Source organism: Atractosteus spatula, unplaced genomic scaffold, assembly GCF_055471065.1.
Source record: "Atractosteus spatula isolate fAtrSpa1 unplaced genomic scaffold, fAtrSpa1.hap1 Scaffold_55, whole genome shotgun sequence".
Taxonomy (NCBI): domain Eukaryota; kingdom Metazoa; phylum Chordata; class Actinopteri; order Semionotiformes; family Lepisosteidae; genus Atractosteus; species Atractosteus spatula.
In genome coordinates this window covers 104641-219469 of record NW_028296885.1, presented here as the reverse complement: position 1 = coordinate 219469, position 114829 = coordinate 104641, and the positions used below count along the sequence as shown (strand labels likewise).

At 43.7% G+C, this 114829-nt stretch overlaps 28 non-coding genes and 3 pseudogenes across 28 annotated transcripts; 14 read left to right on the top strand and 17 right to left on the bottom strand.

Annotated features, from left to right (window-relative positions):
* Window positions 1–13061: 13061 nt before the first annotated feature.
* trnaa-cgc (transfer RNA alanine (anticodon CGC)) lies at window positions 13062–13134 on the top strand. Its single transcript has one exon. It is a non-coding gene; the product is annotated as a tRNA-Ala (tRNA).
* Window positions 13135–13892: 758 nt separating this feature from the next.
* trnap-agg (transfer RNA proline (anticodon AGG)) lies at window positions 13893–13964 on the bottom strand. The gene has a single exon. It is a non-coding gene; the product is annotated as a tRNA-Pro (tRNA).
* A 9096-nt stretch (window positions 13965–23060) lies between these two features.
* Window positions 23061–23134, bottom strand: trnah-aug (transfer RNA histidin (anticodon AUG)). The gene has a single exon. It is a non-coding gene; the product is annotated as a tRNA-His (tRNA).
* A 4414-nt stretch (window positions 23135–27548) lies between these two features.
* Window positions 27549–27620, bottom strand: trnaa-ugc (transfer RNA alanine (anticodon UGC)). Its single transcript has one exon. It is a non-coding gene; the product is annotated as a tRNA-Ala (tRNA).
* Window positions 27621–39557: 11937 nt separating this feature from the next.
* On the top strand, window positions 39558–39631 carry trnat-agu (transfer RNA threonine (anticodon AGU)). Its single transcript has one exon. It is a non-coding gene; the product is annotated as a tRNA-Thr (tRNA).
* A 1013-nt stretch (window positions 39632–40644) lies between these two features.
* Window positions 40645–40726, bottom strand: trnal-aag (transfer RNA leucine (anticodon AAG)). Its single transcript has one exon. It is a non-coding gene; the product is annotated as a tRNA-Leu (tRNA).
* A 1678-nt stretch (window positions 40727–42404) lies between these two features.
* On the top strand, window positions 42405–42478 carry trnat-agu (transfer RNA threonine (anticodon AGU)). Its single transcript has one exon. It is a non-coding gene; the product is annotated as a tRNA-Thr (tRNA).
* Window positions 42479–43495: 1017 nt separating this feature from the next.
* Window positions 43496–43577, bottom strand: trnal-aag (transfer RNA leucine (anticodon AAG)). Its single transcript has one exon. It is a non-coding gene; the product is annotated as a tRNA-Leu (tRNA).
* An 18166-nt stretch (window positions 43578–61743) lies between these two features.
* Window positions 61744–61862, bottom strand: LOC148806306 (5S ribosomal RNA; annotated as a pseudogene).
* A 537-nt stretch (window positions 61863–62399) lies between these two features.
* On the bottom strand, window positions 62400–62518 carry LOC148806305 (5S ribosomal RNA; annotated as a pseudogene).
* Window positions 62519–64701: 2183 nt separating this feature from the next.
* On the bottom strand, window positions 64702–64774 carry trnag-ccc (transfer RNA glycine (anticodon CCC)). Its single transcript has one exon. It is a non-coding gene; the product is annotated as a tRNA-Gly (tRNA).
* A 726-nt stretch (window positions 64775–65500) lies between these two features.
* On the top strand, window positions 65501–65572 carry trnah-gug (transfer RNA histidin (anticodon GUG)). The gene has a single exon. It is a non-coding gene; the product is annotated as a tRNA-His (tRNA).
* Window positions 65573–67413: 1841 nt separating this feature from the next.
* On the top strand, window positions 67414–67485 carry trnad-guc (transfer RNA aspartic acid (anticodon GUC)). The gene has a single exon. It is a non-coding gene; the product is annotated as a tRNA-Asp (tRNA).
* A 416-nt stretch (window positions 67486–67901) lies between these two features.
* Window positions 67902–67973, top strand: trnad-guc (transfer RNA aspartic acid (anticodon GUC)). The gene has a single exon. It is a non-coding gene; the product is annotated as a tRNA-Asp (tRNA).
* Window positions 67974–69119: 1146 nt separating this feature from the next.
* On the bottom strand, window positions 69120–69191 carry trnae-uuc (transfer RNA glutamic acid (anticodon UUC)). Its single transcript has one exon. It is a non-coding gene; the product is annotated as a tRNA-Glu (tRNA).
* A 201-nt stretch (window positions 69192–69392) lies between these two features.
* Window positions 69393–69464, top strand: trnah-gug (transfer RNA histidin (anticodon GUG)). The gene has a single exon. It is a non-coding gene; the product is annotated as a tRNA-His (tRNA).
* A 742-nt stretch (window positions 69465–70206) lies between these two features.
* Window positions 70207–70279, bottom strand: trnaf-gaa (transfer RNA phenylalanine (anticodon GAA)). Its single transcript has one exon. It is a non-coding gene; the product is annotated as a tRNA-Phe (tRNA).
* A 1012-nt stretch (window positions 70280–71291) lies between these two features.
* On the top strand, window positions 71292–71363 carry trnad-guc (transfer RNA aspartic acid (anticodon GUC)). The gene has a single exon. It is a non-coding gene; the product is annotated as a tRNA-Asp (tRNA).
* Window positions 71364–73414: 2051 nt separating this feature from the next.
* trnav-aac (transfer RNA valine (anticodon AAC)) lies at window positions 73415–73487 on the bottom strand. The gene has a single exon. It is a non-coding gene; the product is annotated as a tRNA-Val (tRNA).
* A 109-nt stretch (window positions 73488–73596) lies between these two features.
* trnaf-gaa (transfer RNA phenylalanine (anticodon GAA)) lies at window positions 73597–73669 on the bottom strand. The gene has a single exon. It is a non-coding gene; the product is annotated as a tRNA-Phe (tRNA).
* A 1026-nt stretch (window positions 73670–74695) lies between these two features.
* trnad-guc (transfer RNA aspartic acid (anticodon GUC)) lies at window positions 74696–74767 on the top strand. The gene has a single exon. It is a non-coding gene; the product is annotated as a tRNA-Asp (tRNA).
* A 1419-nt stretch (window positions 74768–76186) lies between these two features.
* On the top strand, window positions 76187–76258 carry trnah-gug (transfer RNA histidin (anticodon GUG)). Its single transcript has one exon. It is a non-coding gene; the product is annotated as a tRNA-His (tRNA).
* Window positions 76259–77000: 742 nt separating this feature from the next.
* trnaf-gaa (transfer RNA phenylalanine (anticodon GAA)) lies at window positions 77001–77073 on the bottom strand. Its single transcript has one exon. It is a non-coding gene; the product is annotated as a tRNA-Phe (tRNA).
* Window positions 77074–78099: 1026 nt separating this feature from the next.
* On the top strand, window positions 78100–78171 carry trnad-guc (transfer RNA aspartic acid (anticodon GUC)). The gene has a single exon. It is a non-coding gene; the product is annotated as a tRNA-Asp (tRNA).
* A 620-nt stretch (window positions 78172–78791) lies between these two features.
* trnag-ccc (transfer RNA glycine (anticodon CCC)) lies at window positions 78792–78864 on the bottom strand. The gene has a single exon. It is a non-coding gene; the product is annotated as a tRNA-Gly (tRNA).
* A 726-nt stretch (window positions 78865–79590) lies between these two features.
* trnah-gug (transfer RNA histidin (anticodon GUG)) lies at window positions 79591–79662 on the top strand. Its single transcript has one exon. It is a non-coding gene; the product is annotated as a tRNA-His (tRNA).
* A 3063-nt stretch (window positions 79663–82725) lies between these two features.
* On the bottom strand, window positions 82726–82797 carry trnae-uuc (transfer RNA glutamic acid (anticodon UUC)). Its single transcript has one exon. It is a non-coding gene; the product is annotated as a tRNA-Glu (tRNA).
* Window positions 82798–82998: 201 nt separating this feature from the next.
* Window positions 82999–83070, top strand: trnah-gug (transfer RNA histidin (anticodon GUG)). Its single transcript has one exon. It is a non-coding gene; the product is annotated as a tRNA-His (tRNA).
* A 10495-nt stretch (window positions 83071–93565) lies between these two features.
* LOC148806286 (5S ribosomal RNA) lies at window positions 93566–93684 on the top strand (annotated as a pseudogene).
* A 10863-nt stretch (window positions 93685–104547) lies between these two features.
* On the bottom strand, window positions 104548–104630 carry trnal-uaa (transfer RNA leucine (anticodon UAA)). Its single transcript has one exon. It is a non-coding gene; the product is annotated as a tRNA-Leu (tRNA).
* Window positions 104631–113873: 9243 nt separating this feature from the next.
* On the bottom strand, window positions 113874–113945 carry trnaw-cca (transfer RNA tryptophan (anticodon CCA)). The gene has a single exon. It is a non-coding gene; the product is annotated as a tRNA-Trp (tRNA).
* Window positions 113946–114829: the final 884 nt, after the last annotated feature.

Genomic DNA, 114829 nt, shown 5'->3' with positions numbered 1-114829 from the left:
TTTACATAATGTTTGCAATAATATTGATGATTTATCAAATTGGACCTGTCTCTCGCCCGTTATTCTGCCTTCTCTTTCTAAAAGAGAATTAAAATCCCATCCCAATAAATATACTCAGTTCCTGAATTAGGACATATCTGTCATGTGAGCAACTCAGACAATATATATTTAAGCGTTTAAATTAGACATTCATGAAACCCAGATATACCACCAGTGCTCTCCCTGGTTTCATTACAAGGTGCTGTCGTACCTCTACCATCTTATTTTTAATTAGAACAGCTATACCATCAGATTTATTTTCTTTGGACCCACACCAGGTTGATCGGCCCAATGTCCACAGTTCTTCCATATCCTTATAGCAGTTTTTAAAGGGTAACCCACACTCCTGTAACAACACAATATCAGCAGTTACCTTCCTCACAAATGATAATATAGTCCTTGCCCTTAACTTGGAGCGAATGCTTCTCACATTTATGGACACAATATTAAGAGCCATACTTAAAGTAGGACCAGGGGAGACTAAAAGATCTGGCTACAATCATTCAAGTGTATAGACACCTACTATACAGGCCTCCCCCCCCCACTTTTGCTTTAATTGTCTCCTCCTCCACCACCCCCACAATCCATAGGATATTTCTCCACCTGCCATCCTTGAGTCTCTGGTTCTGAAGCTTGGTCAGTAAGATCACATATATTGGAGACATCTAAACCCATGGGAGAACCTACCTGAGGACTTGGAAAATGATCTTCCCTCACTCTGCTCGGAGTTAAATCATTTTCTAAATCCAATGTCTCTTTTAGACTGCACCCACTGTTCTGTACATTTCATTTGAGCACTTTCAGTCTCCACAGGTGGCAGGCTATTGGAAGAGATGCTACCAATCAAATCAGATTCCACCTCACTTTTTGCAACATTATCATTCTCTTCTACCTCAGCCTCATCTCCTTCACTCCATTCTGAACCCTCGCTCTCTTTTTCACCACTTTCTTCAACGTCAACCACATCCAGTTCCTGATCCAGAACCACTGCTCCAGCCCTAAATACCTCTTCAAACTCTTCCTGTTTTTGCATCGGTCTTACCAGTTTTGTTCTATTTGCAAAGGAATTTGGACAGTCTTTAAACACATGACCTTCACACTCACAGAGATTACATTTCCTCACGCTTGTACATTCAGTATATGCATGTCCAGTTTCCTTGCACTTACCACACACCACCTTTGTACAGGCATCCACAAAGTGACCCAGCTCCCCACATCTCCTGCACGGTTTTGGCTGCCCTTGGTAGAACACAAGGCCTCTATTTTCACATAATCCAATCAAAGAAGGAATGTGTTTAAATCCACCATAACCATTTTTTGTCTTCATGCAATGAAACAGGTACTCTCCATGAACAGTTCCAGATGCCATCATCATCCAAGACTTTCTGAAGCTCACCTTTCACTAAACAATACTTAGACAACCATGTCACAACATCTTCCTTCATCACCATCTCATTAAACATGCGAACAATCACAGTCCTATTAATCAATAATAATTGCTTACACTTATATAGCGCTTTTCTGGACACTCCACTCAAAGCACTTTACAGGTAATAGGGACTCCCCTCCACCACCACCAATGTGCAGCATCCACCTGGATGATGCGACAGCAGCAATAGTGCGCCAGAACGCTCACCACACATCAGCTCTCAGTGGGGAGGAGAGCAGAGTAATGTAGCCAATTCATAGAGGGGGATTATTAGGAGGCCATCATTGGTAAGGGCCAATGGGAAATTTGGTCAGGATGCCGGGGTTACACCCCTACTCTTTTCGAGAAACGCCCTGGGATTTTTAATGACCCCAGAGAGTCAGGACCTCGGTTTTACGTCTCATCCGAAGGACGGCGCCTGTTTACAGTATAGTGTCCCCGTCACTATACTGGGGCATTAGGACCCACACAGACCACAGGGTGAGCGCCCCCTGCTGGCACCACTAACACCTCTTCCAGCAGCAACCTTGGTTTTTCCCAGGAGGTCTCCCCTCCAGGTACTGACCAGGCTCACACCACATTAGAAAGATCCATCAGCTTCTGCCATTCAAACATTCTAATTAGGCCCACATCTTTTTTTCTCCTCTATTTTCATCCAAAATTCTTCCAGTAACTTCGCCGATTGAAACTAATGTCAAAACCAATTCCCTTCAGAAAAGTGATTAAGCATTTGACATCTAATGCCTTAATCCTTTCTGTAACACCTTCCTTAAAAAGTCCAACCGTGAAATATCACCCGAGTGAGCCGAACCCTCACCACCCTTATTCACCAAACGTGCGCAAAAGTAACGGCGCATGCCGAATCTACAGGCCGCCATGGCCGTTACAAATGTGTCAAAAGCAAACTAAACCTAAACCGAAACCTCTTCTGTGCACCAAACTCCCCAAAACCCTATTCCCTTAATCTTACACTTATACAAAAACTCCACTCTCGACTTCTGGGTTTAACCCTTTACATCGCCAACGCTGGTTAGAGATTCAGTGTGTCCCAGGCTCAGCGGTTATATAGGACAGGACTCGGTGAGCTGCAGGGGAAACTCGTTGTTCTGCGCTCCCCGTGCGGAATGCGCGTCTCCACCCTCCAGACTCGTCACACCGCCTTCATACTCTACAGCGGGAAAAAAAACTCCCTTTACTGTCTTCATACAGTACATCCCTCTTAAATCCCAGAAACACAGAAACTCCGGGGCGTTTCTGTGAGTCAGTACCGGGTTTCTCTGTTCGAGGTTACAAGCAGAAACAATAAAAGCGCTGAAAGCAGGAAGTTATTTCTGCTCGTAGGCATAAACGTACAAATAAATTTTCTGATTCCTAAAACCTAATAAAATCCATGTACAGTGCCTTGCGAAAGTATTCGGCCCCCTTGAACTTTTCAACCTTTTGCCACATTTCAGGCTTCAAACATAAAGATATAAATTTTTTATTTTATGTGAAGAATCACCAACAAGTGGGACACAATTGTGAAGTGGAACGAAATCTATTGGATTTTTGAAACTTTTTTAACTAATAAAAAAATGAAAAGCGGGGCGTGCAAAATTATTCGGCCCCTTTACTTTCAGTGCAGCAAACTCACTCCAGAAGTTCAGCGAGGATCTCTGAATGATCCAATGTTGTCCTAAATGACTGATGGTGATAAATAGAATCCACCTGTGTGTAATCAAGTCTCTGTATAAATGCACCTGCTCTGTGATAGTCTCAAGGTTCTGTTGAAAGCGCAGAGAGCATCATGAAGACCAAGGAACACACCAGGCAGGTCCGTAATACTGTTGTGGAGAAGTTTAAAGCCGGATTTGGATACAAAAAGATTTCCCAAGCTTCAAACATCCCAAGGAGCACTGTGCAAGCGACCATCTTGAAATGGAAGGAGTATCAGACCACTGCAAATCTACCAAGACCTGGCCGTCCCTCTAAACTTTCAGCTCAGACAAGGAGAAGACTGATCAGAGATGCAGCCAAGAGGCCCATGATCACTCTGGATGAACTGCAGAGAACTACAGCTGAGGTGGGAGAGTCTGTCCATAGGACAACAATCAGTCTTACACTGCACAAATCTGGCCTTTATGGAAGAGTGGCAAGAAGAAAGCCATTTCTCAAAGATATACATAAAAAGTCTCGTCTAAAGTTTGCCACAAGCCACCTGGGAGACACCCCAAACATGTGGAAGAAGGTGCTCTGGTCAGATGAAATCAAAATCGAACTTTTTGGCCACAATGCAAAACGATATGTTTGGCGTAAAAGCAACACAGCTCATCACCCTCAACACACCATCCCCACTGTCAAACATGGTGGTGGCAGCATCATGGTTTGGGCCTGCTTTTCTTCAGCAGGGACAGGGAAGATGGTTACAATTGAGGGGAAGATGGATGCAGCCAAATACAGGACCATTCTGGATGAAAACCTGTTGGAGTCTGCAAAAGACCTGAGACTGGGACGGAGATTTATCTTCCAACAAGACAATGATCCCAAACATACAGCAAAATCTACAAAGGAATGGTTCACAAATAAACGTATCCAGGTGTTTGAATGGCCAAGTCAAAGTCCAGACCTGAATCCAATCGAGAATCTGTGGAAAGAGCTGAAAACTGCTGTTCACAAACGCTCTCCATCCAACCTCACTGAGCTCGAGCTGTTTTGCAAGGAAGAATGGGCAAGAATTTCAGTCTCTCGATGTGCAAAACTGATAGAGACATACCCCAAGCAACTTGCAGCTGTAATCGCAGCAAAAGGTGGCTCTACAAAGTATTAACGCAAGGGGGCCGAATAATTTTGCACGCCCCACTTTTCATTTTTTTATTAGTTAAAAAAGTTTCAAAAATCCAATAGATTTCGTTCCACTTCACAATTGTGTCCCACTTGTTGGTGATTCTTCACATAAAATAAAAAATTTATATCTTTATGTTTGAAGCCTGAAATGTGGCAAAAGGTTGAAAAGTTCAAGGGGGCCGAATACTTTCGCAAGGCACTGTAAGTCTCCTTTTCGTCCCCAATGCATATAACTGAATATAAATCAGTCAAGTTCAGCTACTTTTCTGATGTATATGAATACACTAGTTCTGGTGCAGCTGTTACAACAAAGATACTGAAGAACTTTTTTTTCATACGAGCTCTTGCCGTTTTTTAAATTGAATATTTTTTTCATTTCGGTAAATCACACGAAACACCAGCAACACTCATCGTAAGCATCTGACCAATCACATTCCTGAATTTTAAAACCATTTAGTATTTATTTTTAACTTGTTTTATTTATTTTTTAATTTTACACACCTGTTTTAAGTATTCTTGCCATTTTTAGCATATTGTAAGTGGATTTTTTTCAAACATTTTATTTTTTAAATCATATCAACCCATTGTAACTTCCCATTGATAATTCCTGAGCTTTATAACTGTGTATTATTTATTTTTACCTTGTTTTATTTTTTATTATTTTACAGAGCTTTTTAATATATTGTGAGCATTTTAGTGTCATTTTCAAATAGGACTATCAATGCTCTTGACTTTTAAACCTGTATTTATTCTGACATTATTCTCTCCACCTGCAGATGAGGGAGGTATTTGATTTTAAATTTGTTGATTTTGGGGGATAATGTACATTCATTTCCTTGTATGTATCACCAGTGGGAAACTTTTTTTGGATGAATTGCATTTTTGGATGAATTGCAATCTTTACTTCAAGGCCTTCAGACTGATATAGAAATGACGGGAGATTTAAATGACACATTTGATAAATCAGACAGGAACAGCATAACATCTAAAATGGCAGAACCCTCTAAAGTACTGAAAAATTTCCGGCACATTCATAATAAATAAAATGTATTGAATTTGAAGCATAAAATTTGCTTTTTTTCCCACCTCACCTCACCTAATGCTATTGCATTAACGAGGCTGAAGTTGGCTTCTTATTCGCCAGCTTCTTCGCGTTTTTCGTTCCATCTTAAATGCTGCTGTTGTGATGTCATGCCGCCTTTCGCCTGTAGATGGCTCTCTACAGTCATTTTTAAAAATACTTATCCGGATGTATTACTGTACATATCCTCAGTAAAGGGGAATATGTAAGTAGAGACTGTCCAAATTGCATTTTTGTATGAAACACATTTCAGAAACACAACTCACAATAATACAATCTGGCATGTTATACAACGAGTAAATAAGACAAAGGCAAAACATAAGTTCACTGGCACTTTCTGCATATTTTCCACGACCTTGCCTTCTGGTCATAAAAAGTCTCAAACTCTTGGATTTTGCAAGAAATTTTAATATAGCAGTTTTAAATGGGATATTTAGAACATGGCATATGAGAATATATGGTTAACTGAGGATGAGCAGAGGGTGATCACACTTTCTGCTTATTGCTGTGAACCTACCTCCTGGTTATAAAAATGTCTAAAAATTCTGACACAGATGAGTGAGAGACAATGGAAAAGACTATCAAAATCCTGAACTTCAGGACATTGTACTGTACCGTTTTTTAAATACGACCCTCTGAACATGGCATGAGAGAATACATTGTCAAATGGTAAATGCAATGTTTGTTATATTGCTAGGGCCCTCCCTCCTGATTTTAAAATTGTCTCATATTTCTGACATCAAGGTGTGAGACACAATATAACAGACTGTCACAATCCTGAACTTCAGGACATTTTACTGTACCATTTTAAAAATATGACCCTCTGAACATGGCATGGGAGAAAATGGCATGTGAGAATGCATTGGGAAAAGGTGAATGCAATTTCTGCTGATTACAAAATCGTCTCACAATTCTGACACTGAGGTGTGAGACACAATGTAACAGGCACTCATAATCGTGAAGTACAAGAGATTTTACTGTTACGTTTTTTTTAATAATGACCCTCTGAACACAGCATGTGGGGATTTATAGTCAACAAAATAGCACACATTCTGCCAAATTGCTTTGTCCCTCCTTCCTCGTTACCAAAACATCTTAGTATATCGACACTAAGGTAAATATCGGAGTCAACCGATACTGATCAGGGTCTGCTGCTGCTGAGCCCGCAGCCTTCACCATAAGGTCCAATTCCCCAAGCCTGCTGACCATATATGTCTATCCCTTCTCGTCAAAACTCGTATTTTCACAGGGTACCCTTCAGAAATCGCAGTATAGAATGAAAAAAAAAACCTCCAATAGATCTCGGCCGCTGTTGGTGATTTTCCTTTAAAAACAAATGAATGTCTTGAAATTTTACGGAGTGTATCACTTTCACCGAGACCGAGAAGTCTCCACGACCGGTCTTGTACCGCAATGAAATACAGAGCCCGTAGGGGGCAGTAGGCTTGCAAATATAGCTCACTGTGTATATAATGAAGAAGCAGAGATTAGTTCCTCGTCTGCATGTTGCAGAGCCTTACGCTACTCGTACCAGCAGCTGGGGTTTGATCCCTGCACGGGCGATTAGTTGAAAGACCATTTAGCCGGCTGGCTTTTATGTTTCACACTAAATTGAGATCTCGAAACCAAAATAGTTAGAAATATGGAACACAACCGTTGTTCCCCAAGAAGGAAAGCTGTTTTGTACTGACGTCACTCCTTTTGATTTAACCCAGATTGTGAAGACAACTCCGCCCTATCAAAGAAAAATGTTACTCAAAAGTTGGAAAGCACACTCTTAACCCATCTTATATCTGATTCCCGCGATCCGTTCAAAGCTGCTTAGTGTTTCGCAAGCAAATCATTTCAGGGAAGAAACTCAGTTTAGTGAACTACTTTTGTATTTTCACTCATTGAATTTGATATTTGTACTCTCTTTGCATTCTCAGCAATAATAATTCAAAATTACAGTTCGGATTTATTGGAAAACTTCACAAGCATTGTTAGGTTAGGACTTTAAAATTGTATTTTAATATCTTGGTATATTTACCTTCATTTTAATATAGATATAACCATAAATGTTGTTAAGCATATTGTACTTATGTCGTACTTTTTAAAACATTTTAGCTGAGGACGCACAGCGACTATTATACCTTGTGATACATGCAAGACATCTGTAAACAAAGATGTAATTACAATAAAATTGGCAATTAACAGAAAACCACAATTTGTGTAATATTATTCCTCGATATCGATGATCAGTTGAAGGATTTGAAGAAACTATCAAAGAAACAGCAGCAATAGCAGATGATTGGTTTTGAACCCATCTTTACACCTCAATAATCCATTTGTCCTCAAAAAAAGAAAAGACAGGCATGTTTCGAGTCTCATAATTATCCTCCTCTCGATCCAAAAGAAACGTATACCTTTGATTGCTTCTGTAGTATTTTGGATTTTCTTACAAAGATCTCACGAAGTATTGCCAGGATCTATATTTAGCGTTCGGTAGCGATAACACTGCTGATATTGATTGAGTAAAAATCTATGATGTATTGACAGCTTTATCCGAAGCGAGAAGTCCTTGAACGCCGCTTATGAAGTGTTGGGATCCATACCAAGAAATGCCTTTTGTTTTCTCACCCAAAATACTGCTATTGCATTACACATTACATGAACATTACCAGTTTTGGTAGCTTCTGGGTGCGATTTTCCAAAACTGAAACTAATTACAAAATTATTTAAGATGAACCATGTCCAAAAATTGTAAATCAGGATTAATATAATATCAAATGAAATTACTACAGAAGAAAATGTTTAACTGAAATATGAATAAGACTATGCAAGCCTACAAAATAGAACAATTCAATATTTATAACTTATTTTTTTTATATTTTGAGAAATGGGCTCACAAACTGGAAGACACTAACGTTTCTCTTTGTTAGAGTATGTGAATAACAGTTTAACCCCAAATGTCTGTAATTGTGATTTTGTTAAAATTCCAAAAAAGCATCTATCAATACTAAGAAATTATTAAGAAAGGAAGAAATTGTATTTCATAACCTGTAAGACATGAAGACATTTACAGGTTATATCCTTTGCTTTGTCTTTTAACGCAAGCGTTAAAAAACAGCAGTACTGATGATTTTCATGGACTGATGCACACTTGTTCTGTACAACTCCAGTGATAAAACCTTGTCTGTAAAAATTGTAGAATGTAAAAGGGCGAAACAACGCTCCAACCACAGGAATGGTATCATAAAGGATCATTTTCTTATTTAATACATCCTTTTGAGATGCCTTGTCAACGCACACAGACGTTAGAGCTGAACAAATATTTTGTACACAAGACGGCAGTGCGATATTAGTTTTCCTGTCTTCTTGATGGATTCAGAGGTCCTTGCTCACCACATAACTTTACAGCTAAGGAACAGTAGCTTGGAAAATACCCAACTCAACAAGTGAGCATGTTGGTTGCTCTTGCTCTGAATGCAAGGAGCTGTTTTTTTTTCGCATTAATCATTATTAACCAGAAACAGCTGCACAACTGGTCGCATTTGTGATTATGTCACTTCTCTGCTTCAGCAAGGTCAATAAAAAACTCTGAAAGTAGTAGAGAAAAACTGAATTAAAATCATATTAGCAATTCTGAGCGATATCTGCATACAGGCAATCCAATAAGAACATTGAAATCTTTGAATATCATCTCTCTATATATTGCGCTGCTTTTTACTTGGAGTAAAACTATTGGATTGGAGGAATGCTAACCGCTGGGTTAAAATGTATTGTTGTTATTTGGAGAAATCAATGAACTCGTGATTTTATATGTTTTAAAAGACGGTCATGCACACAGAAAAAAGACAGTGCTGATTATTTTTCTGGAGACGGAGCACTGATGACCTATCCGAGCCAATTGATAAAGCCCACCCAGTGGATACTCTAGCAGAACGTGGAAGAATGTTCACCATTGTAACCAAGGCAACCACAGGAACAACATCAAGAAGCACAATCAATTCCCCATTTAAATCTTTCGTGTAAGGTATGCTATGTGAAAGTATGAAGTAAATCCTCTGATCTCTTTTGAACATGGACAAGGTATTTCTGATGGAGCGCTATGAGCAAAGATTTAATAAACTACTCCTGCCGATAATTCAGCTTGAAGAAGTAAAAGCCTCACAAACAAAAGCAGCTCGCTACCACAGCCAATATTAAATGTACTTGGTGGCACATTACCATGTGCACTGGCTCAAAAGTGATCTCAGCAGATGTTATTCCCTACGTAAAGCTGAAAGCGCTGATGAGCATTTCCATTGAGAAAAAATAAATCTGCCTTGATGTTAAACATAGAGAGCCTGTCTTTTAGACGTTCTCCCTCTAAACACCTTGTGCAGCCTCCCGACAGACTAACAAAAAGCGCATTTTCACCAACTCAATTTATAATACGCCCCTCAAAACTCACAACCAAATAACAATCCATCCGTATATTTGAATTCCAAGATCCATTCAAGGCAACTTGGCTCTTCGCAAGCAAATAATTTCAGGGAAGAATCTCAGTTTAGTCAACTACTGGTGCATTCAGCACACACCTTGCTTTTGCTTGTCAGGGTGGCCGAGTGGTCTAAGGCGCCAGACTCAAGGATGTGTGTTTTTTCAGCTGGCTTGGGTGTTCTGGTCTCCAAATGGAGGCGTGGGTTCAAATCCTGACCGCTTCTGTTTTTACCTCTCTTGAATTGTTCCAGTGCTAGCTGACAGTGAATGACTGAAATATAAAAGCAGCAGAAGAAAGCAAGCAACTCAGTGCAATTTGTGAGTATTCTGCACTGTTAAAATGCACAGGTTTTCATACTTTTTGGAATTTGTAGCTCAAGAAGTGACTCCTGTTTCATTTTCTATTCACCAACTCGATTTGCATTCCGCCCCTCACACCTCACAACAGAATAACAAACGGCTTCATGTGCCACAGCATTCCCCTGTAGATTCGGTTTGCACTATGAATTAGGTGACCCCGAATGAAATATTTTAGTGTTGGCTCAAATGTGAGGAATTTCATGAACCCTCAAAAAGGAACGCTTTCAGAGAATGCCAGCAATTCAAAGCGTGTAAGCAGCAATTCTGCAATTTATTTTATCGGGGCTGGTGCTTTCCGAGTCGATGGCTCCGCATTAGAAATGAGAAGTGCTGAACTCTAAACATGTTCTTGCCATTACTGCTACTCCTGCTCCTACTCCTTCGTCCTCGAAAAAAGAAAAGACAGGCATGTTTTGAGTCTCAAAATGATCTTCTGGATCCACAAGAAACATGTAAATTTGATTGATTCCGCAGTATTTTGGATGTACTGTACTTATAACTTCCATCGAAGAGAGATTTCATCAGTTGCATGAAATTGAAACTTTCGACTTTTTGTCTGGTATTGAAAATATGTTAAAAAAAACATAAACAATTTTCTAATGAACAACTCATGAAGTATTGCCAGGATCTATATTTAGCGTTTGGTAGTGATAACACTGCTGATATTGACTGAGTAGAAATCTATGTTGTATTGACAGCTTTATCTGAAGCAAGAAATCCTAGAACGCCCTCTATGAAGTTTTAGGATTCATACCAAAAGATGCCTTTTGTTTCCCACCCCAACTGCTGCTATTGCATTACACATTATGTGAACATTACCAGTTTTGGTAGCTTTGGGGCATGATTTTCCTAAACTGAAACTTATTACAAAATTATTTAAGATGAACCATGTCCAAAAATTGTAAATCAGGACTAATTTTAATATCAAATGAAATTACTACAGAAGAAAAGGTTTGATTTATATAACTTATTTTTTTTATTTTTTGAAATGGGCTCACACATTCAGATTCGTTCTCAGTGGTTCTTGCTCACCAAATAACTTAAAAGCTGAAGAAGAATGCTACGAAAAATACTAATCAAAATACAAAATAATAATCATTATTAACCAGAAACAGCAAAAAAACTGGTCACATTTGTGATTATGTCGCTTCTCTGCTTCAGCAAGGTCAATAAAGGACTCTCTGAAAGTAGTAAAACACTAAAGAACTGCAAAACTGAATTCAGAATCATATTAGGAATTCTGAGTGATGCCTGCTTACATGCAATCCAATACGGATGTTGTCTTTAAATAAGAATTCTCTATGTTTCCCTGCCTTTTCCCTGGAGTGAAACTATTGGATTGAAGGAATTCTTATCACAGGTTTACAAGGTGTCGTTGATATTTGGAGAAATCTATGAACTCGTGATTTTTATATACTTTAAATAACGGCCATACGCACAGAATAAAATGACAGTACTGATGATTTTTTCCTGAGACGAAGCACAGATTATCTTTCCAACACAGCTGATAAAGGCAAGCCAATAGATACTCTAGCAGAACATAAAAAAACAGAATCAATTCCCCACTTAGATCTGATATCTGAGGTATGCAATCAGGACTCTGTATTAGCTACTATTGATCCATGCAGGACACAGCACAATTTGAGCCACCACTTAGACCTGGTGCCCTCTTGTCTTGGATGAGATTGGCACAGCGATTGATTACTGGGGATCATCTTCTTCATCCCTGAACTACCTCACTCACACCGAGATCCCTGGCTGTAGTCCCCTTTACCTAAAGTGGGGTCTCCCTCACTGTCATCCACACTGTATCCAGAAGGTGCCGCATCAGAGAGGAGTCTCCCTGTGAACAGAAGAGCAGGTCAGTAATCTCGCTGTCATTCTGACACATACTGGCTTGTCAGAGACTATTTCTCTTCCAGGTAGTGTTTATTTCTAATGACAAAGGCTAATGCAGGCTGGTACAGAGTGTACTACCAAGTCTTATTTATGATAACTCACCTGACACTGTGTCTGGGCTCTGGGGCACAGTTACAGCATCATCATAGTACTCTGGAGCCTCTTCTTTCACAGAAGTCATCAGCTCTCCTGAAGCACACAGAGACAGTTTTACTGTTACACATCAGATTTAAAATACAGGGGATCAGGCAACCTGATTATATAATACATTTCAAACCCATTCCATTTTTTTAAATTGAGATGGTGACTGACAACAGTGCAGCCTGTATCAGAACAGAGAAGGCAATGCTTTGTATCCTTGTGAAATATTTGAAGAGGAGCTGGACACTGGCAGCAGAATAAACAGACTCAGTGTGATGTGGTCTGCAGTACATAGAGGAGAGAGACTCAGAGTTTCTGGGATTGGTACAAGGTTTCTCTTTGGGACTGGACTGAAATAACCCACCTGACAAGGCATCTGGACTCTGAGGTATAGTTACAGCATCGTCATAGTACTCTGGGGCCTCTTCTTTCACAGAGGACATCAGCTCTCCTAAAGCACACAGAGCAGAGCTTCACTGTCACTGTCACACATCAGAACACTGATTCACTCGGCGTCAACATGACAGAACAGCAATCACTTGAAAACAATGTTCCACACTCCGTAAGCAAGAACTTCAGTGTTTGCAGTCACCCGATATGCCGATAGTCAAAGGAGCGCAAAACACGAAGCGTCAAAAGACAAGATGAGTTGATGGAAAGAGGGTTGAATTGATGAGCACAAAAGTTCAGCTCGTACAATAGGCAACGAAGGTCCCAGCGTCGTCATCGCACTTGAAAGGACTGCCTTGCAGACCAAGGGCAGTGGGCGGTGCCTGGCAAGAGGGGCAGAGGCGTTAAGACATGATGCCGAGAAGCATGAAGCGCGGGGGATTAGCTCAAATGGTAGAGCGCTCGCTTCGCATGCGAGAGATAGCGGGATCGATTCCCGCATCCTCCAGGTCTGAGTTTGGAGCTCTGGGAGTCCGGTGCTCTAATTTAGCCTCTGCGACTTCTGATAGGTGCTCCTCCGTTGTGGAGAGAATGTCCTTCAGTTGTCAAGCGTTGAAGGGCCACACCTCCTTCCCAACCTCAGTCTGCACTGAGTGCGTCTCCAGCATTTTCTCGTCCAGTTTGTCAGCTTAGCAAGTGAGAAGTATATCCGAGTGAAAACAGTGCTGATAATACTCTCACAAATTGTTAGAAGACGTGCTTTTGATCATCGATTGCTTAACAATCACATTTGTTCGACTTGAGCCATCAAGCTCGTAGTTTTCCTTCAAATCTTGAAAGCTCTCAGTGAGAACATCATAGGCTGCAGGACGCCCCGTAACTTGAGTACTTCAACAGAAAGAAGAGCAGACAGCTCCACAAATATGCGAGGCGCAGAGAGCGCAAGGCGAGCCGCACACGTTTCGGTGGCTGAGAGAGGGCAGTTTTTGCTTTTGCATTTCCCAAGTAAGGACGCATGACAACAAGCGATCGCGGTGCTCATCTACGACATAGTGGTGATGAGTTTTCAGTACGTGTTCTTTTGAACGAGCAATGAGGTTGCCGCCTTGGAGAGCTGACTGCACGCTCTCATTGTGCCACGTGATGAGAATTCGCCAGGCTCGTTCAGTCATTAGTCACATTCCATCGTTTGCCATAAGCAGACGCTGCGAAGTGATGTGGATATCAGTTCCCAGTCTTGTGGAAGAGGAGGAAAAGAGCACACGAGGGCTCGTCCGGGAGTTGAACCCGGGACCTCTCGCACCCTAAGCGAGAATCATACCACTAGACCAACGAGCCACGGCAACATTGGCTATTTCAATCTGTCAGTGAGCTTGAGGATGGGGGAGAGGCGTCATTCGCTCGTCCAGTCAGACCTTCATCAATAAGTCAAGAAAGCCGCAATTACACGGCTGCCTTGCAGACGAAGGGCAGTGAACTTTGCCTGGTAAGAGGGGAACAAGTGGCACTAGGTGACGCCGAGGCATAAGCCCCAGCAAGCGGGTTTGGCTTGTATGGTACAGCGCTTGCCTTGCATGTGGGAAGTAGCAGCATCAATTCCTGCGTTCTCTAGGTGTGTGCTTAGAGCTTGATGTGCTGAAAGGTGTCTTTTAGCCTGTGGTCATGCCTTTCATGGAGAGCATCGTGCAGCTGTCAAGCATTTCGCAGCCACGCCCCCTTTTCATCTTCTCTCTGGCTTAAGCGTCTCCGCCACTCTCTCTTGACATTTCATGTCAGCATGTCAGAAGTCCGAGTGACATTTTTAATGGCTGAGTGAGGGCACGATGCTGAAGCAGAGAGGCCACTTCAGCCAGAGAGACTTGTGCTAGGTGAGATCTGAAAGACGGACTCGCAACAGAAACAGACCAAAAAAGTATCGGTGAGATCAAAAGGCAAATGCAACATCCAGCAGAGGGCGTCGCAAGATTAGTGTATAGGTGACTGAAATTCACGTGAGGCAAACTTTCCGACACATGCACTGCAGCCGGCCTCATTGGCGTAGTAGGTAGTGTGTCAATCTCATAATCTGAAGGTCGTGAGTTTGTTCCTCACATGGGGCAGGGTTGCTTCCTCTCTTGCTCTTTTCAGACTCTTGTGCCAACTGTTCACTCATAACCACGTCTGGAATGCGTGACCTTTACACGGGCGAGAAGCAACGCCGCATCCCTTTCCTAAAGAACATTCACATTCAGAAATAAGTCAAGAAATTTGCCATTACTTTCGCTCGCGCTGCTGTCGGCCTGCCCATGTTGCCAAAGAAAGATTCACTCGGCGTCAGCATGACAGAACAGCGATCACTTGAAAACAATGTTCCACACTCCGTAAGCAAGAACTTCAGTGTTTGCAGTCACCCGATATGCCGATAGTCAAAGGAGCGCAAAACACGAAGCGTCAAAAGACAAGATGAGTTGATGGAAAGAGCGTTGAATTGATGAGCACAAAAGTTCAGCTCGTACAATAGGCAACGAAGGTCCCAGCGTCGTCATCACACTTGAAAGGACTGCCTTGCAGACTAAGTGCAGTGGGAGGTTGGTGTTTTGAGACGGAGGCATTGGGATGGTGGGCTGAGATCTATTCTTCTTAAGGAATTCTTCATCGTGAAAGATCGGTCCACAGGTCATCCAAAGAACTCAGGGAATCATGTGCTACTGAAGGGAGTGAAGTGCTGAAACACATGACATGCCCCCTTGATCTCACATGCACAATTCTGCTGCAACATGCACAGCTACCGTCCACACCAGGCAGTGGGGCTTCAGCAGAATTTGCTACACCACCTGCAATTACATATCCAGCTGCACACATATACATGGCCCCTCTGTCCTTTTCAGGATCTCAAAAAAAGCAAAAAGCATAGCGTGGTTTTCCTGCCACCTGATTGACCTCATCTCCCTCAGAATATGCCCCGCCACATTCATTGCTGAAGCAGGACGTAGGCTAACGGACATGTCAGAACAGTGAGGTTCAACGATCTCTCCAAAATATTGTGGTTGTAGTGGAAGAGATATGTTTTAAATTGTACCTTGGTATTTCAAACTCTCTCTAGAATGTTTTCCATTTCTATTTTATTTTGACAGGAACTGTTAAAAGGCTAATGACACTAGATGAAAAGAGAAGAAAGAAAACACAACGTTTCAGCCGTGGAGCCTTCTTCAGGTGTGAGGGCTCCACGGCTGAAATGTTGTGTTTTCTTTCTTTTCTTTTAAGCATGGAATAGACCTATTACTTGTTCCTTTGCAGCCTACACATGGTGACGCAGCTCCCCACCTGAACTGCTAATGATACTAGATGCCTGGTAGTTTGTGGTACTTGGTTATTGTCTTATGTTTGCTCAAACTGCATATGTGTTGTAGCGGCGAGGCTTATTAATAAGAAAGAATTAAGTGTTCTGAGCCTTCCCAAATGAGGCCCCATCTCTGTTCATCTCTGTGGTGCAGCCACAGAGAAACTATTCATGCAGGCTGATTTAAGGTTTCCTTTGATAAGGGACAGCTCCCAAAGGGGGATGCACTTAGCTAAGCCTGGCTATCATGATCAATGGTCATCCATTGGCGCCTATCTGTCTAGGGAGTGCCAGATGGACTGCATTCCTAGGTGTCAGGAGTAAATGACTCATATCTCACCTTGATCAACCAATCAGGGACTGGTAGGGCCAAGTAACCCACGTGGGACTCTGATGCCCATGGAACGTTCAGCCAATCAACGAGCTGGAGTTCCTCCAGGTAAAAACAGGCAACACAGAGAGCCTGTAGTAAGATTCAGGAGAATTCTGTGGACTTTTCTAAAGGGAATTCAAAGGAGAATTCCAGGGCAGGACGGCCCAGGAGCAGAAGGCTCCCAAGGGCAGGACATTCTCACAGCGCACCTCCTGACCATCTTGAGACTCAGCCCGGACAACCACGGAACGGCCAGTGTGTCCGAGTGCCAGAACTTTCCTTTGTTCTAAGAGTCTAGAGCGGAGGTTGCCAGAGAGTAACCAGAGGATCCACCCGAGGTTAGCACCAGCAGCAGGCCTCGTGAACAGGTCGGAACTGTGGACAGCTGAATCACTATTCAGAACTAGCGCTTCATCAGGAACGAACCGGTCTTTTTCCTGACTTGCTGGGACCCACAGTCATCTTTTCTCCTGTGCGCAAACTTTGCTAGTTAAAGCCAACACTAACCAGCCGGTCAGTGAGCATCAGCACCACACCGTCACAAGCCGCACAGCACAGCCTGGCACCGAGCCAGAGAGCGCGGATTGGACAGCAACAGCCTGCAACTGTTTCTTTGAGTCTGCAGGAGATCTGAATCCCCAGAGATTGGATGAGTATTCAACTTCACTGCATTACAGCTAGAGAATTCAATTGTTATCCCAACCAGTTGATATCACTTTAATTCCTAAGAGTTATGTACTTGTTTTGAGAATCTAATATAGAAGTTATAACCAAGTTCATTTACGAAACGGTCTAAATGAATGATATATTGAACGTATGTCCTTTTGATATGTGTAACACTTTGTATCTGACTGAATATATACCTTTTGTATTCTGATAACCCTCTCGATAAGATCTGTTAGGTTTATATGCATATTCTATGTATTAATAAATGTATCCTCGTGTATTAGTACCTGTGTGTGTGCGTTGTTCGAGTTATGTCGCATGGTTGGATTCTAAAGCCATCAAAAGAATCAATTTTGTGATTTACTGCTACAATTAATAATTGTCCCAGTAAATGCCCAAACCCTACAGAACTGGTGCCTTCAGAGAGCACACTACAGTGTGATTGCATATTTTTGTGTATTTTCATATGTCAATATTTAATTCACTCACATTCCTTTATGCTTGGAAGGAAGGCAGATTGGATTTGGCACAGGACGCCTGCTCATATATGTTGATCTTTGTTGGGCTGGAAAAACAATGATAAAAAGTGAATGAAAAAAGATCTCTCCAACATTTCCCTTCTCTTGGCCATGGTTACACTGCCCTTTCTTTCCATCTTTTGTCCTTCTACAAAGATTCCAGGGCTCTTTATCCACCATAATATCAGAAGCCAAAAATAACCATCTAATGTGTAAACAGCATTTGTAATGTTGGTAGCTGGAAGAGGTTAAGTATGTTTGCAAGACCTAGTTGATTACACCACAGACTTACCTTGTTTTTTTTCTCTTTTAAAGGCTGTGCTGGACTGTACCACTATCATAGAAGATTTTTTTCAAGACACATCGCAGTTCCATAGTAGAGTTTATCAACAGTAGAATTCCATAGGACATTATTTATCAACATCTAACATTACCCAGTGTGAGACTCTGCCAGTAAACCTCAGAGCATTGAGTTCTCCACTAGTGAAGATGGCTTTCTGAAGTCATGAAATCCACTGCTGGGATGCCTGAGAGACAGTGATTGAATCCTGGCTGGAATTAGGCTCTCTGTTAGTGTTGATCTGTGGGAATTATGTGGTAAAAAGGGAAAACTCCTTTACTTTAGTCACTTTGAAAGTTCAAATGTACAGATCTTCAGAAACCCCAGTCTGAAGGGTGAAGCAGGTTCTGCTCAAGGAGTTGCCTGCGTTTTGCTCCATTCAATCCAAGCAGATAGTCCAACATTTGCCTTTTCTTGGCCATGATTACACTGCCCTTTCTTTCATCTTTGTACTTCTACAAAGATTTCAGGACTCTTAATCCACCATAATATCAGAAGCCAAAATTAACCTTCTAACATCTACAAATCATTTGCAGTGAAAGGAGGTGGAAGGGTTTAAGAATGTTTGTAAGACCTGGTTGATTACCACACATAGACATACTTTGTTGTCAGTTTTTTTTTTTTCTCTTTGAAAGGCTATAGGAGGGGTTTGATGGACTGTACCACTATCATAGAAGATATTTTTCTTCTAAGGACACTTATGTAGCGGCAAGGCGTATTTAAAATACAGGAATTAAGTTTGCTGCTCCCTTGCCAGTCCCTCTCTCCCTCATCTCAGTGCAGCTGGATACAGAGAGGCCATTCCATCTGGTTCACATTTAAGGTGTTTTGCTAGCTGATAGAGTTTCCTGATAAGGAACAGCTCCCAAGGCTGAGATTCACCAGCCACCCTAATAAATGGTCATCTCTGGCGCCTTACTGTCTGGGAGATTCCATGGGAGAGGCTCATCCCAAGGTTTACAACCCTAAGGTCAGAGGTCACTGTTACTCATCCTCCACCTCAATCAGCCAATCAGGAACTGGTAGGGCAGGGTAACCCCACGTGGGTCTCGAATGCCCGCGGAACTTTAAGCCACTGAACTACCGTAGTTCCTCCAGATAAAACAGGCAGCACAATGCCCAGAAGGTGCCCCTAACAAAAAGATCTGCCCAAGGTTAGCCCAGCTGACAGCCTCGTGAACCACCGGTACTCCACCGCCAAAGCTCGCCTGATCAACGAGTGAACTACGGTCGGAACTGTCGACAGCTGAATCTCAGGATTCAGGGCTAGCGCTACATCGGGAACGAACTGGTCTTCTTCCCATCTAAAGAGTGTGACTGGCTTGGACCCGCAGTCACTTTCCATATGCACAAGCTCTGCTAGTTTCAGCCAACACTAACTAGCCGGTCTTCAAAGAGCATCAGCAGCGCATCGCAGCAGGAATCTCTCCCTCCTCTCCTTCTCGCCAGCCGCACCGGCCACTGCCTGGCACCGAGCCAGAGAGTGCCGATTGCACACAGCAACAGCCTGCCACTACTTCTTTGTGTCCGCGGGAGATCTGAATCCACACAGATCGGATGAGTATTCAACATTCTGCATTACAGTTCGAGAATTCAATTGTTACCTCAACCACAATTGATATCAATCTAATACCTATGAGTGATGTACTTGCTTTTGAGTATCTAGTGTAGAAGTTGTAATCCCAGTTCATTTACGAAACAGTCTAAATGAATGGTATACTGAATGTATGTCCCTCTTGGTTTGGAACTCTTCATGATTTAATATATACCTTTTGTATTCTGCTAACCCACACTCTTAAGATCTGTTATGTTTATATGCACATTTTATGTATTAATAAGTGTATTAGTATCTGTGTGTGTGCGTTAATGAGTTAACTCACAAGGTCGGTTTTCTAATAGCCATCAAAGAATCATTTTGTGACTTACTGCTACAATTAATAATTGTCCCAGTAAATACACAAAACCCCTACACATTCATGGAAACCAATATTTACCTGCTAATCCAGAATGCAGCAGAGAACAGTTGGACAGAAGGTTAGTATTTGTCGATACTGCATCACAGAAGTCAGTCTCTTCCCCCTCATTATGCAGGCTGACTTGTTGAACGATGAACTGTCCTCCAGTGACTGTCAGCTGCAATCACTGACTCAGACATGGTGTTGATCCATTGATGGCACTTTGGCTGATTTGGTTAACATGCTTTCCTCTTAAAACAGGAGATGCTGAGTTCAAATCCCAGCAGTGCTTGTCTTACAAAATGAATCACTATGGATGATTACGTACAGCTTGATTTTGTTTAACGCAAGTTTTCATTTTCTTTCTGGAACAACTTGCTTTTCATGAAATTCATACAGCTTGTGAAAGATGAAATACAAATCTTGCCTTGTATATCGCAGGCTGGTAAGAAAAAAGCATTATTTTCTTTTTTTAAGCTTGCAAATGGAGAAAAGGGACACATGTGAGTCTCTGTTAATTGAAAGGTTAGTGGTTTGAGCCCACCCAGAAATGCACTTCTCATTATTGCAATGTAAACCTCATCTCTACTTATTCGGATTTCTTAGCAAAACCTTAACCCACTTGATATTTGCAAGACATGTGAATGTTTTTGTTAAACAATTAAGTATGTAAGTCAATATCACTGGGAATGGCCAATAATGACCAACATTCAAGGACATCATATTCAGCCAAGGACTGAACGGCTGGCAGAAGAATTCATTTATGCTCTTGATGCATCCTTAGTTAGAATATTTAAAATTACGACACAGATTTGTTGGAGAACTTGACAAGCAAAAAAGACAGTTGGACAGCATGATTATGTTAGGACTGTACATTTGTATTTTAATACTTTTGTATATTTATCTTAATTTTAATATACATGTAACCATAAGTGCTGTTCTATGTAAATAAATTTTGTTGTATTTTATCATATTTTAGCTGAGGGCACAAGGGGGTATATTATACCTTTCGAAACTTCCAAGACAACTACAGTATAACAGAGGCTCATACTTTAATATAATTTGCTTTAAAAGAAAACCACAATTTGTACGATATCATCCCTCAATATCGACGTTCAAATGAAGGATTTAAAGAAGCAACAGCGATAGGAGAGTACATTGATTTTGGACCAATGTTTGCATCTGAACAATCCTTCCTCCTGGAAAGAAGAAAAAACAGGTATGTTTTGAGTCTCATGATGATGCTCTTCTGGATAAAAAAAACAGTGCAAATTTGTTTCGGATGTATTTTAGATAAAATTATAACTGTCATCGAAGAGAACTTTGATCAGTTGAATGCAGTTGAAACTTTTGACATTTTATATGATGACAGGACGTACATTTAGGACTCAGTACCGATAACGCTGCTGCTATTGATGGAGTAGAAATAAGTGTATTGGCAATTTTATCTGAGGCAAGAAGTACTAGAACACCTCCTATAAAAATGTTAGGATTCAGAGCAAGAAATATTTTTCCACTTCACCCAATGGTATTGCATTAACGAGGCTGAAGCTGGCTTCTTATTCGCCAGCTTCTTCTTCTGCCTTAAATGCTGCTGCTGTGATGTTATGCCGCCTTTCGCCTGTAGATGGCTCTTTACAGTAATTTTTAAAAGTACTAATCGGGATGGATTACTGTATTTATCCTCAGTAAATGGGAATATGTAAGTAGTGACTATCCAAATAACATTTTTGTGTGAAACACATTTCAGAAAATTGTAAACCAATTTTCAAAACTCACAGTAACACAAACACAATAAGTAAATAAGACAAAACAGAAGTTCACAGGCACTTTCTGCATATTTACCACGACCTTGCCTTCTGACCATAAAAAGTCTTAAAATCTTGCATTTTACAAGAACTTTTTAATATAAATGGGACGTCTAGAACATGGCATATGAGAATATATGGTTAACCGAGGATGAGCAACGGGTGATGGCACTTTCTGCTTCTTGCTATAAACCTACCCCCTGGTTATAAAAACATCTAAAAATTCTGACACTGAGGTGTGAGAGACAATGGAACAGACTATCAAAATCCTGAACTTTAGGAAATTTTACTGTGCCATTTTTTTAAATATGACCCTGTGAACATGGCATGTCCCTCCTTCCTCATTATCAAAACATCTCAATGTTCCGACACTATGTACATTGGTAATTACAACACTTCACTGTTGCATTTCTGAGTTGTGACATTGTGAACATGGCATGTTAAAGTATATAGACAATCTAGATCAGAACAGGCTTAATGCAATTCATAGTGATTTATCATTTTCTTACTTTCTAAATGAAAAAAAAAATTCAGTGATTATGACACTTCGGTATGACATAAAATATGCTTCAATGACAGAATAAATAATCATGGAAAAAATACCCACAGTAGACATTCATATTTGTGATTATAGGAAATTTAAATATCAGGTGAGTAGCTGCGTCAGCATGCGTAGGCTGCAAAGGAACAAGTAAAGGGTTATTCCATGCTGAAAAGAGAAGAAAGGAAACACAACGTGTTGGCCGTGGAGCCTTCTTCAGGTGTGAGAAAGACAAGGCAGTATGCAAAGATCATTTTCTTTTTATCTTTGCTGACTGCAGTTTATCTTTGATGACAACATCAAAGACATTAAGGAATTCTTACGGCTAACAGCTCCACATCAACTTCCTTCTATAACTAACCTCATCAGATCTCTCAACTCCCAACTCTTCCAGTTTCTCACTTCAGAGAAGGATAAAAAACTCAATCATCCTCTACAGAGAAAAACCATCAACACCCCTACCACCTCCACCAATCCTAACCTTGTTGTTACTATACCCTCTGACCTTTCCCTTTCACCCCTTTGCATCCTCAGCTAACATATTTTAATATTACAACACAATTACAACAGATTGTACAGTATTTACAGTTTAAAATTAGGGTAAATATGTCAAAATATCAAAATCCAGATGCACAGTGCTAACAAAACAATGCTTGTCAAGCTCTCAAACAAATCTGCGTTGTATTTTTAAAATATTTCAGCAGAGGATGTGAGGGGAGTATAAATGACGATTAGACGATCATTTTCCTTGGGTGAATATGGTTTTCTGGGGAGTTGCGATGTTGGGCATTATTGGACATTTTTGACACGTGTTGAACAGTCGCATCTCCTACAAATATTAAAATGGCTATGGTTTAGCTGAGAAATCCAATCGACCTATGCAAAAACAATGTTTACATCGCAAAAAAAAAACACGTCCCTGGGTGGACTTGAACCACCAACCTTACGGTTCATAGCCGAACGCGCTAACCGATTGCACCACAGAGACTGACTGGTGGAGTCTTTTCTCGAATCAAAAAAAAATCTCTTACCGTTCTTTTTGCCAGCCGGTAATATTTCTTCTGCACTGATAACCAAGAACTGAATTTCATGTTTCGCAAGCTGTGTGAATTTCATCAAAAAACAAGTTTTCCAGAAAGGAAATGAACACATGCATTTAACGAAATCAAGCCCTTTGTGAGTGCCCAAAATGGTAAGATCTATACTACAAGATAGGAAGAAATACACGGCTGGGATTTGAACATAGGTTCTTTTGTTTAATAGAAAGGTGCTTTAACCAACGAAGCTATGGTGACAAGATAACCATCACCTTTAACAGCTACTTGGACACACCGCTCTGAGACATCTGCGTTCAGAAAGCGCTGAAACTGCTCTCAGAGAAAATTGCCTCTTTTACATACAGTAGCAGCCCCGACACTGAGAAACGAAAAGAAATGGCTTTTATTGGGCATTTTTCATGTCCAATGCGTTTGACATCTCCCAAGGGCGACAGAGTTCTTTTGCGACACTATTTCTTCTTCTTTTTTCTTGCTGTACGTTTTGATAAAAAACGAAAAATCGTGCAAGGGAAAAATGTATTTTTTTCATAGAGAAAATGTGCACCAGGAAATGTTGTGTTGAGAAGAAGTGATTTAACATGATACGTGACCTAATTTATCGGAGCAAATGCTCACCCAGCAAGGTCTGGAGAAGTTGGAGAGTCTGGGGGATGTGATAATTATACGGTGTTGTGGAAGAAAACAGTCTTTCTTTGAATTCTCAATCAATCGGAATTTCGGAATCGGAATCGAAATTTTAGACGTGGCGGTGGATTACTAGTAGCGACGCTGAGCACACTATGAGGGAATTCAGGTTATGTGAAATGCCAGCGGTTTAATAAATAACGCATCTGATTTCGGATCGTAAGATTGTAGGTTCGACTTCTACCTGGCTCGTTTAAATTTTATTCGAGCTCCTCAGTAATATCTTTTATGTAATGAACCGCACCTGAAAGCAAACATTGGGTCTGTTTCCTTTGTTTTCCAGCATGAAATAGCAAATCGTTACAAAAAGTACCTGCTATTGTCCAATAGCGGGTTTTTTTTCAAATTACATTTTCAGGCTTCAGACACTTTTTAATAAAACAAAAGTGTCCGGAAACTCCCTAACTTTCAGGTTTGCTTGAACCTGTATTAAAAGAAGTTATTTTAAACTTCCGGGATTCCATTCTCTGATGTAGCTGTCTCTAAAGACAGAGGTGATGTTTCGCAGATTTGAACTGTGCCTTCTCTCTTGTGTTCAAGGGTATTCGCTGTGTGAGACCCTAACTGCGTGTCCTGTAGGGTTCTATTGTGTTTAGATTATCTATGTGGTGTACAGATAGAACTCAACTACATGGTGTGAATTCCGTGTTCAGGACCAACAGAACCTGATAAACTAATAGCAGACCTCGACGCGATTTGAACACGCAGCCTTCTAATGGGGAGTCAGACATGCTACCTTTGCGCCACAGATATCAGCAATTTTGAAATCCCCAAAGGAGACAAATCAGCTTCACAAAAAATTCTCCTGTGAAGCGCGCCGCTCTTCCGAAGAGAGTCTCTTCTTCCCAGACCACATTTTATTCTTCCTGCGCAGCTCTTGTGCAGGTGTTGTTCTCGATAACAGATCCAGGAACACTGACTGTTTTTCTATTTTTTTTAAATCAAATACCCCATGGTGCAACGGTAGCACGTCTGACTCTAAATCCCGAAGTTATTTTTCAAAGTATATCGGAGTCAACTGACACTGATCAGGTTCTGCTGCTGCTGAACCCGCAGTCTTCACCTTAAAGTTCAATTCCCCAAGCCTTCTGACCTTATATGTCCATCCCTTCTCGTCAAATTTCGTATTTTCACAGGGTACCCTACAGAAATCGCAGTATAGAATGAAAAACTCCAGTAGATCTCGGCCGCTGTTGGTGATTTTCCTTTAAAAACAAATTAACCTCCGGAAATTTTACGGAGTGTATAACTTTCACCGAGACTGAGAAGTGTTAAGCTGTACATGGGTTTTTGTGGCTCGGTTGTTAACCAAAAGGGTGGTGGTTTGAGCCCTCTCAGGGACACTATGAGCCTTTTAATGTACACACCAGTCTCACTTCATCTCCACAGCCGGTCTTGTACCACAATTAAATACGGAGCCCGCAGCGGGTAGTAGGCTCGCAAATATAGCTCACTGTGTATAAAATGAAGAAGCACAGGTTAGTTTCTTACCTGCATGTTGCAGAGCCTTACGCAACTTGTACCATTAGCTGAGGTTTGAGCCCTGCACGGGCTATTAGTTGAAAGACCATTGTAAATGACGTGTAAGAGATTTATCCAGCTGGCTTTTATGTTTCACACTAAATTGAGATCTTGAAACCAAAAGAGTTAGAAATATGGAACACAACCGTTGTTCCCCAAGAAGGAAAGCTGTTTTGTACTGACGTCACTCCTTTTTATGTAACCCAGATTGTGAAGACAACTCTGCCCTATCAAAGGAAAATGTTACACAAAAGTTGGAAAGCACACTCTGAACCCATCTGTATATTTGATTCCCGCGATCTGTTCAAAGCTGCTTAGTGCTTCGCAAGCAAATCAAATCATTTCAGGGAAGAAACTCAGTTTAGTGAACTACTTTTGTATTTTCACTCATTGAATTTGATCTTTGTATTCTCTTTGCATTCTCAGCAATAATATTTCAAAATTACAGTTCAGATTTATTGGAAAACTTCACAAGCATTATTAGGTTAGGACTGTACAATTGTTTTTTAATATCTTGGTATATTTACCTTCATTTTAATATAGATATAACCATAAATGTTGTTAAGCATATTGTACTTTTGTCGTACTTTTTAAAACATTTTAGCTGAGGACACACGGCGACTATTATACCTTGTGATACATGGAAGACATCTGTAAACGAAGATGTAACAATAAAATTGGCAATTAACAGAAAACCACAATTTGTATAATATTATTCCTCGATATCAATGATCAATTGAAGGATTTGAAGAAACTATCAAAGAAACAGCAGCAATAGCAGATGACTTTGGTTTTGAACCCAACTTTACACCTCAATAATCCATTTGTCCTCGAAAAAAGAAAAGACAGGCATATTTTGAGTCTCATAATTATCCTCTTCTCGATCCAAAAGAAACGTTGATTGCTTCTGTCCTTTTTTGGATTTTCTTACGAAGATCTCACGAAGTATTGCCAGGATCTATATTTAGTGTTCGGTAGCGATAACACTGCTGATATTGATTGAGTAAAAATCTATGATGTATTGACAGCTTTATCTGAAGCGAGAAATCCTCGAACGCCGCTTATGAAGTGTTGGGATTCATACCAAGAAATGCCTTTTGTTTTCCCACCCAAAATGCTACTATTACATTACACATTATGCAAACATAACCAGTTTTAGTAGCTTCTGGGCGCGATTTTCCAAAACTGAAACTAATTACAAATTATTTAAGATGAACCATGTCCAAAAATTGTAAATCAGGATTAATATAATATCAAATGAAATTACTACAGAAGAAAATGTTTAACTGAAATATGAATGACTATGCAAGCCTACAAAATAGAACAATTCAATATTTATAACTTATTTTTTTATTTTTTGAGAAATGGGCTCACAAACCGGAAGACACTAACGTTTCTCTTCGTTAGAGTATGTGAATAACAGTTTAACCCCAAATGTCTGTAATTGTGATTCTGTTAAAATTCAAAAAACCATCTATCAATAGTAAGAAATTATTAAGAAAGGAAGCAATTGTGTTATTTCATAAACTGTAAGACATGAAGACATTTACAGGTTATATCCTTTGCTTTGTCTTTTAACGCAAGCATTCAGGATCCAAGCCCATGTTCGGACGGTTGTGTTTCTCTTGTAATCATCAAATGGCATTGTTTTGTCCGTCAGTTCCTTCTCGAGTTGTACCATGGATATTTTATGCCATCAATACTTTTCATGCTCTTTTGCATTTTCCTTCACATCCGGAAAAAAACACTCAAGGCGTTCTTGTCACTGTGCTACACAGTACAGGACACACAATGAGGAATTCGCGCAGCTTTCAGCTCAGTGCGGAATCCAGATGGAGGACTCGCTCGGTGAATGATCTCTCAGGAAAACCCGGGTGAGATTCAACATCCCGGGTGAGGTTTTTCTGCAACAGCCATGACAAGTGTGAAGACGTTCTCTGGATTTCCTGAATGTGACTTTAAATTAGTTCACATTCTTTGGTAGTTAACAGAACTAAATGCTTTGGAGGTACATTTAAAACTGCAGAGAACACTGTAGCACTTCGAGTTTAATTGTGTAAACCTGGCTCTCTATGAGCACGAGCAAAGAGTTCTCACTCAACAGAAGACAGCAATGTGAGCACAGTAACATAAAGCACTTGGAGATGCCCGGGATTGAACCCAGGACCTCATACATGCAAAGCATATGCTCTACCACTGAGCTACATCCCCCACATAAAAGGCTGTGGAAGTGACTTAGAGATGTGCAGGTGCTCACAGAACACAATCCATCTTTTGCATCTTTTAAGTGCTCTTGATTAAACTATGCATAGAAAAACAGCAGTACTGATGATTTTCATGGACTGATGCACACTTGTTCTGTACAACTCCAGTGATAAAACCTTGTCTGTAAATATTGTAGAACGTAAAAGGGTGAAACAATGCTCCAACTACAGGAATGGTAACAGAAAGGATCATTTTCTTATTTAATACATCCTTTTGAGATGCCTTGTCAACGCACACAGACGTTAGAGCTGAACAAATATTTTGTACACAAGACGGCAGTGCGATATTAGAATTCCTGTCTTCTTGATGGATTCAGACTCCTTCTCAGAGGTCCATGCTCGCCAAATAAGTTTACAGCTCTAGCGGCAATGCTTGTTAATAAGACAGAATTAAGCGTTGCTGTGCTTTCCTAAATGAGGCCCCATCTCACTCTCCCTCTCTGTGGTGCAGCCACAGAGAAAGTATTCATGCAGGCTGATTAAAGATGTTTTCTTTTGATAAGGGACAGTTCCCAAACGGAGATGCACTTAGCTAAGCCTGGCTATCATGATCAATGGTCATCCATTGGCACCTATCTGTCTAGGGAGTGCCGAATGGACATCTGGACTGCATTCCTAAGTGTCAGGAGTAAGTGACTCATATCTCACCTTCATCAACCAATCAGGGATTGCCAGGGCGTGGTAACACCACGTGGGTCTCCAATGCCCGCCAAACTCTCAACCAATCAGCACACATCTGTGTCTTGGTCAAAAAGGGAGCAAAAGAGTAGCTCGGAAAATACCCAACTCAACAAGCAAGCGCGTTGGTTGCTCTTGCTCTTAATGCAAGGAGCTGTTTTTTTTCCGCATTAATCATTATTAACCAGAAACAGCTGCACAACTGGTCGCATTTGTGGTTATGTCACTTCTCTGCTTCAGCAAGGTCAATAAAAGACTCTGAAAGTAGTAGAGAAAAACTGAATTAAAATCATATTAGCAATTCTGAGCGATATCTGCATACAGGCAATCCAATAAGAATGTTGAAATCTTTGAATATCATCTCTCTATATATTGCGCTGCTTTTTACTTGGAGTAAAACTATTGGATTGGAGGAATGCTAACCGCTGGGTTAAAATGTATTGTTGTTATTTGGAGAAATCAATGAACTCGTGATTTCATAATCACGTTTTAAAAGACGGTCATGTGCACAGAAAAAAGACAGTGCTGATTATTTTTCTGGAGACGGAGCACTGATGACCTATCCGAGCCAATTGATAAAGCTCACTGCTGATATTGACTGAGTAGAAATCTATGTTGTATTGACAGCTTTATCTGAAGCAAGAAATCCTAGAACGCCCTCTATGAAGTTTTAGGATTCATACCAAAAGATGCCTTTTGTTTCCCACCCCAACTGCTGCTATTGCATTACACATTATGTGAACATTACCAGTTTTGGTAGCTTCTGGGCATGATTTTCCTAAACTGAAACTTATTACAAAATTATTTAAGATGAACCATGTCCAAAAATTGTAAATCAGGACTAATTTTAATATCAAATGAAATTACTACAGAAGAAAAGGTTTGATTTATATAACTTATTTTTTTTATTTTTTGAAATGGGCTCACACATTCAGACTCGTTCTCAGTGGTTCTTGCTCACCAAATAACTTAAAAGCTGAGGAAGAATGCTACGAAAAATACTAATCAAAATACAAAATAATAATCATTATTAACCAGAAACAGCAAAAAAACTGGTCACATTTGTGATTATGTCGCTTCTCTGCTTCAGCAAGGTCAATAAAGGACTCTCTGAAAGTAGTAAAACACTAAAGAACTGCAAAACTGAATTCAGAATCATATTAGGAATTCTGAGTGATGCCTGCTTACATGCAATCCAATACGGATGTTGTCTTTAAATAAGAATTCTCTATGTTTCCCTGCCTTTTCCCTGGAGTGAAACTATTGGATTGAAGGAATTCTTATCACAGGTTTACAAGGTGTCGTTGATATTTGGAGAAATCTATGAACTCGTGATTTTTATATACTTTAAATAACAGCCATACGCACAGAATAAAATGACGGTACTGATGATTTTTTTCTGAGACGAAGCACAGATTATCTTTCCAACACAGCTGATAAAGGCAAGCCAATAGATACTCTAGCAGAACATAAAAAAAACAGAATCAATTCCCCACTTAGATCTGACATGTGAGGTATGCTTTGTGATCGCTTGAAGTAAAACCCACGATCTCTTTTGAACTTGGACAAGTTATTTCTGATAGAGCGCTATGCAGAAAGACTTTATCAGCTCTACCTCTGAGGACGACTCGACTTGAAGACGCAGAACGATAAAAGGAACACAACCGACATCATAATTGAGGGCACACTGTGATTTTCACTGAATCAAAAGTGATCTTGGTAGACAAACTTCCCTGCTGAAGGTGGAAACGAGAATTTGTGTTGAAAAGACGAAACATTTTTTTTCCCTGCTTTGATGTTAAGCTGATAAAATAGCTTTTGCTCCATTTATCAAAAAAACACATGTCCCCCCATTGGATTCCTAAACAGTAGGAAGGTGGTTCTAACACAAAAACACCAGACAGCAATGGGATTGGATTCCACACCTCCGAAAAGACTGAAGCCTTAAGCCAGAGCCTTAAACCACTGAGCCACATTACCTGCCTGGATAAAACAGGGTGGCTTTTGCTCTTGTCGCCCGACTTAGTGGCGTTATGACCGTGGAACCAACTGCACCTGCTTTTTCTGAGATGCTTCCCCTCTCATGGCAAGATCTCGACTTCTTTAACACCTCTGGATATAGTTCTTCTGTGAAACAGGCTTCACACCTCTGCGTACAGCGCCCTTGATGTCATTTTATTTTTACAGCAGCCGCATCCGGAAAGTTGTGTCTTTTATTTTTTATTTGAACAACAAAACTACATACAATACAAAAAAGAGCACATATAACGTATCAAGAAAATCGTCAGCGGTACATGCTATAATACAATTACACTTTATGAAAAACGATTACACAAGGTAAATAAAGATAAGGTCCACACAGCTTGTTCTTACATTTCGAAAGAGTCCGTAAATACCCCTTTATGTCTATTTTGAACTGTTCAAACGTAGGACTCTTCCCAGACCATTTCACTCTATACCACATTCCTAAACGAGGATGCATCTCCTGTTTTAGAACTATTTTGGCCGTGTGGCTTATACAACACACCCACAGTATTCTAATGGTGGACTGCAGATCTGTGCTATAGTTCAGTCGAATTCGAAGGATCCAGCAATCGTACTGGATTTGAATGGGATTCTGAAATGTCTCTTGCAAAAGTATTTGGGTTTGCTTGAACCTTTGATAAAAAAAAGTGATCTGATCTGAAACTACCCAGCTTACAATCTCTGAGGTAGTTGTCACTAAACTCGGACGTGATGTGGCACACATGTGCCGTGTGCCTTTACTTTTGTAAAAAACTGGTATCGGGAAAAGTTTCTTAATATTTCTTTTGATTAGCATGCAAGAAAATGTGATCATTACCTATGGAATTTCCCGCCAGCCTGGAGCTTGAATTCACAACCTTGAGATTCAGTGTTCAAGAGTCACAGAAGAGGTCGGCCTGGTCTTCAGTCTGCCAACAATAAGCTCCGGCAGTGCTCCTCTGTAAAGCAGATTGTTCAGATCGGTTATGTGGGACGGCACTTCGATATTAAGATCGTTTGCAGCACACGCATGGTTTCCCCCCTTCACGCAAAAAACATAGACGAAGGAAGCTCTCTTGTCTTGGGCTGCTGACTCCCGGATTTAAAGCGCTCTGGGTGCCAGCTAAGTCTCTAACAAGCACACTATAAAGACAGGAATTACACTTTGCTCACGTCACGCATGGAATGGCGAGGCTACTTGTTCCAATATTATCTAGTCACACCTCATATGGTGCCGATTCCTGGTTTTCATTAAAGAAAGAGCACTGCAAACACCGTAAACAGTGCAAAACGTGTGATGAAAGAAGTCTTTTCCCCCCTTTGTCTAAAGCAGAACACAGCGGAGTCATGCCGAGGGTTGTGAGATCAAGATTTCAGTGGAGCACTGTCGTCTACGTCTTTAGCTACATGAGTAGAACATCCTCTTGTACACGGAAAGCAGATTGAGATCCTCTGACATGAAAAGTGCCAGATAAAAGCCATTTCTCATCCTTTCTCTTAGTGGTGGAGCTATCGCATGTACAGATGCAGCCATTCAAAATGAGCGGTAAAAACCCGCAGTGCAGTAACCAACCCGCAGGGCACCGTAGGGCACCGCGGTAAGTGATTGGCTGGCCAAAATGACCGACAGGGGCACTCGTGGTGCATTGGTTGGTAGTGAAAAGATTTAATCATTCAATGTCTTTACTGTGCACATTTCAATCCACTTAGTTTTGAATATTTATATGGAATTTTACCACTAAAGGGAAATTTTAGTAGCTGAGCATAAAAAGAAGAGGAGCATAACGCATCTGAAGGTCATAAACGATATTAATTTTGGAACATAAACATACAGTATATAGCTGGTCTTGGTACTTTAAAGAAAAAAATACACACCAGTATTCCATTTCTCCCTAAACATTTTAAGCTTTGAAGTCTTTAACTAACGTGATACCAGAGTCAACAAGCATACTTTTAGAATTTGATTAAAAGGGAATATAATATGGAATCGCGTATCTAAAGAATTTAATAACGGTATGATTATATCCGTGTACTGCGACAGGGCTGTGTAGGGCTGTTTTGCCTGCCTGTTCATGCGACCTGTCTTGTAGCCTACTGGTCTAGGTGTGTGACTACCAACTGGCAGGTTGTGTGCTCGAAGCCAGCTGGTTCTGGACTTTTCATTTAACAAACATTTCTTCGAAAAAATAGAATAGCGATATTATGGACAATCAATTGACTTTTATATTTCAAAATATCGCAACATGATCGATATTTGCGATATTTTGAACATATCTTCCCTTCTGACAGCGGTTCCTGCTTCTAGTGTGTGTGTGTGCAACAGAGTAAATTTTTATAGAGAAATGGAGGCTGGACAGTATGTGTTACAATATAAACATTTATATTGATTTAAATCGTGTTCTGATTTAAATCGCAAACGCGTGTTTAATTATGTGTTTTTTAATCATAATCAGGCTAATGCATTTCTACATTTTCTGTATGAACCAGCTTAGAGGTTCATACAGAAAGACAGCTTGTGTTTAAATTGAGTGTAAGGTAATTTATGCTTCTAAAGTCATGGTCAGCATTTATTATTGTACTGTGCTGTAAACTTTTTCTGTGCCTAGTCACATTATTTTATTGCATTTTTATTGCGTTATTAAATCCGGTGGCGCTGTGTGTTAGTTTCCTGACTCCCATGTTACATGGTCTGTGATTGAATCCCATAGAACTATGACTTTATTTTTTAACAAACATTTCTTTGAAAAAATGAAACGTTTCCCTTGGTCAGAGATTAAATAAAACCTCACTCGCACCAAACAAATTTATATTTCTAAATATCACAAAATACGTTCATTGTCTTCCAATCAAGTCGAGTTGACATTGGAAGCCTGCCACACCCGGACTGTTAAACCAACGCATTAGCACGTCAAAGCCCATCGAGGGTATTGAGCCAGTATTGGCTTTAGTATTCCCCCCTCTCCCCTCAGTTCAATTCAAGGTGTTTTATTTGCATGACAGATGGGTACAAGCAGTGTTGGGTATGTATATTGTAACGCTTACGGCAGACAGGCACTGTGTAAGAGCCGGCGCACCAGAGCAGCGTACCGAGGGAGCGTCTGCATTTCTAACTTAGTTTTTAAAATTAGTCAAGCAATATGAAGCATCTCCTTTTACTTAGTGCCTGAGCATAAAAAGAATAGGAGCATACTGCAACGCATGTGAAGTCCATAAACGATATTAATTTTGGAACTTAAACATACAGTATATGGCTGGTCTCGGTACTTTAAAGAAAACATACACACCAGTATTCCATTTCTCCCTAAACATTTTAAGCATCGAAGTCTTTAACTAACGCGATACCGGAGTCAACAAGCATACTTTTAGAATTTGATTAAAAGGGAATATAATATGGAATCGCGTATCTCAAGAAATTAATAACGATATAATTATATTCATGTTGCAAAAGAACTGCAACGGACATAAAAACTCCCTTGCTTTTAACAGAGCGTTCCATAATTTCTAACTATGAAAATGCCAGGTGAAAGGATTTGTAAACATATTTTGTTAAAGCAAGTCAGTTTTTTCTGCAACACATAAAAGACATTTTTCCAAGAAAGTTTAGCCTTTGTCACTAATGAAACCACTAAATAAAGACATAAATATAGAAATCTTAAGATTTGTTTTATTTAATGTTGGTAGCAGGATGAACTGTCAGAGTGTATATTTTGTCGCAGAGTTGCTGCAAGATGTTAACAGTGAAAAAGGTATTTAGAAATGAGTTATTTCAAGATGAAAATTTTCAGAATAATTGCAAATCTAGCAGGATAGAGAAAGCACAGAAAACTGGCAGTTAGATTGATCAGATTAGTATGAAAAGTCATTTAGCAAAGGGAATTAGAAGAGTGACAAACTAGTATACTTTAGATCTTTTTTTCTGAACCAGGGACAATCTGATCATGTTTCCCTATAACAATAATAAAAAACTTTATTTGATATATCACCATTAAAGGTGGCATCTCAAAGCAATACAGTAGATGTAAAAACAGATAAAAGGACCACAGATTACAAAGTAAATGCATATAAGAAAGACAAGCAGTTAGAGGTGCTACCAAAATTAGAAAATGAAGCAGATACAGACACTAAGTCTTCTGAAAAGAAAGGTTCTGAGGTTAGATTTAAACTGGCCCTGGTGTGTGTGTGTTTGTGTCTGTCTGTCCTGTGATGGACTGGCGCTATGTCCAGGGTGTATTCTGCCTTGTGTCTGTCGCTTACTGGGATAGGCTCCAAATCCTCTGTACTGGATAAAGAGATTAGAAATGGATGGAAGTAAAGGCACTGTGTGGATGGAACTATACACAGTGTTAGAAACCCACTATGAAATGGCAGCATCTCACTGAGAATAAAACATTTTATACTGCTGGCTTAAGGAAACAGCCTTTCCACCTCTCTTGCACATCAGTATCCATACCTAGTTATTTAAACAAATTGCCTCTAATTATAAACATCTTAATATGCTGGCTCTGTGGATCCGCATCAGCTATGTTTGCCCATTCCTTCAATTCATGTGCATCCAACACACAGTTCAACGCTAGCAACTACACAAAATCTAAAATATGAGCTCTACTTGCCACTTACAGTACCAACAGTACCAGCTAACTTTAGTAGTGACATTTTCATGGATCTTTTTAACAATAAAATTTACAACATCAGACTTCAGACACAATTAAACAGGCCTCAAAAAAGTCTGGTACAAACATTTTCAGCATGGAATAAACCGTTACTTTAATGGTATAAACCTTAAATGGATTCATATTCTCAATAAGATTTGGTGCTCAGTAACATGACTTAGAAAATGACAGAAGACATACGTATCATGCTTATCCTTCTATTTTTCATAATCGTAAACTCCTTAAGGCAGTTACATTTTCTCTGTTCTGACCTGGAGTTACAGAGAAATTTAAATTCTAATAAGAGATTTGTAATGAGGAAAGTCATACCAATCACTCATACAGTACCAGGATTTGCAATTACAATACAAATACTTTCTTTCTGTATGTGTTTATTTTGCAGTTTGAGTCTATGGCATTCCTTTGGGGGTCCATACTCCAAGGCATGACTTTTTTATGTATAAACATCAGTATTTACTGCTATTAATTACTGTACGATTTATAGTTGAAATCTGAGCCTAGATATAAAGTTAGATATAAAGTTAAAATCTCGACAAAGCAATGTAGGAAATACAGAGAAAATAAATCCTTTCTGACATCTAAAATCAGTTTCGATCAAGGTCTCTAAAACGAACAAGAAAAAGAAGATTTTCGGAGGGCAATTACGCTGTGTTTATATAGAATAAGTGATTTATGAGCAATCTAATTTCTTGTTCGTTTAAAACAGTGAAATGTCAGCTGCAAAAGATCACACCAGAAACAGCACTCTCTCTGCCTGTCATAGACGTTCAGGAAAGGCTGAATGAAGTCATGTCAAGTACAATAATTCGGAGATCAACAATAACAGTTGTAGGACAGTATATAAGGAGGATAAGGATTTTGAAGTTGACTCGAAATCTGATAGGTAACCAGTGCAAGGACTTGAAAACAGGTGTAATGCATCCCTGATAGGATTCTTGCTGTCATATTCTGAACATATTGAAGATTGCTCAGTGTGGATTTAATTTCCCCAGTGAACAGGATGTGCATTTATTAATTCTAGAAAAAAAGCCTTTCTTGATTTCTCTAGTTCTTAGTTTCTCTAGTTCCCTTTAAAATAAACTATTATTCCACAATGCAGAGTATTACATGCCCAGTATTTACACATGATATTTGTGATTTAAAGAAATTAACACAAGCAGCTTTTGGAGATTTAAGTGTTGACTGAGTTATTGCAGGATAAAAGACTAGAGATGTTGGCAAGAAGAAGATAGTTTGGGGAAAGCTGAGGAATACACTTATAACAAGAACACTTCCTAATGGGGTTAGGCATACTTTTGATGAAGATGATGAAGTTAACAGACTATATGTTTACATAGATACTGAAATAAGGATTGTATTTTAGATTATGTGTAGTTGCTGGCATTGAACTGTGTGTTGGATGCACATGAATTGAAGGAATGGGCAAACATAGCTGATGCGGATCCACAGAGCCAGCATATTAAGATGTTTATAATTAGAGGCAATTTGTTTAAATAACTAGGTATGGATACTGATGTGCAAGAGAGGTGGAAAGGCTGTTTCCTTAAGCCAGCAGTATAAAATGTTTTATTCTCAGTGAGATGCTGCCATTTCATAGTGGGTTTCTAACACTGTGTATAGTTCCATCCACACAGTGCCTTTACTTCCATTTCTAATCTCTTTATCCAGTACAGAGGATTTGGAGCCTATCTCAGTAAGCAACGGACACAAGGCAGAATACACCCTGGACATAGCGCCAGTCCATCACAGGACAGACATACACAAACACACACACACCAGGGCCAGTTTTCCCATAAACCAATTAACTTACCAGTATGTTTTGGAGTGCGAGAGGGAGTCATATCACACATATGGAGAAAAACCATGTAACCCAGAGAGAACATGTAAACCCCACACACACAGGATGGCAGGAATTGAACCTAGGACCCCAGTGCTGCAAGATAGCAATGCTAACCACTTTGCCACCATTATAAATGGATAGATATCTTAGTTATCATTCTAGTTCACAGGTTTGGATGCATAATTTAATTTTGAAAGCCACTGAGACATCAGGTACTACTGTTGTATTTATGAAAAAGAAACAAAACAAAAAACATACTAACAACTGTGCCATCCTACTCCTTAGTTAATACATTTTATTATTCATAAACAGTTAACATTGTTAGCAAAATATTTTGAATTATATTTAACCCTATTTTTTCTTTAGTTTTGTATTTAACTTATTATATGATAGTCAGACTTAATGTATATTTGAACAATGAAAATATATTTTTACAAGATTTTACATTAAGCACTTAAAATTAATATGGTTAATAATAGTAAACTGTAACATGCTGTAACAAGATCGGTTAAACTGCGAAGAAAATGCTTTCAGAGAAAATGTTTCAGGTGTGAAGAACATAGATCTCCAATGCAATTTCAATCAAACCTGTTCCCACACACCCTGCCCCCACTACCATTAGAATATACACAAAGCACTCACATCTTTCGAGCTAATGATCAGGTGACCCAAGAGAGAGCGAGAGAAACACCAAGGGGTGCGGAACCAGGGAACCATTTACATGGAAAACGGGCGATCTCCCCAGACTGTCCGCCCGTTTCACTGTTACCTGGATACCTCTTTATTTAGAACTCACTAACACTGATTTTTAGTTTAGAAGGATTCAAGTAGGGTTTTAGATGAAAGGCAGCGACCTTAATCAAGCCCAAATCACAATTGAACCCATTCAGAGCCTACATTACATTTTAGCGTTTCATTCTGAGCAGAAGACCCTCACACCTGAAGAAGGGGGAGGTGTTTTTCGCTGGAAATCTCGCCTGCTTCTACTTTACAACCGGAGTGCTGGCTGTGACGAATTAAACCGGTATTACAGGTTTCAATCACAGACCATGTGACATGGGAGTCAGGAAACTAACACACAGCGCCACCGGATTTGATAACGCTATAAAAACGCTATAAAATAATGTGACTTGGCACAGAACAAGTTTACAGCACAGTACAATAATAAATGCTGACCATGACTTTAGAAGCATAAATTGCCTTACACTCAATTTAAACACAAGCTGTCTTTAGCCCTCTAAGCTGGTTCATACAGAAATGTAGAGATCCAGGCTCAGAACACACAGCTTCATTAGTGAATACATATGCAGGACAACTAGAGAAGATGTTTTACAGAGGATGGATTTTTAGAAACATCCCATCAGTGACATCACTGAAGTCAACTCCTAGGTACTGTAACTGTCGTGTGGATAGTTTCACAAGAATCAGACAAAGGTTTAAGCATCGCTTGTTCTAGATAAAACTGCAAAAAAAAAACAACAACCCATAATGTACTTCTTTGCGGCTCTGTTTGCCCAAATCATATATTCACAACGTGAAATCTAGAAAATAATATTACGTAACCAAAATCCGCAATATGGAAACAGAACCTGTGTAATTGTTGATAGATGATGTACTCGTAACATTTTTTCAAGACGAGCTACAACATTTAAAAAATGACTTGTATGTACTTGATATCTCTAATCAATCCACGGGTCCCAGCACAAAACGAAACTAAAACGCATACCGTTTCGCGCTTCTTATTAGTTGCTCAAAAGTAATTTGACCGTATGAAATGCATAATATAAACCTAGAAACATATACGTGAGCAGTACTTAAGCACTGTAGTATCGGTGTTAAGACATATCTCTCAAATACTGTAAATCAAGTTAAAAATATCTCAAGACAGATTCTGGTCATAATGAAACCATGTTTCGTGTATGTTTTCTTTAAAGTACCGAGACCAGCCATATACTGTATGTTTATGTTCCAAAATTAATATCGTTTATGGCCTTCACACGCGTTGCAGTATGCTCCTATTCTTTTTATGCTCAGCTACTAAGATTTCCCTTCAGTGGTAAAATTAGATATGAATATTCAATACTTAAACGGGCACAGTTAAGACATTAAATATACATATACATACTGTATACAGTACAGTTTGCATACGGTAATATGATTATGTTCCTAAATCAATCTCTTTTATGAGCATGTGTAAGGCATGGTGAATCGATTCTCAAAAATTACTGTACTTTGCATGATTGGAAAAAAATGTGTGATTGCGAAATGCTGTGGTGTTACTTTTACAAAGACGGTCAATGAAAAAAAGAATGTGGACCAGGGCAATACTTTGAGTTTACAGCTTGTCCAAGGTCATTTATTATTAATACTATTATTAATATCTTCGTTAAAGACTTTGATGGCTACAGCTCAAACATGAGAGGTTGAGCTTTATTAGCTCCACCTTGCGGAAATTCCGGATACTATTATTTTGCTAGCGGTATTTACCGGTAACTTGCGGTATTTACCGGTAACTTGCGGTAGACTGCGTACAGCATACCTGAAAATAATGCGGTATCGCCTGCGCATTTTGAATGGCTGCATCTGTAAATGAGGCAACTTGCAAGGCGAGCAGGCTCGGTGCACACCGAACGCAGATGTCTCAGAGCAGTTGAGACGTGTCCAAGTGGCTGTCAAAGGACGGCCCTTCGCCGGCGCCGTGGCTTAGTTGGCTAAAGCGCCTGTCTAGTAAACAGGAGATCCTGGGTCCGATTCCCAGCGGTGCCTTTCTTCCTGTCTTACTGTACAGAATTTATCCTTATGGGCAAATCCCATGCCTTTTAATTCAGGTGAATGCAAGTGTTCGTTTCCTTTCTGGAACAACTTGTTTTGAAAGAAATCTATACAGCTTGCGAAAGATGAAACACAAATCTTGCTTATCAGTGAAGAAGAGGTACTCCCAGCAGGCCAGCTAATACCAGCAGTGTTTTTTTTTCACCCTAACCCAGAGAATGGAGAAAAGCGAGGCGCCTGTGGCTCTGCAGTGTAATCAGTTCGCGAGTTCGGCGGTTAGCTGAAAGAGTGGTAAATGCAGCTTGCCCCAGCCCGTTCTTATTCTTTTAAAGAGGATAAAAAATTAACTTCGCCGCCATTACTACCAGCTTTAAAAGACTGCCATGGGCACGGAAAAAAACACACTACAGATGACTTTTCTGGAACCGAAGCAGAGATTCCTTTACGAACCAACTGATAAAGTTCAGCCAGTGAATACTGTTAACAGAATGTGAAAGCACGATCAACTTTGTAACTGCAACCACAGGAAAAACAGCAAGAAGCAGGCTCCATTCCCCATTTAGATCTGTCGTGCGAGGCATGCTTCTTGAACGCATGAAGTAAATGCCACGATCGCTTTTGAACTTGGACAAAGTACTTCCAAAGGAGCGCTATGCGCAAAGATTTAACAAGCTCAACCCCCGCCAACGATTCGGTGTGAAGAAGCAGAACATTCAATTTTCACAGACAGAAGCGGCACACCAGCACAGCCAACATTAAAACGGAGGGCACACTACGATTTGCATTGACACAAAAGTGATCTGGGCAGACGTCGTTCCCTGCATAACGCAAAAAGTGGCAAAGCGCTTTTGGGGTGAGAGGACGCAAGAGGGTTTTGGTTTTGTGCCTTGATGTCAAGCTGAGAAAGTATCTTTAAACACTTTGCTTAGTTTCTCGAGAGACTGCCAAAAGGCAGTTCCCTCCCTTTCGTCTGAAGTCAGCTGAAAAGGGGTCGCAACAGAAGCACCTGGCAGCAGTGGGATTCGAACCCACGCCCCCAAAGAGACTGGAGCCTTAATCCAGCGCCTTAGACCGCTCGGCCACGCTACCCGCTGTGCGATGTCTCTTTGTCTCATTACTTGCTCGGAGGAGGTCGGGTGGGTTTTGCTCTTGTCACCCGACTTAGTGGCGTTATGACCGTTGAACCGACTGCACCTGCTTTTTCTGAGATGCTTCCCCTCTCATGGTGAGATCTCGACTTCTTTAACACCTCTGGATAAAGATCTTCTGTGGAGCAGGTTTCAGACCTCTGCGTACAGCACCCTTGATGTCATTTTATTTTTACAGCAGCCGCATCCGGAAAGTTGTGTCTTTTACGTTTTATTTGAACAACAAAACTACATACAATACAAACAAGAGCACATATAACGTATGAAGAAAATCATCAGGGGAACATGCTATAATACAATTACACTTTATGAAAAACGATTACACAAGGTAAATAAAGATAAGGTCCGCACAGCTTGTTCTTACATTTCGAAAGAGTCCGTAAATACCCCTTTACGTCTATTTTGAACTGTTCAAACGTAGGACTCTTCCCAGACCATTTCACTTTATACCACATTCCTAAACGAGGATGCATCTCCTGTTTTAGAACTATTTTGGCCATGTGGCTTATACAACACACCCACAGTATTCAAATGGTGGACTGCAGATCTGTGCTATAGTTCAGTCGAATTCAAAGGATCCAGCAATCGTACTGGATTTGACTGGGATTCTGAAATGTCTCTTGCAAAAGTATTCGGGTTTGCTTGAACCTTTGATAAAAAAAGTGATCTGATCTGAAACTACCCAGCTTACAATCTCTGAGGTAGTTGTCACTAAACTCGGACGTGATGTGGCACACATGTGCCGTGTGCCTTTACTTTTGTAAAAAACTGGTATCGGGAAAAGTTTCTTAATATTTCTTTTGATTAGCATGCAAGAAAATGTGATCATTACCTATGGAATTTCCCGCCAGCGTGGAGCTTGAATTCACAACCTTGAGATTCAGTGTTCAAGAGTCACAGAAGAGGTCGGCCTGGTCTTCAGTTTGCCAACGATAAGCTCCGGCAGTGCTCCTCTGTAAAGCAGATTGTTCGGATCGGTTATGTGGGACGGCACTTCGATACTAAGATCGTTTGCAGCACACGCATTGTTTCCCCCCTTCACGCAAAAAACATAGACGAAGGAAGCTCTCTTCTCTTGGGCTGCTGACTCCCTGATTTAAAGCGCTCTGGGTGCCAGCTAAGTCTCTAACAAGCACACTATAAAGACAGGAATTACACTTTGCTCACGTCACGCATGGAATGGCGAGGCTACTTGTTCCAATATTATCTAGTCACACCTCATATGGTGCCGATTCCTGGATTTCATTTAAGAAAGAGCACTGCAAACACCGTAAACAGTGCAAAACGTGTGATGAAAGAAGTCTTTTCCCCCCTTTGTCTAAAGCAGAACACAGCGGAGTCATGCCGAGGGTTGTGAGATCAAGATTTCAGTGGAGCACTGTCGTCTACGTCTTTAGCTACATGAGTTGGACATCCTCTTGTACACGGAAAGCAGATTGAGATCCTCTGACATGAAAAGTGCCAGATAAAAGCCATTTCTCATCCTTTCTCTTAGTGGTGGAGCTATCGCATGTAAATGAAGCAACTTGCAAGGCGAGCAGGCTCGGTGCACACCGAACGCAGATGTCTCAGAGCAGTTGAGACGTGTCCAAGTGGCCGTCAAAGGACGGCCCTTTGCCGGCGCCGTGGCTTAGTTGGCTAAAGCGCCTGTCTAGTAAACAGGAGATCCTGGGTCCGATTCCCAGCGGTGCCTTTCTTCCTGTCTTACTGTACAGAATTTATCCTTACGGGCAAATCCCATGCCTTTTAATTGAGGTGAATGCAAGTGTTCGTTTCCTTTCTGGAACAACTTGTTTTGAAAGAAATCTATACAGCTTGCGAAAGATGAAACACAAATCTTGCTTATCAGTGAAGAAGAGGTACTCCCAGCAGGCCAGCTAATACCAGCAGTGTTTTTTTTTCACCCTAACCCAGAGAATGGAGAAAAGCGAGGCGCCTGTGGCTCTGCAGTGTAATCAGTTCGCGAGTTCGGCGTTTAGCTGAAAGAGTGGTAAATGCAGCTCGCCCCAGCCCGTCCTTATTCTTTTAAAGAGGATAAAAAATTAACTTCGCCACCATTACTACCAGCTCTAAAAGACTGCCATGGGCACGGAAAAAAACACACTACAGATGACTTTTCTGGAACCGAAGCAGAGATTCCTTTTCGAACCAACTGATAAAGCTCAGCCAGTGAATACTGTTAACAGAATGTGAAAGCACGATCAACTTTGTAACTGCAACCACAGGAAAAACAGCAAGAAGCAGGCTCCATTCCCCATTTAAATCTGTCGTGCGAGGCATGCTTCTTGAACGCATGAAGTAAATGCCACGATCGCTTTTGAACTTGGACAAAGTACTTCCAAAGGAGCGCTATGCGCAAAGATTTAACAAGCTCAACCCCCGCCAACGATTCGGTGTGAAGAAGCAGAACATTCAATTTTCACAGACAGAAGCGGCACGCCAGCACAGCCAACATTAAAACGGAGGGCACACTACGATTTGCATTGACACAAAAGTGATCTGGGCAGACGTTGTTCCCTGCATAACACAAAAAGTGGCAAAGCGCTTTTGGGGTGAGAGGACGCAAGAACGTTTTTGTTTTGTGCCTTGATGTCAAGCTGAGAAAGTATCTTTAAACACGAGAAAAGCTTAGTTTCTCGAGAGACTGCCAAAAAGCAGTTCCCTCCCTTTCATCTGAAGTCAGCTGAAAGGGGGTCCTGACAGAAGCACCTGGCAGCGGTGGGATTCGAACCCACGCCTCCGAAGAGACTGGAACCTTAATCCAGCGCCTTTGACCGCTCGGCCACGCTACCCGCTGTGCGCTGTCTCTTTGTCTCATTACTTGCTCGGAGGAGGTCGGGTGGGTTTTGCTCTTGTCACCCGACTTAGTGGCGTTATGACCGTGGAACCGACTGCACCTGCTTTTTCTGAGATGCTTCCCCTCTCATGGTGAGATCTCGACTTCTTTAACACCTCTGGATAAAGATCTTCTGTGGAGCAGGTTTCAGACCTCTGCGTACAGCACCCTTGATGTCATTTTATTTTTACAGCAGCCGCATCCGGAAAGTTGAGTCTTTTACGTTTTATTTGAACAACAAAACTACATACAATACAAACAAGAGCACATATAACGTATCAAGAAAATCGTCAGGGGCACATGCTATAATACAATTACACTTTATGAAAAACGATTACACAAGGTAAATAAAGATAAGGTCCGCACAGCTTGTTCTTACATTTCGAAAGAGTCCGTAAATACCCCTTTACGTCTATTTTGAACTGTTCAAACGTAGGGCTCTTCCCAGACCATTTCACTTTATACCACATTCCTAAACAAGGATGCATCTCCTGTTTTAGAACTATTTTGGGTGGTATAGCTTATACAACACAGCTACAGTATTCTAATCGTGGACTGCAGATCTGTGCTATAGTTCAGTCGAATTCGAAGGATCCAGCAATCGTACTGGATTTGACTGCGATTCTGAAATGTCTCTTGCAAAGGTATTCGGGTTTGCTTGAACCTTTAAAAAAAAGTGATCTGAAACTACCCAGCTTACAATCTCTGAGGTAGTTGTCACTAAACTCGGACGTGATGTGCCGTGTGCCTTTACTTTTGTAAAAAACTGGTATTGGGAAAATTAAAGTCGAAACCCAAAACAGTTACATAATTAAGAGTAAATGCCTCCTAATAGCTAGCAAACGCTCCTAGTTAGTAAAGTTTTTTGTGTTCCTGCCTGTCACGCGGGAATCTGGGGTTTGATTACCGACGGGGAGACAGCTAGTTTTTTATGATCAGATTCCAATATTAATGCTGTGTGTGAGAGTTTACGTAACTTTCCTTTTCTCACATTTTCTGACGACTATTCCGAAGGAGCGCCCTGTCAACTCCTAATACTTTTAAAAAAAATCTACCTGCATGTTTGATTATTTTTGTTTTATTTAGAAAAAGTTCAATATTGATCATAACTAAAGAAAATAATGATCAGAAACAAAAACAAAATGTTGAAGATGCGACTCAATCTTGAATCAGAGCTGGGTGACACGGGCTTCTGTTCTGATATGGTTGTACGAGAAACAGGAGGAATCTTTTCTCTCCTATGGAGCATGAGCTGAATCAGGAATGAGACATTTCGTGTGTTTGTGCATATGTCAACGCATGACCTACATCGTAAAACTAAAACTAAATTAAAAACTAACATTAAGTTTTCAGAGACATTCATTTATATACAAACAAGAGATAGACAAAGCAATAATTCTACATTAACTTGTCCTGCACTGATCAGACTAATTGAAATGGTCTGATTCAGAGCCTGTGCAGCTCGTGCTAATACAACATTTTCCTTTGATTTCCTTTGAGTGACGTCAGTGTAAAACAGCTTTCCTTCTTGGGGAACAACGGTTGTGTTCCATATTTCTAATTATTTTGGTTTCAAGATAGCAATTTAGGATGAAACATAAAAGCCAGCTGGATAAAGCCGTTACACGTCATTTACAATGGTCTTTCAACTAATAGCCCGTGCAGGGATCAAACCCTCAGCTGTTGGTACGAGTTGCGTAAGGCTCTGCAACATGCAGATGAGAAACTAACCTCTGCTTCTTCATTATATACACAGTGAGCTATATATGCGGGCTTACTGCCCCCTACGGGCTCTGTATTTGATTGCGGTACAAGACCGGCCGTGGAGAAATGAAGTGAAGAGGGTGTGTTCATTAAAAGGCTCATAGCATCCCTGGATGGTCTCAAACCACCACCCTTTTGGTTAACAACCGAGCCACAAAGACTCATGTACAGCTTAACACTTCTCGGTCTCAGTGTAAGTGATACACTCCGTAAAATTTCTGGAGAATCATTTGTTTTTAAAGGAAAATCGCCAACAGATCAATTGGAGTTTTTTCATTCTATACTGCAATTTCTGAAGGGTACCCTGTGAAAATACGAATTTTGACGAGAAGGGATGGACATATAAGGTCAGTAGGCTTGGGGAATTGGACCTTATGGTGAAGGCTGCGGGCTCGGCATCAGCAGAACCTGATCAATATCGGTTGACTCCAATATACTTTGACAACTTAACTTCTGGATTTAGAGACATTTACCTTAGTGTCGGTATACTAAGATGTTTTGGTAACGAGGAAGGAGGGACAAAGCAAATTGGCAGAATGTGTGCTATTTTGTTGACTACAAGTCCTCACATGCCAGAGGGTCAATATTAAAAAAAACGTAACAGTATAATCTCTTGTACTTCACAATTTAATAGTGTCTGTTACATTGTGTCTCACACCTCAGTGTCAGAATTGTGAGACGAGTTTGTAATCAGGAGGGAGGGCCATAGCAATTCAGCAGAAATTGCATTCACCTTTTCCCAATGCATTCTTACATGCCATTTTCTCACATGCCATGCTCAGAGGGTCATATTTTTAAAATGGTATCATAAAATGTCCTGAAGTTCAGGATTTTGACAGTCTGTTATATTGTGTCTCACACCTTGATGTCAGAAATATGAGACGATTTTAAAATCAGGAGGGAGGGCCCTAGCAATATAGCAAACATTGCATTTACCATTTGACAATGTATTCTCTCATGCCATGTTCAGAGGGTCGTATTTCAAAAACGGTACAGTACAATGTCCTGAAGTTCAGGATTTTGATAGTCTTTTCCATTGTCTCTCACACATCTGTGTCAGAATTTTTAGACATTTTTATAACCAGGAGGTAGGTTCGATCACCCTCTGCTCATCCTCAGTTAACCATATAGTCTCATATGCCATGTTCTAAATGTCCCATTTAAAACTGCTATATTAAAATTTCTTGTAAAATGCAAGAGTTTGAGACTTTTTATGATCAGAAGGCAAGGTCGTGGAAAATATGCAGAAAGTGCCAGTGAATTTACGTTTTGCCTTTGTCTTATTTACTCCTGGTATAACATGCCAGTTTGTTTTATTGTGAGTTGTGTTTCTGAAATGTGTTTCATACAAAAATGCAATTTGGACAGTCTCTACTTACATATTCCCCTTTACTGAGGAAATGTACAGTAATACATCCGGATAAGTATTTTTAAAAATGACTGTAGAGAGCCATCTACAGGCGAAAGACGACATAACATCACAGCAGCAGCATTTAAGATGGAACGAAAAACGCAAAGCAGCAGCTGGCGAATAAGAAGCCAACTTCAGCCTCGTTAATGCAATAGCATTAGGTGAGGTGGAAAAATATTTCTTGCTCTGAATCTTAACATTTTTATAGGAGGTGTTCTAGGACTTCTTGCCTCAGAAAAAAAAACTGCCAGTACATCAGTTATTTCTACTCCATCAATAGCAGCAGTGTTATCAGTACTGAGCCCTAAATGTACTGTAGGTCCTATCATCATATAAAAAGTCGAAAGTATCGACTGCATTCAACTGATAAAATGTATCTTCTATGAGAGTTATATCTTTATCCAAAATACATCAGAAACAAATTTGCACGTTTTTTGGGGGGGATCCTGAAGACTGAGACTCAAATTTTATGCTTTAAATTAAATAAATTGTATTTATTATGAATGTGCCGGAAATTTTTCAGTACTTTAGAGGGTTCTGCCATTTTAGATGTTATGCTGTTCCTGTCTGATTTATCAAATGTGTCATTTAAATCTCCAGTCATTTCTATATCAGTCTGAAGGCCTTGCAGTAAAGATTGCAATTCATCCAAAAATGCCAATTTTCCCACTGGTGATACATACAAGGAAATGAATGTATATTTTCCCCCCAAATCAACAAATTTAAGATCAAATACCTCCCTCATCTGCAGGTGGAGATAATAATGTCAGAATAAATACAGGTTTAAAAGTCAGGAGCATTGATAGTCCTATTTTAAAATGACACTAAAATGCTCACAATATATTAAAAAGCTCTGTAAAATGCAAAAATAATAAAAAAAATATTAAAACAAGGTAAAAAGAAATAATACACAGTTATAAAGCTCAGGAATTATCAATGTGAAGTTACAATGGGTTGATTGTGTTTCATGTGATTTAAAAAATAAAATGTTTGCAAAAAATCCACTTACAATATGCTAAAAATGGCAAGAATACTTAACCTTTTACTACCAGTGACATATTTAGCCAATGTCCACCTGGAATTTCCTCCCCCTTAAACATTTGTTATATCTCTGCAGCAGAACATAGCAGGAGCCTGGTTCAGGTCTTAAATTGAAGCTAACCCCCTTGGCTTTGAGTGTGAATAGTCAAATTTCTTATATTTCTTAATGTGTCCACTCAGCAGACAAACATATGAAAATAAAACAAAAAAAACAGCTGGCGAACATTTTTTTTGGTCTTCAGAGGTCAGAGTTTTCAACTATATGCATGTCAAGGGCCTGGGAATGATTTGAAAACCTTGTTCTAGGTGGCTACTAGCTTGGATAAAAATTTGGGACAAATGGATCAATTAGAAAAAATTCTACATCATGTTTTGTGAAGACTGGACCTGGAATGAAATTTCACGCCTATAATAAAAAATCATAAAAATATTGAAAATAATAAGAATAAAAACCATTGCAATTGCTATAAAAACCTTAAGACACTGCTAGAGAGCCTTTATCTGCTGTTATGCAATGAAAAAAAACCTCAGAGTTGCCTTCTGGTGTGAAAAAAAGGAGCACTGATAAGAAACTGATAAAAAACTGATTGATTATCCCTTCTGAGTCAATGATTGACAGCTAAAAATGCAGCCTGAAGCTTCTAGAGGAAGTCTCACCCCCTAAGGGCTCTGAATGGCTGAAAATACAAAGAATGACAGCGGTTTTTACCAATCAAATCGCCTTATTTCTGGCGCTCGTTCTTCAAACATTTATTACGTAATCAGTAACGTTTACTAGTCTCTAGCTCTTGAGATAAATTAGTCTGGGTTATTTTGGATATATATCATGCTCCAGAATAAGGTAAAAACATGGGATATATATATATATTTGCTGGTTTTTGCTTTTGCGGTTTTGTTGGTAAAAATGTATGATATTGACATGCTGGGCTGGCCAGGTGATCGGGTGTTTTTATTGGGATTCTGCTAGTTCATTAATTTATTGGTTTATTGCATAATAGTGTCATGTCTGTGGAAACAAACTTTATGATTTTGTTGTGGTGATATTTGAGAATACGTGCATGTGAGAAAATTTGTGGAGCGGTTTCAAACAAACGTTGTTTATCTCGCCTTTATCTTAAAAATAATAAGTGTCATCTGGGGAGACAGGAGTGGTCCTCGGTGACCGCGATCCGGACTGTTAACAGGTGTGTAATTTAAAAAAAAACAAGTTAAAAATAAATGCTAAATGGGTTTAACATTTAGGAATGTAATTGGTCAGATGCTTACGATAAGTGATGCTGGTGTTTCGTGTGATTTAGCGAATTCAAAAAAATATTAATTTTAAAAACGGCAAGAGCTCGTATGAAAAAAAAGTTCGTAAGTATCTTTGTTACAACAGCCGCGCCAGAACTATTCAGATACTGTACATCAGAAAAGTACCTGAACTTGACTGGTTTATATTCAGTTATGTGCATTGGGAACGAAAGGGAGACTTAGATGGATTTTATTAGGGTTTTAGGAATCAGAAAATTTATTTTTACACGTTTATGCCTACGAGCAGAAATAACTTCCTGCTTTCAGCGCTTTTTTTGTTTCTGCTTCTTACCTCGAACAGAGAAACCCAGTACTGACTCACAGAAACACCCCGGAGTTTCTGGGATTTAAGAGGGATGTATGCAGCGGTGTTACGAGTCTGGAAGGAGGAGACGCGCATTCCGCACGGGGAGCGTAGAGCAATGAGACGCACCTGCTGCGCGCTGAGTCCTGTCCTATATAACCGCTGAGCACGGACACACAGAGTCTCCAGCCAGTGTTGGAGATTTATGATTTCAATGTTTTTTTTTTCCTTTTGAGCAGAAGCTGGGTTTCTTCCTCTAGTTAAAGTTATTGGAGTTGTGGTTACTGTGCTAGACCGTCGGGAATAGCGCTTTTATTTATTTTTTTGTCAAGCAGTCTGCTGTATACTGTACGTGAAATAAAGATAAGAGTGCTTTCTTGATACTTCACAAGAGTATACATAATCCACGAGCTGTATTAAAAAAAATGAACTGGAAGAAAAGCAATAGGGCTGGAGTTTATAGACTGTGATGCAAATACGAGAGTAGGAGAGGAGGGGACTAGTTCAGGAGCACAACCGGCCCTCTCCTGCCCATTCTCCCACCAGGGTCTGTTGTAAGCCAGTGTGAAATTCAGCTCCTTGCAGTTCAGCTTTCGATCACTCAGCTGCATTGCCCTGGGAATGTGGGGCAAATAAAGGAGATAGCAACCAGACTAGAGGGAGAGTTTTTATTCCTAAGGAATGACTTGTTTTACAACAGCAGACAACTTAAAGAAACAAAAACCTCTGTTTTGCTGCTCCAGGTTGGTTCCACTGGGAACAAGTGTGGCCAGGAGCTCATGAACAGTAATTAGGGGTTGTTTCCACAAGGGGGGCTGGAGTAAGTTAGATGTCAAGGGCAATAAAACTCATTAGACCTAATTGACCAGTTAAAGTGAGTTGTTCTGCTTTCTGCACAGAAACCAGTGCTCTCTTCTCAATGTGTGGGTGAGTCTCTCAGTGATATAACAGCTAGGCAGGACTGCCACTGTGGTCTATTTCATCACCTGTGACCCCATCTTCCAAAGACAACAGTCCAATCTAGCATAGAGTGTCCCGGACTGCTCGGTCAGTGACAGTGAGAGGTTTATCTTGTCTCTTGTTCCGCCAGAATGTAACAAATAGTGACCCCTTAATGGAGGAAACTTCAGCTTTTGTAGGTAATTATACCACTTGACAATGTTACAGGTGATGGGGGGGAACCCCTAGTGATCCCACAGTCTCACATAGACAATGGCCAGTCTACACAAACCTCCAGTCAACACAGCCCTGACCCCTGTTATGTCACCCAGGTCTACACTGTGAGACAATGATTATTTAGGAAAATTGTAAGGAATGCATTCCAAAGCAGTCAATGGAAGTATGGAATTAAAATAGTCAAGTCTTGATAAATAGAGTATATTATCTATTTATTATACCTTTACATTGTGACAAAAACAAATTTCAAGTCCATTATGAGCACACACAGCATATTAAAGATGGGTCTCTGCACTGTAAAGGAATCTCAGTTCACTTATAAAAACTTTAGCTAATAAACCTGAAATGTCATTTCTTTTACTGCTTGTTCTTTAAGGTACTAACTCATTGACATTATGTAGATTAAAATAAGACTATTCACAAAGAAAAAGCATTTATCACAAATGTATCATGCCAAATAAACTCTAGTAATCAAGAGCAATTAAGAAAAGGAAACAAAACCATCTTTTGAGGATGCCAGATAGAAATGTAAACACACACTCACACGTGGGGCCAATCTTACCAGAAATCAATTAACCCACCAATGATCTTGGACTGATGTCTGAAAACCAGAGCAAACAGTACAATATTAAGGTACTAAAGCTATTAGTAGAACAGATCTAGCTTCTCAACATAATACTTATGTCTGAACTTCATTGAATAGTGACACTTCAATCTTTCATATTCAATATTTTTCACAAAATCAACAGCTGAGAACAGACCGCCATATACCTTTATCCAGTGGTTTTCAGAGCAGAGACTTCCGTGTGGGCAAGAGTTCTTTCCCTGAGGTCCACTGCACTTCAGCTAGCCACGTTCTGGCTGGGTCGTGTGTACTCCTGGGAACGTCGCCTGTAATGAATATTGGGGACTTTGTACAAATTAATAATGTGAGCATATAAATATGATTTGTGTTGAAGCCAAACATAGACAATCACTGTTAAAACTTGAATTCAACCTCCAGTGTCTGCTTTTGAAATGCTGATCATCACCCGTCTTCTGGCTTCTAGATGGACGTGTTAATGGATATTTCTTGTCTTCTTTTTTTTTCCCCCATATGCTCTTCTCTGTATCATTAAGTACTTCTGGGTCATTTCATGTACCTTGTGGCATCTTGGCTGATGGTGAATGGCAGGCAGCTGCTCTAAAAATAACATGCCTATTAATATGATGTTGAAGACAAAACCAAAACAAACAACTTTGTTTTGCACTTTACAATTTATCACAAGCTTGTCATATTTACAGTCATCAACTGATTTAGGCTGCTGTTCCTGTGAAAAATGTCCTTTGTTTAAGAAAGATTCAATTTAAAATCTTTAGGTTTTAAATATAAACCACTGGCAATGTGGTAATCACTTTTACAACTTTTAAGAAGTTGCAAGATATCTCTACAACTATGTTGTCCTTAACCTATTCAGAAACTACCACTAATATTGTAAGAAATTGTTCTCTAGACTCTAGATCTTGTGGGCTCTGTTCTCGATGAATTGGAAAGGTGTCGTTCATGAAGTCCAGTACTCTGTCGATCTCTCTCTTACCAAGAGACTACCCATCTAACGCTGCAGGAAACTCCAGTGCCTGGTCTGGGAATGCTGTGCTATTCAGATTCTGTCAATAAATTTCAAGAATGGTTCACCTTTTGGTTTACACTGTGGCATTTCTTTGCAGTAACAATTGAGTGGGATAGTTATCTGCCTTCTATACTCTTCTGAAAATCATGTATCTTTTTAGCAGTCCCATATCCTTTCCTTATATGCTTGCTGATGAGAATGAGAAATGCTATTTTCAAGACATTAACACGAATATAATTTTTACATTAATTCCAAGGTACAAGAAAATGAATATCTTCAAAATATGCACTTTAATAAACTTACTTAGTTTCTTTTTTGGAAATGGTCAGTGAACCAACCACTCCAGAGCTTGTCCTTCAACCTTGAAATTATTTCCTGGAAATGCTGTAATCACAGAGGAGCTCTTCTCCCCTCAACAATGTCCCTTTTTGTCACAGACAGAATTATGACAGGCTGTTCGTTGATTATAAATGACTTTCTTACAGCCCTTACATTGTCTTTTCTCTTTGATGGATTTATCCATCTTCCAATTTGCCTCCTTATCCGGGAGGCAGGCTCAGTGTTTTTCACGAGCATCAATGCACAGTTTTTGTGCAGGTTCATCTGAAAAGAAAAGACATCTCATGTCTCCCTCTGTCATCTGTGAGCTTCAGCAGTTGTCTTTGTGATGACCTTGCCGTTGTAATCACACACCACCTCTCCCTTCTGGAAACACCTGGAAGTCACAAACTTCTTCCCCTTCACAGGATCGTCAGTGATGCTCAGGCCTTCCCAGATTTGATACTTTATCAACTTTTTAATTTGCATGCCATTTGGTGGCAGTCCTGTGTTGGGCTTCCACTCCTCAAGCACTTCAGACACTGTTGATACATTGGCTGACCAGTCCATCTTCTCCGTCTCCTTTCACAGCTGCTGACCTGGGCATTACAGCGCAGTTTAGTGAAGTAAAGATGAAACGGCTGATAAAACACAAATAAAATGCAATTAAGGTACATTCCAGATTTTCTTAAATACCGTACATGATTGGAGCTATGCAGGTGGAGGTCTTTTGTTCGGTATTAACATGGATTTTAATTGGCTTCTATGAAAATTGGCCATGGTGTGAGTGAGTCCTGTGATGGACTGGTGTCACATTATGGGTGATACAGTACTTTGCATCCACTGCTTGCCAGGATGGTTCCAGTTCTACCACAACCCTGAATTGAGTGGATGGGTATATCAATGTAGCCATCAACTTGCATGTTCCTCTTCTTCACTCAATGCAAAGGAAGCCAGCTGTTGTTTGAGGTTTTGTGCTCTTTAACAGGAATTATGACCATTTTTGTGCCCACTTGTTGAAACAACACTTTCTTTGCACCCATTCCTCAACCTGTAATAGCGAGAAAATAAAAATGAATACACCAAACTGTAAAAATCCCATCTATGTAATTTCTTACTTTTGTTGTATGAAAGTATTCTTACTGTCATGTTCTTTACCACCCCTGGGTGCTACAGGTGCTTCAGCTGGAGAAAGGCCTGCAGGTAATACAGTACAAGAAGCTGCTCAGGCAAGGTGATGTCTTGCCCAGTCTGTGCAACACATCTCTCTTTGCAACACTTTGCAACACCTTCCAGCAATCCTTCGTACTTGGTTCTGGACTCTGCAACTGTCTATATCTGTGGGAGAAATTAATACTCATCAACTTTTTTTGTATTCAAATTAAAAGTACAACTGAAAGAAGTTTTAAAATGAAAATGACCTATTTTTAGTAATCTCTTGGCAACATTCTTACTGTTCTTCTTCTGAATATCCTTTAGGATACTTTGGAAGTTGATGATGAGGTTAGCCAGGCTGGGATCCTCTACTTTCACACTGATATCATTTAGGATGTAGCCCGGAAAATGGTTTATGTTCTTAATATAATTAGCAATGATTTGGTGAGACAGTCCAGTGGTCTTCATTTGGTTACAATAATTGTTGTTTTGGATAGGCCCTTTACAAAGTTTAAGGAAGATGCAGATGGATCCATAAAAACAGGAATCTGGAAACATTTTCTACCTCACAAATGTAGAGTCACTATGTTTATGGCTGAGATTTCACATGGGTGAATTTTAAGCTAAGGAGTAAAAACATGTGCTATGGAAATATCACTGCTCAATTTTAAATGCCTTTAAAAATAAATACCTCCTGAGAGCAATCTGCCACTCCAAGATCCTTGGTAAGGTCCTGTTTAAACCCAGCCAGGTGAGGAGCATCCAGGGAGTGCGTTCTGTCCAGTCCAGCCTGGTTCACCGTCTTCCTGAGAGCCTGCTGATGGCTTTTAATAACTGGGGGACAGTACGAATACAAAATACACATTTAAACATTTTTACTTCTAAGACAAACTAGAATACAAGTATAAAACAAAAGATACATTTGGAAAAAATAGAAAGTTCTCCAGAACTCACATCTTCCCCTTCCTCTTCCACTTCAGTCTCTGGCATCTCTTCCTCCTGGACAGCAGCCTCTTGCTCAGGGCATCTGGACCACTGGTATATCATTTTAACATACCCTTACATAAAGGTAAAGGTTAGAAATGAAACAGAAGAACCCTTATAAATTATAAATATCTTACCTTGCTGATGTGTCTTCAGGATTCCACATAAAACAGTCCATGGACTCCGCCAGTCTCACATTCTCACCACACATGAGCCCTATGCTCTTGCAATCCCCGACCTGCCCATTCCTCAGGTGATTCAACAAGTCCTTCCTGGCCTGGAGAAGGAACTTGCTGATCTCCTCTGCTGAGGCTCATTTCATACACACCCTCTTTAGGTGAAGAGGAAACTGGTCAAATGTCTTCAGGCAGGTCTTGCACACCAGAGGAATCCTCATGGGTCTCTTTTGAAAATAAATAACTTTTGTGTAAAGGAACAAGTCAAGACTGTTTCAGTTTCTTAACCGAGCCTTAATTTTCTCTCCAATAGCTTCACCATATTGTTTATTGTATTTTTATCAGAATTATACCTTGCTCTAAAATAATGACTTTATAAAACAACTTAACTCTTACTTGGTCTTGTTCGCAGTCTTTCCAGTAGAAGTCGTTGTAGAATTTAAAAACTGCTGTGATAATTTGATCTGCCTGAGTGTCCTTCCCTAACCCAGTATTGATAGCTTGTGTACTGTAGGGTCCAAAGGTGGTGTTCTGCAATTTCCTCCCATAATGTTTCTTTGATCAGTTGGGAGCAAGTGTGAAAGCTTCCTCCCAGTGGGGAAGCTCAAGATCCTCTAGTTGTATGACAGATTTTGCTCTTCGAGGATCTGCAGTGTGGTGTGAAGCCAATTTTTGGCATTGCTTACCAGCTTCAAATATGTGAGTTTGGGTGGCTTGGCAGGTTTTATGAGTTCCTTGGTCTTCCGTCGTAGGCTGGCGGGTGCTCGGTTCTCCCGTCCAATAAAACTGCTGTGTTTTGTAAATGGTGGACTGTTTGGATCATTTTGTAGATGATCCTGGTTCCTTGTTGGAAGGTATCCTGTCTGTTTGACATGTTTGTTGTGTAGGCAGTGTGGAGGGTGACCGTACGGTTGCGTGCGTTGTCAACTCTGGATTGATCCATACTTACCATTTAAATGCCTAAAGCTTCGTTGACACCATTAGGTTTCCACTGTTAGGCAGCTTTACCTCTGTAGAATCTGTGGCTCCATAGGAAGACAATCTTGCCTTTCTGTGTGTCGCTATGTTTCTGCCTGGGTCTTCTTCAGGCATTGTTCTGGAACACTGTGTCCATGCTGGCCTGTTTTTATCCTGTTTTGTAAGGGGCAGTGTGTTGTAGTTCCTCCTAGGGGGCTAGTTTGTATCCTATGGTCTGTGTTCCTTCTGTATGTTTCTGTACGAGTAGGTGCAGTTTCAGTTGGTGAATGGGTTTCTGCTTTCCCTGGTGGGGATTATGCATGGACCATTAACATCTCAATAGGAAATCAGGGTCTTTTTGTTTTCCTCCCTAGTAGGACTGTGCAAGCTGTGCGAGTTTCCATAGCTGATTGGTTTCAGTTATTCTTCTGTTTGTTGCGTGTTAGTATGGTGAAGAGTTCCAGTCCCTGTAGGGTCTGGCTATTGAGGAGAGGGGAACAAAGCTCCTTCTCCCAGATTTTATCCGAGAGGGGACCATCTGGGACAAGGAGAGCACTCTCCTTCCAACGACTAAAACCCTCCCGGTTTTTCTGATGTTCAGGTCTTGTGTAAAGATAGTATTAAGTCTTTTGATCCACTCCCTTTCCTTTTTCTTTCTTTCTATCTCTGTCCAGTTGGGGTTGCTTTCCAGTCCCGTGGTTCCTGATGTACCTGTGTTGTGTCAGCTGGGTTCGGATGGAGTTACCCGTTCCCCCCACATAGGTCACCCCGCACTTTTTGCACTGGATGCTGTAGATGGCGTTATTGATGTTTTCTGAGAGTGCCCTTTGCAACTGGAAGATTTCTTTAGTTTCTTTGTTTTGGATCATTGTTTTCTGTTATGAAATGTTTGGCTCTTGGTGTATATGATCTGTTTTGTACAGGTTTTAGCTTGCTTTGGACTAATTAATGCTGAAGGTTTTTGTTTTTTTCTGTGTGCAGATATGATTTTGTGCTCCCTCAGTATGTTTGTGTTTTCTAATATCATGGTTTTTGGTTGGTTTTTATGCTGAGTTGAGAATATGATGTGTTGAGGGGTATTTTTCTGTCATCTGGAGTTTTTCTATTTAGAAATGTTTGTGCCACATTTTTGAGGAAACTTTGTGTGTATCTTCTCTGGCATAAAGCTGGGAAGAGTGTGTATTTGGCTTCCTCAAAGTCTTGTTGTTGTGTACAGATTTTGTGGAAGTGTAGGAGTTGTGATTTTACCAGTCCTTTTAAAGTATGTTTTGGGTGGAAGCTATCCTTGTGCAGTAAGCCGTGTGAATGTGTCTTTGAAAAATACCTTGATGTCCAGTTTGTCTGTGTTGTTGAAGGAAGAAACCTTGTATGTGGTGGTGTCTAGGAAGTCTATCAGGCTACCATGCTTGGTGTATTTGAGTTTAATGGACCTGTGGTGTGTGTTGAGGGTGTTAATGATTTCTTGTAAGGCTTGATATGTGCTGCCTATATGTTTATTTTTTATATCTTTGCCCTGGGATGGACTGGTGTCCTTTCCAGGGTGTAGCCTGCCATGTGTCTATTTCTTGCCACGTTTTAAAGTGGAGTTACAATCTTACTATTTTTACAGTTTAAATTGACATTTACAAATGTATATTGAAGCAGCTACCCACCTGAACTACACTATGTCAGCATGTGTAGTCTGCAAAGGAACAAGTAATAGGTTTATTCCATACTGAAAAGAGAAGAGAGAAAACTCAATGTTTCGGCTGTGAAGCCTTCTTCAGGTGTGAGAAAGACAGGGCAGATTAGAAAGATTAAATAGCACAGAAGAACAAAAGCTGGGAGAAGGGAGGAGGCAGGAGCAGCAGAGAGGCCACTCAGGAAGTGCAAAATGGAGAGAGGTGAAGAAAGGTGTGAAGTCAAAACCTGCAAGAGAATAGAGAAGATTACATTAAAATAAGTCAGTCATTGAGAGATCCTGGCTATTTGAGGTGAAAAGAAAAACTATGGGCTTGGAGAAATCTTTAACCTTCCCAGCCCTAATATGTTCTCTGAAGCATTCTCCTAGTCTCCTTTCGGTTTCCCAAATGTAGATAGCTGGGCATTTTTTGCAAGAGATACAGTAAATGAGATTCAGGATGTTGTCAGGGTTATCTGGAATTGTCCTGTGATGCCCTGATTGTCGTTAGATATGTATTTGCCAGTGATGCAGCGAGTGCTATTGCAGGGGAAGGTGCTGAGTGTGAGGGAGCTGTGAAGAAGAAGCTTATGTGGTGGTCAGCGATAAGAGATGATTGGGCGGTCGGAAAAAAGAGTACCAATGGAGGGATCGTCCTGTAAAATGTAGTCATTGTTAATGATGGTCCTGGGGATAGAAATTGGGTTAGGGTGGTAGGGAAGCACCGAGGGAATGCAGTTGTGAGACTGGGAGTTCCTGATTGAGTTGATGATCCGAGGGCTGTTTTTGGCCCGGGAGTAGAATAAAGCGACACTTTTCATCAAACATTTTGACAGGTACCACGCCCCCTTTTTCAGCCAATGGGAGGCCGCCATGGGCAGATGTCCTGCCCCCTTATCGGCCAATGGTGCAATGTTATGGGCGGATGTCCCGCCCCCTCGAGAGCCAATGGTGTGTCATAATGAGTGTTGTTGTCCCGCCTTCCACCCCTAGCAGCCCCAGGCCTCAGGGTCCAAATGCCCACCACCGCATCCCCTTCGATTTATAAATAAGTGTGTGAAAGAGCGTATTAGCAACGAGGGATGGAAGGTGATCATGTCTGCTGCAGGTTTGAATGCAATCTATTATAACCCTAGGGAATCGGCGGTGTGGGAAGTCTGGTGAGTGCCGCGAGTTTCTTGGGTGTGAGCGCACGCACGCACGCATGCACACTGACTGACTGAGTAAAGTGTCACAGAAAGAACTCGCAGGACAAATAGCATGTGAAATGTGAACCACTTTATTTCATCGGTAGGTTTTAAATTACAGAAACATCCCAGTATACACTTTTAAACTTTTCACACACATTACAGACTACTGCTTGCAATCGCCAATTAAATGTTGGTGCAGAAAATTAGTTGTAGCTATCGCCCCAACATTGTTCAGAAACTCAGCAGCATCTGAAAAAGCATTCATAACGCCCTTTCTCTTGCCATTTTTTATAGCCATGAACACCGAACTGGGCGACCCTAACAGAGCAAATAAATTAGCCTGAGTGATCAGAGGGACGGTGTTACCACAGGTTCTATGTAAAATACGTTGTATTTTGGAATACACACCGCTGAATCCGCCAGGCTTCAGTTTCTGATCTGAAAACATCAGAATCGCAGTAATTTCACTCATGTTCTTTACATGCACATCTATCTCTTTAACAAATTCAAGGACATTAGCATTCAGTTAATTGATTTTCATTTCAAGCTTTGCAGAAAGAAGAGTGTAAAGCACTTTTTGTAAGAATTCTTACGTATACATTCGAAATTTTTCGTTCTTCTCACAATGGCACACCTGTGTCTGTAAAACAGAGTGAAAGCTCTATTCACATTGCGAGTATTTCACAGCCCTGGTTTTACATAGATCTTTTTTCTTTTCTGTAAAAATAAGTATAAATAAGTATAAAATAAGTTTTGCAACGCACCAAAAGTCACGTGTAGTATTTTTCCATCTACCTTTACAAGTAAGGAGCGTACATTCTCATATGGCGAGCGGTCGTCAATTATTTTTCTCAGCAAGTGCTTTATAATCTGCTCAGTATCATCTGTAAAAGTATAGGCACCCAGGCCACTGGCGATGTACAGAACAGCCGATAAAATTCGGGCTAAACTGAGACACTTATAAATTTCTAATGCGGCAAACAACACATCTTTGTACTGTAACATGACCAGGGGAAGGGTCATTCATAACAGGTATTTTCGGAATGACCTACTTAAAATACTAGATATGGACCTTAGCAAAATGGCTGCCAAAAAGAATCAGCTGACCGGTAAATGGAAAGGGTCTACCCTGAGAAACAATGAGACACAGCTGAGCCGCATCAGGAACCGAAATATAAGTGCCCCGGAGGCAGTGAACAGGGCGGAAGCCGATAAGGTGAATGCGGTTTGGAGGAAAAGAGAGGAAAGAGGTGTATGTTAAAGATCGGGCTACAGAATAACGGACTACTGAAAGGAGAAAAGGTTTATGGTTTTTGGATTACGGACACTGGATAAAGATACATCGCGGATTGGCTTTATTACGGACTTTTGGAACTCGGATCGGATCAGGATTAAGGGAACGGATTACGGACTGTATTTGGAAGATAGTTGGAGGAAGAAAAGCCACGAAACTCAGGAAAGAAAAGTGTGGTGTGAGTACTACTTTCATTTACATAAACTTTCCCCCGGAGACACCACAGTACCCATCCGCGCACCCGACAACCAGGCATGTGTGACCCCGTTGACCTGGATGATTAATCAAACAGGCCGCGCATTCATCAACCACAACCCCCTTTAAACAATGGTTGAAGGTGCAACATACCACCCACTTTACAATCTGATCCATAGCATCGGGCTCATTAGAGCCATCGTTAGCTAAACTAGGTTGAACATTATCATTAATCACATTTTGGCGAACACACATGAACAGACACGAAACATTCAAGCTTGATGGTAGTTTGAAGATTGATGCATCGACCTCTTCGTTATTCTATTAAAGGAAAAAAGAAAAGGAAGGCTTAACAAAATAAATAGGCATGCTTTTTACCTAAAATATTTAAATTGTAATGCCTCTTTTGTGTTAGAGTTCTTTGTTTGCTTCGAACTTGCTGTGGTTTAATATTTACCATTTGTAGCAACTCTTCATCAGTCGTTGACGGACCCCCAACACCTGAATCGCCATCAGAGTTCACATGACAGCCACTGTCACACACCACTGAGTGCTGAGTCAGCTTTTGCTAAAAAGAAGACAAAGTGTTGAAAACGAAATACGCTAAACGCAGATTGAAACAACAATTCCACGATCAGAAAAAATATTTTAGCAACCTACTTCTTCAGTTTGCATAGCAGAGGAATCCGATGATTCACTACTCAAAGAAGCCATCTTCGCAGCAGTCAATATCGGGGCCTCACAGCTCAGGTGTCACACTTCAAAACTGGCAAGTCGGCTAATTTAAGCATAAACTCCAAATTTGTAACCATGCTCAAGACATTTTTCAAATGGTTGTGATGTTTTAGAACGCCCCACCATATCCCCCCGCCCCAAAATCACACGTGTTTTATCGAGAGTGAAAAGTAATCACGTTGAATTAAAATATGTAAGCTTATTTCAATGACAAATTCTCAACAACTTTTCAAAAGTTTGAAATGATTTTCCACGTACCGTGAACGTAAAGTCTTTAAACCTTAAAAATATTAACATGCAACCCAAGCCTCAAATGATGTGTGTTTCTCTAGAAAAGAAATTACATTGAATCAAAAAATGTAAAACTTATTTTATCTTTTGAGAAGAGCATTGTAGGGCGGGTCTTTATATTTTAGTGGATAGGTCATAAAAGTGTTAAAATAATTGAATAAGACACATTTAGCAGCGATAACTTATAAGCACGAGCAAAAATTGATCTTATAGATTATAGACGCTTATAGATTTTAACAATATAACAGACTTTACTAAAATGTTTACTTTTAAAATAAATATTACATCACAACATGTCCACACTCAGGCACCTGCCGTTAAAGGTTATGGGATGTAGAGATACAGTATATAAGGTTCATGATAAGAATAAATGGCTGGCGATAAACCTTTCCTCGATCCTTTGCGGACTTGTAAAACTGTTCATGATCAGAATAAAAAACGCTCACGCTATTACACAAGCACCCGTGTCTCGCCAAAGCTGACAAATAAACAGACGGAAAAGCCGCACTGCACGTGTGAACAGGGGAATGAGCGAGCGAGCGGGGATAGGGCGCCTCCTGCGCTTAAAAGCTTACAGCACCTGGTATTCCCAGGCGGTCTCCCATCCAAGTACTAACCAGGCCCATCCCTGTTTAGCTTCCAAAATCAGACAAGATCAGGCGTGCTCAAGGGGGTGTGGCCGTAAGCGAGAGCAGGGCTCACTGGCACCCTTCTTATAGAGAGGACAGCTCCGCCACATCTTTTACGACGCTGCTTTTTTTCCCTTGCGTTTTTCTCTTCTTCCCACGTTCTCTCTCTTCACTGCCTTCGTCCCCGCTCTATTTCACTTCAGCCTTTCACTCTTGCTTCCTTCCAATGAGGACGGAGCTGCGGGAGAAAGGGCGCTATAGAGGATCGCTGTGGAGAGCTGCTGCTGTGCTTTGACATCTGAGCTCTGTGGAAAATGATCTCAATACAATTCTGAAAAAGGCGACTCCCCGAACGCCAGCCGAACAAGTCTCCACAGCCGAAGCGCTGTGTCTCTTTTCAGCTGGCGATAAACCTTTCCTCGATCCTTTGCGGACTTGTAAAACTGTTCATGATCAGAATAAAAAAGGCTCACGCTAATACACAAGCACCCGTGTCTCGCCAAAGCTGACAAATAAACAGACAGAAAAGCCGCACTGCACGTGTGAACAGGGGAATGAGCGAGCGAGCGGGGATAGGGCGCCTCCTGCGCTTAAAAGCTTATAACACCTAGTACTCGCAGGCGGTCTCCCATCCAAGTACTAACCAGGCCCGTCCCTGCTTAGCTTCCGCAATCAAACGAGATCAGGCGTGCTCAAGGGGGTGTGGCCATAAGGGACAGCAGGGCTCACTGGCACCCTTCTATTAGAGAGGACAGCTCCGTCACCTCTTTTACGACGCTGCTTTTTTTCCCTTGCGTTTTTCTCTTCTTCCCACGTTCTCTCTCTTCACTGCCTTCGTCCCCGCTCTATTTCACTTCAGCCTTTCACTTGTAGCGGCAATGGTTGTTAATAAGACAGAATTAAGTGTTGCTGTGCTTTTTCAAATGAGGCCCCATCTCTCTGTTCATCTCTGTGGTGCAGCCACAGAGAAACTATTCATGCAGGCTGATTTAAAGATGTTTTCTTTTGATAAGGGACAGCTCCCAAATGGGGATGCACTTAGCTAAGCCTAGCTATCATGATCAATGGTCATCCATTGGCGCCTATCTTTCTAGGGTGTGCCAGATGGACATCTGGACTGCATTCCTAAGTGTCAGGAGTAAGTGACTCACATCTCACCTTCAACAACCAATCAGGGACTGGTAGGGCCGAGTAACCTACGTGGGACTCTGATGCCCATGGAACTTTCAGCCAATGAACGAGCTGAAGTTCCTCCAGGTAAAAACAGGCAACACAGAGGGCCTGAGAGACTATTTCCTGGACTTTTCTAAAGGGAATTCAAAGGAGAATTCCAGGGCAGGACGGCCCAGGAGCCAAAGGCTCCCAAGGGCAGGACATTCTCGCAGCGCGCCTCCTGACCATCCTAAGAGTCAGCCTGGACAACCACGGAACGACCAGTGTGTCCGAGTGCCAGAACTTTCCTTTGTTCTAAGAGTCTAGAGCGGAGGTTGCCAGAGAGTAACCAGAGGATCCACCTGAGGTAAGCACCAGCAGCAAGCCTTGTGAACAGGTCGGAACTGTGGACAGCTGAATCACTATTCAGAACTAGCGCTTCATCAGGAATGAACCGGTCCTCTTCCTGACTTGCTGGGACCCACAGTCATCTTTTCTCCTGTGCACAAACTTTGCTAGTTAAAGCCAACACTAACTAGCCGGTCAGTGAGCATCTGCAGCACAGCACAGCCTGGCACGGAGCCAAAGAGCCCGCAGGAGATCTGAATCCCCAGAGATTGGATGAGTATTCAACTTCAATGCATTACAGCTCAAGAATTCAATTGTTATCCCAACCAGTTGATATCAATTTTATTCCTAAGAGTTATGTACTTGTTTTGAGTATCTAATGTAGAAGTTGTAACCAAGTTCAATTACGAAACGGTCTAAATGAATGATATACTGAACTTATGTCCTCTTGATATATGTAACTCTTTGTAACTGAATGAATATATATCTTTTGTATTCTGAAAACCGTCACGATAAGATCTGTTAGGTTTACATGCATATTTTATGTATTAATAAATGTATCCTCGTGTATTAGTACCTGTGTGTGTGTGTGTGTGTGTGTGTGTGTGTTGTTTGAGTTATATCGCATGGTTGGATTCTAAGGCCATTAAAAGAATCCATTTCGTGATTTACGGCTACAATTAATAATTGTCCCCTTAAATGCCCAAATTCTACATTAGTATAGTGGCAAGTATCCCCGCCTGTCACGCGGGAGATTGGGGTTTGATTCCCCACCGGGGAGTAGCTTTTCTTTTACCTCCTTAGAGAAAGGACTGCCTTTCACTTCTCTGTTTTCTTTCACAGCGTCGTGCACCTTTTCATTGCTCTCGCTTTCAGAGCCTCCGCACGGCACACGACTCGACATCAGAAAGCACATTGAAGTGAAAGCAGGAAGCGCTGCGACATGCACTGTGCAGATCCTGCCACACTAAGAGGTGAGTGGGTCTGTTCAATGCACAAAGAACGCTTTGATAAGCGTCAAAGGCAAGTCATTCCGAGTTGGTCGTTTGTGTTTTCTGTTCAGACGCGAAATGCTGAAATGATCTCTCGGCTCCTCGGTTGTCATTTCTGCTCCGTAAAGAAATCACAGCACGCGTCGGCTTCCAGCACGGTGGGTCGGGACACGATGCCGGGGGTCGGAGAGAGCGATGTCTTCCTCGTTAGTATAGTGGTGATTATCCCCACCTGTCACGCGGGAGACTGGGGTACATCAGGACGCGCATTGGAGTGAAAGCAGGATGCGCTGCGACATGCACTGTGCAGATCCCGCCACACTAAGAGGTGAGTGGGTCTGTGCGATCACAGCGCTAGGCGAATCCCCAATCCCCTTTTGTGCGTGGCGACAAAAGAAGCCGGTCTGTTTCCGCCCAGTTTCGAACCAGGGACTTTTCGCGTGGGAGGCAAACGTGATAACCACTACACTACGGAAACGGTAGCAAACCCTTCCCAGCGGCCCAGTGCTGAGCTTCGCCAATGCGATTCAGCTGCTTCCAGTGCCTTTATTGGAGTGCGCTGATGGACCGTGCTCTCTCTCCAGAGACCAGCACGCCTGTCATGGACGGAGCAGGAAAAGCGGCGCCACATTCTACAGCCCTCTCCACGCAATCGACGAAATCGGGCTACTGAAGTGGAGAAAATCGCCTCTCCAGAAAGTGCAAATATCATCTTGGAGAGTATAAATCCTATTGCCGAAGGTCAGCCCTGTCTACCAGAGTAACCCTCCCACCTCCTGCAGCGATGATCAGCTCGTCTCACACGCGAGAAGTCTTCGGTTGGAAACAAGCGCCCCCTCTTCTCGCGCGTTTTGCACGTTCGAGTGGTTTTAATGCGGCTCCTTCGTACACGGTGCTGATCTTTTGGAAAGCAGGAGGCAAAACTGACACGTTCCCATACCGGGAGTCAAACCCGGGCCGCCTGGGTGAAAACCAGGAATCCTAACCGCTAGACCATATGGGAGCACACAACCCCGCTGTTCCGGGCATCATGCAAGCAAACTACATAAATATGAGAAAACACGCAAGAGAGTTGTCACTCAGAGTGTCGAAGGGTCGATGTATACTGGGGCTCAGTTGAAATGCAACGTCAGGACTTTTCCGAATTAGGTCACACGAAGAGAGCACAGCCTTTTCCGCCCTACCATGTGTGTATCGGTAACTCGCCGTGATCGTATAGTGGTCAGTACTTTGCGTTGTGGCCGCAACAACCCCGGTTCGAATCCGGGTCACGGCAGAATAGGGGCGTCTGCTTTTACTACTTGCGCGAATGAAGGCAAAAGAAAGCCAATCGATGTGAACGAACGGCGCTTTACAGAGGAGTACTGCCTGACTGGATCGTTGATGAACGACAGAGGCCACTCCGACCTCTTCTCGGTTTTCTTCAACGACTTACTAAGGATCTTCTTCACATTCGCCCATGCAGGGGAAGCCAGTTACACCAAAGCAAACGCAGGAAAGTGCATTTCAAGCAGAGACCAGGAGGGACTTGTTTACACCGAGAGTGGTCGGAGAATGGAACAATGCGCCCAGCCCTGTTGCTGGAGCCGATTCTTGATGAGATCTTGGGCTCACTGGATGCTAATCTTTCTGTTGTTCTTGCAGGTCCTGCGCTGCTTTTGAGCCGACAGAGCTCGTCCTGGTCTGTCGGCACAGCCCAATTGCAAATGATCGGCTCCGCGTACAGAAGGAACGTGCGTTTGGTACAAGAGTGCATGAAGGCACCGGAAATACATTGGGAACAAATGACCGGTCGCTCAAGACCTCTGTGAAGTACAGGAGCGTGCAACAAGAGGCTGTTTTCGCCCGGTCTCGAACCGGGGACCTTTCGCGTGTTAGGCGAACGTGATAGCCGCTACACTACGGAAACCTGCAGGGACCGCTGCTGGTGTCTCGCTTGCGTTTCGGGCTGAGAATGGGAAGCGTCACTTTAGGCAGGGGGCGCTGGAGAGAGGAACAAAGGGCGCGATGAAACAAAATGCCGAAACCCGGGATCGAACCAGGGACCTTTAAATCTTCAGTCTAACGCTCTCACAACTGAGCTATTTCAGCAGTGCACAGAGCCCACAGCCACCTGCTCCAGCCTTCCTGTATTGCGGCATGAGCGCACCAAGAGGAGCGGGAGAGTGTTGCAGGAACGTCACTCAGAAGGAAAGCCACCCAGCTGCGCCCTCTGAGCTCTGTCCAGCGCATCTTCCTCGCATGGACTCCTGCCTGCGACGGGCAGGAAACAATTAGCAAGAACAGAACAGCACCCCATGGGTGTCTCATGACCACACCTTAGGTTGTGACACGTGCAGGTGTGAGGGGTTGCCGGGCTACTCTGGAGCAGAGCTTGGGCGGAGGGGGGGCGGGAAAGCAGACAAAGAGGTGACACCTCAAGGTCTGCACGATCACAGCTCTCCGCCGCCCCAGGCTTCCGCTCGATAAGCTACTGGACACACCCGCCCCTCCTCACACAGACCGTGGAAAAGCCCCCGAATGGGAGGGCTCTCTCTTCCTCCCAGGAGCTCTTGGACACGATGCACAGACAGAGCGCGGGGAGCCGCCGCCTGCAAACACGGCTCCAGGCAGGACTCCACTCCACAGGAGCCGCAGAGCAGAGGAGATGGGGGCAGCTTAGTTCCTGTGCAGAGACCTGAGCTGTTGTTGCTGCGGACGCTGTCTTTTCTGTTCTCGGGGTAGGAGTGAATGTTGAGTTGCCCTTAGAAATGAAGCAGAGCACTTCAACGGCACGGGTGTGTGTGTGTGCGTGCGCCCTGGTGATTCTGGGAGACAGATCGAACCTGGGCTAAAAGAGAGGGGGCTTAGCCCTCTTCCATTTGCTAGTTCAGAGTTGTACAACCCATTCGTATCTGCTAGGCGGCGCAGTCGTCGTGCACAAAGAACGCTTTGAAAAGCGTCAAAAGCAAGTCATTCCGAGTTGGTCGTTTGTGTTTTCCGTTCAGACGCGAAATGCTGAAATGATCTCTCGGCTCCTCGGTTGTCATTTCTGCTCCGTAAAGGAATCACAGCACGCGTCGCCTTCCAGCACGCTGGGTCGGGACACGATGCCGAGGATCGAAGGGTGTGATGTCTTCCTCGTTAGTATAGTGGCAAGTATCCCCGCCTGTCACGCGGGAGACCGGGGTTCGATTCCCCGACGGGGAGTAGAAAGCTCTACTTTTACCTCCTTAGAGAAAGGACTGCCTTTCACTTCTCTGTTTTCTTTCACAGCGTCGTGCACCTTTTCATTGCTCTCGCTTTCAGAGCCTCCGCACGGCACACGACTCGACATCAGAAAGCACATTGAAGTGAAAGCAGGAAGCGCTGCGACATGCACTGTGCAGATCCCGCCACACTAAGAGGTGAGTGGGTCTGTTCGATGCACAAAGAACGCTTTGATAAGCGTCAAAGGCAAGTCATTCCGAGTTGGTCGTTTGAGTTTTCTGTTCAGACGCGAAATGCTGAAATGATCTCTCGGCTCCTCGGTTGTCATTTCTGCTCCGTAAAGAAATCACAGCACGCGTCGGCTTCCAGCACGGTGGGTCGGGACACGATACCGGGGGTCGAAGGGTGTGATGTCTTCCTCGTTAGTATAGTGGCAAGTATCCCCGCCTGTCACGCGGGAGACCGGGGTTCGATTCCCCGACGGGGAATAAAAAGCTTTTCTTTTACCTCCTTAGAGAAAGGACTGCCTTTCACTTCTCTGTTTTCTTTCACAGCATCGTGCACCTTTTCATTGCTCTCGCTTTCAGAGCCTCCGCACGGCACACGACTCGACATCAGAAAGCACATTGAAGTGAAAGCAGGAAGCGCTGCGACATGCACTGTGCAGATCCCGCCACACTAAGAGGTGAGTGGGTCTGTTCGATGCACAAAGAACGCTTTGATAAGCGTCAAAGGCAAGTCATTCCGAGTTGGTCGTTTGTGTTTTCTGTTCAGACGCGAAATGCTGAAATGATCTCTCGGCTCCTCGGTTGTCATTTCTGCTCCGTAAAGAAATCACAGCACGCGTCGGCTTCCAGCACGGTGGGTCGGGACACGATGCCGGGGGTCGGAGAGAGCGATGTCTTCCTCGTTAGTATAGTGGTGATTATCCCCACCTGTCACGCGGGAGACTGGGGTACATCAGGACGCGCATTGGAGTGAAAGCAGGATGCGCTGCGACATGCACTGTGCAGATCCCGCCACACTAAGAGGTGAGTGGGTCTGTGCGATCACAGCGCTAGGCGAATCCCCAATCCCCTTTTGTGCGTGGCGACAAAAGAAGCCGGTCTGTTTCCGCCCAGTTTCGAACCAGGGACTTTTCGCGTGTGAGACAAACGTGATAACCACTACACTACGGAAACGGTAGCAAACCCTTCCCAGCGGCCCAGTGCTGAGCTTCGCCAATGCGATTCAGCTGCTTCCAGTGCCTTTATTGGAGTGCGCTGATGGACCGTGCTCTCTCTCCAGAGACCAGCACGCCTGTCATGGATGGAGCAGGAAAAGCGGCGCCACATTCTACAGCCCTCTCCACGCAATCGACGAAATCGGGCTACTGAAGTGGAGAAAATCGCCTCTCCAGAAAGTGCAAATATCATCTTGGAGAGTATAAATCCTATTGCCGAAGGTCAGCCCTGTCTACCAGAGTAACCCTCCCACCTCCTGCAGCGATGATCAGCTCGTCTCACACGCGAGAAGTCTTCGGTTGGAAACAAGCGCCCCCTCTTCTCGCGCGTTTTGCACGTTCGAGTGGTTTTAATGCGGCTCCTTCGTACACGGTGCTGATCTTTTGGAAAGCAGGAGGCAAAACTGACACGTTCCCATACCGGGAGTCAAACCCGGGCCGCCTGGGTGAAAACCAGGAATCCTAACCACTAGACCATATGGGAGCACACAACCCCGCTGTTCCGGGCATCATGCAAGCAAACTACATAAATATGAGAAAACACGCAAGAGAGTTGTCACTCAGAGTGTCGAAGGGTCGATGTATACTGGGGCTCAGTTGAAATGCAACGTCAGGACTTTTCCGAATTAGGTCACACGAAGAGAGCACAGCCTTTTCCGCCCTACCATGTGTGTATCGGTAACTCGCCGTGATCGTATAGTGGTCAGTACTTTGCGTTGTGGCCGCAACAACCCCGGTTCGAATCCGGGTCACGGCAGAATAGGGGCGTCTGCTTTTACTACTTGCGCGAATGAAGGCAAAAAAAAGCCAATGGATATGAACGAACGGCGCTTTACAGAGGAGTACTGCCTGACTGGATCGTTGATGAACGACAGAGGCCACTCCGACCTCTTCTCGGTTTTCTTCAACGACTTACTAAGGATCTTCTTCACATTCGCCCATGCAGGGGAAGCCAGTTACACCAAAGCAAACGCAGGAAAGTGCATTTCAAGCAGAGACCAGGAGGGACTTGTTTACACCGAGAGTGGTCGGAGAATGGAACAATGCGCCCAGCCCTGTTGCTGGAGCCGATTCTTGATGAGATCTTGGGCTCACTGGATGCTAATCTTTCTGTTGTTCTTGCAGGTCCTGCGCTGCTTTTGAGCCGACAGAGCTCGTCCTGGTCTGTCGGCACAGCCCAATTGCAAATGATCGGCTCCGCGTACAGAAGGAACGTGCGTTTGGTACAAGAGTGCATGAAGGCACCGGAAATACATTGGGAACAAATGACCGGTCGCTCAAGACCTCTGTGAAGTACAGGAGCGTGCAACAAGAGGCTGTTTCCGCCCGGTCTCGGACCGGGGACCTTTCGCGTGTTAGGCGAACGTGAAAGCCGCTACACTACGGAAACCTGCAGGGACCGCTGCTGGTGTCTCGCTTGCGTTTCGGGCTGAGAATGGGAAGCGTCACTTTAGGCAGGGGGCGCTGGAAAGAGGAACAAAGGGCGCGATGAAACAAAATGCCGAAACCCGGGATCGAACCAGGGACCTTTAGATCTTCAGTCTAACGCTCTCCCAACTGAGCTATTTCGGCAGTGCACAGAGCCCACAGCCACCTGCTCCAGTGGCATGAGCGCACCAAGAGGAGCGGGAGAGTGTTGCAGGAACGTCACTCAGAAGGAAAGCCACCCAGCTGCGCCCTCTGAGCTCTGTCCAGCGCATCTTCCTCGCATGGACTCCTGCCTGCGACGGCACGAAACAATTAGCAAGAACAGAACAGCACCCCATGGGTGTCTCATGACCACACCTTAGGTTGTGACACGTGCAGGTGTGAGGGGTTGCCGGGCTACTCTGGAGCAGAGCTTGGGCGGAGGGGGGGCGGGAAAGCAGACAAAGAGGTGACACCTCAAGGTCTGCACGATCACAGCTCTCCGCCGCCCCAGGCTTCCGCTCGATAAGCTACTGTACACACCCGCCCCTCCTCACACAGACCGTGGAAAAGCCCCCGAGTGGGAGGGCTCTCTCTTCCTCCCAGGAGCTCTTGGACACGACGCACAGACAGAGCGCGGGGAGCTGCCGCCTGCAAACACGGCTCCAGGCAGGACTCCACTCCGCAGGAGCCGCAGAGCAGAGGAGATGGGGGCAGCTTAGTTCCTGTGCAGAGACCTGAGCTGTTGTTGCTGCGGACGCTGTCTTTTCTGTTCTCGGGGTAGGAGTGAATGTTGAGTTGCCCTTAGAAATGAAGCAGAGCACTTCAACGGCACGGGTGTGTGTGTGTGCGTGCGCCCTGGTGATTCTGGGAGACAGATCGAACCTGGGCTAAAAGAGAGGGGGCTTAGCCCTCTTCCATTTGCTAGTTCAGAGTTGTACAACCCATTTGTATCTGCTAGGCGGCGCAGTCGTCGTGCACAAAGAACGCTTTGAAAAGCGTCAAAAGCAAGTCATTCTGAGTTGGTCGTTTGTGTTTTCCGTTCAGACGCGAAATGCTGAAATGATCTCTCGGCTCCTCGGTTGTCATTTCTGCTCCGTAAAGAAATCACAGCACGCGTCGCCTTCCAGCACGCTGGGTCGGGACACGATGCCGGGGATCGAAGGGTGTGATGTCTTCCTCGTTAGTATAGTGGCAAGTATCCCCGCCTGTCACGCGGGAGACCGGGGTTCGATTCCCCGACGGGGAGTAGAAAGCTTTTCTTTTACCTCCTTAGAGAAAGGACTGCCTTTCACTTCTCTGTTTTCTTTCACAGCGTCGTGCACCTTTTCATTGCTCTCGCTTTCAGAGCCTCCGCACGGCACACGACTCGACATCAGAAAGCACATTGAAGTGAAAGCAGGAAGCGCTGCGACATGCACTGTGCAGATCCAGCCACACTAAGAGGTGAGTGGGTCTGTTCGATGCACAAAGAACGCTTTGATAAGCGTCAAAGGCAAGTCATTCCGAGTTGGTCGTTTGTGTTTTCTGTTCAGACGCGAAATGCTGAAATGATCTCTCGGCTCCTCGGTTGTCATTTCTGCTCCGTAAAGAAATCACAGCACGCGTCGGCTTCCAGCACGGTGGGTCGGGACACGATGCCGGGGGTCGGAGAGAGCGATGTCTTCCTCGTTAGTATAGTGGTGATTATCCCCACCTGTCACGCGGGAGACTGGGGTACATCAGGACGCGCACTGGAGTGAAAGCAGGATGCGCTGCGACATGCACTGTGCAGATCCCGCCACACTTAGAGGTGAGTGGGTCTGTGCGATCACAGCGCTAGGCGAATCCCCAATCCCCTTTTGTGCGTGGCGACAAAAGAAGCCGGTCTGTTTCCGCCCAGTTTCGAACCAGGGACTTTTCGCGTGTGAGGCAAACGTGATAACCACTACACTACGGAAACGGTAGCAAACCCTTCCCAGCGGCCCAGTGCTGAGCTTCGCCAATGCGATTCAGCTGCTTCCAGTGCCTTTATTGGAGTGCGCTGATGGACCGTGCTCTCTCTCCAGAGACCAGCACGCCTGTCATGGACGGAGCAGGAAAAGCGGCGCCACATTCTACAGCCCTCTCCACGCAATCGACGAAATCGGGCTACTGAAGTGGAGAAAATCGCCTCTCCAGAAAGTGCAAATATCATCTTGGAGAGTATAAATCCTATTGCCGAAGGTCAGCCCTGTCTACCAGAGTAACCCTCCCACCTCCTGCAGCGATGATCAGCTCGTCTCACACGTGAGAAGTCTTCGGTTGGAAACAAGCGCCCCCTCTTCTCGCGCGTTTTGCACGTTCGAGTGGTTTTAATGCGGCTCCTTCGTACACGGTGCTGATCTTTTGGAAAGCAGGAGGCAAAACTGACACGTTCCCATACCAGGAGTCAAACCCGGGCCGCCTGGGTGAAAACCAGGAATCCTAACCGCTAGACCATATGGGAGCACACAACCCCGCTGTTCCGGGCATCATGCAAGCAAACTACATAAATATGAGAAAACACGCAAGAGAGTTGTCACTCAGAGTGTCGAAGGGTCGATGTATACTGGGGCTCAGTTGAAATGCAACGTCAGGACTTTTCCGAATTAGGTCACACGAAGAGAGCACAGCCTTTTCCGCCCTACCATGTGTGTATCGGTAACTCGCCGTGATCGTATAGTGGTCAGTACTTTGCGTTGTGGCCGCAACAACCCCCGTTCAAATCCGGGTCACGGCAGAATAGGGGCGTCTGCTTTTACTACTTGCGCGAATGAAGGCAAAAAAAAGCCAATCGATGTGAACGAACGGCGCTTTACAGAGGAGTACTGCCTGACTGGATCGTTGATGAATGACAGAGGCCACTCCGACCTCTTCTCGGTTTTCTTCAACGACTTACTAAGGATCTTCTTCACATTCGCCCATGCAGGGGAAGCCAGTTACACCAAAGCAAACGCAGGAAAGTGCATTTCAAGCAGAGACCAGGAGGGACTTGTTTACACCGAGAGTGGTCGGAGAATGGAACAATGCGCCCAGCCCTGTTGCTGGAGCCGATTCTTGATGAGATCTTGGGCTCACTGGATGCTAATCTTTCTGTTGTTCTTGCAGGTCCTGCGCTGCTTTTGAGCCGACAGAGCTCGTCCTGGTCTGTCGGCACAGCCCAATTGCAAATGATCAGCTCTGCGTACAGAAGGAACGTGCGTTTGGTACAAGAGTGCATGAAGGCACCGGAAATACATTGGGAACAAATGACCGGTCGCTCAAGACCTCTGTGAAGTACAGGAGCGTGCAACAAGAGGCTGTTTCCGCCCGGTCTCGAACCGGGGACCTTTCGCGTGTTAGGCGAACGTGATAGCCGCTACACTACGGAAACCTGCAGGGACCGCTGCTGGTGTCTCGCTTGCGTTTCGGGCTGAGAAAGGGAAGCGTCACTTTAGGCAGGGGGCGCTGGAGAGAGGAACAAAGGGCGCGATGAAACAAAATGCCGAAACCCGGGATCGAACCAGGGACCTTTAGATCTTCAGTCTAACGCTCTCCCAACTGAGCTATTTCGGCAGTGCACAGAGCCAACAGCCACCTGCTCCAGCCTTCCTGTATTGCGGCATGAGCGCACCAAGAGGAGCTGGAGAGTGTTGCAGGAACGTCACTCAGAAGGAAAGCCACCCAGCTGCGCCCTCTGAGCTCTGTCCAGAGCATCTTCCTCGCATGGACTCCTGCCTGCGACGGGCAGGAAACAATTAGCAAGAACAGAACAGCACCCCATGGGTGTCTCATGACCACACCTTAGGTTGTGACACGTGCAGGTGTGAGGGGTTGCCGGGCTACTCTGGAGCAGAGCTTGGGCGGAGGGGGGGCGGGAAAGCAGACAAAGAGGTGACACCTCAAGGTCTGCACGATCACAGCTCTCCGCCGCCCCAGGCTTCCGCTCGATAAGCTACTGGACACACCCGCCCCTCCTCACACAGACCGTGGAAAAGCCCCCGAGTGGGAGGGCTCTCTCTTCCTCCCAGGAGCTCTTGGACACGACGCACAGACAGAGCGCGGGGAGCCGCCGCCTGCAAACATGGCTCCAGGCAGGACTCCACTCCGCAGGAGCCGCAGAGCAGAGGAGATGGGGGCAGCTTAGTTCCTGTGCAGAGACCTGAGCTGTTGTTGCTGCGGACGCTGTCTTTTCTGTTCTCGGGGTAGGAGTGAATGTTGAGTTGCCCTTAGAAATGAAGCAGAGCACTTCAACGGCACGGGTGTGTGTGTGTGCGTGCGCCCTGGTGATTCTGGGAGACAGATCGAACCTGGGCTAAAAGAGAGGGGGCTTAGCCCTCTTCCATTTGCTAGTTCAGAGTTGTACAACCCATTTGTATCTGCTAGGCGGCGCAGTCGTCGTGCACAAAGAACGCTTTGAAAAGCGTCAAAAGCAAGTCATTCCGAGTTGGTCGTTTGTGTTTTCCGTTCAGACGCGAAATGCTGAAATGATCTCTCGGCTCCTCGGTTGTCATTTCTGCTCCGTAAAGGAATCACAGCACGCGTCGCCTTCCAGCACGCTGGGTCGGGACACGATGCCGGGGATCGAAGGATGTGACGTCTTCCTCGTTAGTATAGTGGCAAGTATCCCCGCCTGTCACGCGGGAGACCGGGGTTCGATTCCCCGACGGGGAGTAGAAAGCTCTTCTTTTACCTCCTTAGAGAAAGGACTGCCTTTCACTTCTCTGTTTTCTTTCACAGCGTCGTGCACCTTTTCATTGCTCTCGCTTTCAGAGCCTCCGCACGGCACACGACTCGACATCAGAAAGCACATTGAAGTGAAAGCAGGAAGCGCTGCGACATGCACTGTGCAGATCCCGCCACACTAAGAGGTGAGTGGGTCTGTTCGATGCACAAAGAACGCTTTGATAAGCGTCAAAGGCAAGTCATTCCGAGTTGGTCGTTTGTGTTTTCTGTTCAGACGCGAAATGCTGAAATGATCTCTCGGCTCCTCGGTTGTCATTTCTGCTCCGTAAAGAAATCACAGCACGCGTCGGCTTCCAGCACGGTGGGTCGGGACACGATGCCGGGGGTCGGAGAGAGCGATGTCTTCCTCGTTAGTATAGTGGTGATTATCCCCACCTGTCACGCGGGAGACTGGGGTACATCAGGACGCGCATTGGAGTGAAAGCAGGATGCGCTGCGACATGCACTGTGCAGATCCCGCCACACTAAGAGGTGAGTGGGTCTGTGCGATCACAGCGCTAGGCGAATCCCCAATCCCCTTTTGTGCGTGGCGACAAAAGAAGCCGGTCTGTTTCCGCCCAGTTTCGAACCAGGGACTTTTCGCGTGTGAGGCAAACGTGATAACCACTACACTACGGAAACGGTAGCAAACCCTTCCCAGCGGCCCAGTGCTGAGCTTCGCCAATGCGATTCAGCTGCTTCCAGTGCCTTTATTGGAGTGCGCTGATGGACCGTGCTCTCTCTCCAGAGACCAGCACGCCTGTCATGGACGGAGCAGGAAAAGCGGCGCCACATTCTACAGCCCTCTCCACGCAATCGACGAAATCGGGCTACTGAAGTGGAGAAAATCGCCTCTCCAGAAAGTGCAAATATCATCTTGGAGAGTATAAATCCTATTGCCGAAGGTCAGCCCTGTCTACCAGAGTAACCCTCCCACCTCCTGCAGCGATGATCAGCTCGTCTCACACGCGAGAAGTCTTCGGTTGGAAACAAGCGCCCCCTCTTCTCGCGCGTTTTGCACGTTCGAGTGGTTTTAATGCGGCTCCTTCGTACACGGTGCTGATCTTTTGGAAAGCAGGAGGCAAAACTGACACGTTCACATACCGGGAGTCAAACCCGGGCCGCCTGGGTGAAAACCAGGAATCCTAACCACTAGACCATATGGGAGCACACAACCCCGCTGTTCCGGGCATCATGCAAGCAAACTACATAAATATGAGAAAACACGCAAGAGAGTTGTCACTCAGAGTGTCGAAGGGTCGATGTATACTGGGGCTCAGTTGAAATGCAACGTCAGGACTTTTCCGAATTAGGTCACACGAAGAGAGCACAGCCTTTTCCACCCTACCATGTGTGTATCGGTAACTCGCCGTGATCGTATAGTGGTCAGTACTTTGCGTTGTGGCCGCAACAACCCCGGTTCGAATCCGGGTCACGGCAGAATAGGGGCGTCTGCTTTTACTACTTGCGCGAATGAAGGCAAAAAAAAGCCAATCGATGTGAACGAACGGCGCTTTACAGAGGAGTACTGCCTGACTGGATCGTTGATGAACGACAGAGGCCACTCCGACCTCTTCTCGGTTTTCTTCAACGACTTACTAAGGATCTTCTTCACATTCGCCCATGCAGGGGAAGCCAGTTTCACCAAAGCAAACGCAGGAAAGTGCATTTCAAGCAGAGACCAGGAGGGACTTGTTTACACCGAGAGTGGTCGGAGAATGGAACAATGCGCCCAGCCCTGTTGCTGGAGCCGATTCTTGATGAGATCTTGGGCTCACTGGATGCTAATCTTTCTGTTGTTCTTGCAGGTCCTGCGCTGCTTTTGAGCCGACAGAGCTCGTCCTGGTCTGTCGGCACAGCCCAATTGCAAATGATCGGCTCCGCGTACAGAAGGAACGTGCGTTTGGTACAAGAGTGCATGAAGGCACCGGAAATACATTGGGAACAAATGACCGGTCGCTCAAGACCTCTGTGAAGTACAGGAGCGTGCAACAAGAGGCTGTTTCCGCCCGGTCTCGGACCGGGGACCTTTCGCGTGTTAGGCGAACGTGATAGCCGCTACACTACGGAAACCTGCAGGGACCGCTGCTGGTGTCTCGCTTGCGTTTCGGGCTGAGAATGGGAAGCGTCACTTTAGGCAGGGGGCGCTGGAAAGAGGAACAAAGGGCGCGATGAAACAAAATGCCGAAACCCGGGATCGAACCAGGGACCTTTAGATCTTCAGTCTAACGCTCTCCCAACTGAGCTATTTCGGCAGGGCACAGAGCCCACAGCCACCTGCTCCAGCCTTCCTGTATTGCGGCATGAGCGCACCAAGAGGAGCTGGAGAGTGTTGCAGGAACGTCACTCAGAAGGAAAGCCACCCAGCTGCGCCCTCTGAGCTCTGTCCAGAGCATCTTCCTCGCATGGACTCCTGCCTGCGACGGGCAGGAAACAATTAGCAATAACAGAACAGCACCCCATGGGTGTCTCATGACCACACCTTAGGTTGTGACACGTGCAGGTGTGAGGGGTTGCCGGGCTACTCTGGAGCAGAGCTTCGGCGGAGGGGGGGCGGGAAAGCAGACAAAGAGGTGACACCTCAAGGTCTGCACGATCACAGCTCTCCGCCGCCCCAGGCTTCCGCTCGATAAGCTACTGGACACACCCGCCCCTCCTCACACAGACCGTGGAAAAGCCCCCGAGTGGGAGGGCTCTCTCTTCCTCCCAGGAGCTCTTGGACACGACGCACAGACAGAGCGCAGGGAGCCGCCGCCTGCAAACATGGCTCCAGGCAGGACTCCACTCCGCAGGAGCCGCAGAGCAGAGGAGATGGGGGCAGCTTAGTTCCTGTGCAGAGACCTGAGCTGTTGTTGCTGCGGACGCTGTCTTTTCTATTCTCGGGGTAGGAGTGAATGTTGAGTTGCCCTTAGAAATGAAGCAGAGCACTTCAACGGCACGGGTGTGTGTGTGTGCGTGCGCCCTGGTGATTCTGGGAGACAGATCGAACCTGGGCTAAAAGAGAGGGGGCTTAGCCCTCTTCCATTTGCTAGTTCAGAGTTGTACAACCCATTTGTATCTGCTAGGCGGCGCAGTCGTCGTGCACAAAGAACGCTTTGAAAAGCGTCAAAAGCAAGTCATTCCGAGTTGGTCGTTTGTGTTTTCCGTTCAGACGCGAAATGCTGAAATGATCTCTCGGCTCCTCGGTTGTCATTTCTGCTCCGTAAAGGAATCACAGCACGCGTCGCCTTCCAGCACGCTGGGTCGGGACACGATGCCGGGGATCGAAGGATGTGACGTCTTCCTCGTTAGTATAGTGGCAAGTATCCCCGCCTGTCACGCGGGAGACCGGGGTTCGATTCCCCGACGGGGAGTAGAAAGCTCTTCTTTTACCTCCTTAGAGAAAGGACTGCCTTTCACTTCTCTGTTTTCTTTCACAGCGTCGTGCACCTTTTCATTGCTCTCGCTTTCAGAGCCTCCGCACGGCACACGACTCGACATCAGAAAGCACATTGAAGTGAAAGCAGGAAGCGCTGCGACATGCACTGTGCAGATCCCGCCACACTAAGAGGTGAGTGGGTCTGTTCGATGCACAAAGAACGCTTTGATAAGCGTCAAAGGCAAGTCATTCCGAGTTGGTCGTTTGTGTTTTCTGTTCAGACGCGAAATGCTGAAATGATCTCTCGGCTCCTCGGTTGTCATTTCTGCTCCGTAAAGAAATCACAGCACGCGTCGGCTTCCAGCACGGTGGGTCGGGACACGATGCCGGGGGTCGGAGAGAGCGATGTCTTCCTCGTTAGTATAGTGGTGATTATCCCCACCTGTCACGCGGGAGACTGGGGTACATCAGGACGCGCATTGGAGTGAAAGCAGGATGCGCTGCGACATGCACTGTGCAGATCCCGCCACACTAAGAGGTGAGTGGGTCTGTGCGATCACAGCGCTAGGCGAATCCCCAATCCCCTTTTGTGCGTGGCGACAAAGGAAGCCGGTCTGTTTCCGCCCAGTTTCGAACCAGGGACTTTTCGCGTGGGAGGCAAACGTGATAACCACTACACTACGGAAACGGTAGCAAACCCTTCCCAGCGGCCCAGTGCTGAGCTTCGCCAATGCGATTCAGCTGCTTCCAGTGCCTTTATTGGAGTGCGCTGATGGACCGTGCTCTCTCTCCAGAGACCAGCACGCCTGTCATGGACGGAGCAGGAAAAGCGGCGCCACATTCTACAGCCCTCTCCACGCAATCGACGAAATCGGGCTACTGAAGTGGAGAAAATCGCCTCTCCAGAAAGTGCAAATATCATCTTGGAGAGTATAAATCCTATTGCCGAAGGTCAGCCCTGTCTACCAGAGTAACCCTCCCACCTCCTGCAGCGATGATCAGCTCGTCTCACACGCGAGAAGTCTTCGGTTGGAAACAAGCGCCCCCTCTTCTCGCGCGTTTTGCACGTTCGAGTGGTTTTAATGCGGCTCCTTCGTACACGGTGCTGATCTTTTGGAAAGCAGGAGGCAAAACTGACACGTTCACATACCGGGAGTCAAACCCGGGCCGCCTGGGTGAAAACCAGGAATCCTAACCACTAGACCATATGGGAGCACACAACCCCGCTGTTCCGGGCATCATGCAAGCAAACTACATAAATATGAGAAAACACGCAAGAGAGTTGTCACTCAGAGTGTCGAAGGGTCGATGTATACTGGGGCTCAGTTGAAATGCAACGTCAGGACTTTTCCGAATTAGGTCACACGAAGAGAGCACAGCCTTTTCCACCGTACCATGTGTGTATCGGTAACTCGCCGTGATCGTATAGTGGTCAGTACTTTGCGTTGTGGCCGCAACAACCCCGGTTCGAATCCGGGTCACGGCAGAATAGGGGCGTCTGCTTTTACTACTTGCGCGAATGAAGGCAAAAAAAAGCCAATCGATGTGAACGAACGGCGCTTTACAGAGGAGTACTGCCTGACTGGATCGTTGATGAACGACAGAGGCCACTCCGACCTCTTCTCGGTTTTCTTCAACGACTTACTAAGGATCTTCTTCACATTCGCCCATGCAGGGGAAGCCAGTTTCACCAAAGCAAACGCAGGAAAGTGCATTTCAAGCAGAGACCAGGAGGGACTTGTTTACACCGAGAGTGGTCGGAGAATGGAACAATGCGCCCAGCCCTGTTGCTGGAGCCGATTCTTGATGAGATCTTGGGCTCACTGGATGCTAATCTTTCTGTTGTTCTTGCAGGTCCTGCGCTGCTTTTGAGCCGACAGAGCTCGTCCTGGTCTGTCGGCACAGCCCAATTGCAAATGATCGGCTCCGCGTACAGAAGGAACGTGCGTTTGGTACAAGAGTGCATGAAGGCACCGGAAATACATTGGGAACAAATGACCGGTCGCTCAAGACCTCTGTGAAGTACAGGAGCGTGCAACAAGAGGCTGTTTCCGCCCGGTCTCGGACCGGGGACCTTTCGCGTGTTAGGCGAACGTGATAGCCGCTACACTACGGAAACCTGCAGGGACCGCTGCTGGTGTCTCGCTTGCGTTTCGGGCTGAGAATGGGAAGCGTCACTTTAGGCAGGGGGCGCTGGAAAGAGGAACAAAGGGCGCGATGAAACAAAATGCCGAAACCCGGGATCGAACCAGGGACCTTTAGATCTTCAGTTTAACGCTCTCCCAACTGAGCTATTTCGGCAGTGCACAGAGCCCACAGCCACCTGCTCCAGCCTTCCTGTGTTGCGGCATGAGCGCACCAAGAGGAGCGGGAGAGTGTTGCAGGAACGTCACTCAGAAGGAAAGCCACCCAGCTGCGCCCTCTGAGCTCTGTCCAGCGCATCTTCCTCGCATGGACTCCTGCCTGCGACGGGCAGGAAACAATTAGCAAGAACAGAACAGCACCCCATGGGTGTCTCATGACCACACCTTAGGTTGTGACACGTGCAGGTGTGAGGGGTTGCCGGGCTACTCTGGAGCAGAGCTTGGGCGGAGGGGGGGCGGGAAAGCAGACAAAGAGGTGACACCTCAAGGTCTGCACGATCACAGCTCTCCGCCGCCCCAGGCTTCCGCTCGATAAGCTACTGGACACACCCGCCCCTCCTCACACAGACCGTGGAAAAGCCCCCGAGTGGGAGGGCTCTCTCTTCCTCCCAGGAGCTCTTGGACACGACGCACAGACAGAGCGCGGGGAGCCGCCGCCTGCAAACACGGCTCCAGGCAGGACTCCACTCCACAGGAGCCGCAGAGCAGAGGAGATGGGGGCAGCTTAGTTCCTGTGCAGAGACCTGAGCTGTTGTTGCTGCGGACGCTGTCTTTTCTGTTCTCGGGGTAGGAGTGAATGTTGAGTTGCCCTTAGAAATGAAGCAGAGCACTTCAACGGCACGGGTGTGTGTGTGTGCGTGCGCCCTGGTGATTCTGGGAGACAGATCGAACCTGGGCTAAAAGAGAGGGGGCTTAGCCCTCTTCCATTTGCTAGTTCAGAGTTGTACAACCCATTTGTATCTGCTAGGCGGCGCAGTCGTCGTGCACAAAGAACGCTTTGAAAAGCGTCAAAAGCAAGTCATTCCGAGTTGGTCGTTTGTGTTTTCCGTTCAGACGCGAAATGCTGAAATGATCTCTCGGCTCCTCGGTTGTCATTTCTGCTCCGTAAAGGAATCACAGCACGCGTCGCCTTCCAGCACGCTGGGTCGGGACACGATGCCGGGGATCGAAGGGTGTGACGTCTTCCTCGTTAGTATAGTGGCAAGTATCCCCGCCTGTCACGCGGGAGACCGGGGTTCGATTCCCTGACGGGGAGTAGAAAGCAAGCTTTTCTTTTACCTCCTTAGAGAAAGGACTGCCTTTCACTTCTCTGTTTTCTTTCACAGCGTCGTGCACCTTTTCATTGCTCTCGCTTTCAGAGCCTCCGCACGGCACACGACTCGACATCAGAAAGCACATTGAAGTGAAAGCAGGAAGCGCTGCGACATGCGCTGTGCAGATCCAGCCACACTAAGAGGTGAGTGGGTCTGTTCGATGCACAAAGAACGCTTTGATAAGCGTCAAAGGCAAGTCATTCCGAGTTGGTCGTTTGTGTTTTCTGTTCAGACGCGAAATGCTGAAATGATCTCTCGGCTCCTCGGTTGTCATTTCTGCTCCGTAAAGAAATCACAGCACGCGTCGGCTTCCAGCACGGTGGGTCGGGACACGATGCCGGGGGTCGGAGAGAGCGATGTCTTCCTCGTTAGTATAGTGGTGATTATCCCCACCTGTCACGCGGGAGACTGGGGTACATCAGGACGCGCATTGGAGTGAAAGCAGGATGCGCTGCGACATGCACTGTGCAGATCCCGCCACACTTAGAGGTGAGTGGGTCTGTGCGATCACAGCGCTAGGCGAATCCCCAATCCCCTTTTGTGCGTGGGGACAAAAGAAGCCGGTCTGTTTCCATCCAGTTTCGAACCAGGGACTTTTCGCGTGGGAGGCAAACGTGATAACCACTACACTACGGAAACGGTAGCAAACCCTTCCCAGCGGCCCAGTGCTGAGCTTCGCCAATGCGATTCAGCTGCTTCCAGTGCCTTTATTGGAGTGCGCTGATGGACCGTGCTCTCTCTCCAGAGACCAGCACGCCTGTCATGGACGGAGCAGGAAAAGCGGCGCCACATTCTACAGCCCTCTCCACGCAATCGACGAAATCGGGCTACTGAAGTGGAGAAAATCGCCTCTCCAGAAAGTGCAAATATCATCTTGGAGAGTATAAATCCTATTGCCGAAGGTCAGCCCTGTCTACCAGAGTAACCCTCCCACCTCCTGCAGCGATGATCAGCTCGTCTCTCACGCGAGAAGTCTTCGGTTGGAAACAAGCGCCCCCTCTTCTCGCGCGTTTTGCACGTTCGAGTGGTTTTAATGCGGCTCCTTCGTACACGGTGCTGATCTTTTGGAAAGCAGGAGGCAAAACTGACACGTTCCCATACCGGGAGTCAAACCCGGGCCGCCTGGGTGAAAACCAGGAATCCTAACCACTAGACCATATGGGAGCACACAACCCCGCTGTTCCGGGCATCATGCAAGCAAACTACATAAATATGAGAAAACACGCAAGAGAGTTGTCACTCAGAGTGTCGAAGGGTCGATGTATACTGGGGCTCAGTTGAAATGCAACGTCAGGACTTTTCCGAATTAGGTCACACGAAGAGAGCACAGCCTTTTCCGCCCTACCATGGGTGTATCGGTAACTCGCCGTGATCGTATAGTGGTCAGTACTTTGCGTTGTGGCCGCAACAACCCCGGTTCGAATCCGGGTCACGGCAGAATAGGGGCGTCTGCTTTTACTACTTGCGCGAATGAAGGCAAAAAAAAGCCAATCGATGTGAACGAACGGCGCTTTACAGAGGAGTACTGCCTGACTGGATCGTTGATGAACGACAGAGGCCACTCCGACCTCTTCTCGGTTTTCTTCAATGACTTACTAAGGATCTTCTTCACATTCGCCCATGCAGGGGAAGCCAGTTACACCAAAGCAAACGCAGGAAAGTGCATTTCAAGCAGAGACCAGGAGGGACTTGTTTACACCGAGAGTGGTCGGAGAATGGAACAATGCGCCCAGCCCTGTTGCTGGAGCCGATTCTTGATGAGATCTTGGGCTCACTGGATGCTAATCTTTCTGTTGTTCTTGCAGGTCCTGCGCTGCTTTTGAGCCGACAGAGCTCGTCCTGGTCTGTCGGCACAGCCCAATTGCAAATGATCGGCTCCGCGTACAGAAGGAACGTGCGTTTGGTACAAGAGTGCATGAAGGCACCGGAAATACATTGGGAACAAATGACCGGTCGCTCAAGACCTCTGTGAAGTACAGGAGCGTGCAACAAGAGGCTGTTTCCGCCCGGTCTCGAACCGGGGACCTTTCGCGTGTTAAGCGAACGTGATAGCCGCTACACTACGGAAACAGTGGGAAAAGGGGTCCCCCGGCAGTTAGTATTCAACTTCACAGCATTAGTGCTCGAGAATTCAATTGTTATCCCAACCAGTTGATATCAATTTAATTCCAAAGGTTATGTACTTGTTTTGAGTATCTAATGTAGAAGTTGTAAACAAGTTCAATTACGATACGGTCTAAATGAATGATATACCGAACTTATGTCCTCTTGATATATGTAACTTTTTGTAACTGAATGAATTTATATCTTTTGTATTCTGATAACCCTTACGATAAGATCTGTTAGGTTTACATGCATATTCTATATAATAATAAATGCATCCTCGTGTATTAGTACCTGTGTGTGCGTTGTTTGAGTTATATCGCATGGTTAGATTCTAAGACCATTAAAATAATCAATTTTGTGATTTACTGCCACAATTAATAATTGTCCCAGTAAATGCCCAAACCCCTACAGAACTGGTGCTTTGTGAGAGCACACTACAACAGTGTGTGATCTCCTGTCCCAGCCTGAGGAGCAGACAGCGAGCCTGTCTCTCAATAATACTAATAATACAGTGTGTGATCTCCTATCCCAGCCTGGGAAACTGTGAGTCAGCCACTCAATAATTATAATACAGTGTGATCTACTGTCCCAGCTTGAGGAACACACAGTGAGCCTGTTTCTCAATAATAATAATACAGTGTGTGACCTCCTGTCCCAGCTTAGGGAACAGTGAACTAGACTCTCAATAATAATAATACAGTGTGATCTCCTGTCCCAGCCTGAGGAACAGTGAGCCTGTCTCTCAATAATAATAATACAGTGTGTGACCTCCTGTTCCAGTTTGGGGAACAGAGAACTAGACTCTCAATGATAATAATACAATGTGATCTACTGTCCCAGCCTGAGGAACAGTGAGTTTATCTGTCAATAATAATAATACAGTGTGATCTCCTGTCCCAGCCTGAGGAACAGTGAGCTAGTCTCTCAATAATAATAATAATACAGTGTGATCTCCTGTCCCAGCCTGAGGAACAGTGAGCCTGTCTCTCAATAATAATAATACAGTGTGTGATCTCCTGTCCCAGCCTGAGGAACAGACAGTGAACCTGTCTCTCAATAATGATAATAATACAGTGTGTGGCCTCCTGTCCCAGCCTGAGGAAGAGACAGTGAGCATGTCTCTCAACAATAATATTAATAAACTGTGTGATCTCCTGTCCCAGTCTGAGGAACAGACAGTGAGCCTGTCTCTCAATAATAATAATACAGAACGTGATCTCCTGTCCCATCATAAGGAATAGACAGTGAACCTGTCTCTCAGTAATAATACAGTGTGTGATCTTCTGTCCCAGTCTAGGGAATTGAAAGTGAGCCTGTCTCTCAGTAATAATAATATAGTGTGTGATCCACTGTCCCAGCCTGAGGAACAGACAGTCAGCCCGTCTCTCAATAATAATAATACAGTGTGTGATATCCTGTCCCAGCCTGAGGAACAGACAGGAGTGAGCCAGTCTCTGAGTAATAATAAAGCAGATTATGATCTGCTGTCCCAGCCTAAGGAACAATCAGGAAAGAGCAGGTCTCTCGATAATAATAATACAGTGTGTGATCTCCTGTCCCAGCCTGAGGAACAGACAGTGAGCCTGTCTCTCAATAATAATAATATAGTGTGTGACCTCCTGTCCCAGCCTGAGAAACAGACAGTGTGCCTATCTCACAATAATAATAATACAGTGTGTGACCTCCTGTCCCAGCCTGGGGAACTGTGTGCCAGACTCTCAATAATAATAATACAGTGTGATCTCATGTCCCAGCCTCAGGTACAGTGAGCCTGTCTCTCAATAATAATAATCCAGTGTGATACTTCCTGTCCCAGCCAGAGGAACAGACAGTGAGCCTGTCTCTCAATAATAATAATACAGTGTGTATTATTGTGTATTATTATTTCTCAGCCTGAAGAACAGTGAGCCTGTCTCTCAATAATAATAATACAGTGTGTCATCTCCTGTCCAAGCCTGAGGAACAGTGAGCTTGTCTCTCAATAATAATAATACAGTGTGATCTCCTGCCCCAGCCTGAAGAACAGTAAACCTGTCTCTCAATAACAATAATCCAGTGTGTGATCTCCAGTCCTGAGGAACAGACAGTGATCCTGTCTCTCAATAATAATAACCTAGTGTGGAATGTCCTGTCCCAGTCTGAGGAACAAACAATGAGCATGTCTCTCAATAATAATAGAATAGTGTGTGATCTCCAGTCCCAGCCAGAGGAACAGACATTGAGCCTGTCTCTCAATTATAATAATACAGTGTGTGACCTCCTATCCCAGCCTGAGGAACAGACAGTGAGCCTGTCTCTCAATAATAATAATACAGTGTGTGACCTCCTCTCCCAGCCTGGTGAACACTGAGCCAGACTCTCAGTCATAATAATACAGTGTGATCTACTGACTCAGCCTGAGGAACAGTGAGCTTGTCTCTCAATAATAATAATACAGTGTGATCTCCTGTCCATGCCTGGAATACAGACAGTAAACCTGTCTCTCAATAATAATAATCCAGTGTGTGACTTCCTGTCCCAGCCTGAGGATCAGACAGTGAGCCTGTCTCTCAATAATAATAATACAGTGTGTCATCTCCTGTTCCAGCCTGAGGAACAGACAGTGAGCCTGTCTCTCAATCATAATAATACAGTGTGTGACCTCCTGTCCCAGCCTGGGGAACAGTGAGCCAGACTCTCAGTCATAATAATACAGTGTGATCTACTGTCCCAGCCTGAGGAACAGTGAGCTTGTCTCTCAATAATAATAATACAGTATGGTCTCCTGTCCCAGCCTGAGGAACAGAAAGTGAGCCTGTCTCTCAATAATAATAATAATACAGTGTGTGACTTCCTGTCCCAGCCTCAGGAACAGCGAGCCTGTTTCTCAATAATAATAATACAGTGTGTCATCTCCTGTCCCAGCCTGAGGAACAGTGAGCTTGTCTCTTAATAATAATAATACAGTGTGATCTCCTGTCTTAGCCTGAGGAACAGACAGTGAACCTGTCTCTCAATAATAATAACCTTGTGTGGAATGTCCTGTCCCAGTCTTAGGAACAAACAGTGAGCATGTCTCTCAATAATAATAATATAGTGTGTGACCTCCTGTCCCAGCCTGAGAAACAGCGAGCCTGTCTCTCAATAATAATAATAGTGTGTCATCTCCTGTCCAAGCCTGAGGAACAGTGAGCCTGACTCTCAATAATAATAATACAGTGTGTGATCTCCTGTCTTAGCCTGAGGAACAGACAGTGAACCTGTCTCTCAATAATAATAACCTTGTGTGGAATGTCCTGTCCCAGTCTGAGGAGCAAACAGTGAGCATGTCTCTCAATAATAATAGAACAGAGTGTGATCTCCAGTCCCAGCAAGAGGAACAGACAGTGAGCCTATATCTCAATAATAATAATACAGTGCGTGATCACCTGTACTAGCCTGAGGAACAGACAGTGAACCTGTCTCTCAATAATAATAATACAGTGTGTGACCTCCTGTCCTAGCCTGAGGAAGAGACAGTGAACCTCTCTGTCAGTAATAATAATACAGTGTGTGATCTCCTGTCCCAGCCCAAAAGAAGAGACAGTGAGCCAATCTCTCAATAATAATAATACAGTGTGTGATCTCCTGTCCCAGCCTGAGGAACAGACAGTGAACCTGTCTCTCAATAATAATAATAATACAGTGTGTGACCTCCTCTCCCAGCTTGAGGAACAGACAGTAAGCCTCTCTCTCATTAATAATAATAAAGTGTGTGACCTCCTGTCCCAGCCTGAGGAACAGCGAGCCTGTCTCTCAATAATAACAATACAGTGTGTCATCTCCTGTCCCAGCCTGAGGAAAGTGAGCTTGTCTCTTAATAATAATAATAATAATACAGTGTGATCTCCTGTCCCAGCCTGAGTAACAGTGAACCTGTCTCTCAATAATAATAATACAGTGTGTGACCTCCATTTCCAGCCTGAGGAAGAGACAGTGAACCTCTCTATCAGTAGTAATAATACAGTGTGTGATCTCCTGTCCCAGCCCTAAAGAAGAGACAGTGAGCCTGTCTCTCAATCATAATAATACAGTGTGTGATCTCCTGTCTCAGCCTGGGGAACAGACAGTAAACCTGTCTCTCAATAATAATAATACAGTGTGTGACCTCCATTTCCAGCCTGAGGAAGAGACAGTGAACCTCTCTATCAGTAGTAATAATACAGTGTGTGATCTCCTGTCCCAGCCCTAAAGAAGAGACAGTGAGCCTGTCTCTCAATCATAATAATACAGTGTGTGATCTCCTGTCTCAGCCTGAGGAACAGACAGTGATCCTGTCTCTCAATAATAATACCCTAGTGTGGAATGTCCTGTCCCAGTCTGAGGATCAAGCAATGAGCATGTCACTCAGTAATAATAGAATAGTGCGTGATCTCCTGCAATATTCTGAGGAACAGACAGTGAGCCTGTCTCTCAATAATAATAATACAGTGTGTGACCTCCTATCCCAGCCTGAGGAACAGACAGTGAGCCTGTCTCTCAATAATAATAATACAGTGTGTGACCTCCTGTCCCAGCCTGGGGAAGAGACAGTGAGCCTGCCACTCAATAATAATATTACAGTGTGTGATCTCCTTTCCCAGCCAGGGATCAGACAGTAAATCTGTCTCATAATAATAGTAATCCACTGTCTTAGCCTGAGGAACAGACAGTGATCCTGTCTCTCAATAATAATAAAAATACAGTGTGTGACGTCCTGTCCCAGCCTGAGGAACAGACAGTGAGCCTGTCTCTCAATAATAATAATAATACAGTGTGTGACCTCCTGTCCCAGCCTGAGGAACAGACAGTGAGCCTGTCTCTCAATAATAATCAGTGTGTGACTTCCTGTCCCAGCCTGAGGAACAGACAGTGAGCCTGTCTCTCAATAATAATAATACAGTGTGTGTCCTCCTGTCCCAGCTTGGGGAACAGTAAGCCAGACTCTCAACAATAATAATACAGTGTGATCTACTGTCCCAGCCTGAGGAACAGTGAGCTTGTCTCTCAATAATAATAATACAGTTTGATCTCCTGTCCCAGCCTGAGGAACAGACAGTGAGCCTCTCTCTCAATAATAATAATAAAGTGTGTGACCTCCTGTCCCAGCCTGAGGAACAGCGAGCCCGTCTCTTAATAATAATAATACAGTGTGATCTCCTGTCCCAGCCTGAGGAACAGTGAGCCCGACTCTCAATAATAATAATACAGTGTGTGATCTCCTGTCTTAGCCTGAGGAACTGACAGTGAACCTGTCTCTCAATAATAATAACCTTGTGTGGAATGTCCTGTCCCAGTCTGAGGAGAAAACAGCGAGCATGTCTCTCAGTAATAATAGAACAGTGTGTGATCTCCAGTCCCCGCAAGAGGAACAGACAGTGAGCCTATATCTCAATAATAATAATACAGTGCGTGACCTCCTGTCCCAGCCTGAGGAAGAGACAGTGAACCTCTCTGTCAGTAATAATAATACAGTGTGTGATCTCCTGTCCCAGCCCAAAAGAAGGGACAGTGAGCCTATCTCTCAATAATAATAATACAGTGTGTGATCTCCTGTCCCAGCCTGAGGAACAGACAGTGAACCTGTCTCTCAATAATAATAATAATACAGTGTGTGACCTCCTGTCCCAGCCTGAGGAACAGACTGTGAGCCTGTCTCTCAATAATAATAATACAGTGTGTGACTTCCTGTCCCAGCATGAGGAACAGACAGTGAGCCTCTCTCTCAATAATAATAATAAGGTGTGTGACCTCCTGTCCCAGCCTGAGGAACAGCGAGCCTGTCTCTCAATAACAATAATACAGTGCGTGATCACCTGTACTAGCCTGAGGAACAGACAGTGAACCTGTCTCTCAATAATAATAATAATACAGTTTGTGACCTCCTGTCCCAGCCCAAAAGAAGAGACAGTGAGCCTATCTCTCAATAATAATAATACAGTGTGTGATCTCCTGTCCCAGCCTGAGGAACAGACAGTGAACCTGTCTCTCAATAATAATAATAATACAGTGTGTGACCTCCTGTCCCAGCCTGAGGAACAGACAGTGAGCCAGTCTCTCAATAATAATAATACAGTGTGTGACTTCCTGTCCCAGCATGAGGAACAGACAGTGAGCCTCTCTCTCAATAATAATAATAAGGTGTGTGACCTCCTGTCCCAGCCTGAGGAACAGCGAGCCTGTCTCTCAATAATAATAATACAGTGTGTCATCACCTGTCCCAGCCTTAGGAACAGTGAGCTTGTCTCTTAATAATAATAATACAGTGTGATCTCTTATCCCAACCTGAGGAACAGTGAGCTTGTCTCTTAATAATAATAATACAGTGTGATCTCTTATCCCAACCTGAGGAACAGTGAGCCTGACTCTCAATAATAATAATACAGTGTGTGATCTCCTGTCTTAGCCTGAGGAACAGACAGTGAACCTGTCTCTCAATAATAATAACCTTGTGTGGAATGTCCTGTCCCAGTCTGAGGAACAAACAGTGAGCATTTCTCTCAATAATAATAGAACTGTGTGATCTTTAGTCCCAGCAAGAGGAACAGACAGTGAGCCTATATCTCAATAACAATAATACAGTGCGTGATCACCTGTACTAGCCTGAAGAACAGACAGTGAGCCTGTCTCTCAATAATAATAATACAGTGTGTGACTTCCTGTCCCAGCATGAGTAACAGACAGTGAACCTCTCTCTCAATAATAATAATAAAGTGTGTTACCTCCTTTCCCAGCCTGAGGAACAGCGAGCCTGTCTCTCAATAATAATAATACAGTGTGTCACCTCCTGTCCCAGCCTGAGGAACAGTGAGCTTGTCTCTTAATAATAATAATACAGTGTGATCTCCTGTCCCAGCCTGAGGAACAGTGAGCCTGACTCTCAATAATAATAATACAGTGTGTGATCTCCTGTCTTAGCCTGAGGAACAGACAGTGAACCTGTCTCTCAATAATAATAACCTTGTGTGGAATGTACTGTCCCAGTCTGAGGAACAAACAGTGAGCATGTCTCTCAATAATAATAGAACAGTGTGTGATCTCCAGTCCCAGCAAGAGGAACAGACAGTGAGCCTATATCTCAATAATAATAATACAGTGCGTGATCACCTGTACTAGCCTGAGGAACAGACAGTGAACCTGTCTCTCAATAATAATAATACAGTGTGATCTCCTGTCCCAGCCTGAGGAACAGGCAGTGAGCCTGTCTCTCAATAATAATAATACAGTTTGTGATCTCCTGTCCCAGCCCAAAGGAAGAAACAGTGAGCCTATCTCTCAATAATATTAATAAACTGTGTGATCTCCTGTCCCAGCCTGAGACACAGACAGTGAGCCTCTCTCTCAATAATAATAATACAGAGTGTGATCTCCTGTCCCAGTCTGGGGAACAGAAAGTGAGCCTGTCTCTCAGTAATAATAATATAGTGTGTGATCCACTGTCCTAGCCTGGGGAACAGACAGTCAGCCCGTCTCTCATTAATAATAATACAGTGTGTGATCTCCTGTCCCAACCTGAGGAACAGATAGGAGTGAGCCGGTTTCTCAATAATAATAAAGCAGATTATGATCTCCTGTCCCAGCCTAAGGAACAGTCAGGAAAGAGCAGGTCTCTCGATAATAATAATACAGTGTGTGATCTCCTGTCCTAGCCTGAGGAACAGACAGTGAGCCTGTCTCTCAATAATAATAATACAGTGTGTGACTTCCTGTCCAAGCCTGAGGAACAGACTGTGAGCCAGTCTCTCAAAATAATAAAAATACAGTGTGTGACCTCCTGTCCCAGCCTGAGGAAGAGACAGTGAGCCTGCCTCTCAATTATAATAATACAGTGTGTGACCTCCTGCCCCAGCCTGGGGAACAGTGAGCCAGACTCTCAATAATAATAATACAGTGTGATCTCCTGTCCCAGCCTGAGGAACAGTGAGTCTGTCTCTCAATAATACAAATACAGTGTGTGATCTTCTGTCCCAGCCTGAGGAACAGACAGTGAGTCTTTCCCTCATTAATAATAATACAGTGTGTGACTTCCTGTCCAAGCCTGAGGAACAGAGAGTGAGCCTTTCCCTCAATAAGAATAATACAGTGTGTGACCTCCTGTCCTAGCCTGAGGAACAGACAGTGAGCCTGTCTCTCAATAATAATAATACAGTGTGTGACCTCCTGTCCCAGCCTGGGGAACAGTGAGCCAGACTCTCAATAATAATAATACAGTGTGATCTCCTGTCGCAGCCTGAGGAACAGTGAGCCTGTCTCTCAATAATAAAAATACAGTTTGTGATCTCCTGTCCCAGCCTGAGGAACAGACAGTGAGCCTGTCTCTCAATAATAATAATACAGTGTGTGATGTCCTGTCCCAGCCCAAAGGAAGAGACAGTAAGCCTATCTCTCAATTATATTAATAAACTGTTTGATCTCCTGTCCTAGCCTGAGATACAGACAGTGAGCCTGTCTCTCAGTAATAATAATAAAGAGTGTGATCCACTGTCCCAGCCTGGGGAACAGACAGTCAGCCCGTCTCTCAATAATAAAAAAACAGTTTGTGATCTCCTGTCCCAGCCTGAGGAACAGACAGTGAGCCTGTCTCTCAATAATAATAATAATAATAATTATAATAATAATAATAGAGTGTGTGACCACCGACAATGGCCACAAAGCCGGGGAATGGCACCTGTAAAGTGTTAATTGGGGCACAGGAACAGCCCGTCTTGTCTCGGGGGCCGGCTTCAAAGACAATACAGCAAACACAACGGGGCAGGGGAAGAAGACGACACGACACATGCAGGTACATTCAGTTCCGGCCGGAACGAGTCATTTGTCAGTGTTTTCAAGTGCTGGGAGCCGAGTAATCCTTCGCTTGTATCGTTTCTCCCCGGTGACTAGATCTCACCCTGCGACTCTCGACTGGGCTCACCCACGGCAGCCCAGCAGGTGTGAGCCTAGCTGGCACCCGGATGGGAGATTCCCCCCAGAAAAGCTCAGGTTGCTGCTGCTCCTGCAAGAGGTGTGACTGGGACCAGTAGGGAGCGCTCACCCTGCGGTCTGTGTGGCTTTCTTATGCCCCAGCATCCTGATGGCAACACTCTGCTGCACAAACAGGCGCCGCTCTTCGGGGGAGGCGTAAAACCGAGGTCCCGACCCTCCTTGGCCATTAAGAAATTCCAAGGCGTCTCTCAAAAAGAGATGCCGGAGGTGTCACTCTGGTGTTAGTGTTCCCCTTTACCAATCAGTCGGGGTCTCCTCCTAATCAGCGTCTCATATGTAACAATCAATGACGAGGCCCTCCTGTCCTGCGATATTGTACTTGTCTCCTGGCCGCTGGCTGGCGCCGTGAGATTTAGTCCTTGCGCAAGAGACCGGGGGCAGAGCGCGAACGCGGTCCCCCGCCCCCCGCAAAGTGTGCGCTCCAGGTTCCCTCTCGGGGCTCTGCAACACAGCGGAAAGGCAGCGAGAAGGAACCTCTTGCTCTGACGCCGCAAGGCCACAAGAGGGCGGAGGCGCCGCGCGCCCGGCCGACGTGTTGGACTGGTGCGCTTTATGTGCTGAAATAAACACGCGACAGCCCAGAAATGTTTTCAGAGTGCTGTGCACTGGAGGTTTTTGTCTTGTGAAGACTTGCCTTGTGCTCCTCCGTGCAGTTTGTTTGTCCTCCTCCAGTGCGAGACAAGCCAACACTAGGGAGCACATTCGCCAACATCCAGGCACGCAATGCGATTTGGAATGAAGCTCCTTTCCAAAGAGTTGCACACGATCGATCCTTCAGTCCTGCTCGGGGAGCACGGAGCCCCAGCCACACACAGCTTCAAGTAGCGAGTCAGGCGCCACTGCTTTCACTTGCGGCCACACCACCCTCAACGCGCCCGATCTCGTCTGATCTCAGAAGCTAAGCAGGGTCGGGTCTCGTTAGTACTTGGATGGGAGACCGCCTGGGAATACCTGGTGCTGCAAGCTTTTGCTCTCTCGGCCAGCAGGGGTCGCCATTGGTGCCGTAGGCTTTGGGAGGAAAACCTGGAGGATGGAAAGGTGATCTATAGCCTCATCTCTAGAGATGTTTTGTTGCTATGGCATGTGTGTGACCCATATAAAAAAAACCCCGTTTGTAAAACGAATATCGAAGCTGCCTCGAAATCTACAAATGAAGATGAGTCGATAAACCACTTGTTTTTCGTACAACTATACATATATTCATTTATTACTGATTTCATTCATTGAGCACGGATACAATAGAGGTACAGCCATTCACTGTTTGACATGTCTGCACTGGTACAGAACCTAGCAATCAGAAAATGGGTGAAACTGTCTTTAGAATTAGCATACAGTACCGAGGTCCCCATGACCAAATAAAGGCTAACCTCGATAATCAGCCTAAATAATGCAGACTACAGCAAAACAACTGACTTTGAAAAGGGAATGAATGTCCGGAACCAGCTTGAAATGCCTCTCCGGACCTCTAACTAAAAGAAACCGAGAACCAGCAGTATCATCGACTCCTTTCGAACTGGGATCCTATCGCAGCCACGCAGTTCGTGGTGTCGTAACTCTTCCATATCTGATATTGGACCAAGCACATCAGATATAATCTTTGATATAATCTTAGTGTCCACATTATTATACATCTCTGTAAAGTTCTTATATACTAAAGCATTATTCATTTGTTTAAAACACTTCTGCAATGACAGTCTCTCCACTCTAACAGAACAAGGCCTTATTATCATCAAGCGCTGTAGGAGCTGCTGTTGTTCCTCCCTGTCCTAACTCTGTGTGTGACTCAGTACTGTTCTCTTCAGGTACATCAGTCTGCTGATCTGCAGGGTCAATCAACTGAGGATCCACATCCTGCTTTTTAAGATTAAATGCATACAGTTGTTTTTTGTGATTTTGTACAGAGTCACAGTCAAGTTCTTTACAACCTTGTCTAATATTGTTAGTATCTAGATTATTAATCTTCTTTGTAAAGTCCTCAGCTACTAAGAGCCCAGGTGTCTCACTCTCCGGCTCTGCCTTCATCATGGGCACAGAGTCCAGATCCTTGACACTCTGTCTGCTGTCTGTGTGCTGCTCACTGAGTGCTTCTTTCTCTTCTGCAGCAGTGAGCTCTGTCTCCTGCATCAGACTGGAGCCCCACTCCCCCTCACTGTGCTGCTGTTCAAGAGGAGCCCTTTCCCCAGCTTCAGGGAGAGCACTGGCCTCTGACCCTGAAAACACAGGAGAAGAGAATAAAACCTTTAATGTGATCTTAGAGGAGAATTCAAAAGGAAATAATATTCATACATAAGAGGCTTAAAAATTTAATTTTGAGATAGCAAGGAAATATCATCAATAACCTTGTCTAAATTAAATTGTCAAAGCTCATTTTTTAAACTAGATATACACCAAGTAGTCAAACACACTTGAGTTGCCTGAACATAGATAACGTGAAAAGGAACTGAAAATAATAAAATAATTTTCATCCTAGTTTCTGTCCGGGTGAGGTTCTGAATCCAACAAAAGGAAATGTTCAGCCACAGTGATCAGAAAAGCATGAACTGCAGATGCAGAACAAGACTTGTTCTCCTACAAATGAAAGGGATTTTATAGCACCTAGATAGACTAGCACAGAGCACTTGTCACCCCAATATTCACAAACTGAGTGGATGCTACAGTTCACTGACACTGCACCGAGACACAGGAGAAAACATGCAAGATGGGGCCGACAGGGAAGGCTGCCGTCCTGCGAGCTCCCATTCGTCCTTGTCTATTTTTTTATTTTTTGTTGTTTTTCGTACTGCTAACTGCACATACTGCTTGCTCAGTGATTAGTTATAACCGACAAACACTTATAAACATAAGATCGAATATTGGCACAGTTAAATCTACACCAATAATTACTGCCGACTATCTGGACTGTGGTGTCTCACCTGTACCTGTACTGGGAAGAAGACGGCATCATAGGAAGAGGGGTAAACGGGCAGGCGTTCTGGTAAGATTGAGGCAACGCAGCAAATCGCTCCCAGCCCCGAGTATACTTCTTGCTAATGTTCAGTCACTGGACAATAAACTGGGTGAACAGAGAGCAAGACTTACTTTCCAACGGGACATCAAGAACAGCAATGTGCTGGCATTAACTGAAACCTGGCTTGACCCGTCTGTTCCGGACTCTGCTATCCTCCCGGGAGGATTTTCTGTTCACCGTCAGGACAGAACAACGGATTCGGGTAAGAGCAAAGGGGGCGGGGTATGCTTCATGGTAAACAATTCCTGGTGTACAGACGTGGAGATTATTTCAACATCTTGCTCTACACATCTTGAACATTTGACAATAAAATGTCGCCCTTTCTATCTCCCGAGGGAGTTCACATCGGTAGTTCTCACAGTGGTGTATATTCCACCACAGGCAAATTACACAAAGGCACTGGATGAACTACACTCTCACCTTAACAGACAGGAGAATACACATCCTGAGGGGGCATTCATCATAGCGGGTGATTTCAACAGTGCGAACTTGAAAAAAACAATGCCTTATCTACATGAATACATCGATTGCCCGACGCACGGAACAAACACGTTGGTCAATGTTTACACTCCCTTCCGGGATGGTTACAAAGCCCTCCCCCCTCCTCCTTTCGGCAAATCTGATCACGCCTCCGTTCTGCTACTTCCCGTTTACAAGCAGAAGCTTAAACAGGAGAGGCCAGCGTTAAGAACCATTCAACGTTGGTCGGATGAATCAGATTTTATACTAAATCACTGTTTTGCTACCACTGACTGGCAGATCTTCCGCGAAGCTGCCGAAAATAATATCAATCTGTATACGGACTATGTTACTGGCTACATCAGCGAATGTATTGAAGACGTGGTTCCCAGGATTACTGTTCGCACATATCCAAATCAGAAACAGTGGATAAATGGTGAGATACGTGCCAAACTGAAAGCTAGGACAGCTGCTTTCAATTCTGGCGATATGGGTAAATACAAAAAATCCAGATACAACCTCAGGAAAGCCATCAAAAGAGCTAAATACAACTACAGAGTAAAACTAGAGTCATATTATCACGGCTGCAACACACGGACAATGTGGAGTGGTATACGCACCATTACAGACTACAAAACGCAACCCAGCTACAGTGGTGTGAAAAAGTGTTTGCCCCCTTCCTGATTTCTTATTTTTTTGCATGTTTGTCACACTGATATGTTTCAGATCATCAAACAAATTGAAATATTAGACAAAGATAACACAAGTAAACACAAAATGCAGTTTTTAAATGAAGGTTTTTATTATTAAGGGGAAAAAAATCCAAACCTACATGGCCCTGTGTGAAAAAAGTGATTGCCCCCCCTGTTAAAACATAAATTAACTGTGGTTTATCACATCTTTGGAAAGCTGAGTTCAATTTCTCTAGCCACACCCAGGCCTGATTACTGCCACACCTGTTCTCAATCAAGAAATCACTTAAATAGGACCTGCCTGACAAAGTGAAGTAGACAAAAGATCCTCAAAAGCTAGACATCATGCTGCGACCCAAAGAAATTCAGGAACGAATGAGAAACAGAGTAATTGAGATTTATCAGTCTGGAAAAAGTTATAAAGCCATTTCAAAAGCTTTGGGACTTCAGCGAACCACAGTGAGAGCCATTATCCACAAAACATGGAACAGTGGTGAAACATTTCAGTGTGACAAACATGCAAAAAAATAAGAAATCAGGAAGGGGGCAAACACTTTTTCACACCACTGTATATCGCACAACAGTCTGCCTCTCTTCCTGATGAGCTAAATTCATTCTATGCTCGGTTTGAGGTCAGCAACGCAGATCCAGTCAGGAAGATTCCAGAAATCCAAAACGGAAACCCACTGATTGTATCCAGAGCGGATGTTTGTAAAGTTTCTTAAAAAGACCAATCCACGCAAGGCTCCTGTCCCTGATGCCATCCCTGGCCGCGTTCTGAAGGCATGTGCAGATCAGCTGGCAGATGTCTTCTCAGACATTTTTAATCTCTCTCTAGCTCAGTCTATAGTTCTTTCCTGCTTTAAGAAAACCACCATTGTCCCTGTTCCTAAAAAATCCAGAGTCAGCTGCCTAAATGACTACCGCCCTGTTGCACTCACATCAGTTATCATGAAGTGCTTCGAGCGGTTGGTCAAAGCATACATCACCTCCTCACTGCCTGACACCCTAGACTCACTGCAATTTGCATACTGCCAGAACAGGTCAACAGAAAATGCTATTGCCACTGCCCTCCATACTGCCCTCTCACACCTGGATAAGAAAGGAACATATGTGAGAATGCTGTTTGTTGATTTCAGCTCAGCATTCAATACCATAGTGCCCTCAAAGCTCGTCATCAAGCTCCAGGACCTGGGACTGAACACCTCCCTCTGTAATTGGATCCTGGACTTCTTGACGGAACGTCCGCAGGTGGTGAAGGTACTCCTTATTTACCCATGATTGTGTCGCCAGGCATAACTCAAACTCCATCATCAAGTTTGCGGACGATACAACAGTCATTGGCCTGATCTCAGATGGTGAGGAGTCTGCATACAGGGAGGAGGTTGAAACCCTGGCAGTATGTTGCCAGGAGAATAACCTCTCTGTGAACATCAGTAAGACTAAGGAGATGATTGTGGACTATAGGAAACATCAGGGAGGAGCCCACACACCTATTTACATCAATGGGACTGCAGTGGAGAGGGTCAGCACCTTTAAGTTCCTGGGAGTTAACATCTCAGAGGATTTAACCTGGACCCACCACACCAACACTGTGGTCAAGACAGCACGGCAGTGCCTGTTCTTTCTCCGCAGGCTAAAGAAGTTCGGCATGCCATCACATATCCAGGCCAACTTCTACAGGTGCACTATTGAGAGCATCCTGACTGGTTGCATCAGTGCCTGGTATGGGAACTGTTCCGCCCAGGATCGCAAAGTATTGCAGTGGGTGGTGAAGTCAGCGCAGCTTATCACCAGCTCTGAGCTACCAAGCATCCCGGAGATCTACTCAGCTAGATGTCTGAAGAAGGCCTGGTCCATTATCAAGGACTCCAGTCATCCAACTCACAAACTATTTTCCCTCCTACCGTCCGGTAAAGTGTACCAAAGCATTCGGTCCAAGTCCAACAGACTACAGAACAGCTTCTACCTCCAGGCAATAAGACTGATAAATAGCCAACCTGTAGCTGGCTATTTTCCTGGCTAGCACTCCTCTCCATCTGGCAGCAGCCTTCCTTCCCTCACCATAAAAAAGGCCCTCGTCCTCACCTTCACCTCCTCCCACCACTTTCCTACTGACCTGTACAGACACTGCAAGGACAGCCACTGTGATAGTTTCTCCTTGTAGTGGGATACTACCCCCTCGTTCTCTAGCAGCTTTGTGTTGAGTTTCCAGAGGCCTGGGCCAAAGACAGTCCCACCCTGGAGTTCCACTCTACACCCTAAAGCCTGATGATCTGAGAAGAAGACAGGCTGAAGAGTGACCCCAACAACTTTCACTCTCTCTGAGACAAAGCAATAGTCAATTCTAGGGCTGCTATTCCTCCCTGACCATGTATATCCTGCTGTTGTGGGATATATACATCTATATGTGTCTGAGAGTTTAAAGTCTTGAACTAAGTTTTGCAGGGCCAGTGAGCTGGAATCCAATTTTATCGGAGAGCTAGACTGCCTGTCTGTGTGCTCTAAGATACAATTAAAATCCCCTCCCACTATCACATCTGTGCTACATAACAATAGGGGAAAGAGTGCCTTGAGTAGCTCCACCCTTCCTCCCACGTCAGTAGGACAATACACATTGATTAGACGCAGGTTAACGGTCCCCCATTCGACAGCCACACAAAGCAACCTGCCATCTATGACCCTCTGAATACTTTTCAATATGAATGCCCATCCTTTGAAAAGAATGGCCACGCCAGAGGCTCTGTTGTTATTGTCCCCTGACCAAACAGAAGGCCCTTTATCCCACCTATCTTCAAAGCTTTTATACCTCTCTTGATAGGCTAAAGGACACACCTGCAACATCAACACATCTCCCTCTCTCTGCTGGAGGTAATCAAAGACAGACTGGCATTTAACTCTGTCATTGATACCTCTGGTGTTAAGAGAAATTATGTTTAGAGCCGTATTACGTAAGAAAGTGGAACCAGTCTTTACAAAACACATTTCTCTTCTGTCTCACCTGTTACCTTCTTCTTTTTCTTTTTCTTCTTACCAATTTCCTGCCAGCCATCCTCTGAATGAGCCTTCATCAGGGTGGCAGCAGTAAAAGCGTTCACGGAGTCCATTTCATGGAAGGGGGTAGAGGGAGGGGTGGAGGGGTTCCAGCTGTTCCCATCACCATGCTCTCCTTCCTCCTCGCTCGGGGAGAAAACAGAGTCATTTTTCCTTTTCCTCACGTCCAGCTCCTGGGAGCACTGAGGGGAAAGGGGTGCAGCCGATGCACCAGTCTCCTCTTCCCCCTCACCCACCAGCTGCTGCAGATCCTCCGTGATGGACTGGATGGAGGAGAGGAGGGCATCTGTAGCACTTGCAGAGTCTGAGAAAAGCAGCTCCGCTGAATCCTGGGTATCCTCGCTGGACCCGCTCCACCAGGGGGCCCCACACTGGCCCTCTTTCTGAGGAGCAGGAGTGGGGGAGGGGTCCTCGCTGTTCTCGGGGGTTTTCAAACCCTCGTGCTTGTCTGGTGCAGTCTGCGGTTGTGGGGGCGTAGTGGATCTCTCTTCCACTGGCCCCGGAGCCACAGCAGGACTGATCCTGGCTGGAGGCTGAGAGTCTTTGTCCAACAAGGGTTCTTTGTTTGACTTGTTGTTTGCTTTGGCTTTTCGGGCCGGTTTGGCTGAAACAAGCACTGCCTCATCCTTTCTCATTTTGAGTTTATTGGCGTAGGCGTGAGGGCAGTTCTTAAAAACGTGTCCTTCCGAGCCACATAAATTGCACTTTGGCAGCATTGAACAGTCAGAGGCTAAATGTCCCTGTTTGCCACAGGTCTTGCAGAATTTCACAGTGCAGGACGATGCCAGGTGTCCCACTGCACCACAGCGCCGACACACCTTTCGTTGTCCCACATAAAAAACATAGCCATTGCAGGCGCCCAGCCGGATTGTAGAGGGCAGGTGCCTTAAGCCTCCATTTACATTGTCCGGTAGCAAGCGAACCTCGAATTTCCTTGCTCCTGTTTTTATACCGTCAACATCTCTAACCTCAGTTCCATGGTGGACGGTGCAATACTGGTTAAGCCAGGTGTGAATGTCCTCCGTCTTTGCCAGTTCCGAGAACATAACAACATGCACGGTTTTCCTCTCTCTCTGTGTCAAAGGCTGCAAGTTGATCTTCTCAAGATAAGGAACTTTCCCTCTTTTTGCCTCAAACACATCCACACATTGTTCAAACAGAGGATAGGTAGCAAATACAACCTCAAATGCTTTCTGACCTGGGAGAGCAAAGATGAAATCCAAGTGCCGAGGTTCAAAGCCAAGTTCCTTCTGCAACACTTTTCTGCTGAACTGCATACGATCCATGAAGAAGTCATCCAAAAGCTCAAAACGCACAGCATTCTTGCGGGATCCAAAAGTTGCCATTTCGTAAACTGCAAAACAAACACTGCTTCCACAAAACAAGAAAACAATCCAACAACTCCACCTACAGGCTGATCAAGGTATCAGCAAACAAGCATTAGCTTTATTTGTTTTAAACCACACGAAACCAAACACAGGATCTACACACACAGGAGGAGACTGACGGAACACGTACACATTTTTAGGGTGGTAATTACCTAACAACACACTACACTTTTACAGGACTACACAGGGCACTAGAATTACTAGGACATTATTTACACAGGTAGGGTCAGCCGCTGGTCATCGTGCTGACCCTCAGACTCTCCCCGGCTACCACTCCCAGCATGCCCCGCGGTACTACGAGCGCCTAGGGGCGCTTCCTCCTCACCACCAGGCGAGGGCGTTACAATATAAAGGAAGGTAAACCGTTATAACGCAATCCGAACCAGGCAGGAGTTGAACCTACGATCTCTTGGTGAAAAGGTATTACATCACTGGCCCTGGTCTTATTACTCCATTGCACCATAGTAAGCTCAGCGACACTATTACTAATTACTATTACTAATACATTGCCCCCAGTCCAAAATTTCTAAGTAAAAAAAAACACGTTTTCTACACTTATGTCTGTTTAAAAATATGAAGACAAAGGGTTTGCGCTAAAATTCTGCTTCATTTTGAATGCAAATAAAAACAATTTTCTTCCAATAAATCATACATTTTGTTCCATCCTTCTTACTATACTTCTCTCTTGTAGTAGTAAAGCATTTTGATTGAAACCGAACAATACATTAAAGTTTTCATCTATACGCTTATACACGTCCGGACCCCCGCTGAACGATCACCAATCAATAACATTTGAACTCTGCGATATAGGCTCCTGCGCTCCGGATCATGTGTGAGAGACACTGAAATAGTCGTGTGAAAGTAGATTTTGCACCTGCGCCAGTGCTGTAGTGGTACCATACAAATCCACCACATGTTGGAAGCTCTGGAAGGCAACGTAAAATATTGCTCTGCCCGTTGGTTGATGAGGTATGCACGCTATATTTCAATTTAAATATACATTGAACCTATCAAAAAATCGATTTTGAGTCAAAATCGATTCATGTAAAAACTGATAAAGGTAATGCTTTTTTTCAGGGCTATAGCTACTTTTTTTAAGAAGTCTATCGCGATTGTGAAAATTAGATAAGGTGTACCAGCGGGTCTTCATATCGCCAGCTTCAGTCTCGCCTGTAGCTGCGAGAAGGTTAAAAGCGCACATGTGAGCTGTCTTTCGTCAAAAGCATTGCCGGAGCAGTAGAACGCAGAGCACTGTCCAGCAGCTGTAGACGGTGCTCGTGGAAGAACTAATTCCATTTTCAGCACAGGGAGTGAGAATGAGCTCAGTTCGGCTCCCAACAGAATCCGTTCTGGTTTGGTCACTGTCAGACTGTTTGGATCGCAACGTGAAAAAACACTCGCTCTCATCGTGTGACTTCAACTAGAGGAAGGGAAGATCTCATGTTTAAAAAAAATCAGGACTGAAGATAACGGGAACTGAATCCGGGGCTTCACGCTTATCAAATTATAAAATAATAATTATTAAAATATCAGGTTGTTTTATGCAGCATTTTGTGCGCAGTACGTCGTATTTATCTAACAAAAGAACAACAGCCTACCTCAAGGAGGGCTTCACACGCAGTCTGGGGTATTTTCCCCTTTTACATTTTTGCGATTTTATATCGAACCTGTTATACTCCCAAAAGTGCACAGTAGCTTGTACTGTGTGTCCTGTTTGCCTTTGCAAGCATTTGTTTAAAAAATAAGTTCACAATACGATAAAAACAGAGAAAGCACAAACTTAATAATATAACGATTCAAAATCAAAACCAAATCATAAAGTCAATTAAGTACCTAACTTTTGAAAATACTTTTTATCTACAAAAAACTTGACATTTGCATCTATTTTTGAATTACAAAGCAGACAGAGCAGGCCCTGAATTCAAAGAACAGATTTGTTAAAATCCCTTGTACCACTTTAGATTGATCTCGGTCAGAACAAGACCATCAGACGTGAGGGGAATTCAGAACAGGAGCCTCTGCTTCGTCGTTTATTGAGCTTCTGATCAACGTCTGAGTGAAAATTATTTATTGTCTTTGATTAAAGTACACAAAAGACACCTTCCTACAAGCCGGAGTCAAACCAGTAACCTAAGGATTCAACGCTGTTTTCACAACAGTCCTCCGCTCTATTAACTGAGCTATCGAATGAATGAGAGAAGTCGTTTCTTCACGCATACTGCCCAATGTAGTGTCATGTTCCGGGTGATTTAAATCCCAGTTTAACATCAAGTTTCCAACTCGTTTCCTTAGTCTTGTTTACCTTGAATTTAAGACACGAACCAGGATTCTACTGTATAAACGTCCAGGACTATTACGAAATGTTTGATGGGGCATCGATCACTCCAGGCGGAAATTGACTTATTTTTTTCTAGAGGGATCATATTAAACCTTTCATTTGGATCGAGAAGAGGATCCCCATGAGACACAAAACATACCTGTCTTTTTTCTTAAAATCGAAGAATTCTTGAATTTAAGACTACAACGAACTCAGCCCGCAGCTCCTTAATTAACCTGTTCTTAACTTCAAGGAGCCCAATCCTGAGCCCTCCAGAGGTTACTGAAATAGAGGACTGACTGAAATGAAGAAATTCAGAAGCAGACTAAGCGGAACACTGGATCACATTAGAATATTACCCTTTATAGTGGGAATAAAACTGTCACGACATAATGAATTTACGCATCAGTTGCTTGGAATATCATTGTAATATTTAATTTGCTTTCCTGTCACACCACTTTTATTAATTATGAAGTTTATCGATACACGTTTATTTAAAACAATGTCATTTATTATTAATACAAGTAAGAGGTTTATTCCATGCTGAAAAAAAGAAGAAAGAGAACACAACGTTTCGGCCGTGGAGCCTTCTTCAGGTGACACCTGAAGAAGGCTCCACGGCCGAAACGTTGTGTTCTCTTTCTTCTTTTTTTCAGCATGGAATAAACCTCTTACTTGTTCCTTTGCAGCCTACGCATGCTGACGCAGCTACCCACCTGAATTATTATTAATACAGTTTCATTCCGTCTTTATTAGAAGCTGTATCACAGGTAATGCATGTAAAGCCTTCAGTATGCGATTGTGAGTTCAGTTATCCCAGGGAGTGAAGAGAACTGAAATTAAGTAAAATGACATTTAAATAGAGTGTAAGTCTCAAAAGTTATCTCTCACTTCAAAATATTTACAAGACTCTACCAGAAGTGGGGTTTGAACCCACGTGGACATTTGTCCATTGGATTTTAAACCCAACGCCTTAACCATTCGGCCATCCTGATCAACAGCGACTTTTTCTCCGTTGTTTAACATTTCAATATGATTCAACTATTTAAAAAAATAAACCAGGGCCCTGTCACAGAAACGTACCCCGTTCTGCCGCGCAACAAACGGGTACTTAGCACTGTACTAAAGAGGAGCTGTGTTTACTGTCAGCAGACATTTCCTCATTTCGAAAGACGTTTTCGCCTTCTCTCAGCTTTTTAAAGACGGTCATAAACGATCAAGAAGTAATTAATTTCAGTTTGAAGTCTGTTTCTTTTGTCTCCGCTTTTGATGAAGAAAAGCCGTGCGTGGGAGATCCCCTCTCTGAAGAAGTTTGCCGTCACCCTGCAAGAGAGAAGATCCATCATTAACCGAGGCAACCGCTGAGACAATTAACATTAAACACGTGAAATGCGAGATGCTTTCTACTTAGGGATTTTATCGTTTCTACTTTGTCAGAAGTGGGATTTAAACAAAGGTCTCCAGGAAAAGCTGCAACCTAAACGCAATGCCTTAGACCACCAACCATCCAACCTGTGTCTCTTATATGGAATTATATTTTATTTCTTTCTACTGGTTGAAAAGAAAAAAAGTGAAATCATGTAATGAGGGAAATGACTTTTTTCATGGGAAAAACTTTTACGAGCAAATGTAAAGTTAGAGCAGCGCTCAATAAAAACGATCAGAAACCGAAAGCGCTTCTTATGCGGATCAGTATATTCCGATGCCGGTGGTTCTGCAGAAGAAATAAGAAAAGCCGAACTCAAAGCACTGTGTTGCCATTACGGCTACTCTGGCTGCAGCTGTTTTAAGATCTAGACAGCGGCACAGAAAGTTGTAGGAGGTCAGACAGTTCAGACAGTTTGCGCTGTCTGAAAAACAGTATGCGAATTTAAACTTATTTAAATAAGATTATTTACAATATAATACATGCTCCAAAAGCGTTAATCCTGCAGTGGCTGCCATTTGAAACGCCTTCATAAATGACGTGTAATAGAGATTTATGCAGCTGTATGTTACAGTATGTTGCAATCAGGAAAATAAACCTATAAGAAATGTACAATACAAGGTCTGTTCCCAAACGTGAAAGCTGTATTACTCTGATGTCGGTCTTTTTGAAATAATCCAGATTGTAAAAACGACTGCGCCCTAGCAGATCAAAATATTACAAGAAGGCTGTAAAGCACACTCTGAATCGATCCGAATATTTAATTTCCCGGTCCGTTTAGGCTACAACAGGCAATTTTACGTTTATCCAGCAAAGCATTTCTCAGTTTAGTGAACTACTGGTGCTTTTAAGATGTCTAATTGTAGTTCGTCAGGATGGCCGAGCGGTCTAAGGCGCCAGACTCACTGGCTCCTTTCTTTCCATTGCTTGGGTGTTCTGGTCTCTGAATAGAGGTGTCGGTTCAAATCCCACTCCTGACAAATAATACCTTCTCTCTGTCCTGCATTTTCCCGTCTTGTTGCTCTCGCTGACAATGACAGGAAGAGGAAAACGGATAAACCGGTTTGCGGGCACATAATGGGCAGGGAAATGCTTCGTGAACACTTCAATGTGATTAGCAGAAAGTCAAATAGGCTTCGATTCTCCCTTACGTTCGGGCTGCCTGTAATCGAGTAAAGATTTACTGCAAAGTATGTATTCAAATGTGAAAGACCGAAATATAAAGCCAGAAGAAGATTTATTAAAACATATCTGTTTTCCTTGCGGTTTATCCTTTAAATGTGGCATTGTGAAATCAACCTGTAGCCCTACGGAATGCAGTCACTCTCCCAGTGACAGCGGCAGGAGCAGAGAGATTATATCAGAGCTCGAACAGAGAGTTCGGAAATCGAGGGAAATTGATTTTACAGAACATTTTATTAAACTTTCCTATCTACTCGGCCTTACTGAAGTATTTTAGCTTTTTTTTGTCTATTTCTATACTTTACAGTTGTAAACTTAAACTTGTCCGTTTAGCCAGAGAAGAGAGATATAAGCGCTATACCCCACGGTAACCTCCGATTCCAATAACCTTGACTAAAGCAGGAAGATCAGTTTCTGCTCGAGACAGCAGTTTTCTGAACTGTAAATCTCCAACAGTAGCTCGAGACGGTGTGTGTCCGGGTTCAGCAGCTATACAATTCACGTGTCCTCCCTCCTTTATTACCTTCATACACTCCTCTTAAACCACAGCAAACTCCCGGAATATTTCGGTGAACAGGTAGTGGGTCTTTCTTTCCGAGATCACAGGCAGAAAAAATAAACACGCTGAAATAAATTTCCTAAAATCCAAAGAAGTCCAGCCACGTACAGGTACGATTCTGATGTATTTCAATAGTTTTGGCACGAATTTGCAATGCTAATCTATTGGGCTCTGCACGCGTGGGCTCGAATCCAACTCCCGTCGGTTTGAGCCTTTGTGTTCTGTTTCTAAGTTGGGTTGGCGGTCTTTTGCTACTTTAGGAGAGCAGCAATATTTCTAGCGTTGGAGAACATGGCTTAGTAGCTAACAGACAATAGTCTCTTAATATTTCGGCTAAATTTATGTTTTGTACTGCTTTCACCTGATATTAATAGTAGTCCTGATAAACGGTTTTGGGACATGGCGCATCTTGAAAAATATTCTTGTGAATTTCAGTTTGAAAAAAATGCATGCACCAGAAACCGGAACTGGTCGTGTTTACATAATACGCAATGCAATAGCAAAGTTTGGATTTGAAAAAAAATCTTGCTACGAGTCCTTAGTTGTTACAAGAGGCATTTTAGGACTTTTAGCTCATAAATCCATCTTCCATTTGTACTCCATCAATATTAGCAATGTTATCTTTACCTAGCACTAAATGTAGCTCTAAATAAATGCAAATTTTAAAATACATTTAAAAATAAATGCTATTCCATATATTGTAACTTTGTGGTATTTAGAATTTTTATCTGAGGATGCAGGGGAAAGTATTATACAACTGTGAAAGAGGCTCGGATTTTAATACAATTTCGATCAAAAGAAAACCAAAATCCGTAAGATTGAAATTGACGTTCAGTTGAAATATTTATAGAAACTCTCAAAGAAGCAACTGCAGTAGTGGAGAGATTTGATCCGATGTTCCAATGTTTGCAGTTCAATAATCCATTCGTCCTCGAAAGAAGCAAAGGCAAGTATGTTTTGAGTGTCACCATGATCCTCTTCTCAATTCAAAAGAAAGGTTTTATGTGATCCTGATCCCACTAGAAAAAGAGTCAATTTCTGCCTGCACTGATGTCCCTTCAAATGTTTTATAAGAACTCTGGACGTTTATAGAGTAGAAGCCTGGTCCATTTCTTCTACTAAACGAGACTATGGGAGTGAGTATTTTGATATCGAACTGGGATTTAAATAAAGAGGAACACTACACTGCATTGGGCTACGCGTGTGACAAAACATTTACTTTCCGACCTCTCGATAGCTCAGTTGCTAGCTCTTAAGACTGTAGACAAAAACAGCAGGCATTTCTTATGTCCCTAGTTTGAATCCATTTCAAATGATGGTGTTTTCTTGTTCCTTAATCAAAAAGTGAAAATTGCGAATTTGTCTTTCACTTTGATGTTCACCCGAAACCTCAGTATACAAAGAAGTAGAGGCTCCTGTTCTGAATAATCCTCAAGTCTGATTGTTTTGCTTAGACCTTTAAAATGTACACTGTTGACTGTTTGCGCTTCCTAACACAATTAAAAACCCGCCGACAAGTTACCGATCGGGAGTTTAGTTCAGTGATAGCGCGCACTTAAGACTCTCCGTTTTCTATCGCCGGCATCTTTGTATTCTTTTTAAACGCGATATCTTTTATTCTTCGTGTGTGAATTTCAGGGAGACACATAAACCCTTTGTCTGTTTTAAAGATACATTATTTTAAACCAGACATAATGAAAGACGGAGTAATTAGACACACGTACAAAACACATGAATCTAATTGAGAAAATGTTGACCGTGGCGATGTACAGTATTACTAGCTGCTCTGAACTCAATGTGGTGCTGTATGGGAATGCGATGCAAACGCCAGTGGCACAATGGATAACGTGTCTGATTACGGATCAGAAGACTGTAGGTTTCGACTCCTTACTGGTTAGTGAAAAAGCTTTTAAACCACACTACTCAACACTGACATCGTAGTGTATGCGGTCCTACACAACCTTACTATCGACTGGATGAGTCTTCTGTTCAATCTCCGATTCTTTCCGCCCATTCCTGCTATTTCACCACCGTTATTGTAGGATAACAGCCACAGACACGAGAAGATATACTATTCCGAACAAATGTCTTAAAAAATCACGTTTAAAAGGGTGACGATACGTTTTTGTTTCTTTAATGTAACCTTACTTTTGCCTGTAAAGTTCACATTATTTTCTGTAGCCGCAAATCCCCAATATTTCTGCTGTCTCCCGAGAAACACAATCTTGGAGTCAAATCATATTAAATAACACAACACATCTATTTATTTAACACCCAGATGTGACAGAACACATGTAAGACTTACACACAGCTTTTAATATGCGATAGTGAATTTGCAGGTATCCTGGGGAGGGAAGAGAACTGATATTAAGGAAATACATATTTAAAGGGGATGTAAGTCTTAAATGTGTTTTGTCACATCTGGGTGTTAACTGAATATTTTTTTAGCATTATTTATTGTGTTTTGACTCTATACTTGTGTTTCTCAGGAGACAGCAGAAATATTGATGTTTACATTTATATTCACATTCCCGGTGATATTGACTTAGGTACTCAACTATTTACTTGTAGTTTGACTTGTGTCCAAAGTTGAAAATCTCTCCAAACATCAAGATGGCTAAGGACGTGGAAAGAAACTCAGTCACATTTAGAGAAGGTAATGTTTAGATCGGATTAATTCGAAGTGTGTCTCTGGGTGCGTTTGATCTACCAACGTTGTGTTTAACTGAAGAACACCCTGACTAAGTGTGGCATAGAAACTGACACGTGTCGTATTTTTTCTACATTCACAGATTTTTGGCTAAAGTAAAAACGAATCGTTGTCATTTTCTTTCCAGCTGGCAGTAATTATTTTGCATTGATAAGAAAGATGAGCCCTTTATTTTTCGCAATTTGTGGATTTCTTGAAAAATAAGTTGTGCCAAAAACGAAATGAACACTTCTTTTAAACATAATGCAGAAGCATGTTGTCTATAACAATAAACGGTGCGAGAAGACAGGAAGAAAAGCAGCGCGGGGATTTGAACCCAAGATCACCGGTTTACTAAACAGGCGTTTTAACCAACTAAGCCAGAACGCTGGCAAAGCACTGCTCTTTTACAGCCAGTTGGATACACCGCTCTGTCACATCTTTGTTCGGTGTGCGGTGAGCCTGCTCGCTGAGCAAGTTAAGAAAGGATGTGAAATGGCTTTTACCCATTTAGCTCAATATGCTTTTGATGATCTACAGGGTGTCCAGTGCAACACAGGCGATGGACTGCTGGGATTTGGAGCCAAGATTTCCCGTTAACTAGACAGGTGCTTTAACCAACTAAGCCACGGCGCCGGCAGAATTCTCCTCTTTTACTGCCGCTTGGACACACCGCTCTGAGACACCTGCGTTCAGTAAGCGCTGAGTCGGCTGGCTGAGCATGTTGCCTCCTTTACATTCAATTGGAGCCCCGACACTAAGAGAAACGTACAGAAATGGCTTTTATCGGGCACTTTTCATGTCCAATGCGCTTGACATCTCCCAAGGGCGACAGAGTTCATTTACGACACTTTTCCTTTCTTTCTTTCTTCTTTCTGTACTATTTGATGAAAAAAAAAACGAGAAATCATGTAAGGGACAATGTGTTTTTTCATGGAGAAAACGTGCACCAGGAAATGTTGTGTTTAGAAGAAGTGAGTTAACATGAAAAGTGACCTAATTTACCGGAAGAAATGCTCACCTAGCAAGATCTGCTTTACTACAAGAGAGACAGAGTGAAAGGCGTGATAATTTCACGCCGTTGTGGAACAAAACGCTATTTTCTTTGAATTCTAAATCAATTAGAAATTCAGAGCGACACATAAACGCGTTGTCTGTTTAAAAGTGATGATTTTTTTAAAACTGATAAAAATGTAGAAAACACGTTTCTCACAAATTGTAGATGTGGTGGTGTACTAGTAGCGGCGCTGAACTCACCAAAGCGCAATTCAGTTACGTGAGGGGCTAGTGGTTTAATGGATAACGCGTCTGATTTCGGTTTATAAGATTGTCGATTCGACTTCTACCGGGGTTGTGTGATTTAAATCAGGCTCCTCAGAAATAAATGTTCAGTATTTAAATAGACCGCACCTGAAAGAAAACGTTGGGTCTGGGTTCCTTTCTTTCCTGCATGAAATAGCAAATCGTTACAAAAAACACCAGCTAATGTCCAATATCGTTAGTCAAACATGAATATACTGTAGGTCTTGGTACATGGGAGTGGATTTCAACCACAATTAAAAAAGGACAAATTATAATTACAGGCTTCAGACACTTTTTTATGCAAAAGTGACCAAACACTCCCTAACTTTCAGGTATGCTTGAACCTGTAATAAAAACGAGGTCTGAAGCTTCAGTTCTCAGATGTTACTGTCTCTAAAGTCGGATGTGATGTTTCGCGGATGTGCAGTGTGGCTTTTCTCTTGTCGTGTTCAAGATGATTCGCTGCATAAGCTCCTGACTGGGTGTTGTGTACTACTGTTATTTCGTTCAGATAAAACTGAACTGCATGGTGTAATTTCCAGGTTTGGTACCAGCAGAACCTGCAAACACATCAGCTGATTTCAACGTGATTTGAACACCCAAGGTTCTAATCTGGAGTCAAACGAACTACCGCTGCGCCACGAAATCACCCGCAAGATGTGCTTTTAATTCCCCCAAAGAGAAAAATCAGCGTCCCTGAAAAAGATATTTTTCCATTCTCTCCTGTGAGGAGCGCCGCTCTTCCAACGAGGGTCTTTTCTTCCCAGACCACAGATTATTCTTTCCGCCCGGCTCTCTCACAGAGAGCAGACACACCGTCTCCACTGATGTGTTTACTACATCTATAGATCTGACCCCCTACAGCCACGATATTCCTGGACAGGATATTTACCACCAGCCTGGTGAACTTCTCATCTTGACCTCTCCCAGGAGGAGCACAATTAACACAGAGTCCTCTCTCCATTTAGCAAATAACACAAAACACTGTTTACCTGTCAAGACAGAAAAACCGGGCTGCTCCAGGTGAGGCTTGAACTCACAACCTCGGTATGACTCCACTACTCATGTCATTTGACATGGCCTGAACCAGGAAAAAGATTGGAAAACGAGAAGTTATCTCGTTGTTTTAAAACTTGCCTACTCTTTTAATTTTTAGGTCAAATCTTTTATTTTGGAGTACTTTCAATTGATGTTAATCCTTGTCCCGATGCACGATTCTGGGCCATGGTGCATCTTGAATAATGTTCTTATGGGCTTCAGTTTGGAAAAGTGCGCTCTTCAGAAGCTACCGAAACCGCTAATGGTTACATTACACTTAATGCAAAAGCAACGTTCGGGTCTTTATAAAGAGGGTTAAGGTTTCGGCTTTAGCAGAGACAGTGTTAACATTGACAATATTAAGAAGATCGTTCCTGGGTGGACTTGAACCACCAACCTTTCAGTTAACAGCCGAAAGTGCTTGCTGATTGCGCCACAGAGACTGACGAGAGAGGGTTTTCTCCATTCGCACCTTTCCGGTCAAAAAATAAACATTGCTTGCATTTTCTTGCCAGTCGGCAATATTCCTTCTGCTCTGATAGCCAAGAATTAAATTTCATTTTTCACAAGCTGTATGAATTTCTTGAAAAACAAGTTGTTGCAGAAAGGAAATGCATTCATGCATTAAACTAAATCAAGCCCTATGCGGTTGTCCAAAATGGTACTTTCTGCACAAAAAGACAGGAAGAAAGGCACAGCTGGGATGTGGAGCCAGGCTCTCCAGTTAACGAGACAGGTACTTAAAGCAACTAAGCTACGGCGCCAGCAGAATTCTCCTCTTTTACAGCCGCTTGGACACACCGCTCTGAGCCATCTGCGTTCAGTAAGCACTGAGTCTGCTGGCTGAGCAAGCTGCCTCCTTTACACGCAACAGGAGCCCCGACTGTAAGAGAAACGAAGAGAAATGGCTTTATTGGGCACTTTTCATGTCCAATGCGCTTGACATCTCCCAAGGGCTGCAGAGTTCATTTACGACGCTTTTCCTTTCTTTCTTCTTTCTGCACTCTTTGATGAAACAAAGCGAGAAATCATGTAAGGGAAAATGACTTTTTTTCATGGAGAAAACATGCACCAGGAAATGTTGTGTTTAGAAGACGTGAGTTAACATGAAAAGTGACCTAATTTACCGGAGCAAATGCTCGCCTAGCAAGATCTGCTTTACTACAAGAGAGAAGTAGAGTGAAAGACGTGATCATTTCACGCCGTTGTGGAACAAAACGCTTTTTTCTTGGAATTCTAAATCAATTAGAAATTCAGAGCGACACATAAAGGCTTTGTCTGCTTGAAAGTGATGATTTTTAAAAACTGATAAAAATGTAGAAAACACGTTTCTCACGTAGATATTTAAGATGGGGGTGGGGTATTACTAGTAGCGGCGCTGAACTCACCATGGTGCAATTCATTTACGTGACAGGCTAGTGGTTTAATGGATAAGGCGTCTGATTTCGGTTTATTAGATTGTCGATTCGACTTCTACCGGGGTTGTGTGATTTAAATCAGGCTCCACAGAAATAGATGTCCGTTATGTAAATGAACCGCACCTGAAAGCAAACGTTGGGTCTGGGTTCCTTTCTTTCCTGCATGAAATAGCAAATCGTTACAAAAAAAACACCAACTAATGTCCAATAGCGTTAGTCATTTAAGTAAACATGAATATACTGTAAGGTCTTGGTACATGGGAGTGGATTTCAACCACAATTAAAAAAGAGCAAATTATTATTACAGGCTTCAGACACTTTTTCATACAAAAGTGACCAAACACTCCCTAACTTTCAGGTTTGCTGGAACCTGTAACAAAAAGGAGGTCGTTAACTTCCATTCTCTGATGTTACTGTCTCTAAAGCCGGACGTGATGTTTCGCGGAAGTGCATTGTGCTTTTTCTCTTGCCGTGTTCAAGATGCTTCGCTGCATAAGCTCCTGACTGGGTGTTCCGTACTGCGCTGTTACTTCGTTCAGATTACCCATGCGGTGTACAGATAAAACCCGACTGCGTGGTGTAAGTTCCGGGTTCGGCACCAGCAGCACCTGCAAAATCACCAACTGACCTCGACGTGATTTGAACACGCAACCTTCTGATCTGGAGTCAGACGCGCTACCGTTGCGCCACGAGGTCACTCGCTTCAAGTGCTTTTAATTCCCCCAAAGAGAACAATCAGCGTCCCTGGAAAAGTTTTTTTTCATTCTCTCCTGTGAGGAGCACCGCTCTTCCAACGAGGGTCTCTTCTTCCCAGACCACAGATTATTATTTCCGCCCGGCTCTCTCACAGAGAGCAGACACACCGTCTCCACTGATGTGTTTACTACATCTATAGATCTGACCCCCTACAGCCACGATATTCCTGGACAGGATATTTACCACCAGCCTCGTGAACTTCTCATCTTGACCTCTCCCAGGAGGAGCACAATTAACACAGAATCCTCTCTCCATTTAGCAAATAACACAAAACACTGTTTACCTGTCAAGACAGAAAACCAGGCTGCTCCAGGTGAGGCTTGAACTCACAACCTCGGTATGATTCCACTGTTCATGTCATTGGACATGGCCTGAACCAGGAAAGAGATTGGAAATCGAGATGTCATGGCGTTGTTTTAAAACTTGCCTACTCTTTCAATTTTTTTCGATCAAATCTTTTATCTGGGAGTACTTTCAGTTGATGTTAATCCTTGTCCCGATGCACGATTCTGGGCCATGGTGCATCTTGAATAATGTTCTTATAGGCTTCAGTTTGGAAAAGTGCGCTCTTCAGAAGCTACCGAAACCGCTAATGGTTACATAACACTTAAGCAAAAGCAACGTTCGGGTTTGAAAACTAATATTTCTTGCTATGAATACAAACACTGTTACAGGAGGCGTGTTAGGGCTATTTTAGCTTAGATCATCAATTCATCTGACATTTCTTCTCCATCTATATCAACAGCGTAATCGCTACTGAGCGCTAAAGGCAGGTCCTGGCAATACAATCTTCTTTAGAAAACATTTTTAAAACTATTTCCACG